The 143,600-nt window shown below is 37.0% G+C and overlaps 12 protein-coding genes across 38 annotated transcripts; 8 read left to right on the plus strand and 4 right to left on the minus strand.

The window, feature by feature from the left end:
* Positions 1–20,175: 20,175 nt before the first annotated feature.
* On the plus strand, positions 20,176–22,717 carry LOC129245078 (DNA mismatch repair protein Mlh1). The gene is made up of 5 exons (XM_054883047.1): positions 20,176–20,462; positions 20,520–20,783; positions 20,867–21,294; positions 21,363–21,993; positions 22,076–22,717. Exons 1-5 carry the CDS (start codon positions 20,353–20,355, stop codon positions 22,632–22,634), a joined length of 1,992 nt encoding a protein of 663 aa, XP_054739022.1. The 5' UTR covers positions 20,176–20,352; the 3' UTR covers positions 22,635–22,717.
* Positions 22,620–23,524, minus strand: LOC129245079 (succinate dehydrogenase assembly factor 2-A, mitochondrial). The gene is made up of 3 exons (XM_054883048.1): positions 23,367–23,524; positions 23,077–23,267; positions 22,620–23,019 (listed from the first exon to the last, which is right to left on the minus strand). Exons 1-3 carry the CDS (start codon positions 23,382–23,384, stop codon positions 22,749–22,751), a joined length of 480 nt encoding a protein of 159 aa, XP_054739023.1. The 5' UTR covers positions 23,385–23,524; the 3' UTR covers positions 22,620–22,748.
* Positions 23,525–39,144: 15,620 nt separating this feature from the next.
* On the minus strand, positions 39,145–41,541 carry LOC129245914 (uncharacterized). Of its 2 annotated transcripts, none has more exons than XM_054884355.1 (6): positions 41,244–41,541; positions 40,926–41,179; positions 40,117–40,867; positions 39,988–40,050; positions 39,715–39,910; positions 39,145–39,665 (listed from the first exon to the last, which is right to left on the minus strand). In XM_054884355.1, the coding sequence occupies exons 2-6, from the start codon at positions 41,104–41,106 to the stop codon at positions 39,498–39,500; spliced, it is 1,359 nt and encodes a 452-aa protein (XP_054740330.1). In that variant the 5' UTR covers positions 41,107–41,179; positions 41,244–41,541; the 3' UTR covers positions 39,145–39,497. The 2 variants fall into 2 exon arrangements, with proteins under 2 accessions (XP_054740330.1, XP_054740329.1); XM_054884354.1 differs by having other exon boundaries at positions 40,926–41,076; positions 41,244–41,540.
* Positions 41,542–45,741: 4,200 nt separating this feature from the next.
* LOC129244820 (ankyrin repeat domain-containing protein 13C) lies at positions 45,742–49,995 on the plus strand. The gene has a single exon (XM_054882690.1). The coding sequence runs from the start codon at positions 45,924–45,926 to the stop codon at positions 47,577–47,579; it is 1,656 nt and encodes a 551-aa protein (XP_054738665.1). The 5' UTR covers positions 45,742–45,923; the 3' UTR covers positions 47,580–49,995.
* A 2,898-nt stretch (positions 49,996–52,893) lies between these two features.
* LOC129245027 (essential MCU regulator, mitochondrial) lies at positions 52,894–53,612 on the plus strand. 2 transcript variants are annotated; one of them, XM_054882985.1, is made up of 2 exons: positions 52,894–52,960; positions 53,076–53,612. In XM_054882985.1, the coding sequence occupies exons 1-2, from the start codon at positions 52,901–52,903 to the stop codon at positions 53,400–53,402; spliced, it is 387 nt and encodes a 128-aa protein (XP_054738960.1). In that variant the 5' UTR covers positions 52,894–52,900; the 3' UTR covers positions 53,403–53,612. The 2 variants fall into 2 exon arrangements, with proteins under 2 accessions (XP_054738960.1, XP_054738961.1); XM_054882986.1 differs by lacking the exon at positions 52,894–52,960 and adding an exon at positions 52,996–53,020.
* Positions 53,613–54,154: 542 nt separating this feature from the next.
* Positions 54,155–57,129, minus strand: LOC129245728 (glycerol kinase). The gene is made up of 8 exons (XM_054884069.1): positions 56,868–57,129; positions 56,675–56,803; positions 56,488–56,617; positions 56,202–56,416; positions 55,926–56,138; positions 55,401–55,846; positions 54,978–55,339; positions 54,155–54,924 (listed from the first exon to the last, which is right to left on the minus strand). The coding sequence occupies exons 1-8, from the start codon at positions 56,943–56,945 to the stop codon at positions 54,707–54,709; spliced, it is 1,791 nt and encodes a 596-aa protein (XP_054740044.1). The 5' UTR covers positions 56,946–57,129; the 3' UTR covers positions 54,155–54,706.
* A 947-nt stretch (positions 57,130–58,076) lies between these two features.
* LOC129246346 (uncharacterized) lies at positions 58,077–60,406 on the plus strand. The gene is made up of 4 exons (XM_054885094.1): positions 58,077–58,472; positions 58,614–58,739; positions 58,877–59,063; positions 59,129–60,406. Exons 1-4 carry the CDS (start codon positions 58,445–58,447, stop codon positions 59,880–59,882), a joined length of 1,095 nt encoding a protein of 364 aa, XP_054741069.1. The 5' UTR covers positions 58,077–58,444; the 3' UTR covers positions 59,883–60,406.
* Positions 60,407–61,805: 1,399 nt separating this feature from the next.
* Positions 61,806–76,953, minus strand: LOC129246344 (heat shock factor protein). 19 transcript variants are annotated; one of them, XM_054885079.1, is made up of 13 exons: positions 76,822–76,951; positions 76,215–76,318; positions 75,476–75,703; positions 66,674–66,782; positions 66,260–66,591; positions 65,996–66,198; positions 65,102–65,933; positions 64,670–65,034; positions 64,486–64,591; positions 63,162–63,239; positions 62,852–62,924; positions 62,657–62,734; positions 61,806–62,599 (listed from the first exon to the last, which is right to left on the minus strand). In XM_054885079.1, exons 2-13 carry the CDS (start codon positions 76,290–76,292, stop codon positions 62,415–62,417), a joined length of 2,667 nt encoding a protein of 888 aa, XP_054741054.1. In that variant the 5' UTR covers positions 76,293–76,318; positions 76,822–76,951; the 3' UTR covers positions 61,806–62,414. The 19 variants fall into 19 exon arrangements, with proteins under 19 accessions (XP_054741054.1, XP_054741053.1, XP_054741051.1 ...); XM_054885078.1 differs by having other exon boundaries at positions 76,215–76,448; XM_054885076.1 differs by having other exon boundaries at positions 76,215–76,525.
* A 3,012-nt stretch (positions 76,954–79,965) lies between these two features.
* Positions 79,966–86,628, plus strand: LOC129244509 (serine-rich adhesin for platelets). 2 transcript variants are annotated; one of them, XM_054882173.1, is made up of 5 exons: positions 79,966–80,219; positions 80,797–83,300; positions 83,356–83,430; positions 83,494–84,523; positions 84,578–86,628. In XM_054882173.1, the coding sequence occupies exons 2-5, from the start codon at positions 80,848–80,850 to the stop codon at positions 85,277–85,279; spliced, it is 4,260 nt and encodes a 1,419-aa protein (XP_054738148.1). In that variant the 5' UTR covers positions 79,966–80,219; positions 80,797–80,847; the 3' UTR covers positions 85,280–86,628. The 2 variants fall into 2 exon arrangements, with proteins under 2 accessions (XP_054738148.1, XP_054738147.1); XM_054882172.1 differs by lacking the exon at positions 79,966–80,219 and adding an exon at positions 80,247–80,524.
* Positions 86,629–89,254: 2,626 nt separating this feature from the next.
* Positions 89,255–96,196, plus strand: LOC129244656 (meiosis-specific nuclear structural protein 1-like). 2 transcript variants are annotated; one of them, XM_054882406.1, is made up of 6 exons: positions 89,255–89,349; positions 89,439–89,629; positions 89,683–89,953; positions 90,068–90,203; positions 90,271–90,420; positions 95,282–96,196. In XM_054882406.1, the coding sequence occupies exons 1-6, from the start codon at positions 89,322–89,324 to the stop codon at positions 95,607–95,609; spliced, it is 1,104 nt and encodes a 367-aa protein (XP_054738381.1). In that variant the 5' UTR covers positions 89,255–89,321; the 3' UTR covers positions 95,610–96,196. The 2 variants fall into 2 exon arrangements, with proteins under 2 accessions (XP_054738381.1, XP_054738382.1); XM_054882407.1 differs by having other exon boundaries at positions 89,442–89,629.
* Positions 95,918–113,185, plus strand: LOC129244655 (polyadenylate-binding protein). Of its 5 annotated transcripts, none has more exons than XR_008582379.1 (6): positions 97,981–98,155; positions 98,600–98,889; positions 102,487–102,959; positions 110,357–111,389; positions 111,484–112,174; positions 112,243–113,185. XR_008582379.1 is itself a non-coding variant. In XM_054882405.1 (5 exons), exons 2-5 carry the CDS (start codon positions 98,697–98,699, stop codon positions 111,735–111,737), a joined length of 1,953 nt encoding a protein of 650 aa, XP_054738380.1. In that variant the 5' UTR covers positions 95,918–96,196; positions 98,600–98,696; the 3' UTR covers positions 111,738–113,185. The 5 variants fall into 5 exon arrangements, 2 of the variants coding, with proteins under 2 accessions (XP_054738380.1, XP_054738379.1); XR_008582378.1 differs by having other exon boundaries at positions 111,484–111,792; positions 112,067–113,185; XR_008582380.1 differs by having other exon boundaries at positions 111,484–111,792; positions 112,088–113,185.
* Positions 113,186–125,685: 12,500 nt separating this feature from the next.
* Positions 125,686–126,628, plus strand: LOC129246259 (uncharacterized). The gene is made up of 2 exons (XM_054884939.1): positions 125,686–125,949; positions 126,035–126,628. The coding sequence occupies exons 1-2, from the start codon at positions 125,831–125,833 to the stop codon at positions 126,237–126,239; spliced, it is 324 nt and encodes a 107-aa protein (XP_054740914.1). The 5' UTR covers positions 125,686–125,830; the 3' UTR covers positions 126,240–126,628.
* Positions 126,629–143,600: the final 16,972 nt, after the last annotated feature.

Raw genomic sequence — 143,600 nt, forward strand, 5'->3', positions numbered from 1 at the left:
TACAAATTCATAGAAGTGAGTGCACGACTCGTATGAGTGTATGCGACGTGCTCTACTTAAATCGAGTACATGTGCATCGACAAACATATGCCTTCACATACGCACATATAGTATGTACATATGTAGTGTAGGGTTAGCACTGACAACCCAAATTGACGTTGTTGCCAAACATTAAACATCCCCAAACACACATTCTCACGTACATATGTACGAGTACCTACATGTTTTTGTACATATGTAGGCATACATATGCCAAAACCGGTAAGTAGTACCGTATAAGTACCAGCATACTTTGAGCTATTGAATAGCTCAGAAGTGTTTAATCTAACACCACAGAACTTAGCTTTCGAAAAATTTAAACGATCAAGGATACATGAATGTATGTATCTTGGTATGAGTGCATACATACATAATATGCTGTATGGATGATACGTATGCCTGTGGACGCCAGTTCTAAGAATAAATTACATACTTATTGAAGTCAGCATTCAAAACAGTCTTGAAAATTTAAGCAAGACAACTCATTTCTATGATCCAAAAATTCGTATGTCTATATGATGCGCATGTTTCAGTCATGGAGCCATTGAGGAAAGCTTTATTGGATAGAACAATTTCAATGAAAATTTCGAATGAGAATAATGCATACCCATTCGACTGGTTTGAAATAACATAAACAATTTTTTTGATAGTTTCAAACACCGCTGCACATTGCTGTGAATAATCTTTCCAACCTATTTCTGTTAGTTTGGCAATGCTCTTTCCCACCACCTGAATCGCTGGCGAATTTGCTTCGTTTCATCCAGTGGAAAAATACATATGTATATTCTTGAAATATCAAATTTGGAACTGCAAAAATAACTCACTTAGCATTTTTCCTTCACTTTTTCATTCGCGCCTTACCATCAAAGGACAATTGTCAAACAGCTGATTTTTATTTTGCCAACTGCCGACCAAATTGCCAAGCTTGTCCCCGCGGTGCTTAGACGCTTTCGTTTAATGTACAAAAACAAAATATACGTTAAACTGCCAATTAATAAAGGAACGAGCTCGCTATGAGGGTCCCTAATATAATTTATCATTATCTTTGTCTTGAGAAGCTGGCCAGTTTTTAGGATAAAAAAAGATTGTATGGTGACGAAGGCCTCTCAACATAAACCCTATGTAAATACTATTTTGCTATTTTTTTCGGTTCCGCCATAAGCCGACCCGAACTAATCCACACTAGCACATCTTCAAATAACTTTGTAGTGAAGTAGTAGAATTTTCAAGTTGTTTAATGGTTCCAGAAGAAGTGTTCGTGAAAAAATTAAAAATCCCTTAATGTATTTTATTTAGGCATGGGTTTCACTGGTTGACGTTTGTTTCTTCATACATATCACATCAAGACTCAGCCTTGTTGTTGCTCTCTATATTCCAGTTTTTGGGATCCAAAATGGTTAGACACTGAGACCAATGTTTTTGGCGATTGGTTGGATTGCTTGTTCTCGTGTAAGATGACAAACTGTTCCCTTTTTTTCTAATTTAGACTCCTTTTTTCGCTCATTAATATTAGTTTACCGAATAAAATCCCTAAACGCTACACTTGTCATAGTAAAAATTTTATATAGTATTTATAATATATATTTTCAACAATATACGTAGATTTACTCGTATGTACATATACTTGAAATGTAGATATGTATGCTTGAAATCACAACGCAACATCCTTCTCGTATGCGCTCATGCATACATACAAATGTGTTGCATTTATTATATAATACATTCACCACTTTTATGGGAGTAGAAAATCGTTCGCCTTACAACATTATAAGTACATATGTGCATATGTGTATTTTTAAAATCGAAATCACACAGTTGCACTGAAAATTGAACCGCTCATGTAAGCCATGAGGGATTTCGCCCCAATAACATGAAAATGAGGTCAATAGCATTATATTGCAGCGAATGAACGAAAGTGATTGAAGGGAATAAGAAAAAAATTTAAAAGGAATAAATAACAAAAGTAATAAATATTTTCGTAAAAGAAAATGTATTGCATAGCTACTAGTAAAACCCAGTACCTCTAGACTACGACGTCTTTAGGCCAGTGCGGCATACATTTTTCATAAATTTTGAGCTGATGGTGAAAAATTTTAGGGTTAGAGGTGCGTGTTTTATAAGGCTAAGCAATTTTTTACTTCCTATTTATTTATTTATTTTATTTTTTTTTGTCAAACATTTATAGTTATTGAATACTATTAGTATTGTAAAAATTATCACGTCTATCGCTTAGATCGCAACCCAACAACCTCTGGCCTATCTAGAGGAGGTGGAGTACTGTGGGCAGTAAAAGCTAATTTGTGTAGTAGTAATGTTTCTCTAAACTTATACTCTAACAGTATAGAACAAATATGCGTTAAGATAAAATTTTCATTAAACCGCTGTATCTTCTTTTTGTTATCCTACATTCCGCCAGATAGCACGTATGATATCTATGAAAAACATTTAAATAATTTAGCATCTATTTATAATAATTTAACTCAAAATGATGAAATTATGTATCTTGGAGACTTTAATTTAGGAAATATTTCATGGTTGTCATATAATAATAATCTAATACCTTCTAACGTTAAATCTGAAATAGAGTTACTGTTTGTAAGCACTTTATTATCGTTTGGCCTTAAACAGATCAATTCAGTTCTAAACGATAACAATCGAATATTGGATTTAGCTTTTATTTCTGCAGACTTGAATTCATCTTGCCAACAATGCTATTTACCTATTTTAAGTAATAGTCAACATCATAAAGCGCTCTTAATAAATTTTGAATTTTATAAATTCGATAAACTATCGTCGATCACTACATTTGGTCGCAATTACTCTAAAGCTGATGTTACAAAGATGAGCGAATACATTGATAACACAGATTGGTCATTTTTGGACACTTTCGATGATCCTAAAACATCTTATAGTATTTTATGTGACAAGTTACAATCAACAATTTCCCGCTTTGTTCCTCTACGAAATTGGAAATCTCATAAGAAAACCCCCTGGTTTAACTCGAGGCTTTGTCATCTGAAAAATTTAAAAAATAAAGCATACAAGAAGTTAAAAAGAACCAATAGCATAAGCGATCGAGACAACTTACTCCGATTGAAAAGGGAATTCAATTGTCTTCATAACTACTTATTTAAACATTATATATTTAGAATTGAATCAAATTTAAAATCAAATCCCTCTAGCTTTTGGCGTTATATCAACAATAAACGGAAGACCAACGGCTTCCCCACTTGCTTAAATTACGATGGCATTGTTTCGGATAATGAACAAGACTCATGCGACCTCTTTGCAAAATTTTTCCAAAAAGTTTATGAAAAATTTGACAAATTAGACACTCTTAACCTTAATGTATCCTCTTCTGAATCTTATGATGACTTTACTGTTTCAACCAATGATGTTGTACAAGCAGCTTCAAAACTGAATAATAGCTCATCTACCGATCACGAAGGTTTCTGCCCCGTATTTTTTAAACTCGTCTCCACCTCAATAGCGAAACCGATCTCAATTCTCTTCAATAAATGTCTAAACAAATCGATTTTCTTAGATGCTTGGAAAATATGCTCAATCACGCCAATTTATAAGTCAGGAAGCCGAAATGAGGTATGCAACTATCGCCCAATAGTTAAACAAAGCACCATTTCGAAATTATTTGATTCTATTCTCAAAGTTAAAATGTTAAGTCGTATTAGTGATCTTATCTGCGAGTACCAGCATGGCTTTGTCCCCTTAAAATCCACTTGTACTAATTTGGCACTAGTCACAAATAATATTATTAACGCTTTTGTAAATCGCGCACAACTAGATGTAGTTTACACGGATTTCTCAAAGGCATTCGATAAAGTCGACCATTCTATTCTCATTAAGAAGTTGAGTGCATGCGGTATTAAGGGAACACTTTTAAAATTCTTTTTAAGCTACCTTACGGGAAGGAAATTATTCGTTAAAATAGCATCGTCTAAATCTACATTATTAATTAATGCTTGGTCCGGAATACCCCAAGGGACTCACTGTGGGCCAATTCTTTTCTTAATATTCATAAACGACTTACCTAAAATATTTCAATATGTAAAATGCTTAATGTTTGCAGATGATGTAAAGCTATTGAAGATTGTTCCAATCTTCAAAAGGATCTCAAACATCTTCAAGATTGGTGTACCATGAACCACCTACACTTGAATACTGACAAATGCTACGTGGTTTCATACAGGAAGAAACCCAATCCATTCATCTTTAATTACTTCTTGAACAATATTATGCTTAGTAGGAAAGAAGAAATCAAAGACTTGGGCATAATCTTCGATTCAGGACTTACGTTCTCGAAACATATTGATTACATTATCTCTAAAGCTTTTTCTATGATTGGATTTTTACGTCGTAATACGGAAGACTTTTCAGATCCCTTGACTTTGAAAGCACTCTACGTCTCCTTAATTCGAAGCCGACTAGACTATTGTTCTCTAATATGGAACCCATTCTACCAATGTCATATAAATAAGATTGAAAAAGTCCAAAAAGTCTTTACCAAATATGCATTGTGTAAGCTGCGCTGGCCTAAAGGGCTCCCTAGTTATATAGGCAGACGCAAATTGATTGGACTACAAAGCCTTGAGGACAGACGAATCTACTTTTCGATTCTCTTCGTGTATAATCTTCTAAATCTCAATATAAATTGTCGTGAGTTACAGAGTCTAATTAAATTTCAAACAAAGCACCATGATTTAAGGCAGGTTCGTTTATTTGTAGACCAACGGTATAGAACTAACTATGCCCTCAATGAACCGATGGTGAGATGCATTCGATTCTGCAATAATTATCCTAGCCTCGACTTTAGACTAAGTTTATATAATTTTAAGCAACAATTGTTTATAATCTTTAATTAATAATTAAAAATTTGTCTAATATAGTCTGTAAGAATTATTGGTAGACTGAATAAATGAATAAATGAATAAATGAATAAATGAATAATCAAATTTGAAAGCAACGCACAATGTACTCTGAATCTCCTTCGAAGCTGTTCATTGACTTATTTATGTTCTTGACTTATTTATGAACAGCTTTCAGCCAGTCAAATTATGAAGCCTTTTCGAGTTGTTCCGTGGTACTCTATAGTCGAAAAAAGAAGCAATTTAATATAATATTACCAGATAAATAATGGGTTTTCATGCGTTTGAGAATTTATTGGAATACAATACGAGTATGCGAGATGGGTCAACTATTGATTAAAAGTTCATGTTTCTGGGCATGTAATGACTAAGCAGAATACAAATAGTATATATTTGATATTAGCCCTCAGGCGGTCGTCGTAGCCGAAGGGGTTGGTGCGTGACTACCATTCGCCCCCTTAACCGCGCGATTTTACTTCTTTTTGGCCTTTGTTTGAAAAATCTGTTGCCAACTGTTGAAATATGTGTCTTAATGTCTTAAACTGAACTGTTCAGTCTAAATATTATATAAGAAAACTAAACTGTCTACAACCACCAACGAGATTTCAGTTCGTTGTATTTGACCAATAAGGTGCATTTAAGGGTTAAAAACACCATTTTTATGTTTCTATTTTTTCTATTTTTCTGTTTCTGTTTCTCTATTGTTTTCAACGGCTCACACATCTCAGTTCAGATATAACAAAATAGCGCTCGTAAAAAATAAATTGGTCACTTTATTTATGCCCTTTGACGCCATATGCCCCTAATAGGACCATATAAGTTTATATGTGACGCATAGAGAGAAAAAATCAAAATTTTATTTTTCAGCAAAAAAATTTTCTTTTATACATTGAGATTTTTCTTCTTCTTCTTAATTGGCGCGATAACCGCTTACGCGGTTTTTGCCGAGTTTAACAAAGTGCGCCAGTCGTTTCTTTCTCGTGGTAACCAGCGCCAGTTGGACACACCAAGTGAGGCCTAGCCCTTCTCCACCGGATCTTTCCAACGCAGAGGAGGGCTTCCTTTTCCTCTGCTACCACCAGCTGGTACCGCATGGAATACTTTCAGAGCGGGAGTGTTTGTATCCATTCGGACGACATGACCCACCCAGCGTTGCCAACGTGCAAAGTTCCAAAAATCTTACACAAAATCTTTCTCTCAAACACTCCAAGCGTCGCTTCGTCGGATGTTGTCATCGTCCAAGCTTCTGCGCCATACGTTAGGACGGGCATGATGAGAGCCCTGTAGAGTGTTAGTTTTGTTCGTCGAGAGACGACTTTACTAGTAATTTGCCTACTTAGTCCAAAGTAGCATTTATTGGCAAGAGAGATTCTACGTTTTCCAGGCTGCAAAAATGAAGGAAAAGCGATATACATATTTATAATTTTTGTCCTTAAATGGTAACACAAATTGTGCTCTCGCATTTAGGAAGAAATTCTTTTTGTTTCTCGAAAGTATTTCCAAATTTCGACATAGGGCTATCACATGAAAAATTCCTGGATTACTTCATATCATCTTCAATTTCTTCTTCTTCCGTCTTTCTCAATATTGCACCAAATATTTTTACATTATTTATCTGCGAAACATTTTTGTACTAAATGAAAAATTGCCTTTTAATTGAAAACCAAATGAACAGAAAAGAAGCACACATACTCGTCCAAGTGTACCAGTGTATGTGTGTACGTCTGAAACAAATACTTGTTCCAATTTTTGTTGCCGTTGCTGTGCTCAATTCTGACAAATTGTAAATATAAAAGAATTCATTTTTCAGCGGCAAAAATCATGAAAATGTAGACTGCTCCCCACATGCCGGCAACTGGGGCTCACCATTTGGGCGGACGCCAACCTGCATGACTGCCTGCCGCCGCCTTTGCTTCGAACACAATGCACAATGCGTTGCATGCACACTCTTCCGCACATACGCGTGTACATATATATGTATATGAGTATTTTGATTTTGTTGGCTCTCACTACCGCTCGATTGCAATTCAACGCGCGCGCATATTCAATTCACGGGACGAGAAGTTGTTTGCCATTTTAAATTCTCGAATGCCATCAATAAAGTGGAAAACAAGTGGAAATTTTATATTCGGATGCATGAGTGTATTGCATGTAGTAGAATCGGGGAAGTAGAGTAGGGAAGAGAAGTAGTTGAAGCGTAATTGCTACTTAAGCTGCCATCCTTTGTGCGTTAAGCGGCCTTCGCGATCCATTTTGCAGTTTCTCTGCTACAAACACCACGACGAATTAATTAATGAGTAATCAAGCTGTGTTAATGAAAAATTTAACATCCCAACCATTGAAAATACTACAACTTATTGTCTGCAATTCATTGCCACTGTGCACTTCTCAAAAAGTCCAATGATGAACTTTGAATTTTTTCGTTTGGAAAATTCAGCGGCAATCTAGTAGCTTGTGACATACATCTGGCAACCCTGTTAGTATAGCTACTACCTACAGATGCGTAGTTGTTCACATACAATGAACACAATGAGTTCGTTCCGTCATATTTATTCATTCATTAAGTACTTTTAATTAGACGCAAATGTAAAGGAGACCAGGCAAAGCGGTCATATCAGAATAGCTGAACTGTTCACGATTCCAGCTCCACTGACAGCGGCAAATTAATGGCTGCATAAGTTGACAATTATACAATATCCCAGCATTCATTGAGAGTCATCAAAAAATTAGATTGAATTGAACAAATGAATTTATCTAAAAGAACACTCGGTGGTCAGCGAAATGATAGATAGAAATGATGCAGTGAAGAACTATCAAAGAATAAGAACCGCAAGTTCTAAAATATATGGCACCCTATAAAAAATAGGAGGATATCAAATCGCGAAAGGCCAACTGTCATCACCAAAGCGGCTGATTACACAATTATCAAAAGTAGCGCAAAATATCGATGTGTTGTCAATGTTGCCAAGAAGCGATCATGTCTCCATTACGGAATAAAAATAATGAAGTATTTTTTTTTACTTATTTTGAAATATAAATTGAAGAAAAACTTTATTAACTAAGCCATATCCAGACCGATTTAGACTTCTAAGGTATCATTAGAAAGCTATTTTCCTAAACCTTTTAGTTTTTCGATTTGAATTTGAATTTTTGTTCGCAATTTTCACTATTTTGATTCCGTTGATAAAATTTTTTAACATTTTTAGGCAGACGTTTTAAGTTGATTTTTTGAGAAAAATATTTCTAAAAACCAATTTTAGGAGATACTTTCGAATCGGACCAATTCACGTACATCTTAATATTTGTACTAGTTTTAAATGTAATAAATTTTATTAGTTACGGTGGAAAGACCGTACCGACTTTTTTAATGCTCTGCAGGATTGTCGTAATCAAAAAATAATAATCTTAGATATGTAGGTATGTAGCAATTATTTTATGTTGTATAAAGAATTGGATGGCGGTATACGTTTTTACTTTTGCTGAGAAAGGCATAGCAATTTTAAAACTTTCAAGTTGTTTTTTCCGACATTTCGGTTGGATTACGACATTAATGAGTGATATATAGATTAGTATTCCAGTATATTGACAACAGCAAGTAATCTATCAAACGCTCAAAGCCACTGTACAATAACTGCATGTGTAAATTTCTAAACTCGTCCGCTCATAATCTTCAACTCGCATTTATAATACGAAGAAGTCGTATGCTGTGGTTCGAACATGTCTACCCTAGGCTTGCTATACACAACACTGCGGGCCTGGAATATTTGCGGGCCAAAATCATCCAACGCACAACTCTCAATCGCATATCGCAATCATATTTACACAGTTATTATACATTCTTAAACACTAAAATATTGAACAAAAAACGTTTCCCGACCTAAAAACTCAATTTTCTGCTTGAAGTAATTAAAACGAAGTAATTAAAAAAGAAACACCTTTTTCTGCATACATGCATTGGTGGGCAAATTGCAGGGGTACTGTGTGTAGTACTCGCACACAAATACTATTAAAAGCATATGGTATATACATATGTATGTGTAAATGCGTGTGTATGTACTTGGATATATCAGTGTGATTTCCATAAATGCATAAATATGCAGTATGTGACAATACTCCCTCAGGCAGCAGCTGATAATAATGAGCAACTCGTTGAAATCTCTGCGATTCCAATAAAAATGCACCCCTCTTCGCACTTGTCATTTTGATTGATACCCGCTTTGGGCTTACGAGTATGTACGCTGTGAATCCATGGAGCTGATTTACTTGCAGCTGGATATTAAATACTCTGTTTTTTTTTTATTTTAGAAGGGAAAGATATGTCAGATAGGAAATGTAAGCTTCTAGCACTTTTGGGCAACTTCATATCATCAAATGCTCACACTATACACTACGGGAGAGAAATATTGGATTTGTTTAATTTTCAATTCAATCACTTTTCGAATATCTACTCATTTTTTTTGCTTTTTTTCTACAAATGAAAGAATCCACAGTTTTACTCCGACCGGCGGATAGTTTTTTATGAGAAACTTTTTATGGCAGATATACACTCGGAACTTTGCCAATGCCTGCCGAGTAGTAACCGGTTTAAGAACAAACCTTTTCTATCATTTGGTATTTCATCGTCGCAGCGTATTTCAAACTCGGACCCCACTGAGTCACGCAGAAACCAACAACTATGGCGGCCGCCATTGTATTCAATTGATTTGAACTACATATGTATTTAAATTTTCGGTGGCTATATTTTTTCATTATGTTGTTTTATATCTTTTCATTATGTAGCTTATTTGAATGTTCTTCAGAATCTATAGATGTTAACTTTAGCATCTATCTTGAGGTTTAAGTCCAAGCGATATTCTAAAAAGGGAAATGTAAATCAATCTAGGAAGAAGAAATAAAAATACTTTTTATATTACATAAATAAATATGTATGTATTCATGTGTGAATGTATATACACTTGCAAAATTCACCTTGTAGGGAGTGCAAAAGCACGGCCAACATCAAACCGTTACTCGGCTCAAAGCGAATTTGCTGACGTAACGGTTGGTTTACGACATACGAGTACGTACATAGATCGGCAAAAAGTGAGGTTGTGCTGGTAATGTACGAAAAAATCAACGCAACCACTGCTCATGTTATTTCGCAATGAGTGCACACAATTCTCCGTGACGTAACAGCCAAAGTTTATCTGACAATTTTCTTCCGATGGTTAAACTTTGACCTGTCATCCTTGAGCAATATTACTCTATCCAAATTCACAGAAAATTCTTCCACGACCGAAAATGTTTGTTAAGAACATTCAATAAAAATCAATGAATGAAAGAATGTTTCATTCGCTTTTACCCATGCATAAATATGTGCTCGTATTTACTTTATTAATTCATTTGTGCGTAAATATTTATGTACATGAATTGTGCCAATATATATACAATTGTATGTGTGTATGTATGAATTTGTACTGGGTATTTTGACGAAAGAAAAAACTTGTATTTAGCTTTTGCTTTGAAGGTAACAATTCAAAATTCTTGTTCTTCTTCTCTTCTTCTTCTCTTCTTCTTCTCTTCTTCTTCTCTTCTTCTTCTTCTCCTCTTCTTCTTCTCTTCTTCTTGTTCTTTTCTTCTTTTTCTCTTCTTCTTGTTCTTTTCTTCTTCTTCTTTTTCTTATATTGAGTACGCACATCCCTTATATTCTAAATGGTCATACTTAGTCGATACTCCAACTATTTCCGGGAAATTTGTAATTTCCCAAACAAAATTTTCGACCTTTTCAACAATGTCTTAATACGTCACTACCTTGTTTGAATAGACTATGGCAACCCTAATCATTGTTTTTCAAAGATTGGAGACCTCGTAATCAGATGGCATGTCTTCCACAAGGATTTGGAGGATTTTTTCTTAACTAATGAAACTCGAAATTCAATTTCATCCGTAATTAATGAATCGATTTTACTGAAATTTACTATTTATAGTTGTACTGAAGCATCTAATAGTGCTAAAAAATCGCCCAAACCATCTTCAGCCCCATTCCTAGAGCTTTTTGACCTTCTCCTCGTACCTTAAAATGTAGTACTTTGGAGGCACTAAACGCTAAATCGAACTAAGCAATTCGGCTGCTGGATGCCCGTGGATACACACGTCGCAAACTTTACTTGAATGTATACTTGTATAGTTAGATATACCATTGTCGACTTTCACACCTCGACAAAATCATTTTTATTCATGTTATGATTTTTTAACTTGATTATCACATCAATACAATATTTTATAGTAACGGCGTGTGTCCCTACGTTTATGCATATAAAAGCATATACATACATATTTATATGACTGCTCATCTTTGCCACTATACAGAATTCGTAGCATTCTTTGCATTCGGTTCATTTGATTTGATTGATGGCTCACTAGATGTGTGCCAGCATTGGCCGGTTTATTGTTCTATTAATCAATAAATAGATGAGTAGGCCGATTGCTTTCTGCATCGATTCATTAATTATTATTGCATGCAGCACATTACTTATAAATATAATTTGTATTATTAAGAAAGAGTAAATTAAAATAAAAAGAAGTTTTTGGAAATGATAATATTGCAATTAGATTGTAGACATTTTTTATGGTTGCTAAAATAGAATATATATACATATATATATAATAGGCGCGTACACTCTTTCTGGGTGTTTGGCCGAGCTCCTCCTCCTATTTGTGGCGTGCGTCTTGATGTTGTTCCACAAATGGAGAGACCTACAGTTTCAATTTTTTTCCATTTTGGTCTTTCACCGAGATTCGATTTTCCATTTTTTCTGCTTTAAAAATGATTTACAATCTAAAGAATATATTTTTAATATTTTAAACTTAATAAAAAGTCTTAAAAGTCCCTATAAAATCAGTGAAGTGATGAGCGTCGAGCAAAAGATGAGTAAGAATGAAAACCTTTAATCGTGTTTTTCTCAAAATACGTTTTTTCCCGCGCTGTAGAATATAACTCAAAAAGTAATCAAGATATCAACTTAAAATTTTGCTGAAATATTCTTTAACATATTGGCCTCTGCATGTACCTCAAATTTTATATTAATTATCACTAAAAATATTGTTTTGATCAATTTGTTTAAAATAAAGTGTAATTTTTTTCTTTTTCACTTCAAATTTTCATTTTTTTGGGTAAGTGCAAAGCAGAGTAACTCATTTTAATGCAAAATTTTTGTCTAGTTGATTCCAGTTGATTACAAGAGGCTCTAAATGCCACTGCGCAAATTAAAGGAGCCACGTTTGAACAGTGGTAGCGCCGCCATATTTTTTCAAAAAAATTTTTGTATATTCATCTATAATATAAAAATAAGTCGAGTTTTCCTTCCTGACGCTACAACTCCAGAACGCACGAACCGACTTCCACGGTTTTGCATTTGTGGGAAAGGTCTCGGGCTCCGTGAGGTTTATATATTAGCATGTATTCTGCTCAGTTAATTTCATGTGACATTTATTATGCGCAGGTTATTTCAAACGCTAACTTAAAGCCGGTATTGTGTTTACTGTGAAATTGAGGTTAAAGTTTTTCGTTTCCTAACAGTTCAATTGGAAACCATCAAATCAATCACGCGTATTGTACAAATTTTTATTCAACTTCAACAGCAAGCATTTGTCCTTAAGGTGGTAAGTTGAACTGTTTAAATTATGTGGATCGTGCATTTGAGGTTAAATGCACCAGTCTGTCCATAGTCCGAAATGCAGAGAGGATGACTTGCGAACATCGGCCGCAAAACAAAACATGCAAGCCAGCCACAAGTGTATTCACAGAACTTAAGCGAAGAAAGACAAAATATAATAAGAGAAAATGTGACGACACAGATGGTGCATGGACCGTGCGGTGCATTATATCCATTATCGTCTTGCATGGATGATGGAAAATGCACAAAATGATATCCGCGACCATTAGTTGCTGAAACAGTCACAGGGAACGAGGGATATCGAATTCATCGTCGACGTTCAAAAGAAGATAATGGTCGAACTATCAAAGTTAAAGCTCAAAATCAAGAGATTCAGATCGGAAATGAATCCATTGTACCATATTGCCCGCTGCTATCACGAATTTTCGAAACACATGCAAACGTTGAGAGTTGCCATTCAGCCAAATCAGTCAAATATTTGTGCAAGTACGTCACAAAAGGCAGCGACATGGCTGTGTTTGGTATTGCGTCGGAAAATGCGAATGATGAAATTAGCAACTTGCAAATGGGCAGATACGTCAGTACTAATTAAGCACAGTGGCGATTATTGTCATTTAAAATTCATGAAAGACAGTTGTACAGTTAGCAGTGCATTTGGAAAATGGACAAAGAGTTTACTTCACTGAGGCTAATGCGGCACAACGAGCTGAGAGACCACCATCGACAACATTGACTAGCTTCTTTGCAATGTGTGAAGCAGATTCATTCGCAGCGACGCTGATGTACGTTGAAATACACAAGTGTTACACTTAGAATCAATCAACAAAGAAATTCCAACGTCGCAAACAAGAAACCCCAATTCCAGATTGGCCACAGGTGTTTTCTACTGATGCGCTAGGTCGCATGTATACTGTTCATCCTAGAATTGATGTATGTTTTTATTTGCGACTGCTGTTGGTAAATGTACGTGGACCATAATCATTTGCGCAATGCCAAACATATCGAGAAGCATGTCAACTATTGGGTTTGCTGGAGAACGATTTTCATTGGGATTTAACACTTGCGGATTCAATTGTTTCATCAAATGCGTACCAAATACGTACCAAATACGAACTCTGTTCGCAATTATCATCACCACGTGTTTCCCTTCACAACCAATTCAGTTATGGAACAAATACAAATACGACATTTTGCATCGCTTGCGCATTCGAACGAATAATCCCGACATGCAAATAACCGATGAAATCTACAATGAAGGATTGATTCTAATTGAGGATCAATGCTTAACTATTGCAAACAAGCTACTGATTGAAGTAGGAATGACTGCGCCAAATCGATCGATGCACAATGCATTCAACCAAGAGCTGCAATACAATGTTGATACATTGCAGGAATTCGGTCGAAATAATGTGCCGTTGCTGAATGAACAGCAAAAACAAGTATACGAAACATGAATGCAAGTGGTGGACAATAATACTGGTGGTCTATTCTTCCTGGACGCACCTGTTCTTCCAGGAAAACATTTGCCATTTCATTGATTTTGGCAACTATTCGATCAAGATGTGGCATAGCTAACGCCAAAGCATCATCTGGAATTGCGGCGACTCTTCTAGATGGTGGTCGTACTGCACATTCTGCGCTTAAGTTGCCACTAAATTTAAACACAATTGATACTCCAACATGCAATATTTCCCGATCCAGTGCAATGGGAAAATTGTTGATGCAATGCAAGCTCATGGTTTGGGATGAGTGCACAATGGCACATAAGAAATCATTTGAAGCACTTATCTTCACACTGAAGGATCTTCGGCGAAATAACAACATCTTTGGCGGTTTGATGATATTGTTGGCAGGCGATTTCAGGCAGACGTTGCCAGTAATTTCCCGTGGAACGCCTACAGATGAATTGAATGCTTGCCTGAAGTCATCACCTTTGTGGGATAACGTAAAAACATTATCGCTAACCCCTAATATGAGAGTTCAACTTCAAAATGATCAAAGTGCTGCACAATTTTCCAAACAATTGTTAGCTGTTGGAAATGGAAAAGTCCCAGTTGATGCGAAAGCTGGATTAATTACTCTTACCAACGACTTTTGCCGATTTGTAGACTCTCAATTAGCTCTTATTGAAAATGTTTTCCCAAATATTAGTGAGAATTATCAGAATTAGGCTTGGTTAAGTCAACGAGCAATTCTCGCCGCAAAGAATAATGATGTACACGCACTGAATTTCAGCATTCAATCAAAAATCGATGGCGATTTGGTGACATACAAATCCGTTGATTCCATAACAAATCCCGATGATGTAGTAAATTATCCAACGGAGTTTTAACTCTCTGGAGTTACCAGCTTTTCCACCACATAACTTGCAACTCAAAGTTGGTTCAGTTATTATGATATTGCGTAATTTGAATCCACCGCGGCTTTGCAACGGTACTCAGCTTGCGGTGAAAAGACTTATGCCGAATTTGATTGAGGCAACCATTATTAACGGAAAGTACGCAGGTGAAAATGTATGTATTCCTCGAATACCAGTGACTCCGACTGATCTTCCGTCTGACTTCAAACGATTGGAATTTCCGGTTCGCCTTGCGTTCGCAATGACAATTAACAAGGACCAGGCCAATCGCTTAGTGTTTGCGGGATAAATTTAAAAAATCATTGTTTTTCACATGGGCAGCTATACGTTGGGTGTTCACGAGTTAGGAAACCATCCGCTTTGTTTGTGTTAACGTCAGACCAAAGAATAAAAAATGTGGTTTACCAAAGAGCACTTCAATGAAACCGATAATTTGCGGACACGTATAACGCTTCGATTCAGTATTTACTTTGGATTCACTTTCATTTTTTACTTAGAGAAGTTCAACTAAACTACACATCATTTTTGTAATCGAAATGAATTCATTACTATTGTGAAATGAAATAAAATTTTTCCTTTTCAAATATAAAACAAAAAAAAATAATTTTTCTTCATCTTTTAATCCCCAAACGAAATGTTACAAAACACGAAGCCATCTGGTGGCGAAACGGAGTTCGCCGGGTTTGCTAGTTTAAGCATAAATATTAATATATCATTTACTTTAAGATAATACCTTCTGCTCAAATATGAACGAGACTTTATCAATAAAACGGTCCGCGGATGACATATGGCAAAAATAAATTTTTTGTTGGATGGTAGGACTGTTATAAGCTTACATGGCAAATTTCAGCGTGGTATGTCACATAGTTTGTTTTCTGTGCTACTGTAAACAAGTCAAGCTCGAGTGTGTTTTTCGAATTTAACGATGGAAATTCAAGTTGAACAAAGAATTTTTTTGAAATTTTGTTATTCCAACAAAATTTCGGCTTCAGACGCCTTAAAAATGTTGCAGACAACCTATGGAGACTCTGCTCTATCGCGTGCACGTGTTTTCCAGTAGTACAAATCGTTCAAAGAGGGCCCTCCCCGGAGGAGCCGAAACCCAAAAAACCACGCCAAAGTCGCTCAAAAATTAAGGTTATACTGACTGTTTTTTTCGATTACGAATGTGTGGTGCACTCGGAGTTCCTTCCGCAAGGCCGATCGGTTAACGCTGAATATTATTTAGACGTTTTAAAGCGTTTGCGCGAGAACATTCGTCTTAAAAGGAAGGAATTGTGGGACAACAAGTCATGGTTCTTGCATCACGATAATGCACCAGCTCACACATCACGTCTTGTTCGCGATTATTTGAACAAAAATAATGTTAATATCGTTCCGCAAGCACCGTATTCGCCTGATATGGCTCCAAGTGACTTTTTCCTGTTTCCCAAGCTCAAGTTGCCGCTCCGTGGAAAACATTTTGAGACAATTGAAGTCATAAAAGAGAATTCGAAGAAGGAACTGAAATCCATACCGAAATCGGCCTTCCAGAAATGCTATGATGATTGGAAAAAACGTTGGCATATGTGTATCGCCTCCAATGGTGATTACTTTGAAGGAGATAAAATAAAAATTGAACAATAATTAACCGTTTGTGTTTTATTAAATCAGTCTCGTTCATATTTGAGCAGAAGTAAATACTCTGAGTATTTCGCAAAAAATTATTGAAAGCATCGTTGTCTGGAACTGCACACTTAAGTATATATTTCAGTTAATGTTAATATTTACCTATTTTTTGTAGAAAATACAGCTGAAATATATTAGCCCTAAGTGTATTTACTTTCGTGTACTTAGTCATTGAAAAGAGCAACATTATAAAATTGTTTTTTGTTAATAACTTTTGAACAGAGAAAAAATTACTTCGTTTTTTTCATATTTTCAATACTGGGACCAATAAGCATCGATTGGTACCCCCCTTAACTTTTTTGATCAATTTTTTCATGTGCTCCATAAACTAGAGAATTACCGTATATAAGTTTGTATATGCATTTCAGACAATGTGGGGCCTTATTGTTATATGGTATGTACTTACGTTTTTCGTTAAAAATCCTTGTGCGTATTTCCGGTTCAGATGTTGATAGGCTTCTATGTGCTATGCCGATACTAGTTGCTGCACCTTTTGCATCCACTACTAGCAGCAGCCAAATCAGCCCAAACAGAGCCATTATATTTGACAGAGCTGATTGCACGTACATGTACATTAATTTTTTAGGTTATTTCAAATAATTTTTGTTAATATGTGATTTTATACTCTTGGCGCACATTTATAGGCGCCACAAAGCGCTTTATTCTTTGCGAAACATACGCACATTCATTTGTTGGCACTGCGATTATTACTTTAATATATACACATGTTTTTTACGTGTATTTACAATTATATAAACTTTAATTAGTTAATATTTCACATAACAACAAATTTCAACTTAAAGAACAATTTTTTCTATAATTACTTTATATATATTATAATATAATTTGGATTTTGATTTGGACATTGATAATAAATTATTGTGCCACAAATAATTCAAAATAAAGCAGAATAGTTAAAGAATTTTAATTATTTATTCCTTTTCTGTTTTGCTCATGAACAAGTATGTATAAATAGGTATTAGCATACATACAAATATTTACACACATACACATACACACACATATGTATGTACATACATTTGCATGCGGATGGGCATTTCTATTAATAAAGAAGTGTTTCCTTCCTTTCAGTTCAAGATTTTAAGCTTTCCCAATTTGAGATAAACCCGGATTTTATACTGAAAATTTCACAAAAATTATTACATTAAAATATTTAAAATACTTAGGCATTATAATTTGTACATTAAAGCCAGTTTTATTTTAGTTTCATCGTCGTGACTCTAGTAGTAGCAGTAGTAACGAGTTGCGTATTGAAACCGGTCGCCACTGCACATACCACAAAATATTCTTTCAGAACCTTCGAGCAGTTGGAATATTCAGATACTTGTTTACGTACATACAAATTTTTTACGAAGGATTTTCAATATCGGTGATTATTCTTTATTTGGCCTCATTTTATTCTTACTACGGGATGATTTTATTCATTTTTCACACCGCTGCCAATCAGTTCTAATTTTTATGCTTTCCACTTTATTCGCTTCGTATTTTTACTTTGCACACACATATGTATGTATATTTCCTCGCAGAATTTTTATAACTTTCTATATAAAACAGCAACTTCTTTAACACACCACTACTTGGGTATGGCATTAATACCAAAATAGTCTCGCATATTCACATATTCATTTTTAAATTCATTTATAAATTTTAATTTTTTAAAGTGACGAAGAAGCTGCACACATTACCAACACAAAAAAAACTCAATCGGTACACAATAACAAACAGCGTTACATCCGCCACCAAACAATTAATCAATTAAATATCCGTATCCGCACAACTTCAGAGAGAGACTATCGTTCTATCATTCTTGCAATTCTTGGACAAACGACTAAAAGACCAGAAAATAGAGCGTCATGCCGCGAAGCAGCATAACAAAATGTAACGAACACTGACTGCTGCTGCTACGTATGTCATGCAAGCCAAGCATGATGAAAAATAATTAAAAGAAACTTATGAAATCGGTGGATTTGGTTGCCCTTATTCAAATATAGGGGTTTTCACACTGAATTTTTTTCACACTGAATTCGTTAACGGTAACGTGGTACGTGATATTCGGCGCGATATAGATAATACAATGGTGGCGCCATCCGAAAACAGCTACTTTGTTCTTGGCGAATTTGACAATTGGGCAATTGAATGGGGTCAGTGCAGAAAATAAACAAACATTTGTGTGCAAGTGCAAATATATGTGTGCACGATTTATTCTACCATTCTTGGCTTTCCACTTACTTTATTTATCCTCCGTGTTTCGTTTGGTTATTTTCTATGCTGATGTCACGACCTTTTGGCGGGCGCATTCTTATATCCTATCATTCTCGGATATTCTCCATCTTCAGTCGAGTAAATTTTTAAGTAATGTTTCTGATTTAATGAATAATATCTTACCGATCTATTGAGGTGCTAGCTCTGATAATGTTGCGGTATACATAATACAGAAGCTGACGCCTTTCGAAAACCGCTACTTAATTTTTCGCGATTTTGACAACCCATGGCGCATCTCTTCAATTAAACAAACAAAAAGAAAAGAAGCTACATGACTGAAGTCCCGCATGTTAATTGTGAAAGCGCGAATTATAGCAATACTTCCAACTGCGGTTTGTTTTCGTTTTAACTTTCAAATTTTTTTTTTTTTTTGCATTTTTTTTTATTTGATTTTTTAAATGAAGAACCTTTCAAGAATATTCTGTGAAAATTTTAGATGAATCGGAGCAAAACTTACAAAGATACAGCCATGTAAGTGTTGCTACCTACCTGGCTCAACCGCGCGCCATTTGTACTTTAAAGCGTTTTTCCCACAACTTACGTTTTCAAAGTCGTTGCCCCTCATAACTTTGAAACTACTGCACCGATCCTTTTGAAATTTTGAACACTTTTTCTGTAGATGTTTTACAAGGTAACGCCGAAGAGTTTTTTTCGAATTTGTTGATACTTTTGTTTTTACGGTAACTAATTCACCGATTTTTTACGCGAAAATCGTGTTTTTGACTTTAACGTTCCCAAAAATCGAAAAATTTTTAATTTCAAAAAACCCTCTCGGCGTTACCCGGAGAAAACGATTATCTAACGAAATAACTTTGGCTTTTTGATTTCAGATGATTTAACACCGAGTTATGAGGGGCACCGCAAAACTACTTTTTTTGAGATGCGTCCGAATAATTTATGCCATTGCCGTATTTTTAAATATTTTTGGATGAAAATTTCACAGAATATACTTCAAATGCTATAGTTTTATGTAGGGAAAGATTTGACGAATAAATTTTAACTGTGTCATCAAAAACAAAATCATAAAAATGTGCCTTTTTTCATGAATTAACGTTATTTCTACGTTCTCCCAATCTCAGTTTTTGCCGATCTCTGTTGTAAACCAACCGCAGACATATTGCTAATTCCTTCAAATTTGCTTAGAACTGATTAACGGCATGTTGTTGGAAATACTTTTACATTCGGTATATCGTGTAAAAACTGTAGCCAAAGAAAGCAAACACAGGGTGCTAAGAAGAAACTATTTTTAATTTTTATTTAATAATAATTTACATATGTCCTTTTTTAAAAGGAAATTTTTTTTCTGCAAATACACTTGAAAAATCATAAAATACAGTCAATATAAGAAAATCAATATTTTCACATAAATTACCATTTAGATTTAATTGCACATAAGCGCATAACTGTTGTAAACATGGTAAAATTCTGATGTTCAACTGAAAACGTGAATGCGCGGGAAGCTAAAATGGAACCAGGCATAATAAAGAAATTAGACGAAGTTGTGGTAAATAGAATCGCGGCTGGAGAAATTATACAGAAACCAGCAAATGCACTCAAAGAGCTCATCGAGAACAGGTTAAAATAATTCTGTGTTCACGTCAATTTGGTAATTAATTTTGTGGATTTGTGCAGTTTGGATGCAAAAGCGACTCGCGTTCAAATAACTGTGAAATCTGGAGGCTTGAAACTACTGCAGATACAGGACAATGGTACCGGCATACGACGCGAAGATCTTTCAATTTTATGTGAGCGCTTTACAACATCAAAGCTAAAGAAATTTGAAGATCTAAGCAACATAGGAACGTTCGGTTTTCGTGGCGAGGCCTTGGCAAGTATAAGCCATGTGGCGCGTTTAAGCATACAAACGAAAACAGCAAATGAATCCTGTGGCTACAAGTAGGAATCTTATTAATTAGACGAACTGCTGAATACATGTAGTTCCTAACAAATATATATGTGCATACGTTTATACATTTTAGAGCCTCGTATGAGAATGGTCAATTGAAAGGACCTCCAAAAGCTTGTGCTGGAAATCAAGGCACAATTATTACCGTGGAAGATATATTCTACAATATGCCACAAAGACGCCAGTGCCTGAAATCACCAGCGGAGGAGATGCAAAAAATTTGTGAGGTTGTATCTAAGTATGCTGTTCACAACTCAAATGTTGCTTTTACACTGAAGAAGTATGGGGAGTCACCATCCTTGCGCACAGTAGGCCATAGTTCATGCGAAGAAAACATCTGCAACATCTACGGTTCGCAAATTGGTCGTGTTTTACTACCAATTGAGTTGGAGGACGATATACATAAATTCAAAATGACTTCACTGGTAACAAAGGTGGACTATTCAGCCAAGCGTGGCATAATGCTATTATTTATCAATCATCGTCTAGTGGAATCTACTGGTGAGCATTAAAACTCATATATTGCATTAAGCATTTCATTTTTTTCAATTTCATTTGATACGTTAAAGCTCTGAAAGCAGCTATTGATGGTGTCTACAGCACCTACTTACCAAAAGGCATGCACCCCTTTATATATATCAGTCTCGAAATGGCATCAACACAGTTAGATGTTAATGTTCATCCGACAAAGCATGCTGTTCATTTTCTTTACGAGGATGAGATAATCGACAAAATTAAGCACCGAATAGAATTGAAGTTGTTAGGTAGTAATGCATCACGTACTTTCTACAAACAATTGCGTTTATCGGGCATACCTAATACTGATTCTGAATATGACGACAAAGGAGCAAAAATCAAACATAACGACAAGGAACGCATTGATAAAGATCGCGTTCGAACCGATTCTAAGGAACAAAAATTAGAAAAGTTTCTTTTACAACAAAGTACATCTGGACAAGTCGTCAAAACGAATTCAACGACTCTCGGTAATATGACAGAAGAAAGCTTTTCTCTTTTAATACCGAGATCGAAAGTACAGCTTACAAGCATTAAGAATATGCAGGAAAATATCGAACGCCGACTCAATGTTACGCTACGCAAAACACTAAAGGATCTTGTTTTCGTGGGAGTAGTAGACAAGGCGTATGCCTTATTTCAGCAAGAAACTAAGCTGTATTTATGTAATACACTCAAGTTTTGGTATGCAAATACAAATGCCCTTATATAATATTATATTTTACCTAAATTATAATGGACCTTTTTGCTATTCCGTATATTTCAGCGAAGAACTTTTCTATCAGAGGTTAACTTTTGAATTTCAAAGGCTCGCGCATATCAAATTCGAGCCTTCGTTGAGTATAAAAAAACTCGTAGAAATTGCTCTAGACTCTGAAGAGGCTGGATGGTCGCCGGAGGATGGTGACAAATTGGAACTTGCAGAACGCGCCTCCAACATTTTACTTGAAAAGGCGCCAATGTTGCGCGAATATTTTTCTTTACACATCAGTAAAGAAGGCCAATTAGAGACACTCCCCGCCATATTGCCTCAGCACTATCCATGCAGTACACATTTGCCGTTATATATATTGCGTCTGGCTACAGAAGTAGATTGGGATTCAGAAGTAGAGTGTTTTGAGACATTCTGCCGGGAAACATCCCAATATTATGCACTTATCTCTACATTGGAATTATCTTCGCAGCCTCAAAGGCATAAATGGCTGGTAGAACATGTTTTATATCCCGGGTTAAAACGTTATTTACTGCCGCCTAATAGCCTTAAGCAACATTTGTACGAACTGTCTAGTTTATCACGACTATATAAGGTATTTGAGAGATGCTAGGAATTTACTTCTTTTATTGTATGTAATATGAAGTAATTATACGCATAAACAGCTTTTTGATGATAAGGATCATAAACTAAGAACTAATTTTTATAATTGAAACATCTAAATCCTTTACAAATTTGGTTGACATGTCCGATTTTCGCGTTGAGAGTTAGACACATGCTCCTTTAGCATACGCATTACATCGTTATCATGTTCAGGAGGTGTTGGTTTAACGTTTGTTGCCCAGTAATATATATCCCAATCATTAGTTACTCCATTGATAAGTTGATCGTATTGCGCTGTCAGTGTAGCGTCCATATCCTTCAAATAGCGGGCGACAAAAGTGCTGAGTATCAAATCATTCTCAAGCATACCGCGCTTACGAGACTGGTAAATAAGCCTGCAAGAGTGTAAGAACAACATTAATTTACATTTAAATGGCACATATAAAGTTTACCGTTGTTTGCGAACTTCGAGCGGTTCGTTTGGTCGTAAAGGGTATTCGGGGAGAGGCAAATAATCGGGGTCATCGTAGTCGATTATTGGTACGTCGGCGTGATTCAACACCTCTACCTTATCTTTGCCAGTGCCACCAGTGGCTTTTGACGAAAAGGTCTTAGTTTGCAATAAAATTCGACAATTAGCAGTCTAAAAAGAGTATTAAAGGAATTATGCAACGTATCGGTGTAAAACGCAATTGAGGTACAACATAAAATTTGGAATTCAATTATTATTTTTTACACTTACCAATACTTGTCGCAACATTTTAAAACCCCTGATTTTCCCAATTTACAATTTTGAATGCAAAACGTAATGTTGTTATCAACTTAATTTGACAAGACTGTGTTTTGACAACTAAAATAAAGATATGCGAGTTTATTGAACAATTGTTGAATAGAAATTACTCAAAGTACAGGGTGGTCACATCATTGACGCGAAATAAATAACCTATTCACAGAGCTCGTTAAATTTTACTTTTGCACGATTTTTGAATTGCGAACAGCTGACTGCTATTTTGCCCATCTATTTTTCATTAGTTTGTTAAATTTATAAAAAACGAAATGAAACTCGCACAAATTTAAGAATTTTGTAAATAGTAGTGGCATAAATGAAGTTATTTTGAAGACATATAATTACAAAAATATTATTAATGAGATGTTAATTGAATTAAAGTCATCAATCCAACAAATACAATCCGGAATTGCATGCAACAGCTCCAGGTTTGAGAACTCGGTATTACTTTTTTTTTTATTTGAGATCTGTTTGGCGGGATTTTACATCCACAAGCCAGGGTGTTCAACGTTTGGTATTGAAACATACCTATTTTCGGTATGCAAAACTAAGTGCTCTGGTGCATCAAAGTTTTGAGAGTGACATTATTTAAAAGGAAAGGTTGGCAGCACTAAGAAATGAAATAAAAGACTTAGGCCCCTATTATGAGTTACATTCGATCTTCGATATTCGCTGGTTGTCGAAGATCGAAAATCGAATGTCAATTTGGTATTATGAGCGGTGCAACCCTATCGAAATTTTTGTTGTTTACCGAATTTAGAGTCGAATGCAATTTTGCTTTCGATTGTGTAGCGAATTGAGGGAAAACTTGTTAAAGTGTAAGTTGTTTGCGATTATTTATGGTTTTATAGTAACCAAATAATTAATATAGGCCCCTATTATGAGTTGCATTCGATATTCGTTGGTTGTCGAAGATCGAAAATCGAATGTCAATTTGGTATTATGAGCGGCGCAGCCCTGTCGAAATTTTCGTTGAATACCGAATTTAGAGTCGAATGCAATTTTGCTTTCGATTGTGTTGTGTATTGTGGGTAAACTTGTTAAAATGTAAGTTGTTTGCGATTATTTATGGTTTTATAGTAACCAAATAATAAATATATACTAATTTTGTTAATTTTATGCAGGTCGAAAGTCGTGAATACCAAACAACAATTAGAAAAGAGAATCCACAATTCGCAAAAGGGATTTGCACCAAAATTCAAGCAGCAAAAAAATGGGAGGAATTTACAACGGAGCTGAATTGCTTGGGACCACCAGTGAGAACGGCAGCAAAATGGATTAAGCTTAATAATGGTTTTTTTTTGTGATGTTTATAGAAATACATTTTTATTTTCCCTTGGCAGGTATGGGCTGAAATACGTAGAGGAACTGAAATACATATTTTTTTCGAATGACGAATAATTGAATAAGGAAAATTTATAACAAAAATAAAACAGAAACTGTGGCATAAAGGTTTCTATTTAATACTTTTTAGATTTTTCTATAATATTCAAGAGATTTCATCTCTATGTGCTTTTCTTTGTTGTAGATCAGCCTCTGTACTACTAAATTGTTTCCATCTTTGGCAAATATAATTTTCCAGGACATCTATTATTTCCGATAGCACAACAGACACAGTGCGTTGCGCAAGTCCTAGCATATCTTCATTGCCAATACTCAATTGGTACGATCCCTGAGCACAAAATCGCAGAACTGTGTCTAGCTTTAACATATTTGGAATGGATTTGGCTCGGGTGCACTGCTGCAACTGGTTTTCTGTACTGGACAGTAGGTTCACCAACGCCTCTTTAGATAATCTAAAGTTCTTTAAAAATCTGTAAAGAAATTTCTGTTATTTAAGTACGTCAACACATTTTGAAAATTCTAATTTTACTCAGTGGAAGCCATTTCTAGGGGGTTCGATGCGTCCTTCAACTGTTTTCTACTTCTAGCTAGTTCCACTAATCTTTCATCGTCCGATGAATCGTCGAACCACAACTCCGTTGTACTCATTTTCACAAAAAATACTTTTTTTTACTTTTAAAAATAATGTTAGCAAAGAATTTCAACATAATTTCTTTTATTTTGATTTGCTGTATCAGCTGAGAAAAAATTATCTATTGTAAATGCGTCGAGCCATCGAAATTCACAATAGTCCTATTCTTCAACGAATGAGCACCATAATACCAAATGAAAATTCGTTCGATCAGCACTTTCGACTACAGTCGAAGATCGAATGTTGCTCATAATAAGGGCCAGTATATATTTATTGGCCAGTATATATTTATTGGCCCTTTATTGGCCATTTTTTTGCTGCTTGTACTTTGGTGGAAATCCCTTTTGCGAATTGTGGATTCTCTTCCATTAATGCAACTAGCCTTTCTAATTGCTGTTTGGTACTCACGACTTTCGACCTGCATAATATTAACAAAATTAGTATATATTTATTATTTGGTTACTATAAAACAATAAACAACTTACATTTTAACAAGTTTTCCCACAATACGCTACACAATCGAAAGCAAAATTGCATTCGACTCTAAATTCGGTATTCAACGAAAATTTCGACAGGGCTGCACCGCTCATAATACCAAATTGACATTCGATTTTCGATCTTCGACAACCAACGAATATCGAAGATCAAATGCAACTCATAATAGGGGCCTTTATTTTCCCTTGGCAGGTATGGGCTGAAATACGTAGAGGAACTGAAATACATATTTTTTTCGAATTACGAATAATTGAATACAGAAAGTTTATAACAACAATAAAACAGAAACTGTGGCGTAAGGGTTTCTATTTAATACTTTTTAGATTTTTCTATAATATTCTCAAAATTTCATTTCTTATGTTTTCTACTTCTCCGTTATTTGACTCCACTTCAATATCTTCAGCATCATCCTACACAGTGGGTTGAGCAAGTCCTAGCATATCTTCATTACCAATACTCAATTGGTACGATCCCTGAGCACAAAATCGCAGAACTGTGTCTAGCTTTAAAATATTTGGAATCAATTTGGCTCGGCTGCACTGCTGCAACTGGTTTTTTATACTGGACAGTAGGTTCACCAACGCCTCTTTAGATAATCTAAAGTTCTTTAAAAATCTGTAAAGAAATTTCTGTAATATTAAGTACGTCAACACATTTTGAAAATTCTAAATTTACTCAGTGGAAGCCATTTCTAGGGGGTTCGATGCGTCCTTCAACTGTTTTCTACTTCTAGCTAGTTCCACTAATCTTTCATCGTCCGATGAATCGTCGAACCACAACTCCGTTGTACTCATTTTCACAAAAAATACTTTTTTTTACTTTTAAAAATAATGTTAGCAAAGAATTTCAACATAATTTCTTTTATTTTGATTTGCTGTATCAGCTGAGAAAAAATTATCTATTGTAAATGCGTCGAGCCATCGAAATTCACAATAGTCCTATTCTTCAACGAATGAGCACCATAATACCAAATGAAAATTCGTTCGATCAGCACTTTCGACTACAGTCGAAGATCGAATGTTGCTCATAATAAGGGCCAGTATATATTTATTGGCCAGTATATATTTATTGGCCCTTTATTGGCCATTTTTTTGCTGCTTGTACTTTGGTGGAAATCCCTTTTGCGAATTGTGGATTCTCTTCCATTAATGCAACTAGCCTTTCTAATTGCTGTTTGGTACTCACGACTTTCGACCTGCATAATATTAACAAAATTAGTATATAATTATTATTTGGTTGCTATAAAACAATAAACAACTTACATTTTAACAAGTTTTCCCACAATACGCTACACAATCGAAAGCAAAATTGCATTCGACTCTAAATTCGGTATACAACGAAAATTTGGACAGCGTTGCACCGCTCATAATACCAAATTGACATTCGATTTTCGATCTTGGACAACCAACGAATATCGAAGATCGAATGCAACTCATAATAGGGGCCACTGGCCCTTATTATGAGCAACATTCGATCTTCAACTGTAGTCGAAAGTGCTGATCGAACGAATTTTCATTTGGTATTATGGTGCTCATTCGTTGAAGAATAGGACTATTGTGAATTTCGATGGCTCGACGCATTTACAATAGATAATTTTTTCTCAGCTGATACAGCAAATCAAAATAAAAGAAATTATGTTGAAATTCTTTGCTAACATTATTTTTAAAAGTAAAAAAAAGTATTTTTTGTGAAAATGAGTACAACGGAGTTGTGGTTCGACGATTCATCGGACGATGAAAGATTAGTGGAACTAGCTAGAAGTAGAAAACAGTTGAAGGACGCATCGAACCCCCTAGAAATGGCTTCCACTGAGTAAATTTAGAATTTTCAAAATGTGTTGACGTACTTAATATTACAGAAATTTCTTTACAGATTTTTAAAGAACTTTAGATTATCTAAAGAGGCGTTGGTGAACCTACTGTCCAGTACAGAAAACCAGTTGCAGCAGTGCACCCGAGCCAAATTGATTCCAAATATTTTAAAGCTAGACACAGTTCTGCGATTTTGTGCTCAGGGATCGTACCAATTGAGTATTGGTAATGAAGATATGCTAGGACTTGCTCAACGCACTGTGTCTGTTGTGCTATCGGAAATAATAGATGTCCTGGAAAATTATATTTGCCAGAGATGGAAACAATTTAGTAGCACAGAGGCTGATCTACAAGAAAGAAAAGCACATAGAGATGAAATCTCTTGAATATTATAGAAAAATCTAAAAAGTATTAAATAGAAACCTTTATGCCACAGTTTCTGTTTTATTTTTGTTATAAATTTTCCTTATTCAATTATTCGTCATTCGAAAAAAATATGTATTTCAGTTCCTCTACGTATTTCAGCCCATATGTACCTGCCAAGGGAAAATAAAAATGTATTTCTATAAACATCACAAAAAAAAAACTATTATTAACCTTAATCCATTTTGCTGCCGTTCTAACTGGTGGTCCCAAGCAATTCAGCTCCGCTGTAAATTCCTCCCATTTTTTTGCTGCTGGAAATTTGGTGCAAATCCCTTTTGCGAATTGTGGATTCTCTTCCATTAATGAAACTAGCCTTTCTAATTGCTGTTTGGTACTCACGACTTTCGACCTGCATAAAATTAACAAAATTAGTATATATTTATTATTTGGGTACCATAAAACCATAACGCAAACAACTTACATTTTAACAACACATTTTAACGCAAACAACTTACATTTTAACAAGTTTACCCACAATACGCAACACAATCGAAAGCAAAATTGCATTCGACTCTAAATTCGGTATTCAACGAAAAATTCGACAAGGCTGCACCGCTCATAATACCAAATTGACATTCGATTTTCGATCTTGGACAACCAACGAATATCGAAGATCGAATCTAACTCATAATAGGGGCCAAAGATTTCATTGTTTTTAAATATGGAAACGAGGTCCGTGTATGACTCAAAAAAGCTGTAATTTGTTCTGATGTGATCAAGGAGTGGACAGTTAAAGATTCTGTGAACGTAAGAGTTAATTTCACCGCACATACAAAGATCAGTGTTATTGGCCCCTATTTTGTGCAAATATACCCTGTCATAAGTACATCCTACTAGTATTCTATTTACCATTTTGATAATTTTAACATCAAAGGATGCTTTATGAAACCAAGGTTTTGTCGGCAAGCAATCATGCAGTTTGGCAAAAAGGTTTGGTTTTTCTTCTGAGAATGAACGAAAGCCGTCATGCCAATCCCTGAATATTAAATTTCTTATAATTCTGAGTGCCTCTTCAAAAGTGAATTCTACGCTCAATATTGAGTCGTAGCAGACAGCTTTTTTTGCAATAGCATCGGCTCTTTCATTTATTGGAATACCAACATGTCCAGGCGTCCAAATCACCCTAACACTGTCAAAACCGTATTCATTTACCTTTTGTTTAAAAAGAGTAACACAGCAGTTGTTGGAGCTTGCTTTCTTGAGCAGCAGACATGGACTCAGACTATCAGTAAAAACACAGATCTTACTCATTTTGCATTCTTTCGCAATATCTAAGGCCTTAAGCAAGGCCAGGACTCACCAAAAGTGGAGGAGGTTCGCACTTCTATTTTAAACAAATGCTCCGTGTTGTTTGTAACATTAAAAATGCCACACCCAACGGCATTAAGCTCAACAGACGCATCAGTTGCCAGAAGATCGACACCATCACGCTTGAGTTCACCGATTTTTTCAGCAAAAATAGCTTTAATTTCATGATTAGAAAATTTGCTTTTAGCTCTAGACAAGGAGTCATCTATCACCACCAAGTTTTCACAGTTTACAGTCATTAAGTTTACATTGGTATTCACAAAAATCTCCACAAACTTTTTGAAAACAAAGCTATATCTGGATTTAACCTCTGCAGAGTTTTCAATCATTTTGTAAATGCTAGAGTTTGTTTGTTTTAATTTCACGATTTCTTTGGCAGTAAGCCAAAGAGCTCTTTCAGTGGGTGGTAACTCATAGGCAACAGCATACAGCAAGGGAACTGGTGTAGCTGGAGGAACCCCTAAACTTCTCCTAAGGAAGCAATTTTGAAAGGTAGTAATCTTTCTGATCACAGTCTTATTTGCATGACCGGTGGTGGTCCTACAATACTCAATTTTTGATCTTATAAAGCTTCTATAGAACTTCATAGCAGTCTGAGGGTGTAACCCAGCCTTGACAGAAGTCAACATCTTGAAAAAATTTAAATTGAAGGCCGAGTCCTTGATTATCTGATCATAATGCGTTCCTAGGGTCAGTGATGAGCTTATTACACGACCAAGGAACTTAATAGTTTTTGACTGTTTCATCATCACACTGCCAAAATTAATGTTCAGAGTTTTACGGTTTCCCTTTGCAACATACATCAAGTTGCATTTCTCAAGGTTTGAAGACAGATTTAACGTATTTGCCACAAGATTAAACTCTCGAACTTTACTGTGGAGATTGGCCTCAGCCAAATCAAAATCTCTATGATATGAGGCAATAATAAAATCATCCGCAAATTGATAGAGTGAGGTACAATTATCCTGAATATCGTGCAACTTAGCCGTATAGACATTAAAAAGTATAGGCGATAAACAGCTACCTTGGGGTAAGCCGTCATTTACAACAACCGAATCCGTACCAATTTTTAGGATTCTATTGGATAGGAAATTCGCAATCCAGGACGTATAATGACCCTCTCTGCTCTTTTTCATGAGTATATCAACTAACAGATTACCCCTTACACAGTTATAGGCATTTTCTATATCCAAAGTAAGGAGTATAACCTTAAGACCTCTATTTTTCCATATAGCAATTTCATGTTGTAATTGATTGATGCACATAGCAGCCGATCATCCTTCCTGTACGCAGAGTTCCTGGGGAGGGCGCAACTCCCATCAAAGGCATCGGTTATTCTTAGCTTCAGCATTTGGTTAATTAACTTTAACATGACTGAAATCAAGGAAATAGGTCTAAAATTTTTGAAGTCTGTGAGGTCTTTATCTTTTTTTGGAATGGGAACAATCTTAATACATCTCCACGATTCTCTAATATTATTTGCAAGAAAAGCATCATTTAGCTGAGCTATTAAGAGGTTGCATAAGCTTTTGTCAGAGAGAGCGCGAATCATGTCGTAGGTTATTCCATCACAGCCTCCTCAGCAGGAGGAGCCGTTTTTTGGCATTAAGCACCGTGACCACTTCATCATACTGAAAGGCTAGCCTGGATACAGGAGTTGTATTGGGTAATTCCTGCCAGGCAGCAGAGTTGGGTGGTACCTGTAATTTCAAATGCTTACGGTACACATAATTATTGTCTGAGTTCCACTTAGAATCTGCAGAATATCCATTTACTCCTCTAAGGCGTTTTACAAAATTCCACGCCTCTCTCGAATTTGAATTACCATTCAGCTCCGCTATTTTTTCCTCAAAATTTTCTTTTTTGGCCTCTTTTACTTCAGCTTGCCACACCTTCTTGAGTGCAAAGCTACTTCTAAATTTTCCGGAGATGGGTAGTGTTTAGCTTTTTTGAAAGCAGCAACAAGTAGACGACACGACTTGGCTAGTCCCTCATTCCACCAAGCCTTTGGTTTGCATTTCTCAGACCAACGGAAGGTGGCAGCAGATATTTCTTCTTGAAGTTTATTTTCAATCATATCAAAAGATGGATAAAAGGAAATATCCCCTAAGGCATTTAGAAGCTTCTTTTTGGCCAGAAATTTGGAATTGTTAATACTAACTTTGGAGAACTCTATTAAAATTGGGAAATGGTAGCTACCACCAAGCTGAAAAGGCAGAAGATTCCAAGTACAGCTGGTAGGAGCATTTGTGAAGGTTAGATCCAAAACCGACCCATCGACCCTGTTTAGATGTATTTTTTTTTTTGGGCTTTGATGAAGTTGGCGGGAATGACTTCCACAAATCGCCAGGGTTTTCAACGTAGGGATATTTCTGGTGTGTATGTAGAAAGATTCACTTTAAAATGTGATATTAGCATCATGAATAAAAGCAATTAATGACGTGATGGGGGTGTATGATTTGTGGTTGAGTGCAATTTTAAATGCGGATTCAAAGTCTTTATGGGTGTTGAATATGTGATATTTGGCTCTTAGATGAGTAAGGAGGTTGCAATCAAAAGTTTGGTGTGTGTAGGAATCGGTGCCGCCGCATCTGCAGAGTGGTGTGTTTACAACTTTAATTTTGTGCAAGTACACCTTGTCATAGGTATGACCTACGATGATTCTATTGCACAATTTGATATCTGGAACGTCAAGGTTGAGACCTTTAAACAATGGTTTAGATGGAATTTTGTTAGTCAGTTTGTGATAGAGGTTGGGATTATTTTGTGCGAACTCACTAAACCTGTGAAACCACTCCCTGTAGATGTTTATTTTAATATTTCCGAGTGCTTCATCAACCGTGAAATTTACTTCTAATGGCAGCCCTGTGTCGACGGCCTCTTTTGCAATCGAGTCAGCTTTTTCATTTATTTGTATACCAGAGTGGCCCGGCGTCCAAATAATGTGAACATTTTGAAACTTGTACTCTAGGATTCTGCGATTCAGCGCAATAGTTGTTTGAGTTATCTTTTGCTAAGATTTTGCAAGCGGTTAGACTATCAGTAAAGATTGCAAGGCTTTCTTCATTGTGCCCATGAGCTATGTCAGTAGCCTTCAGGATGGCCCAGAGTTCCCCAAAGGTAGGCGAAGTGGTAAGGTCTATTCGGAATTTGTGTTCTGTCTCTTTAAGTACATTAAAAACAGCACAACCGACGGCCTGATGGCCTACAGAAGCATCGGTTGCCAATATGCTAAAGCCATTCATCTTGTACCAATTTATCTTTTGAGCAAATGTAGCTTTCATTTCAGGCGCGGATACCTGATTTTTGACGTTGGGGAGTGTCTTTATATCAACTTTTAGACCTTTATGTCTGGCGATTGGATCGGGACATTTGGTATTTAAGAAGACACTTGAGAATTTTTGAAAGACAAGGTTATAACTTGTTTTGAGGCCAGGATTACTCTCAATTGAATTGAATAACTCTTCGTTCGTTTGTTTGAGCTTTAGAATTTCTTTCGCTGTCAACCACCAGGATCTCTCCTCAGGTGGGAGTTCATGTGCCACTGCATAGAGAAGGGGCACAGGGGTTGAGGGAGGAACTCCTAGACACCTACGCAGGAAGGTGTTTTGGAATGTTGTGATTTTCTTAACAGTGGTTTTATTGGCCTGCGCCGTGGTGGTTCTGCAATATTCTAGTTTGAATCTGACAAAGCTTCTGTAGAATTTTAGTGCAACTTCCGGGTGCAATCCTGCCCTGACCGTGGTCAATACTTTAAAAAGGTTTGAGTTGCCGAGAGATTTACCGACCACCTCAGTGTAGTGGTCCCTCGCAGCTAACGAGTTATTTATGACCCTCCCCAAGAACTTCAACTCGTTTACTTGTGGTACTGCACAGTTGTCATGTACAATGTTTACCGTCTTCCTGTTTCCTTGAGCAATATACATTACTTTGCATTTATCAATATTAAAGGATAAGTTCAAGTGATTTGCAATATCTGCAAACCTCCTTATTTTATGGCGCAGATTAGCTTCTGCGATCTCAAAGTCTTTATCGTGAGAGATTAGAGCAAAATCATCAGCAAATTGGAACACTGAGGTTTTATCATCTTGTACTGAGTGTAGCCATTGAGTGTAAACATTGAAAAGAACTGGGGACAAGCAGCTTCCCTGCGGTAGCCCATCCTCTACAATAGTCGACTCATTGCCTAGTTTCAGAACCCGTTTCGACAGAAAGTCGCAGATCCAGGATGTGTAGTGTTCATTTACAGCAGCCCTGTCAAGGATTTCTTGAAGCTTACTTATTTTTACGCAGTTGTGCGCATTCTCAATGTCGAGTATAAATAGTAAAACTTTTTGATTATTTTTCTTTAGAATGGCTACTTCGTGTAACAATTCGTTGATACACATGGCCGCCGACTTATTGTTACGGTAGGCAAAGGTTCTCTTAGGGAGTGTCCCCGTCCGTTCAAGAAATTTCGTCAACCGTCCTTTGATCATGAGGTTGATTGTTTTGATGAACACCGAAATAAGCGAGATCGGTCTGAAGTTTCTGTAGTCGGACGTATCTTTGTTTTTCTTTGGTATCGGTACAATCTTGATCTCCCTCCATGACTCTTTTATTTCCTTGGAAAGAAAGGAGTCATTCATGGCTGTGAGTACGGTGCATAGGTTTTTGTCGGTCAAGGCTTTTAACATTTCATATGTGACGCCGTCACAGCCACCCGCTGATCTCTTTTTCCTCCGGTCGAGGACAGCCACCATCTCCTCATACGTGAAGCGAAGGCTTGAAGGTGCGCGCGCCCCATTGAGTTCACTCCAGGAGCCAACATCAGAGGGGACTTGACTTTTTAAAAAGGCTAAATAGTCCCTATTTTTATCATCGTTCCAACTATAATCGGAAGATGACTCATTTACCCCCTTCAGACATTTAACAAAGCGCCAAGCTTCAGTGGTGTTTGAGTTGTGATTGATCTCGTCAATTTTGTTCTCAAAGTTTCCTTTTTTTGCTTGTTTTACATCGGATTTCCTTTGTTCCCTCCGTTGCAGGGCAACATCAAGATTTTCCGGTGTTGGGAATTGTTTACTTTTTTTGAACGACGCTACCATTAACCGATATGATTTAGCAAGTGCATCATTCCACCAAGGCTTGGGCGCCATATTGTCCTTTAGACGAAAGGTGGCAGCCTTCACCTCCTCTTTGAACACCTTCTCAATGTTTTCAAAGCAGGGGTCGAAGTTTGCATCTTGTAAGGCATGAAGGAGTTTTTTTTTGGCGATAAATTTGACTTGTTTTTTCACAACCGTTTCAATATCCAAAACGATTGGGAGATGGTGGCTGCCTCCGAGAGGAAAGGGGAGGACTTTCCAAGTACAATTTTTGGCCAGGCTAACAAGGGTAAGGTCTAACACCGATCCATTTGGACTCTTTAGGTATTTTTTAAAAGTGATGTTGCCATCATTTAAGCATACGAATTTTGAACCGAAAATGAGACTAGCTAGCTTTTTCCCCTTTCCTGTGTCTATTGTGTCACCCCACAATTTGCTTATAGCATTAAAATCACCCGCGATGATAATATTTTGGCAAGAAAACATATTTCTAAGAAAACTAGAAGTCTTTCAATTTCTATTACAAAGTCACCAGTAGAGGTACTGGGCGGGAAGTAGACTGATACGAAGGTCAAGTTAGGGACTAGGTTTTTTGTTTTGATAATTAGGATGTCTTGAACAGTTTGATATGCCACTCTTTTGAATTTGATGTTTTTTCGTATGGCTATGGCCACCCCACCATAACCATCCGCTCTGCTTTTCTTGCAGATTTTGAAGTTCAAAAATTTTCTACTGTTTGGCACTTGAAATGAGAAGATTTCGCTGAGGCAGCATGCGTCGACATCATTGTTATTGATATAATAATCAATGCTGTCGACATTTGCTTTGAGTGATTGACAATTATATTGTAATACTCGAATCGAGGTCATTGTAGGAAGTCAACTTTCTTTGGCTCACTAGAGCAATGTCACTACCGATGAGGATTTTGTCCTTAATTTTGTCTAAAGAAGCCAACTGCTGCAGGGCATCCTCATCCTGCAATTTGACAAAGGCAGCCCTGGCCAGTTTCAGCACCTCAAGGAGAACTTTTTCCAGCTGGGAGCTGACCACGTATCCTTCTCTTTCGTAAGAGGGTGTGCTGGTGGCCTTGGGTATGGCCCCCGTATACTTAGCCTTTGGTTGGGATGGTTCCTTTGGAATATGCTGGTTTTTGACTATATTACTAAAGCTACGCTTGGTGAGCTTTTTGTTAACAACAATGTCACTGTCAAAGGTTGTGTCACTTGCAGGAGAGAGCGGAAGGAAATCCACTTCTTCATCCTGAAGGAGGCTAAATTGGTTGGTGGACGAAAAGTATGTTTTCAGTACCTCCTTTCTGGAGATTTTTTTAATCGTTTTTATTTCATTAATGTCGTTTTCTTTTCGCCAAACATTGCATTTGGCTTTGTTGTTTGAGTCATGAGAAGCTTCACCACAAAGGATGCATTTTACTACATTGCAGGGAGGGTTGCAACCATCCGGCTTGCCGCACTGCAGGCATCTTTTGCCTGAGCGGCATCCTTTTAGTGTGTGGCCCAGTCTGCCACAATTGTGACACTGACGCACAGGGGGGAAAAAGTGGCTTACACCAAATCTGGAATATTCCAGAGTAACGTTTTTGGGGATTTTACCTCCACTGAAGCCAATTTTTACCGTTGTTGTTGGGGTAAGGTTGGTTCCGTCAGCTGATCTGCTCTGAAAACGATACACTGAGAGAACCTTCATTTCAGATTTGATGTTTTTACGTATTTCGTCTTCTGTTAGATATAGTGCAACTCTTCTGATCACTCCATATGTTTCGATGGCAGATCTCGGGATGAAGGGTTTGATTTTCATGGCTTTAATGCTTTCATTTTTAGTGAAGTGGTTCGCTGCCTTGACATTTAAGAAAAATACTTTATATAGGGAGATTCCCACAGCCTCAATTAAATCAATGTTTTTGATGTTTAAGTGGCGAATATGCTGATAAAGCCCCATTCCACTTCTAATTTTTTTAATTTTTAAAAAGTTCACATTCTGTCACATCGACTAGCACAAAGGCTGGACCTGTATGATCGCTTGGATATTCTATTGGGTCTCTATTACCTAGTTTCCCTGCATTTTTTGCGTCCTGACTCTGTTGCTTTGGTGTTGAATTAGCAAGGCTGGAGCACGCAGATTGCCCCTGGCTCAGGTTACTGACATTTTCAGAGAAGCTGCTGTAGGTTGCTTTGTCTTGGGAGATTGTGTTTACTGGCTCTTCACTTGAACCAGTCCCGCCCGCTTGGAGCTCCTTGCCCACGCGTTCAGGTATCTTCTTTCTCTTCATAATTTGCGCTAAATTATGCGCCTTACTTTCCGCAAAATCCTCAAAGTCACTTTCATTGGCTGACAGCGAGGGCCTCGCTGCCGCCATTACACGTTTGTTCACACCTGACGCCACCGACAGTAGTGGCGAATACCGACACTAAAACACCACTTACCAAACTTATGAATTTGTGATACAACTTTTCTATTCCTTAAAGGCCAATTTTAGCAACCGCACGTTGCTAAGCTGTTTGTTTTGTTTTTGTGTAAAGATAAATAGATGCACAAATAATTCCTTAAAAAGATTCACTGAATAATTTAGAACACCAGTTCACTCGAAAGCTCAAGCGAGAATGGTTTGGATGTCTTTTAAAATTAAAACAAGAATTGTTCAGACACCAGAAATCGGATGAATTTACAAGTTCAACCAATTTCTTACATCTGGGTGAATTTAAACTGTCACCCCATACAGTCGATCTGGCATTGAAATCTCCAACTGAAACAACCTTTTGACTTCGGTCGCAAATTCATTTAAGTGTAGACTTATGCATTGACTTATTTTGCAGGGCGGTATACAAACTTCTGTACTACCACAGAGCAAGCAGCGTTTACTACTTTTACAGCCTTTTTGTGTGTGTCCTAATCTTCCACAGTTGTAGCATTGTCTAACAGATGGAAAGTAATGTTCTACTTGAAAATTTGTATATTCAAGCTTGACATCCTTAGGTAGGCTGTTGCCCAAAAATCCCAGCTTAACTGAGAAGGTTGGGAGAAATTTGCTTGAATCTTCCGGATCACGTCTAAGAAAACGCTGTACTAAATTTACCTTGCTAGAAGACTTTAATTCTTTCAGGATTTCTTCATTGGAAAGGTAAAACGCAACTCCTCGAATTACGCCATATGTTTCAAAGGCCGTTCTGGGAATGCAAGGCTTTAGTTTCATTTTTAAAATGTCATTATTGGTGACGAAATTGTTTGCCGATCTGGGATTGAAGAAGAATACTTTATATAAGGTGATACCAACTGCTTCAATTATATCGATATCCTGTATTTTTAAGTGACGAATATGCTGATATAGACTCATGCCATTTCTAATTTTGATATTTTTGAATAGGTCACACTCTGAGGTGTCTACCAAAACAAAAGGTTTGCCTATAAAATTGGATGGATAGTAAACGGAGCTATCAGATTTATTTGTATTCTGGATTTTTTTGGCAGTTGCATTTTATTCAACTGTATCAGTTTCAGCATTACAAATATTTTGAATTTTTACGGAGTCTTTCGAAGATTTTACAAACTCACACTCCATCATCTCCTCATTTCCATCTGACTGAAATCCACTCTTTTCAACCGAAGCATGTGGCTTGGTCGGATCAAGGATATGTTTCACTCTTTTTTTCTTAAATATCTCGCTTTGACCTTTATTTTTAGTCTTTCGCAGATTTGTATCCACTTTCTCATTGCTAGCGCAAAATTCCTCAAAATCCTCTGCTGAGCACGATGCCGAAGGCGTTGAGGACGCCATCGCATCACCTTTTTTGCGGCTCACCGCAGGCACTTTTGCGGTAAGAAAACTCTATACATTAGCCTTTCAGGTAGAAATTCCAGGAAGTAATAAAAAAACGTGGTTTTCACAGACAGAACTATTACAGCGCTAAACACCGAATTCCGCGGAAAAAAATGTCACTATCTATTAAATAAATAAATAAATAATTGGCGCGTACACTTCTGTTAGGTGTTTGGCCGAGCTCCTCCTCCTATTTGTGGTGTGCGTCTTGGTGTTGTTCCACAAATGGAAGGGACCTACAGTTTCAAGCCGACTCCGAACGGCAGATATTTTTATGAGGAGCTTTTTCATGGCAGAAATACACTCGGAGGTTTGCCATTGCCTACCGAGGGGCGACCGCTATTAGAAAAATGTATTTTTTTTTGTTTTATTAATTTTGCTTTCACCGAGATTCGAACCAACGACCTCTCAGTGAATTCCGAATGGTGATCACGCACCAACCCATTCGGCTACGGCGGTCACTATCTATTGTCTCTTTCAATTTCACTACGCCTTTTCTTTTTTCGCTAAATGAACCAGAGCACTGAAAAAAAACACACCGATCACAGCTGTGTCCCGAATGCGACTGTCGGTATTACTTTACATAAACAAAATTCATGAAGAATATGGACTTGTTCGAGACACGTAATAAAAGTGGCAATATTGGATCTCGAGCGAGGCCTATTACTCAATATTGAATTGTAAATTTACCGAACTCGGCCTGATTACTCTTATACATATCTGATCACAAACTTTTAAGATTAATGAAAAATAATAGAATTCATGAACAAAATCAAACAAATTAAAAAAAAACAGAAACTAAATTCAGTAATTAACATTTATTTAACTAACCATGTATCAAGTAACCATATATCAAATTTATTCCAAGAAATCCACAAAATTTGTCAAATACACATTATAGATTAGAAATATAACTTAGTTTCAATATTGGAAATTTCTAAGTTTGTTATAACTAAATGGTATTATTTGTGGCGCTATATTAAAAATAGGAATGGTCCAATTGCTTATACATACAATACATAAAGTTCCAACAATTTTTACTAAAGGCAATCCAATGATCCAATGATATTTTAGTTTACGAAAGAAAAATTAAGGACTTCAAAAATTAGCAATATAATTATTTTTCTCTTATAAAGGAGAGAATTTCATTGCTTAGGAACCAAACAAAAGTTTTCTGACTTTGAGGCAAACGAATACTGATATACCAATAAAAATTGTAGTGTATTTGAAATAGCACTTTAATTTAAGACGTTTCTGTTCCGCTACATGCTCATCATAGTCAATATACAAGGGATTTTTTGTTGGACTGAATGATGCCAGCTAAAATAAAAGAAGATTAGTTAAGAAATAAATATGTTAAAAATATTACATATTTGGTAGTTTTATGTAGTTCTCTTATTGTCGTCCGGTACGCATTTACGTTACGTTGCAATATTTGTAGCTGCTCCCGTGAAACCATGCCTAATTTATTGGACTTTATATGCTGCTTTACAAATCGAAGTGTGGCAGTTATTATGACCAAATGTTGTAAATGATTAGCGGTGATCATTAAAATTTCATAGAAACTAATAAATAAAAAACGAAACTTTATTTCCTGAACGCAAAAAAGTTTCTTTGAAAAAACAATAAGTAAAATTCTTACTTTTCGTTTGAAGATCGGCTTACTCTGCCGATAGACTTTTTGGACCAATGATGCAAATGAAAGCTGTGTAATGAAATATTTGGGATTTTTTTGTTTAAAGTAATGGTTTAACATATGAACTTAACTCACTCTAGAAGGCCCTTCATTATTTTCATTCTAAAAATGGGATATCTAATGCCAATCTCCTTCATTTTATCATCATTCATAGAGAGAAATTCTGACAGTGAAATTCGATCTTTTGCGAAATATTCCAAGTATTTCTCAATATTTAATGATGAAAGTATTGCGTTAATTTCCTGAAAATACTCTGGACAATCAGATTTCAAAAATATTCTAGGTATGTAATCACGCAAAGTGTTGTAGCCGAGAAACTGTGGTGGGACAACATATGTTTCATTTTCTTTCGGTAGGAATTCTAGTAGATCATAAAATCCGTGAAATTGCGCTACTTGAACTGGTGTATAACCTTTTCTATTCGCAATAGTTGCATTAACGCCAGCTTCCGCCAATAATTTTACCACATCCGTTCGATTATTTTCTATGGCATGAAATATTGGTGTACAGCCTTGATTATCAATTGCATCGAATGACACATCTTTTATCATTCGATTCACTACTAATGTGTATCCATTTTTGCAGGCGTGCATGAAAGGAGTTGTTCCATACTTGTCGGAAACATTTATAACAGCACCATGTTTAAGTAAAAGCTGAACTATTTTGTCAATGGTATGAGGATCCTTATTTGTGCACTCACATGCCAACATGAGTGGCGTTAGTGAGTCCATCTGTTTATTAACATCCGCTTTGAGGTCTTCTAGCAAGCATCTTACAACAGACAATTGTCCCTCACGACAAGCAGTCATCAACAAAGTAAAACCCCCTGAAATTTAATAGTCATTAAACAGAACTTAAATTTTTCTCATGCAATTACTAATTACCATTTATTGGATCATTAACGGATATCTTTAGTTCCCGAACTTGTTGCATTAATTTTTCAGAGTCCCCGTTAAATATTGATTGCAATACTTCTGCATTTTTATTTTGCTGTTGTTGCCATAATGAAATCGTACGATTTTGATTTTTAGAAGGCTGAAAATGCAAGGAATTCAAAATGTGCATATGTGTTTACAGATAACACTGGCCAGAGAACGTTCTCTGCACTGGCCGTGGCATAATGCGCACGCCTCATGTCCTTGAAAATGAAGTGTGTGGAGTTGAAGGTTCCAATTATAAATACATCATCATCAACTACTAACCATATCACTAAAATAAAAACCTTCGTAGTCATCTGAATCTTCAGAGTCAGTCATTGGAGGTCTATAATTAATTTTTGGTGTAGACATGTTTCTGCTGATTTATTTAGAAATCACAAAGCACGCAAACTTTACTATCTCAATATAGACTCCCACAAAAAATTTACATAGAGCGAATATCGAGATCAAAACAAGTTTGCTAAAAGGGAACAAAGGAGAATATGCGATTGTTTAGAACCGAAAAGGTAAGATCGCTATAGTAGCGGATTTGTTTTTGGGAAAACTTTAGTATATTGTATATCGCTTTGAAAAAAAAGGTTAAAAGGGGGTGATAGAGGGGTGTATCTCCATCTTAAAACTGAAAACCGAACCTGCCGGAGGTTTATAGTTTTAAAGTAATTTAATGTTAAAATTCTCTAATTTAGCGAAAAGTTGGTGTTGCCATACGCCTGAAATAAAAACGAAGTTCGTATGCGGGGATGTTCAGTGGAAGGTTCATTGTAAAACTGCATTATTTTTTGCTGTAATTTAAAATTGAGAAATATTTTTGAAAATAAAAATATACAACACATTTAAACTTAAAAACAATGATTTTAAGCGTAGCACAAAAAATAATCAAGTAATTAAAATTAAATTAAATTAATTAACACAGTATTTTGGGGTAGAACGACTTAAAGATAACCCTCATCAGTCCAACTCCGGCTACACAATCCACAGTATTTTTGCGTAGAACTCCTTTCACGTGGGCGGCCTTCGGCCGCGCTTAAAAAAATAACCCTCATCAGTCCAACTCCGACTACACAATCCACAGTATTTTTTCGTAGAACTCCTTTTCGCGTGGGCGGCCTTTGGCCGCGCTTCAAAAAAATAACCCTCATCAGTCTAACTCTGGCTACGCAATCCACAGTATTTTTGTGTAGAACTCCTTTCCGTGTTAAAACCATTGAACCCAAAATTAAAACATCATATGCGTGTATGTAGTAAGGAGGCACAATAACCCCCATCCCCATCATTAACACTCTAATCTTCTTCTTATTCGCGTTTAAAATTGGAAAGTGATTGCATGGACAAATGTATTTGCATTTAATTTTAATAGAAATAATTCGAATATAAGCATAAAAATCAGTATAAACACGCGTGTGAGTGTATGTATATTTGGCTGGAATTTAGAACAATGCCGATCTTGGAATTTCTGGCAAACTATAATGTTTTTTTAATGAAACTTGGTGGAGATGTTAGTGAGGTGTTAAGGAACACTCTTTATAACTTTAAATTAATCGGGAAATAATAATTTTTTAATTATTTACATTCAAAATGCCCTTGGGAACATCAGTATAATTTGCCACATTACACTCTATATTTTTTAACATTTCACTATAAATCACCAAATATACACTCACACGCGTGTGTGTACCGATTTTTATGCTAATATTCTAATTACATCTATTAAAATTAAATTCAAATTCATTTGCCTATGCAATCACATTCCAATTTTAAGCGCGAAGAAGAAGAAGATTGGAATTACAACAGTATGGTGTTGACGGATGCCTGCAAATGAAAACAAAAATTAAGTACTTGAGTTTAGTGTTAATGATGGGAATGGGGGTTATTGTGCCTGCTTACTACATATACGCATATGACGTTTTAATTTTGGGTTCAATGGTTTTAACACGGAAAGGAGTTTTACGCAAAAATACTGTGGATTGCGTAGCCGGAGTTGGACTGATGAGGGTTATCTTTAAGTCGTTCTACCCCAAAATACTGTGTTAATTAATTTAATTTAATTTTAATTACTTTATTATTTTTTGTGATACGCTTAATATCATTGTTTTTAAGTTTAAATGAGTTGTATGTTTTTATTTTCAAATTCATTTCTCAACTTTAAATTACAGCAAAAAATACTGCAGTTTTACAATGTAACTTCCACTGAACATCCCTACGTGCGAACTTCGTTTTCATTTCAGGTGTATGGCAACACCAACTTTTCGCTAAATTATAGAACTTTAACATTAAATTACTTAAAAACTATAAGCCTCCGGCAGGTTCTGTTTTCAGTTTTAAGATGGAGATACACCCCTCTATCACCCCCTTTTTACCGTTTTTTCCAAAGCGATCGGCATTATACTAAATTCTAGCCGTATATTTGGTGAATTTTAGTGAAGTGTTAAAAAATATATAGTGTTATGTGACAAATTATAGTGAAGTTCCAAAGGGCATTTTGAAGGCAAATAATTATGAAATTATTATTTCCCGAATAATTTGCAGTTATAAAGAGTGTTCCTTAACACCTCACTAACATCTCCACCAAGTTTCATTAATAAAGACATAATAGTTTGCCAAAAATTGCCCAATATACATTATTCTAAATTCCAGCCCGATAGGTTGAGTCCAGAGGGAGAAGGGTGTTAGATGAGTAACAAGGGGTGTGTGAAAGGGTGGTTAGTGTCGTGCGGGGTGCCTTCACATACAGGACATATGTTTGGTATGTCGGGATCAATTCTGGATAAGTAGGAGTTTAACCTGCTACAAAATCCAGAACGTAAGTGTGCCAGTGTTACGTGCGTCTCACGGGAAAGCTGGAGCTCTTCATCTGCTGTAGGTGGTGGTTGGGCTCCGATTACGACATTCGGGGGTCGGGAGCTTAGGAAGGTGGGGACGGTCTCCCGATGAATGTCGTTCATTGTCTGCCTAAACACTGGTCCAGTAAACGTCTGTTAGTTTTGTCCTGGATCTCGTCGGCATAATTGAGGAAGTGTATCCTGACGTGCCTGGGAGGCGGCTTTGGCTCAAGCAGATGTCTGCAAGGGTGAAACCTGTGATAGCATCCTAACAGGAACTGATTGCTGAGCAGTTTATTGTGCTCCAATGCAGGGAGCATCTGTGCCTCGTGGTGAAGGTGTTACAGAGGGGACATCAGGAGGCAACTCTCCGCTTTCCGAATAGCAGTGTTTTGGCAAATCTGGAGCTTTATCCACTGCGTGTCACTAGTTCCAGGCCACCAGACAGGCGAGGCGTAGTTAAGAACCGGCCGGCCAATTGCCTTAAAAGTAGATAGCAACAATTCTTTGTCTTTGCCCAAGTGCTGCCGACAAGCGTTTTGAGGACCCTGTTGCGATTTTGGACTTTAGTGGCAATTGTGGTTGATTTTTACCTTGAGTTGCAGTTTGACCTCCTTTGTCCCGGTGGTAAAGAGGGTAGCCGTGGACTTTGTGAAAATGCGAGAAAGGTCGGTAAGGTATACGTACAGGACATTAATGTCGCTGCCTGACGCCTTTATCGCCTTGGTCTCGGGAAATCACTGACAAGTGACTAGTAGCGTGGAATGGCTGACAGTATCGAAAGCCTTCTTTAAGTCCAACGCTATTACGACAGTCCTCTAGCAGGGGCGGTTTTGGTCAAGCCCGCTGTGGCGCTGTGAACTCGTCAGAAACTATGCTGATGTGGGGCTGGGGCCAGGTGTTTCGTGAAGAGTGGGAGTAGGAGGACCTTAAGTGTCTTCACTACTGGGGAAAAGAGAGTTATCGGACGGTTTCAGTAGCGGGGCCACTCTCCCTGCTTCCCACTTGTCAGGGATAATGAAAATAGCCACGGACAGATTGAAGACCCCTACAGTATGTTTAATCCGTCAGGGCCAATGGCTTTAGATGATTTGGTTTTGTTGATGGCCCCATGAATTTTGTCATAGGAGAAAGTAAGTGGCGCACTGTCGTTCGGCAGTTTTTGCAGCCGTCTGGTGGAACGACGCTTGGATCTGTCAGCCGGAGGATGCAGTGTGAATAGTCGTCTAAAATAGCTCGCGAATCGCTTCGGGTCCGAAGAAGTGCAACCGTTAATGGTGATGGCCACCTTGCCGTTGTGCTTCGTCGGATTCGACAGCGACCTTACGGTGGACCAAAGCTTACTTGCACCAATGCTGAAGTCCGCTTGTGTTGGTTTACCAGTTGCTGAATCTCCGAATTGAGATCCCTAATGCGGTGATCCTCAGGATCGAAGTGGCGTAGGTGATCACGCTAGTTGTTGTTGTTTTAACAGTAATAGAAGCCCTGTCACTGTAGGGTGTACCACCGGTCTTCTCTTGTGGTTGGTTGTTGTTGTTGTTGTTGTAGCAGCATAAACATTCATACGGGGAATGCTGCTGGAGTGACAGTCCTTGGCCGGATATAAATCCGGGTCGTTTCGGTAACGTAGAACCGACTGTCGTGGAAACGTCTTGTGTTTGGTAGTTTCTATTGCTTTCGCCTACTCTTCCTCTTCAGAAACAAGTAATTCCCCTTTTGTTTGTTTATTCGTGGAGGCTAATGGCACCGCAAATTCGGAAAGTGCAACCCTGTTCTCTATCATCTTTGACGATGGTCTATGGATTTGCCCTGAAACCAGCGCTGTCAATTTTTTAAATTATTTCATTAAAATCTATTACCCATCGAGAAACAGCTGAGCAAACGGGAGGGTAGAAAATCCGAAGCATAGTCATAGAGAGTATTAGCAACCCTGAATACTTCAAACACGAAGTTAAGCAAAAAGCGGAAAGGTTCTGTTGTGGAAATTCAATAATTTTAAGCAAAAGGAGTATATAAATACTTAATATTCTAATGAAATATATAATTAATACTCTAATGAATTGTAAGGGATTTTAATATTGTGGGAAACATACTGTAAGTGGTAAGCATTTTCGCAAAAACAACAATGTCGAAGGAAAAAGAAGAAAATCAAGAAAACAAACAAACTGACCAGAGCGCAGGTGGCAGCGGCAATGGAAAATTTGGATTGAGTCCGGAATCTGATGGTATTACAAGTTGTGGCACAGGCCATTGTAGTGCTGTTCAAGGAGCGGAATATAAAGAGCACAAAAAAACTGCACTCGACGAGTCACCGCCTTCAGTATCACTAACACCGACTCCTACTCCGTCTCCAACTACTGACAATCGGCGTGAAGGCATTGGCGCCTGTTCATCAAACACACTTTGTGAGAATGAAGATTACGCATTACACAAAAGTGTTTTTGAAGGCGATTTTAAGCGATTAGCGCGACTTATTCAACGATCTCCAGCCGGTTGGCAGCCTCAAGAAAAAATCGCCTGCAAAGATAAGCACGGTAATACACCCTTGCATCTGGCTGTTATGCTCGGTAGAAAGGAATGCATACATTTGTTGCTCGCTCATGGTGCGCCAGTTAAAGTAAAAAATAATGAAGGTTGGTCACCGCTAGCTGAGGCAATCAGCTATGGTGATCGTCAAACAATTTCGGCCGTGCTGCGTAAACTTAAACAGCAGTCCCGTCAGCATATGGAGGCTCGGCGTGCTAAATTAGTTCGTGCTCTTCAGCAAATGAAAGATTTTTATATGGAGTTAAAATGGGATTTTGCATCCTGGGTTCCACTAGTGTCACGCATGTTGCCGTCCGATATCTGTCGTATACACAAGTCAGGAGCAACACTTCGACTCGATACGACATTAGTAGACTTTAATGATATGCGCTGGGAAAGAGGTGATATTTCTTTCATCTTTCGAGGCGATCGCCCGCCACATGAATCATTGACGGTGTTAGATAACGAATATGAATGTTATCAGCATGTTCGATATGAAGATGCAGATATCGAAGACGAGGTGGATGTGCTGATGTCCACGGACATTTTAGCGGCCCAAATGTCAACAAAAAGTATACAATTCGCTCGAGCACAAAGTGGCTGGATTTTCCGCGAAGATCGAAAGGAATTGGTTAGTGGACAGTATCAGTGCGACTTATATTCAATACAAGGCCTAGTCCTGAAGCAAAGGAAAAGGCGGGAGCACCTTTCCCACGAAGATCTGCAAAAGAATAGAGCTATTGTCGACTCGATAACCCGAGGGGGTCGTCGAGCAAGCGTAACCAGCGCGAATGGAGCAGGGGGATCCAGTGGCGAATCAGCAAATGGATCCGCAACAGAAATGCCACGAAGAAGCTCATTGCAACCACCGAATCCACCCACAGCTACATGGGAGGAATACATTAATGCGCCTGCCGGTAAGTGCCCCCAATTGGGACGTCCACCAGTACATAAACAATCAAACAAAACTATACGGGCCACGGTAGCTATGAGTAAAGATTTTCCGCTTAGTGTAGAAATGCTGCTAAACGTGTTAGAGGTAATAGCGCCCTTCAAACACATAAATAAATTACGGGAGTTTGTTACATTAAAATTGCCCAGTGGATTTCCTGTCAAAGTAGAGATACCTGTGCTTCATACTGTAACAGCAAAAATAACATTTCAAAAGTTTGAATTTCGTGACAACATACCAGAAACCCTGTTCGTCGTACCATCGCATTATGTTGAAGATGCACGTCGTTTCCCAGACTTATGACCGGCGGCGCCTCCACAACAACAAACAGCGGACAGTGTTGATTTGAACCGAAATGCTACCAGCGAAAACTCAATACCTACTCCAACAAGCACTAGACCGAAGTCGCATGCCAGTTTCGACGAAATCGATTAGTGTACATACATATACAGAAAACCAATGAGGATCTACGATAATCGCAGTCAAACGTTATCTCCGACGAACTACAAATATGTATTACAAGTATTAGTCGTCGTATTAATCGAGTATATTACGTTCAAAAACAACAGGATGTTTAAAAGAGAATTGTAAATATCCAAATACAGATTATGGTGCATTTATACTGTTTTTCCGACGGCTTTATTATGTATTTTGCCCAAAGACAATGTGTACCCATATGTGCGTATAAATAAATACATGTATATACTATATGTACACAAATGGCAAATGTTTGAAAATACATACATATATTAAATCCGTTTCCAATCAACTCCGTCGCGCCTTATCAATGAAAGGTATATAATTTGGTTGAATTAAGGAATTGAAATGCTGCTAGTAAAACGGTAATTTTAATTTTGACACTATCTTCTGATATCATTACTTGATTTGCTGTAGTAAAGTATAATTTCACTTATCGGAGTATGTTAAGGCGCAATACAAGCATTAATATTTGATTATGCCTGTTTTCTTCAAGGACTAAATTTTTAAAACTGTTTAATTATAAGTAGTATAAGTGTGGCATCAAGGCGTATTCTCAATTCAAACATAGGAAGTATTCGGATTTATGTCACTTGTGTTTTTTTGGTAAACCAAAAACTTGTTGTCGTACGTATATACATCTGACCATAAAAATATCATTGGCTATAAGAGGCATATCAGTTTAGTATGACATCAAAAAAATATTAGCACATAAATATTATATTCATGAAAGGCATTAAATATTGTTATATTGTGTTAGTGTGTATATGTTGTTTGCCATTACCAATACATGCATGTTATTTTAATTTATTGTCGCAAATCATATTTATATTATTACGCAATTAGTTAATTTTTCCGCATAAAATATAATATCCACATGTTGATAAAATGGAAAATTCTGCTTATCATTCTCATTGATACGAGTTGACGCTATCTATAATGCGTGTATGTGTATTTACAATATATACTTTTATGATTTATTTGCAGGCTGTATTTCTTCAATGTTAAAAAATTAATTTAACATTCAAGAAAAGTGTGGAATTTTAGGGGCTTTTAATTCTTTTTCAAAAATCTTGTCGTTTAAGGTCAAGGTTATGATAGATTTCGCTTTTTCTGGACGTACATAAACGTGTATACAATTAGATGTATATGCATATGTTCATTATATATATATGTACATACGTACATATATACATAGTTTAGTGCATATATTTCAGATGCAATTAAATCGTAAGCATAAAACTAAATACCATGGCTACAAAGGCTAAATGTAGAACTTCACTGTTAGTAACTAGGTTACCCAGGAAACACCGTTCACAAAACTTAAAATTAATATAACTAGTTTATTAATACTTGATAAAAAATTATTTAATGCATTCCCTATTCTTAACTTGCGAAATGCTATTTGTCACAATTTCGTAATTTTTTTCATAATCTAACCAAAGTTTTATTAACTATTTATTATATATATAATATATATATATTATTTTTTTTTTTGGAGAGCTCTTGCTACGGTGTTTTTGCATTGATTTTAAAAAAATAAGCAAGATTCTGAAAGGTTATTTATCTGCTAACATTTTGGTTATACTGACTTATGTTTGGCTAAATATTTTGGAAGCTGCATTCAATAAGACAAAGGTACTTTGTTTCGATATTTTCAAAATCGGCGGGCACGATAGGTCACTATATGTGAGGGGAAAAGAACAATGTACATGGCTTGGAAATTAACGTTTTAACTTTTATTTATGGAGTATGAACACTGCATATGTTATAAAAGTTAGGAATTTTTCTTTAATTCATTTTTCTTCTCTTCTTTGGTCAATTTTTGGCGTTTTTGTATGAGCTTCTGCCTCTTTGCAGCCTCTCTTTCTTTTTATCTTTCGGCGGCAAATTGTTTTTTTGCTTCCGCGTCCGATTTCTTCTGAGCTGCAACTGCTTGCTCAGCGCGTAATGACTCTAACATCACTGCATCTGTGAGAAGTGCAGCTTTACGTCGCTTCCGGCCTCGATTTGTTGGTTTGCGCAGTGGAGCTTTAGGAAACGGCCAAATGTCCTCAATTGGAATTAATAGGTCGAGACTCGATCGATCTGGCTCTTGATCGGCATTCGATAAAACAGGCTCTTCATGGGCATTCGATGGACCAGTCTCTTGATGAGCAATCGATGGACCAGCCTCTTGATCTGGTTCGTCCTCGTACGGACGATCAGTTACGAATGCTGGCGTGAAATCATCTTCCGAAAAAATGCCAGTTGATCTGAATCCAGCGATGATATTCATGCTGGAAGCACTTTTCAACAAGGTTTCAGCTACCAGTTCAACTATTCGGTCCATGGTAATAGGAATGCCGGAATGATTTAACATCCATGCCTTGCAGGAATGGTCAAAATAAGTTTTTAGCGGTCCAAATACTCCTCTATCGAGAGGCTGCAAACGATGGCTGGTGTGCGGAGGAAGAGTTAATACTTCAATATTATTATTCTTACAAAAGTCTATTACAGCAATTGTCATGTGAGATTCGTGGTTATCCATGATGAGCAAAGTTTTTTCAGTACTGGATCGAATCGCATAAATTTTGAAGTGCTTCGAACGGAATTTTAAATTGTTTAGAGGCTGATCGAACACTAGCGCCATCTCGGACTGCCGCGATTGCGTTTTTTACGTCCTCTTCACTTCGTTTCGGCGTTTTTCGCACATAATTACACACCATTTTGCTGCAAAAACAATTAAAATTTATTTTATTCAATTAAAAGTAGTGACCTATAATGCCCCCAGACGGCTGACCTATAGTGCCCCCAAGCACATGTTTTATGTTAATGTCGATATTTTTTTTAAAAACAAAAATATCAAAATAATAATAACACATTATTCGTGTTCAGCATTATTTTCTACGTAAAATAAAACTCACCTGACAAATATTTACATACATTAAATGCATTGCACCGTAGAATAAAAAAATCCTATGTCGGAGAAAAGCTCACAAAAAACTAAACGACGCCAGAACTAGGATAACTAATCAATGGTGACGGCCGAAATGACAGTCGCGAACGTTGTTCCCACCACGTATTCAATTCACATAAGACGAGTGACCTCTGCAAAAACAGTGCGACGAAAACCCCACCTACCTATTGTGCCCCCATACCTATCTTACCCCATTCTACTCTACATTTCTGATTATATACTATATGCTCAGTATTTGAACTCTAAAAGTATTTCAATTGTTTTTTAGTTGATCTGTTTTAGGAAAGTGTATTTTATTGATGTATCCTTGAAGAAAATAAATGTGGGAAAAAATTAATACATGCTTTAAGATTTTTCAAAAAAAAAAAAAATATGTAAAATACTTCTCTGTGCGAACTGGTAGTCAATTAAATATTATGGTTGATGCTTAACTTTAATTTTAATCCTAAAAGATCTTTTGCTTAAGTTAATTTTTTAGCATTCGTAAATGTATGCAAGTACAATTGTTACCTTTGATTGTTCGAAATGTTTGATGAAGTAAAATGTCACTATAAATTATAAAAGTGTGTCACATTCAGTAAATGTATACATTTGTATCTTACCACGTCTTAGGTTTAGCTGTAGCAAAACATGTTTAAAAGTTATTTGTGCTAATGAGCAAAAGAAGAAAACTCAAATCAAAACATTTACGTCTCAACTAGAAAAAACTTTCTCTACATAGACATACCCGAAAATAGAAATTCGCAGTGCAACTAGAGCCTAATGCACATATTTCGTGTTCATGTATTTATGTGTTTTATTGAGTTGCACAAAAAAATAATTACATACATTCATCTATCAATGACACACAATACAATACATATATACGTTTTGAAGTTCATAACAGCTAATATAAATTAATGTAAGCAAGAGTGATAATATTAATTAAAAAAGTTTTAATGGACCAGAAAAAAATATGAAAAAGAAAAAAGGAACTGGCTGCCATACATATTTGAATACTTGTACATGTTGACATTTGTTTATTTAAACAAAGTTGAGTAACGTCACGTACCGCCTAAAAATTCATTACTATTCTCACAAAACTACAAAATGGCAATGTGTTATATGTTTATATGTAAAATAAGTACATATTATACACTGACTACTAAATTTATAAAAAAAAATTAAATTTTGTACTTAAATATAAAGGGCAGTGCACAATCACGGCTTACATAAGTAAAATCACGTAAATAGATAAACCAAAATCATTACCACGTGCATGCGCACTATTTATGTTATGATTATAAAGATAATAGCGAATAAATGTTAAAGAATTTGATGGAAAACACAATTTATGCTTCGATCACTGTTTATATATCTTTTTTAAGGCTAACTTTTATTTACATTTGTAAGTGATTGCCCTGGCTTTCTTATTGAATATTATTATTATTTTTTTTTTAATATAATATAAACTCGTTGAGACGTTCAATATAAGAAAAAATTTAGATAATTTCCCTTTTTAAAGAACTGTGTAATCCTGATCACTTTATGACTACTAATGTAATGCTTAATATATATGTAGCTCTATAAGTTCCAAACCAAAGTAATATCGTAACTTATGTCTCAACATCTAAATGCCTTTCACATTTTCATTCAAAATGTAACATACATAAATATTATTTGTACAATAGAATTACATATATCATGCAATAAAATTAATAAAGATGTATAGTAAAGATTTTTCATTATGTGCTGGCTGGTAGGACCATATAAAATGTACGAGTCTACATACCTATTGAAATGAACCTCCACAAGAATTAAAAAGAAATCGTACGTTTCCAATACCTTTGCGTTTCTTCAGCCGAATCTACGCTACCGAATACTAGATTAACAATTCTCAATTCTTTTCACCATGGAATTACCAAAATTCGTAACTTGTCACCTAAAGGAATGCTGTAAAAAATGTTTTTTTTTACAAAAGTAATAACATTATCTTGGCATAATTAAGGCTGCTTCGCCAGTTTTTGGTTTTCCTTATAAATATTTTAAGTCATCTGCAAACTGAAAAACTATTTTTAAAACTATATGTTTCATAATCACAAATGCATTATATATTCTTTATCATATTTATATATGCCATAATCAAAAAATTTTATACAGTTGAAAGTAATCGGTTACTAAAAGCAACCTTGTGTCCCACGAACAGCTGATGCTACTCCAAGGAAAAACAAATACAAAAGAGCTTTCAAAAATAAAATTTTATCTGGTGGTAAGTCATACTGGTATATTTTTATTTGAGTTAATTTTAAATTTATTTTCCTTGCGAAAGGTGTCATAAGCTAATAATATTATCAATATATATATACATACGTATTTTGTTTCAGGATAATCGGTGGCATTTCAACAAAGCACAACTAGTAATAATGGCTCTTTCTCACCTTATACGGCCATTGTCGGTGTCGCATAGAGCAATTAATCGATCACTAAGGATTCGTGCTAAATTAGAATATATTGCGAAGAATACACATTTTCGCAGTGGCGCATTAAAACCTAAACCGAAGCAAACTCCATTTGGCATTGTGTTTGTTTTTTGCGCTGTTCTACCCGGTTTGTTCCTTGGGGCTGCTATAAGCAAGAGTGTGGCTAACTTTTTGGAGGAAAACGACCTCTTCGTCCCGTCTGAAGATGACGATGACGATGATGACGACTAAAGTACATTGAAAATTGCCAACAATCGCAATCCTAATAGCTATTTTGTTTCAGAATAATAAAATTATTTTAAATCAAAAATAATGAATGGATGAAGTTAATGTAAATCAAATGATTGTTTCGAATTATATTTTTAGTTAAGAACTGTATTGTTTTAATAATTAAGCATATTTAAATTGATAATAAAGCTTGTTGACTTAATGCACAGTAAATATTTAGAAGTTATAATTGACAATAAACTGGAGCATACGGGTTAAAATAAATAATTGGCGCGTACACTTCTGTTAGGTGTTTGGCCGAACTCCTCCTCCTATTTGTGGTGTGCGTCTTGATGTTGTTCCACAAATGGAGGGACCTACAGTTTCAAGCTGACTCCGAACGGCAGATATTTTTATGAGGAGCTTTTTCATGGCAGAAATACACTCGGAGGTTTGCCACTGCCTGACGAGGGGCGACCGCTATTAGAAAAATGTTTTTATTAATTTTGCTTTTACCGAGATTCGAACCAACGATCTCTCAGTGAGTTCCGAATGGTAATCACGCACCAACCCATTCGGCTACCGCGGCCGCGCCGCATATGGGTTAATAACCTTTAAAGTGTTTCGCGTTTACAGGAATGGCATGATACTACTGATGATAATACTTTTTGTTACAGCTTAAAATGGCTGGATTACCGACAACCTAATATACCTAATGTCAATTTCACACCGATAACTATAGCTTGATATTTTCCTATTCTAAATTAAAGAACACATTTATGATTCAACAATTTTATTAAATACATACATACCCAACCGAATTAAAGGCTTTTTTCAGTTCATATGAAATATTACAATACAATAGGTAATAAATTAAAAACGTAGTTAACATAAACCTTACATGATAATTTATATAAGATTTTTCTACTTTTTTAAACCATAGATGTCATTTTTACTTAGCAAGATATAAACTTATGAAATCTTCATGGCATTACAAATGTAATTTCACAAATCACAATAATAGATAATGGAAATAAATGCAAACTATGCAGTGTTAAACCACTCCTAATCGTGCAATATATCAAACAAACTGCTAGAGTTGTGGATTAAAAGGAAGCGTATTCAGCAAATGACATGACTAGATACACGCACACTAAACTTTTTGTACGTTGAGACAAGTACAAATTAGACATTAAAAAGTTTTCAAATAAAAATTTAACTACAATTAAATTTATAAATAACTAATCTAATAATCCTATTACAAACTACTAATCATAGGAGTATATTAAACCAATCAAGCACTTTCGAATCTGATGCACATTATGTGTTTATACAATATTGCGGCCATGCAAAAAATTTGCTACGAGCAAGAGCAAAAATGAACTTGTTATATATATGCTACCAGGTAGCGAGCGGCGTATAGGAAGATTGGGATCACTGTCACGTTGCGCGAACAGTTCCAAATCTTCTTCGTAAGTGGCGAAATTATTCCAATTTAAACATTTTTGCACTGCATAGTTCCACCGTTTGTAAAGTTGTTCGCGCCCTGTTACAAATAAAAATGTTTACCAACTTTTTGAGTTATGAAAATTTTCTTACGATTTGCAGTCGTTGTTGGGCTAAATGCGTCCACTGGTGGTGGGTACATCACTTCTGCCTGCAACAAAGATACCACTTTCATGGTAATACCAGCGCATATCATGGTGCCTAATCCTGCCGGTGACGTAGTCTGTGGCTTTTCCAGCAAACATCCTACAATGTCTGCAATGAATTGCACGAAAGCGTTGTTTTCCGCATAGTCGCCACCAAGTATCAAGCGCTCTTTGGTGCTTTTACGATTCCATGTGGGTGTATCCTTTTTAAATGCGTCCAAAATCTCATGGATTTGAAACCCTGTCGCTTCGTAAGCAGCTTGCGTAACATGTTCCGCCGTTGTAAGGCTAGTCAATCCCAGCATGATTCTAAATATCATACACAAATTCTATTTATTAGCTGTTCATCGTTAAAGCATTTATATCTTACCCACGAGCATCGTAACGCCAATATGGCGCATATAATCCATGAAAAGCAGGCACAAAAGTTATCTCTGAACGCTTTGCTGCTAAACCGCATTCTGCATTTAACATTCCGGACGAACAAGAAGACGATATCATGGAACTTTCTCCGAGAAATGTGTTAAGCACTTCTACAACATTGTCATTAGAGTTGATTTCAGTGCTTATACGTAAACCCTTTTTAAGCCAATTAACCGTAGCACCAGCATTGGAAATAGCACCTTCCAAAGAATAAAAAGTAGGTACTTTTGGGCCCAATTTGTAGGCCGCCAAAGATAGCAAACCATGAGAAGATTCGATCAGTTCTTCGCCAGTATTTAACAGTACGAAACAGCTGTCATCGATAATGCAAACATTTTGGCCCACTTTTGTTTGTAGTTGCCCCAACAAAGCAGCTGATTGTTCACCAATGCACTGCGATGGAAATTTTCGATATACACAAAACGTACCAAATAAATAAACAAAAATAAAAAAATGGCAAAATTCACAATACCGCTGCTATAGGAAGACCGTTCAATGCACCCCCAATGACATAACCATATAGCTCAGAGTTAGAGCGTATACGCGGCAGTATTTGCAAGGGAATACGAAAAAAATTGCATAGCTTTACGTCCCATTGTAATGTGTGAACATTCATTAGACTTGTGTATCCTGCGTTGGTAACATCTGTTGAGTGCACACCACTTATATTGGAGCCAGTGAGATTCTATTCAGGCAAATATACAAAGACATGATAAAAGCATTGCTTTCTTTTAAAGTAAATATCTACCCATAAAATCCATGAATCAAGTGTGCCGAAGAGACACGTACCCTTTTCCATAGCTGTGGAAACAGCAGCCACATTTTCTTGCAGCCACTTAATCTTTAAAGCACTAAAGCACGTACTTAAGGGTAGTCCAGACTTGTGACGCAAATAATTCACATCATAATTGACATTTCCAAGCATTGTTTTCAAAAGTGGAGAAGTCCGACAATCGCTCCAACCTTAACCATTAACGCAAGGATTGGTCAATGTTACTACAAATCTCATTGAAATAAATTATAAACTATATTACCAAGAGCATTGTATAAAGAGCCGCCAGTCTCTTTGTCCCATAAAATCGTCGTCCCCCGTTGACTACAGATTCCAATAGCTATTAAATCATAAGGATTTATTTCCAAAATAATTAAGTTTTTGTAGGCAGTCTAAATAGAAAGAACCAAAATTTAGTTAACTAAAAAATCATTAATAAGGCATTATACCTCGATGCATTCTTGTGTATTTTTCCATATTTCTTCAGGATCGTACTCTAGCCAACCTGCGTTGTGGACAATTTGCCGTAGTTTCACCTCGTGAAAAGTTAAGACTTCCGCATTTTTCGTGGAATAAATCTGAAAACATAATTGTTTTAACGAATTTAATCAGAAATATTTCTTTTAAAACTTGTGTACCTACAAGGAAACGACAGTACGTGCTGTTCACGTAGATCACACCAATTAATGGGCCAAAGTTCCCAAAACTTGGGCTGGCCATAACATTCAACTGAGAGATTAAGCCCACCCTTAAAATCGAACCAAACTTTACAGAATATCCAATTTTAATCAAGTAAGGGTATAGTATATTTTATTTACAGAAAGTAAATAGCTTTGGCAAACATGCACACAGAACTTTGTTGCTGCTAGTATGATTGCATAAAAACTATTTCGCTTGATTTCAATTGGCCTTCTATGACATATGCTTGATTACTCACCGGTGTCTGTCCTGAAAGATCAAGCGAAGTACAGTGACAAAAATTCCATTTTAACGCCGTTACAATATTCACTATGACAGCGCAATATAATATACTTACCGCTTAAAAAAATTAAAATCGTTTTTAATTCGATCTCCAGAGAACGTTAATGTTTGACAACTCACACTATTCGTAGCTCGTGAGACTTCTCTATACATTAACGTTCTCTGCAACGTATTTGATGAAAGTCTTACAGTAGAGGTTAAAAACAAATTCTAATAATATTGAGTTTTTCTTAAACAGCAGGAACTATCAAATAATATGCCTCAGTGAGTTATTCAGCCGCGATGACAAAGGGAAAACCAAAAACCGTCTAAATTTTGAATGAAAAACTACAGAAAAGCAGTCAGAAGTTTTAAGACACTTTACTGATGCTAAATAACAAGCCAATCGCTAAAAAAGTGTGGAGGTTCATTAACAACAATAAAGGTACTCCCAAGAGATCGAAAAATATGGAATGGTCAGAATAATTGAATGCCCTCTTCCTTCAGCACTTTAAAAAGCAAATGACCGCTTTACAGAAAAAATCAAACAGTTGTAGATCAACTTCAAGTTAGAAGAATTCAGCCGTGTCTTGAAAAAAAATCTGCATTAAGAAATTCATTAAGAGACACAAATGGTTTTGGAGTAAGCAATCAAGGTAGTGCGAAGATACCTAGTACCATATATGTGCTAGCCAATGAACTCGAACCCAAAGAAAGGAAGAGTTATTAACAGTTCGTTAATAAATAAAGTTCAAATTCATCAATAAAACTGTGTATAATAGCATAAATTTAATTTAAAAACCTTATATGCATACACAGATTGAAATTTTCACAAAAACCTACGTTCTCCAAAATTTGAGAATAGTAAATAATAAAAAAAAAATTATAATTTGATCTCATCTTCTAGAGCTAATACGATATGGCATTTAAATAATTTAATCATTTGAATAAAACATTTCATATGAATCTAATTCAAAACAAAGTGTTTGGACAGGACAATGATGATACACGCGACACCTTCCGGAAACTAGCAAAACTATAACAAAATTAAGCTGAAGTTTCCATGACAGCGCTAAAGGACATGCGCAGGCATTAAACAATAACAAAAAGGAAAAAGGATGCAGGAGCTGTACCAAGCGAACGCTGTTTAATATTGCTTTTACAAAGAATAATTCAACAAAAAATCTTAACACTACGAATTATATTTATATATAATTATAATTTTAGCTAAACCATAACACAGCACGCTTCTTAGTAAAATGAGAGAAACGTATGGACCAGACTTTGGTAAGTTTTCATAAGCTGTGGTCGTCATCCACCTTTACAATAGCATGAAAATATACGTACATAGTACGTTCATCCATATTCATGAAATTTAGGGTGGAAAAGAATACTCCATTTTATTTAAATAATCCAATTGAATTTTAGATGATCATCTGATACGCTTGGTACGAGACAATCCGGCCATTTATGATGTCAACCATGAACACTACAGGCGATACCAAGTTAGAGTCGCAATCTGGGAACGTATTGCTGCTGAGATGCGAACCCCATGTAAGTAGCTATGGATCATTTTGAGTAATACTTGTGTTTTCTCGTGTGTATCTGAAAGAAGAACCTTTACTTTTCGGGTTTATTATATATAAATTTGTGCTTTGTATTTATTTATGCAAATCATTATCAACTTGCAGCAAAATTTCTTCAAACGAAATGGAAGAATATACGATACAATTACTTGCAAGAAATCAAAAGCTTGGAGACCGGATTGGCGAATGCAAATATACGTAAACGACGATTTACTGAAGACTTATCGTTTCTGCAGAATACAGCGCAAACTTACAAAAAGGGAATGTTTATGAACTCATCATACAACAGCTCGTAAGTCCATGTTCTTTCTCTTGAATTTGATTTATGTTTACAGACATCTATTAATTTGCAACCAGTGATAACGATAGCAACAGCTACTTATATACGGACCCTCAAAACGCCAGCACTTATGAAATTATTGAAATCGATCACAGCGACGATGATACCACAGCGATGGAGTACGATGCTAGTGATTATAACGTTGATGCCGTTATGCAGAAACCTCAATTACGTAAGCACGACAAATTGTCTTTAACAACGAATAATTATTCTTATGGTGATGATCAACTGCTTACTGAGTTGCCTGCCTCAAGCAAATCGGAAAAGTCAAAAGAACCACAGCCAGATGTAACCATTGAACAGAAAGTGAAACTAACACCGCCTCAAAAGGCCTTCGTAGCTCCTGAAAATGATAATCCAAATGCGCAAATGGCAATAGCCCCCCCATCACCGTTGCAATCAAATGATTCAAGCCCGTCACCGTTGCTAACTCCAATTGTTGTTATGGGAAATGAACAGAAGTTTCCTTCTAATGGTGAGATATCTTTGAAACCCATACCAAAGCAAGCAGCTACCGCACCAATACAACGACATCAAAGTGGTGTTATCGATGTTGATAAGGGGACACCACACGACATCGTGTCAAATGCTACAAAGCGGAAATCAATGCCCGCTCCTTTTCCAGTTCTAACGCCTATTAATGATCCCATCGAGCTATACTGTCTTTCGCTGGTAGACAGTTTGCGTAGCATGCCGCGTGCAGAGCGGGAGCGAGTTAAGTTCGAGTTTGCTAAAATTCTTAAGGACGCCAAGTATAAGGATCAAAGTTAGTCAATAAAACAAAAACGAAAGTTATCGAAAAAGTAATCATATATGTTGCGCTCGACTTTGAAAGCAACACTTTGTATGTCTGCTTTAATATTCATAAATACAATATTAGTTGCACAGCATGATTGGCTCTTACATTTTAGCTTATATTGCTCGCTTCAGAAATCTGTGTAATACCAGAACTGCTTGCATTAAAAAACTTCTGATTCAAATAGGTATTTCTACACGGTTTTTTGCTGTCGTCAATCTTGCAGTGAAACTACAATATTGCGTTCACGAATAATCCCTTAATTTGAAGCTGGTGAATCTGAATAATGAATTCTTGCATATAAAGCATGCATACCAGGAAAGTTTATTACAATTAAATAATTTGATTTTCCATAAGAAATTTAAATAACACCGTAATGTAAAACCTAATTGTGGCATTTAATTGCAATCAGATTATTAAGTATCAAATAAAATTAAAGTGTACTCGTACAGAAAACCATCTCAATAAAAAAGCGCTTTATGTTTTTTATCTTTATTTACACGGCTCCAATATTGACTTAAGTCTCTAAATACATGTATTCTACTCCAAGTAATAGATAGTATATATGTATGTGGTCGATGAGTAGTTATAGGATACTGAATAAAGATTCCAGTACCAGAATATTTTCGAGAATCGTGAATATTTATGACATTCATGACATGAATTCCTTATTATTTTATAGATAAAATATATAAATGTGTTTTTTTTTTTGTCTTTAGTCTTCATTTTAAGTGAGCTGATAACATACATATGTAGCTATTTTAAAAATTAGAAAATGGTATAATTTTTCTGCGCATATTTCGCCATTCTTTGTTTCGAAGCTATTCAATTCTCCCTCTTAGGAAAAAGCACTTTTATGACTAAGCTGAGCTTGATTTATTTGTATATGTTGTTATGCCTATCTGAATTCTCTGAATTTTGTATTATCTACAACTAAAATATATAAAAGTTTATATTTTGATGAGAACAGGTTTCTTTATATTAATATACCATAGATAACTCTGTACGAATTAATGTCACCCTATTTAGATAGCATTTTTATTGCGAAAAAAAGTTTACTTTTACGTGCACGTATGCGTATTTATTTTTCTAATATTCGATTCACGTAAGAATACAATTTGTTTAGTTATTTCAACATAAGTTTGGTGAATATGGAAAACTTAGAAAAGTGTCGGCTTTATACTATTTTAAGCTCCAGCCAACATGAATACTAACCCAAAAAGTAGTTTTAAATATTTCCTATAATCGACGTTCGAAATAAGGAACTGTCCAAGTTACTTTTATTTTCACAATCAACTACAATTCGTTAGCATTTAAAACTGCACGAGGAAAAATAAAGGCGTATTATTCATTCCGAATAAGATAGATTGAGAATTTGTTAATAGTGTGTTTTGATTTGACAATGAAAATGTATGTATGCTCAAAGATGCCCAAATCAAAACACACATCTTCAGACCAAGAAATCAGATTTTAAACACTAAATGAAAATAATTTTTGTACAACTTAGATTTGCGTTGTTTGCGCTGTATATAGCAATTATTCTAAGTTACAAGATTATTACTGTTGTTCTTCCTTCATCGAGTTTTGCCACTTATCAGGCCGCTAGTTTCGAAAAACCTGCCTTGACTTAAAAATCAATATCCCTGCCTAAAACGTTTTGCTTAAAAAATACTAACTGTAGAAAATAGCTGGCTAGTAAGCATAATCAAACTCTTGCCAAAATTTAGAGTTATTAAAAAAGCTTTGAAGCTAACCAATATTAATATATGTAAATCTAAGAACTACATTTCACCATTTACCGTATCCCTTTAACATCAAATTACTAAGTCATACGTACGAAAGAACGGAGAAATAAAATAAAACGTTGTTGTAAAAAATATCTCGAACCAAATCCAATATTTCAAATAAAATGAAAGGTGTGCTCCGCATCTTTTAATCAGAGAAGCAGTACACCACACATTTATTCAACATAGCTCCACTAGTAATATCGTTACATAGTGAGGCTCTGGTATTTTTAAGTTTACAAACAAGCGCTGGTGCATCCATAAATAATTCTTGCACAAAAGTTTTTAATTGAAATTAAATTTTTAAGAATAAAAAAGTCAACAAACTTACTACACTACTGCAAGTTTAAATCAATACAAGTATATAACAGTAATAATAGAGCACAAAGTTAATATAATATATGTATGCAAATGTCCAAAGAAAAGCCAAGTTTGCACACACATAATTTTAGCAGTAATTAATAACAGATTCAATAAATCTGCAAAGTTAGAAGCTGGTGAATATTCCATTCAATGTTAGGATGTAAAAAATATTTAGGATTTTTCCTAATAGTAGCGAAATTAAAAGGATGTATTTGATGAAATATATGAAAATTAAAAATCAATATAATTGCCAATGGACTAGTCAATGATGCTGTTTTATACCATCGCGATAAGTAATTGCAACACAATTCAGATTTTCATTTCATTCACAGATTCATCGACGCTTTGAGGACTGTCTAATTAAGGTTTTGTTTTAATGTTGCCAATAGCCGCTGGTTCACTTTTTTTCGGGGTACTTGAAGGCTCAAGTGCATTGGCAAAATAGTCATTGTATGGTGTATTGAGACCGCTGAGAGGTTCCCTTTGCTGCTGCTCTAGCTGTTGCAATTGACGTGAGCTGCTAGGCCTACTCGATTGGTCAACAGCTAAAAAGAAAGTGTTTTATTTAAAACTGTTTTACGAATAAATGAGAGTTAAAATACCTTCTAGCTCGTTTTTATCATTAATATCTATGATATCTGATAGATCGTACATCGGTTGGTAAGACATAAGCTCGGAACCTGGTAAAGAAGGAAATTCAAGAAAAGTTAAAAATAAAATCGCCACGGAACACAATTACGAATGAACATACAAATTACTGCAAAGCAAATTCACACGAATAAAGCTTTTTCACACACCTTTTTTATCATTGTTGACTTCATTTATCAAACTCAAACCAAAGGGTCCTAAAATGTCGGAATCATTGAATAGCTGTAAATAAAGGTGAGATGCGTTTTTAATCGAGTTATCGCAAAAGTAAACATTTAGCGGAAAAATTAAAATAACTCTTATATTACTCAAGCATTTATATATTTATGTTTTATAAAATCGTGGCCTTTAATTTTTTGTCTCGATTTTAAACATTTTCGCCATTACAAATTTTTGCAGCCATAGCCATAGCTCAGACTCGGAAGAAAAATAATATGAAAACGTCAAGAATTGGCTGACCTTGGTAAGAAACTCCCCATCCAGTTGTGATGAGAAGGAAATTCGGTTATTTGGACTCGTATTTGTGGCATCTCCGTTCTAGATTTGGAAGCGTTTGTAGAGTTGCATCCAAAAAATCGTTTAAAAAGTGCCATGTATTTATTTTTTGAAGGCATTAGGTATTTTCAATCATAATGGTTTTGTTATGTTATTTCAGTATATTCATAGTAAAAAGAGAGAGAAATAATTAAAGCAAGTAGTAAAATATCAAATATAATTCATCAATATTGCGCAAAGTGTAATTTTGCAGTATGTGGAAGAAGATATAATAATTACCATGTTTACTGACAACAAATAACTGCCCAAAAATATGTATAAAGAAAGACTACTTTTAGCAGAGTTTATCAGCGATTACTACAACGACCTAGATTAATAGCCGGCAAAGGTATTTTCCGGTTTTAAATTTTTATAGTAGGTTTTATAAAATTAGCTTACTTGATATATGCCGCTATATTGCTTATTACTCGGTAATGATGGGCTTGAAATCCAACGCTTAATCTCTCTTGCCAACAAGTGCTACTTTAGACTAAGTAGGCAATTGAGTAGTGAATCGTCTCTCGACGAAAAAAAACCAACACTTTATAAGGCTCTGATCACGCCCGTGCTATCGTATGGCGTATGTCAACATCCGATGAGGGTTCCCTTGGAGTGTTTGAGAGAAAGATTCTGGGGAAGATTTTTGATCTTTGCACGTAGGCATCGGCCAGTATCGCAGGCGATTAAACAATGAACTTTACGATGACAGAGACATGGTACAGTTTGTAAAGATCCATCGGCTCCGAAGGCTTGCATGTCGTCCGAAGAGATACAAAGGCTCTGGCTCTGAAAGGATTCGTTGCGGTATCAGAGGAAGAGGAAGGTCTTCTCTGCGTTGAAAAGATCAGGTGGAGAAGGACTTGACTTCAGTTGGTGTGTCCAACTGGCGCCGGTTAGCACGAAAATGCAATGACTGGCGCGCTTTGTTAAACTCGGCCGAATTGCTTAAGCAATTATCGCGAATTATTATCGAATTGTAATTGCCCCTATCAAAGTTCCTCAAGTGACGATTCGAAATCAACACCATAACAGTGGTTGAATCAATGACAATAATATTTGTTTAGTAAGCATTTTGAACTAGGATATGAAATATACCCCTTGAGACCTTAGAATGACTTAAAGCATTCAGTGTTTGATCGCTCTTTGCTTTAATTAAAAAACACCAAATACTACTATTACAAAAATTTAGTTGCTTCGGTAAAACTTCTTTTCGAATTGTAATTTTAATCTACATATTATGCATACTTACACTCAAAAGAGTGTTGGCATCTAAGGAATAACCATCACTACGTAGCAAATCCTTAAGCGATTCCAGTTCATCCTGAACATTATCCAAGTGGTTATTCACATCATCCCTGAGAAATGCAAAAAGATAAAACAAATTAGTTTTCTGAATTCTATATTTGTAACTAAGATAACTCTCAGTTACTAACGCTATACTCAACCGCATGTCTTCACTGCCAGGACCACCATTTTTGTATTTCGCTAGTAGCAAATTGCTTCCATTATTATTAACATTCTTTCCCTGCTGTGAGGAAACTAGTGCGTTGCAGTTGTTACTCTGTTTGTCACTGTTGAAAAATTGATTGGAAGCAGCGGCAGCGGCTGCGGCAGATGTCGAAGCTCCATTAGGTGACCCAGCGGTGACGTTACCATTGTTATTATTACGCGTTACAAACGAAGAGAACTTGCCACTATTGGCCATCGTACGGCCAAATTGCTGCTGCCGTGGTTCTTTTTGTTGTTGCTGCTGCTGCTGATTATAGCTGTTGGGTTCAGCTGATATTAATGGCGATTCCTTAGATTCATGAATATTTATTATTAACAACTTTGTATGACCTTTTGCTTGTGTAATGCGAACTTACCTCAAATAAATCAGCAGGCATCTCGGGAGTAATAAATTCACTTGGATTGTAAAAGTTTGCTGCCTGTGATCCACCACCAAGTAATGTAACATCGTTACCAGCACCCACTGTAGACACCGCAGCAATAGCTGTATTACCAGCACGCGGTAAACCAGAACTACTGCCATTCGGTGGATGTGAATCCTCTTTAGGAATTGGTGAATTTTTTTGAGTGTCGGGTTGCATAAGCTGATCCTCTGTGAATACATTCAAAAATGACATTGGATCGATAGTTGTATTTTCAGACTTAATCAATTTTGGTGATGGACACTTCGAGCTGACGTTTGCTGTGGCTGATTTTGAAGCGATGTCGGGTGATGGTTCCTCAATAGCAGCCTGCTTGCGGCGTCGCTTGTTTCTCTCTTTCAACTGCTGTGAGCGCGCCATTTGTTCACGCACCATAGGCGTGGTTAGCACATTTTCCTCACTGTAATTTGGAGATGCTGACGGCATGACATCGTTATGATGCGAATCTATTGCATCGGGAACTTCAGTGACGTGATAAAAAATATGTGATCCATCTGGATTTACAGACTGAATAATTGACGAACTCGTGCCTGTACCCAATTTTTGAGAATTTTTGCTAGCAGCGTCACTTCCACCCAAATTTAGGCCCACATTGATGTCGGACCCCAATGCTGCATTAACAGCATCTTCCGCACTCTGATTTGAGTAGTCGAATTGTTGTGACATTTGACTGATGCTTGAATGAGGACGCTCAATATTTAGAGGGGACCCACAGCTTTCGGCATCATTGCGTGGAGTCATCTTGCCATATGGACTTGCTGCTTCCCTGCGTTGGATAACACAAAATATACACGTTTGTGAACTAGCTTTATAGCAGAATTAACTCACATTAAATCAACCTCGGCATCGGTGACCTCGTCAAGCAACTCTTCTCCAAGTTCATGAATAACTGGGCCACACTCAGATTCGGACTCACTCTTTTTGCGAAGCTTTGCATTCTCTGGTGTGTCATGAATCATTAGCTGCATATGTCGCTTCACACTAGTCATGTTACGTGAAGGTTGTACAATTGTGATTAAAAATTGTATTAGCTGAAGGGATGAAGAAAAGAAACTAAAGCACAAGTCAGTCGAAATTAAAAAAAAAACTTACTTTATTAACTATTTGCTGTTGCTTAGCATGTTTTTGACGCAGCGACGCTATTTCTCGCCATAATGCCTCATTTTCCTGTTTCATAACTGAAAACCGCGAGTCAAGCGAATCCTGCCGACCGCGCATTGCCTTAACATCTTGTAGCACCTTCGTAACGGCCTCAGGTTTCAAACCAGATTTATCATCAATACTTTTTGTGTTGGCAATTTTACGTTTAATATGCTCAAGCAAGAAAGGACAGTTGCGTTTGAAACAAGGATGGGAAAATTCCATTTCATCGCGATCGAATTTCAAACCGCCATTGTCTATTGAAGTTATTTTATGAAAACCGTCTAAAAATTAAGAGATAAAAACAGAGTGTTGAAATTGACTGCGAATTTACCATTGCTAATTTATTTAGCAAATCATACTTACACATATTTAGCTGTCTTATAAAACTAGCCATATTGTTATGTTTATAATTCAAAGGCAACAATTCGCGTGCAAATTGTGCCTGGTTTTGTATTATGAAACTGCGACCATCCTAAAAACAAAGAACACATTGAATTTATGGGATCATCTTGGAAACATTGAAATTCATCATAAAATCATTTTTAAAAGTTCATACAACTTTACACTTCTTCAGATCGTTATTACGTGTTACTATATTATAGGTACATACATTTTTTCTTCTTTTTTTCATAGCAAATACTAATTTATTCTACTTTATTATTATCTCTAAACCACAAATATGAGCAGCAACCGCAAAATACTACTTTTAAAATATTTTAATAGTATACGTGGATGGTGCATACTTCACCTTAAAAAAAACCCTTCTCATGTATAGTATGTATGCGTTTCTAAGTACATTTTATATGTTTTGTAAGAATGTAGGACTTAACATATGCAACTATGAACTCAAAAATAAATTCCTTATCACTTTGGACAGGAAGGAGTATATAAACGATTACGATATTAGTAAAAAAAAGGAATTTAAAACTAGACCAGTGTTTTCAAGTTTTTTTTTTAACAAATTCTAATAATATACTATAGTAGTCTAATTATGTAATTTATAAACTAGCTTTGACGACGATCTTACAACTTACAACCATACAATTAAATCGTAAAAAGAAGATTAGTACCAGTCATCTCATATATTCGTTAAATAGGCGTCGAGGAAATTAATATGCCGCCTTGGTAATTTTGATTTTGAGAGGTGCCGTTGAGAAGTATAAATTAGCAATAATTTCCTCACATTTTACAAAATTATTTTGTATTTTTATCCGGCTCACCTTTCTCGGTATTTCATTTTGATTTACTCTCAACAGTTTATGTTGTTATTGAAGCTTTCTTTTTATCATTTAATTTGGTGTCTACTTGTTCCTTTCTCTGTACTTTTCTCATGTGCCTTTGGTATATATTTTTTTAATTTTTCTTTTAATTATATGTAAATAAGTTGCCAGCAGACATGGATGAACAAGGCCAGCCGATGCTTTTTAACAAATAATTTAAGTTGCGTGTAAATATATGCACATTCATGGATATACACATATGTATATATGAAAGTTGTATTATGCATAAATACAACTTAATTACTGCCGTAGCCTTAGTTTTTAGGTGGGAAAAACTTTATTTAAATGTAAACTTTGTATTATTTAAACTGAAAAGATTACGATAATACTACTTATATACATACTAAAGGGTTTTCCAATAAGAGGTGTTTTTCAATGTTAAGATCATTGGGTTCGTTGCTTGTGTGGCACGTAGCGCCGATGATCAATACCATCAAATTACAGCCGTAAAAAATCGTTAATCATCTCTCGATAGCGCAATCTATTCGCCGTAACTGTTGCTCCAGCTTCATTTTCGGAAAAGTAAGCTCCAATGTTGTTGTTGTTGTTAACAGCATAGGTAGCCCTGTCAGTGTAGGCATATCATCGTTCGTCTTCGTCTAGCTCATCTAGGGGTAGGCCCAGGAAACATGCTGTTTCGACAGGTTGGGTCCAGAGGGAGAGGGGGGTTAGATGAGTCGGTTTGAGGGGGCATGTGAAGAGGTGGTTAGTGTCGTGCGGGGTACCTTCACATGCCGGACATGTGTTTGGTATGTCGGGGTCGATTCTGGATATGTAGGAGTTTAACCTGCTACAATATCCAGAGCGCAGTTGTGCCAGTGTTACACGGGTCTCACGGGGAAGCTGGAGCTCTTCATCTGCAATAGGTGGTGGGTGGACTCCGATTACGGCATTCACAGGACGGGAGTTCAAGAAGGTGGTAACGCTCTCCCGGTGAATGTCGTTTATAGACTGTCTAAATACTGTCCGGTCCAGTAGGTTACGGTCGGTCTTGTCCTGGATATCGCCAGCGTAGTCAAAGAGGTGTCTCCTGACGTGCCTGGGAGGCGGCTCAGGCTCAAGCAGGTGTCTGCAGGGATGAGACCTGCGGTAACATCCGAGCAGGAACTGCTTGCTGAGCAATTTGTTGTGCTCCGCAACTGGGAGCATTTGTGCCTCGTTGTGAAGGTGTTGGATAGGTGACATCAGGAGGCACCCGGTCGCTGTCCGAATGGCGGTATTTTGACAGGTCTGTAGCTTAGTCCACTGCGAATCACTAGTTCCAGGCGACCAGACAGGCGCAACATAGTTGAGAACCGGCCGGCCAATTGCCTTAAATGTCGAAAGCAACAGTTCTTTGTCTTTGCCCCAAGTGCTGCCGGCCAGCGATTTGAGGACCTTGTTGCAATTTTGGACCTTAGTGGCAATTGCGGTTGTATGCGCAGAGAAGGAGAGCAAGCTGTCAAAGGTTACACCCAAAATTTTGGGGTTATTCACAGTCGGAATTGGTGTGTCATCGACTTTTACCTTAAGGGGCAGCTTGACCTCCTTTGTCCAGGTGGTGAAAAGGGTCGCCGTGGACTTTGTGGGGGAAAGTTGTAGATTCCTCGCAGTGAAAAAGCGAGAAAGGTCGGTGAGGTAGTCGTTCACTTTGGAACACAGGCCATCGATGTCATTGCCCGACGCCATTATCGTGCAATCGTCAGCGTATGAGATCAGGGAAACTCCCGCTGGTGGTTGGGGGAGCTTCGAGATGTAGAAGTTAAAAAGCAAGGGTGAAAGGACACCACCCTGCGGTACGCCTTGCTTAATCTTCCTCTGCTTTGACATTTGATCTCGAAAAGTCACTGACGAGTGCCGACCGCTCAGGTAGTTCGCGGACCACCTCTTCAGCCCTGGCGGGAGTGTCGACTGATAAATGTCATCTAGTAGCGTGGAATGGCTGACTGTATCGAAAGCCTTTTTCAAGTCCAACGCTACTAGGACAGTCCTCTCGCAGGGGCGGTTTTGGTTAAGCCCGCGATTTATCTGGGCGTTTATGGTGGTGAGTGCAGTGGTGGTGCTGTGCACTCGTCGGAAACCGTTCTGATGTGGGACTGGGGCCAGGTGTTTCGTGAAGAGTGGGAGTAGGAGGGCTTCAAGTGTCTTCACTACTGGGGAAAGGAGAGTTATCGGCCGATAAGACTCCCCTTGGTTGGCGGGTTTCCCAGGTTTCAGTAGTGGGACCACTCTCCCTGCTTTCCACTTTTCAGGGATGATGAGAGTGGCCATAGACAGATTGAAAACCCTTGTGAGAAATCCTACTCCCAGGGGTCCCAGATGCTTCAGCATCAGCGCGTTTAAGCCGTCAGGGCCAATGGCTTTCGATGATTTCGAACTGTTGATGGCCCCCTGAACCTCATCACCGGAGAAAGTAAGTGGCGCACTGTTGTTCGTCAGTTTGTGCAGCCTTCTGGTGGCACGACGCTTGGTTCTGTCGCCCGGAGGATGCAGTATAAAAAGCCGGCTAAAGTAGCTCGCGCATCTCTTCGGGTCCGACGAAGTGCAACCGTTGAAGGTGATAGCCACCTTGTCGTTGTGCTTCGTCGGGTTTGACAGGGACCTAACGGTGGACCAGAGCTTACTCACCCCAGAGGTGAGGTTGCAGGTCTTCAGGTGCTCAACCCATTTAGTCCGCTTATGCTGGTTTACCAGTTGCCGAATCTCCAAATTGAGATCCCTTATGCGGGGATCCCCGGGATCGGTCTGGCGTAGGTGGTCACGCTCGTTTGCTAAACTGGCTGCTTCGGCTGGGAAATGAGGATGAATGTCCTTATAACTTCCAGCAGGAATGAAGCGAGCCGCAGCAGCTGTGAGCACCCTGCGGAATGCGCGTTCGCCTACGCGCACATCGGTGGGGATGGGAAGAGCGGCGAAGGTGTCCTCGGTAAATTCCGTAAAACCGGCCCAATTAGCTTTTGTAAAGTTAAAATAGGACCGGTGATTCGCGGAAACGAAGTCGGCAGGTCTCTCGATCGAGACGATAATGGGCAAGTGGTCTGATGCAAGCGATAGCATAGGTCGCCACGTTATGCTATTTATCAGACCAGCGCTAGCAATTGTTAGGCGAGCTGCTGCAATTGCCCACTACCCTGGTGGGGGCGTCGTCGTTTACTGTGAATGTCGAGTCGTCTATCTGCTCTGCCAGTTGCTGTCCCCTACGATCTTTTGGCAGGCTTGAATGCCAAAGATCGTGATGCGCATTAAAGTCACCTACAACCAATCGGTTTTCACCTCTGATGAGCGCACCTATATCAGGGTGATATCCAGCCGGGCAGCAGGTGACAGGGGGTATATATATATTAAATATTTCGAGCTCGGAATCGCCTGAGCGGACAGCTATGCCTTGACATTCTAAGGTGCTGTCCCTGCGGTCGATTCCTTCATCGATAAGACGATACTGCACAGTGTGGTGGACTATAAACGCTACGCCACCACCGTTGTCTCGCTCGCGATCACGTCTGTGCACGTTATAGCCATCCCTGGTGATCAGAGATGACCTAGCGTGCAACTTTGTTTCTTGGACCGCAGCTATCTTGATACTGTGCCGGCTCATAAAGTCGACTATCTCGTCGACCTTACTCGTAAGTCCGTTGCAGTTTAGCTGGAGAAGCTTGAAGCTTCTCGGTGAGGTCAGTGTAATCCGGGGGGTGAGGGACGCGTGGTGTTGTCTGCGTTGGGCCTGCTGCGCAATCCACTGTGGCTGTTGCGGCCTGATGGTGGTGGGCGGCCGCGCCTCCGAGGGCGGTTGTGGGTGCAGAGCTCTGCAGCAGGGGGCAACGTAGGCAGTTGTCCACTCACGGGTGGTGTGCAGGCCGGAACATCTCCGGAAATGGCACCAGCCATTGCAGGAATTGCACTGGACTGTTACCAGATTCCGAGGTATTACGACCTGACACACGGAACAGACTGTGCGGGGGACCAGGACTTGCTGGTTTGTCCCCGCACTGGGGTTGGAGCTGGAAGGAAGGGGAGGGGTTGAGGGGGAGTTGTGTTGCTCCGATAGGCTCCTCACCGTGGAGGTGTTTGTCGTGGTGGCGGTTGGTAGTGCCGGCCTATCAGGGGGTGTGTTAGCCGTGGAGGCATCAGACGCCTGCTGGCGGGAGCAACACGTGGCCACATACCGTGTGGACCACTCCCTATGTGACTTAAGACCCGAGCAGGTCTTAAGGTGGCTCCACCCGTTGCACTTGTTGCACCTAACCGAGGTGGAGTTCGGGTGAAGCCGTTTGTGGCAGACGCAGCAGTAGAATACTTCTGGCCCAGGGTTGGATTCGATTCCAGCTCTGAGGAGAAGTATTTGGAGCAGGGTTGCTGCGGGAGTTTGCTCCTGTGACGTAAGGCGAGGGATGGTATGGGTTTCACTAGACAGGGCTAGTATACTGGGGCGGGGCGGCAGCCCTTGGTCGGGAAAAACCCGAGTCATTCCGGTACGTAGAACCGGCTGCCATGGGAATGAGTAAGCTCCAATGACTCCGCCGGACCATAAAGCGCACCAAACAATCACACGTTGGGGATAGAGGCTTTTCAGCAAAAACTCTTGGATTTTCTGAGCCCCAGATCCGACAATTTTGCTTGTTGACGAACCCACCGAGGTGAACATGATTTTTCGATGGAATTCCGGGTCATTTTCATGCAGTTCAACGACCCAATCGGCAAAGACACTACGTTGTTTGAGTCCGGCTTGAGTTCTTGTGTTAACTGGGCTTTATAAGCCTTAAGACCCAAATCTTTAGGCAAAATACGGTGTCATGACGTTTGTGGAATGCCTAATTCCAAAGAACGACGAGGAATGGACAAACCTGGGTTTTCTTCAACACTTTCGGCAACAACATCAATATTTTCGGCTGTTCTTGACCGACGCACACTGGGGATTTTTGTACAGAGATGCGGAAAAAAGTATACATCCCAAAAAATATTTACATTTTTACTACTAACGAAGTTGTATATATTTGTGTATGAAAAGAACATGTTTAAAAACTATTTTTTAAAAAAATTAAAAAAAAATTGTTTTTTAAAATTCATAAATTTTTTTTTTTTTATTAATATAAGCCAGCAAATATTTACGCATGTATCCTGCATGTATCATAATTCTGAATTACCCTCAAAATGTCAAAACAAAATTAAAAGTGTTTCGTTATCATTATGCACACACTAAACCGTTTAGTTATTATCATTGCCAAAAAATAATCAGTGGCGCCTGGTGGCACCTGCAATTGATTAAAACTGAAAGAGACGCTATTAAGAAACACGTTGATACTAGTTTCTAACCGTAGGTAAATGTAACTCAACTTGCAGATCCAAGAATATGAAGGAATATGATTTTTTTTTTTTCGTAAAATTAATTATAAATAGATAATCAAATGCTTCACAGCCTTTGTTCTTCCGGCTAAAATATATAAAAATATCGTACCCTAAATGAAAAATAAAAAATTGGAAGTCGGCTCAAGCAAAAGGAAAAAAAACCACCTTGGGCTTTGAAGTTTTTTCTTAGTCAGTTCAATACTATAAAAAAATTATACTTTTGACATATCTATAAAAAAAAAAACTGTAAGTCGGAGTTTAGTAATTATTTTTGAAGTTATTGTTGGTTCTATTCTGGAATTTAGAAATACCATTAAACATTGCGTAGGTGGTATGTTGCAAATTTGACTTTTTTCCGCTAAATCCCCAGTGTGCGACGTGCACGGGTTTTATTCTTCACATCACCAACTTGTCCCAACAGCTCGAATTCTTAACCCTTTTCTGTATTGCGGTCCGACAAGGCGCTTCACCCAATGACCCAAAAATGTTCGAGTTTTACGAACCGTCTCTGCCAAATTTTCACCATTTTTAAGTTGAATTTTAATAATTTCAGGGCTTTGTTTAAGCGTGTATCGTTCCATTTTTATTAATGGCGTAGTTTCTACTTGTCAAATATCTTGTCAATATCAAAAAGCTTCAAAAGTAACATCTACCGAAATAGCAGGTTATTCAAAATAACACCTGTTATTGGAAAACCCTTTATAAGCTGGTAAGTTCATTAATTGAGGTACGGGAATTCATAATGCACAACTTGGAAAGGGGTCAAAATTAAAGAAATGTTCAATGGGCAATATTTCGAAAATGAAAGCCTAGTAACTAAAGCTAGTGAAAAATTTGTCTACTAATCAATGATTCCGAAATCTTTAGGTTATCAGTTAGACTACGGCGACACGCTCATGCGTTTGCTGCCCAGCAGCTTATATGTGTGCGTGTTGGGTGCATGACCGCATGGCCTGCGAAAAATCTAAATTTTTTTATTTTCATCATGCAAAAGCCGACAAGTATGTGTGACACGAAACAAGTACGTGTGCCACCCGACACGCACACATACGAGGGGTGCCTTTTATATGTCGGGATTAGAGAACAAAAACAAATTTTAATCATCGAAAATCACTTTATTGTTTTTCAAAATATTCTCCATGAAGATCTATACACTTTTGCATGCGTTTGAACCAATTGTCGAAGCATTTGTGCCACTCTGAATGAGGTACCTCCAAAACACGCATTCTGAATGCCGCAACCGCTTCTTCAGGTGTCGAAAAACGTTGACCTCTCAGTTTGTTTTTTTACGTACGGGAATAAAAAGAAGTCTTTCGGTGCCTAGTCCCGACTATACGGCGGATGACCAATTAATTCGATGTTTTGGGTGCTCAAAAATGCAGTTCTTTGAGCCGATGTGTGAGAGCTCGCATTGTCCTGGTGAAGAGTAATCCGTCTTTGGCGATTGGTTCTCCTAATTTCTTGGAAGACAATTGGCAAACAAATGGTTGTGTACCACTCAGAATTTACTGTTCTGCGTTGTTCTAGTGGTACGGTTGCGACATGTCCAGTTTTTCCGAAAAAACAGGCGACCATTTGCTTGGAAGTGCTTCGTGCGCGAACAACTTTTGTTGGATTTGGCTCATCTTGAAACACCAATACAGTCGACTGCTGTTTACTTTCGGGCTCATACGCGTTAATCCATGATTCATCACCAGTCACGATGTCATAGACGTGTTTCGAGGCCCCGCGATCATATTTTTTGAGCATTTCCTTCGACCAATCGACACGAGCCTTTTTTTGAGCGATTGACAAATTGTGTGAGATCCAACGCGAACAAATTTTTTTGACAGTCAAATGTTTATGCAATATTGAATGTATGCTGGTCCCACTAATGCCTAAGATTGTCTCAATCTCACGATAGGTCACATGACAATCTTGCAATATCAGTTCGCGCACAGCATCAATGGTTTTCGGAACAACAACTGATTTTGGACGACCTTCACGAAATTCGTCATGGAGTGAACTACGACCACGATTGAATTCACCATACCATCAATAAACACTGGTCCTTGATGGAGCTTCGTCGCCAAAAAATGAATTAAGTTCATCCGAGCAATGTTGCTGAGTTAATCAACGTCGAAAGTTGTAAAAAATAATCGCACGAAAATGTTCACGATTTAATTCCATTTTTGAACCGAGATGTATCTTTTAAGTTACTGTAAATAACATAAATAGCGCTGGTATTTCAAAACGTTCCGAGTACGTAAAAGCCAAAAAATGTCAACTTTGCGATACAGCTGTCAGTTGCCAGATTGCAACACCAGGGTTGCCAAATCCCGACACATAAAAGGCACCCCTCGTATAAGCTGCTGGACAGCAAATGTATGAGCGTGTGGCCGTAGCTTTAGAAAGACATGGATTTCAGTTTAGGGCACGTTCATATATTTTATGTTCATACCTATCAATGATTGCTGAAATTAATTTTTATCATTATCCGAATACACATATTTTAGCTTCCCATTATACGTTTATGCCTATAGAACGCACCTAAGGGAATACATATACTTTTTATTAGGCATACCTTATTCCAGCAAATCAAATGATTGGTATCTGGATCATCTACTAGACGCCACAGCTTGGCTAAAAAGGCCGGCACACCAGCTCCGGTTTCACTGAAGGTATGCATTTGTTTTTTTGTCGTTGTTTCTTGTTTCAGATGAACGATTTCTGGCTGCTGGGTGCTTGCTGTTTTTTTTGTACCGCCTAATCTGTTTTTAGATGATGCCGTTGTCGCGGAAGTCCTCTCTTCCTATAGATGTTGATTATTCAGTATTCTTTAATATTTATTGTACACTTCAAATCGATGAAAACAAATTATAGTTGTTGCTACTATGGTACATCGAAAATAATATAAAAACAGACATACATATGTATTCTTATATAGGAATAATGTATTCTCTACCTCGTTATACATATGTACATGGTTACATATATAAAATATTGGAGATACATATCGATGGTTTTCGAGAAAAGCGACACAACTCAAATTCGGAGTTTTGCCGTTAAAAGCAAAAATCAACTACAGAGTTTATATATTTTTATCTGGAAAAGCGTCATAAGCGAATCTTGAAGCGATTCTGAGAGATGGCGTTAGTGTCGTTTTATCAGGTGATCGAATTGGCGCGTCAATTATCTAGAAAACTGACCCACCTCAGTATTTTGTATTTTTGAATTGTGTCACTTTTCTCGAAACCATCGATATGTAGGTATATGGATAATAAATCTAAAGAAATTTAGTTGCAATGTGAATTTCACCACACCTGTGTGTCGTCATAAAATATTTTTTCAAATTCCCGTTGTTTCGTTTTTCCTTCAATTTTACTACGCGTGTTTGCCATATAGAATATTTTTCACGTTTCTTTTGCTAATCAATTACAAAAAATTATCAACTTTTGTTACACTACTCTCAAATGTTCGTAATATTTTTTATGTATTTTTTAATAACTACTCCACTTTCTCTTATCTTTCTTTTTCACTGCTATTCTCTCTATTCACTTTTAATTTTATCACTTTAGAATTATTCCTCTTTTATTTCACTGCTTGTTCACAAAAAAGGCAAAAAACAAAAAAACTAAAACAAAAAATAAACCTAATCGTAGTAGAAACAAAATCGAGACGAAATGAATTAGTGCATGGAAAGAAAAACAAATTGGAAGTCAAAACGTAAACGGCAGCGAAAATAAAGAAGTAGCACAGCACTCGAAACGTAGAGCGACCATCACGAATATTATACACGAAGCAAAATAGGCAAGGGAAATTTTCCAAGATTTTACTAACGCTTTAATAGCAAGTCCGATAGTTTTATGGTTGAATAATAAGCTACACATGCATAGTTGAAATCACACAACGACTTTTTGGTTTTCTCACAATTATCAAAGGATATTTTCACTTTTTTCAGCAAAATTTTAACAGCGTATTGAAAAATATCTTCCTTTATTGCGCACACTTTTCTATTTGACGATAATTGACAGCAACAATCAGTGTAAATGAGTGGGATAGAAAAGGTACACGTTGACCATTCGCTCCACATCGTGGTACTGTTCTATATTGGCGTTGCCGTTGAAAAAATATCTAACTCTCTAAGGGACTCGCGAATTACTTTTCTTTCATGTCGCAGTCGTTATTCACTTTGGCAGCTCTTTACCTTTTATTATTATTATTTACAATACTATGAATATCGGTAATAGAACAATATAAAAATAATAGCTATACAAAAAATATAAGTTAACACTAAGATTTTACTGTTCATAACGAAGAATGTATTAATTTTTTTTCATCCATTTTTCAACAATAAGAAAAATACCTACAAATGGCAGTATGCCGGTGAAAGGGCCCTAATAGAAATATGGGTCGAAAAAATAAATAAGTTATGTGGAAAAATCACAACATACCATAACAAATAGAGGAGGAGTTGAAGAAACTATGATTTGCTTACTCGGTTGTAGAAGTTAAAACGAAAATGAACAATTTGGGTGCGCGCTGCAATAGATGCAATTCCTCCTCATTGAGGTGGAACAGTTCCTCAGAAGACAATTTGGTCTCTTCTACAATTCTTGAGGTGTCAGCAATTTCCTTGACGTACATAGTTTTTTCACAAAAACTTGTTTTGCTTCCATTATTCAAAACTAACTTTTTTTAATAATTGAACTTTTATTAATTTCCGGTTTTATTTGACCGCTTATTTCGGTGAATTTCCGATCAGAATTACAGAACACAACGACTCGATCGTAACTCGCATGGCGAATGAGAGAATGATAGTCACCTGGATTGAGACTGAATTACTTACAAATGAGGTAATTTCCTTTCAAAATTGTGTATGGCAAATTGCGTTATTCGAAGCTTATAAGTGGATTAGAGCTGTGCTAGCTAAGACTTAAATTTAACTTAGTTTTGGTAAAAACTTAGAGATTGCTACTCAGCCCGCATTCACGATTGTACAACCGATGCGATCGGACTGAAAACTGACTGAACATTAAGTAGAGCCGTTAGCAAAAATGATAGAGAAACTCAATTCGCCTTGAGCCGTTAGCTCTTAACCCAATACCCTAGGGGGCTGATGAAATCCGCCCGGTCTTACTACAACAAGGCAGGGAGTTATGCTGAAAACAGTGAAGACCGCACGGAATCCCTTACCGCATGCCCTTAGCGTGCACAAAAACTCACCCCCGAGAACAACTGCATTCTTTTAATTACATATTGACGTGATAACGTCTTATAATTCGATTTAGCCGGCTGCACGCACGAAAAAATGGGTCGTTACCTTGCTCATTTGTCGTTACCTTGCTTATTTGTCGTTACCTTGCTCATTTGTCGTTACCTTGCTCATTGCCGTTACCTTGAATGAACTGCAAGCGAAAGCGCGGAACGAACAAAGCAAACGAACGGCAAAGTTCGACATCTTGCTCTCTCCTACTTAAGTGAGCGTATATATGTATGTATATGCGCATATGTACATACATATATAAATTCACGTATTTGTACTTGCATATGCCTTCTTATTGATTATTATTAATTTGATTTACTTGAAGAATTTAAAATAAAACCAAGTTTGTTAATAATACCTGTTGTTTTAATGTTATTATTATTAATTTTTTTATTATATATGAAGGAAAAAATGTATGGTAATATTTACCATATACCTTATAAGATATGTTGTATACTAATATATGTATATAAACATGCATATACATATACAATTTCGCGCAATTTTCAAAAAGAACAAATCTATATGTAAAGATGCATACAAGTCATATGGACATATCAAATATACTAATATATTCCGTACGCAAGCAAATGTAAGCTAATGTGCTTCAACTGCAAGCGAGAGCGCGGAACGAACGGCAAAGCAAACAAAGCACAATCGGCCCCCGCGTTCGGCAACGTTCGACATCTGGCTCTGTCCTACTTATATATATGTATGTATATGCGCATTTGTATATAAATTCAATTACTTGTATTTGCATATGCCTTCTTGCTGTGTGCATGGTAATGAACCATTTCTCTGTTGAGAATAGGACGATGATAGAAAAAGTAGTTTCATTTCCTTTCGAGTGTAAAGTGTCTTGAAAAAGACAAATCAATGATGGTGCTTTTTAGTGTTGTTGACTTATTAACGTCTGGTGCACAATCGAAATTGAAGATATCTTTCATGAATTTGATAAATGTTTCGTCATTTTTCACCTTTGTGTAAATGTAACTTGACCTATTCCATTGCAATTCTTTTTACCTCCTCCTCTATATCCATACAAAATATCTATCAAACAAATAAAATTAAAATTTTGTTTTGAAAATTGCAACCATTATAACCAATAATTTCTTATGACGTTGTCACGTTAAACTATCGTCAGTAAACCAACTTTACAGACAACCTCTTTTTACACAATACATCGGTTTGTGTGTGTTTGGTTGTATCTACACAATGTTGCCATTGATATTTTTGCTTACACACTTTTTCACATATCCGCGTTATCAGTTACGATTTTTCATTCTTTAATAAACCAAAGCCAAAAACCAACAAATGCAAATAGTTCATTTATCTATAATTAACATTATTCAACAGTATTTTTAAGCTATTTTAACAAAAATTATCATTTTTCTAAGTTTATTTTGTAAATGATTTCGAAATATACTGCTTGGTAACACTGTGTGGTGAGAGAGCAATCGGCTGGGTCGGAATTACGGAATTTTTTTAATAATCGTGAAATAAAATCCACGGTACTACGATACGGAAGGAAGGAACTTTTCGTTTACATGGGGTTCTCATTAGTTTGATCGAAGCAGCTGAGTCGGAATTGCGTTTTCGGGCTTCACTGTTTTCAGCATTAATCACATATTTATTTGGGATAATGCGAGACAGTTTTGCACTGGCATACATAGGCATCCATTGACTGTTTTATTTAAAAAATGTTGTTGCTCGAATGCTACAACCTTGAATAGATTCGCCTTGCCTAGAAACTTGCGCAGCACAATTAAAATGCTGGATACCATGCAACCCTGAAGGGTAGCAGTTGTCAAAAATCAATTTCGGACTGGAAATTGAAGAAGCGCTAAATACCCAGAGAACGAATAAGGAAAACACAGTGAAATGCAAAAAAAATCAGTTCGTGTTGGGAAAATGGCTGACGGTGTTAATTTCAATTCCGAGTGGAAAATTTGTATTTTATCGCTTGAGTATTGTTAATTCGATTTTTTTAAATAAACTGTGCGTTAACATAACTTTATTTCTGTTAATTTCGCTTAGATTTAAAGTGAATACTCATGAATAGGTGAGTTATAATCATATTAAAAAAAAAAATTGACTTGTGCGGCCAAAACTTCTCAGGCCTAGTATACAAAAACGAGTACTAAAGTTTCTTAAAAATGCAAAAAACAAAAAAAAAACATATCACATAAAAATACTTTGCCGTGAAATATAAATACAAAATAAGTATGAAGAAGAAAATATTTATTCAACCAAAAACACAATTTAATGTGTATATTCGCACGTATATGCTGTCTAAATTTCCAACAATGGAAAAAGAAAATTTCTGCACACGGATATGTCTTCTCACCTAGGATCAGCCACTTGCCGGTAAAGCAAAACAGCATTGCCAGCTGTTTATGAAAATTTAATTTTTGTTGGGAAGTTTAATTAAAAAAAATTTAAACCCTGTTTAAGCCTTTTCATCCAGTTCTAAGTGATTGGAATAGGTTTTCAAATATTGAAAATGTAAAGGTTTTTCGATTAAATAAATTATGTAAATATATTTTTCAACATCCTTTTTTTTTATTATACTATTACCAAGATGAAGAGTAAATTTCTAGGTAGAAATAATACACATATTCTATATGCTGTTTTTTCAGATAAAATATAAGAAATTGCCTAGACATAAAAAAACGCACACGAAAAATTGGATGCAACCGAACAAAGATCGTATTTCAAAAACCATGAATAGCTCTGCTTACGATGCAAATGTGGTGCATCATGAACATTCTGCAGTTCAGCATCAGACACCCTCCGGACATCCAGCACATCGCCCAAATATTGTACCAGCTCTCAGTAGCTTTTACCATACTCATGCTTCGTCAATACCAATATCTTCGCAGCAGCAAACTGCTCAATTACAACTCACTGCCATTAATACGGGCGGAAACAATAGGAGTCAAGTTACCTCAAATTCTCCGCCAGTTGCTGCTCAAGCTGCTGCCCTTTTCGATCCTCGTCAAGTGCATCTGGCCAATGCTTTGGAGAAGACATTCTTTAACACATCTGCCGCAGGTATGCAAACATCTGGCCAGAGGTTTTATAGTGGGGTGCCGTCAACTGTGGCAGCATCTGGTGGCACAAATCCAGTTAATCAAATAACGCAACAGCAGCACCATCACCATCAACAAGGGAATACAATTCTAATAACAAATAACTTTTCTGCTCATCAATACGGAACCGCAACTCCTCAGGTAGCAGAAGTTTCGGCACGTGCAACAACCGGTATTGTTGGTGGTGTTGCGCCAGCAGTGACAACTGCTACTGGTAGTTATAATAATGGAAACGCTGGTAATATTCGCATTATAACCACGCTTCCAAGTACATTACATCACCAACAGCAGCAGCAAATATATAATATTGCAAAAGAGGTTGAAGCTACTGTGCGCGACGATATAATTCAACTGCCCCAATTTTACCATACACCACATCAGCAATCGTCAACTTATGCACAGCATTTGCCAACAATATTACCAACACATTACACACAACAACAATTTGTCGCAACAACAACTGCTCCCACCTCTTTGCAGATATCACAAGATGACACCCAGCAACAGCACCAATTTTTTATGTCGATGGCAAATGACGGTGAGAGTGCATCAGCTTCATCAGCAACTCTTACAGCTATCCCTAAGCTAATACCGACACTTACTGGAGAAGCCACCACTAGTACTGATGCAGTCACAACTTCACCAACAATTATTACTTCTCCAGCGACCACCACAAATTCAAACTCAACTCTTGTTTTGGATCGTATTAATATCTGTATAAATAACCATTACAGCGATTCTTTAGCCGCTAATAATGGTTTATCAACTACAACTTTAGATTCGAACGCAACAACAACAACCGCCGCAATAACACCAGTCGCTCATACATTTCCAATGGCTACGCATGCACCGCAACAGCCATCCCCAATTATACCAGCTATTCATCACAAAGTCTTGCTGGATTCAGTTGGTGGTGGTGGGGGTAATGGGGGATTACATACCGATTCTTACGCTAGCAACGATTCCACCTTAGTCATCGACGAACCGGACTCTACCACTACAACTCCGCATACTCCACCCACGGCTACAGAAAATAATTCACCACCCCCACGGACCTTGAATTTATCCTCTACAAGAACAACAGTTCCACCACAATCAATGACAACACAAAATGTAATTGGGGATACAGTTGTTGGTGGAAAAGAAAACTATATAGTATCACCAACAACAGTTTGTATACCTACAATAAAGGCATTAGTAAATAAAGAGCCGGACAAAGCTATAACGTGTCCACCTGGTCATACATTTACTACAATAACGCAAAGTATCAATCTGATCGACGACGACGAAAGTGACTATGCTAACAGTGACGTGGATAATGGCACAGAAACTGAAAGAGTTGAAAACACTGAGGACGCAGTTGACAATGTAATTGAGGAAATAGAAGGCAATGAGGTGGATCTTTCAACTCCGGAGAAAATTTGCCTCAAAAACAATACCAAATCTGATAGAACGGTATCTCCAAGTCTTATTTCAAAAGCGCATGCCTTTGGTGGTTTGCACGACTCGAGTAGAGAAACTGATATGAAAGAATTGAAATTGGATTATCCCCAGGCGCCCATACCGGTAAAAATACTTCAAACCGCTGCAGATGGTACAGCTTCATCAGTTGCTCTTATGAATCCATCAATTCCAACCACGTCGTTACCATGTTTACAAGATAGCTTGAGAGTTGAGAAAAAAGTGACAAACGCCCCATTGGCATCACCAGAGATCTGTTTCTCAATGGGCGAAGATGTGTTTATCCGCAAAGATGATGGCCGTCAGTATCTGGGCACAGTGATCGGCAGTAGTGCTGGTGGTGGAATAAATCAACCACGAAAAATGCAGTATTTGGTACGCTTCGATGATAATTCAGAGTTATGGTGCAGTACTAAGGAAATGAGGCGGTTGGGTGGCAGTGGTGGAATTGGTAACACACAAATGTGTGTCGCTTGTAAGCGCACTCAGGAACAGGATGTTGTCGAAACTTGTGACGATTGCCGGCGAGGCTACCACCGTAATTGTACAAGGGAAACAACACCAGGCAGTGGCGTGTGGTGGTGTCTGCGGTGAGTTTTTATCCATGATAAGAGTGATTTCATAAGTGCATTGTTATAAATTTAGTTGCAGCAAACCCATGAAGGAGCAACCACATTGTACCAGCAAGTCTGTCTGTAAATCACACCTGCATCACAACAGGTATGTATACATTAAATGCATTTCCGAAACTGCAAAATGCTTAATTATTTATTCTCCGTACAGGTGTTACAAGAACTCATGTGATGCTTCCAAGACCTCACCTTCTTCAGAAAAAATTAAAACTCCGGCAGATGTGTACGAATTTCACATTGAAGATAACGAAATATTTACTTCAGATGATGAAATTCCAATTAAACATATCATGGAAAAAGCACGCAAAAGCAGAGATTCAGCACAGAATTCCAATGCCAGCAGTATGAGACCGAAAACCATAAAGAAGCTTAAAAGCTCCGAAGCTATGTTGTGTGAAAAAATTGCTGCTTTGGACGATGAAAATGCAAATGATGCGAACAGTGTTGGGAAAATTCCAGAGGTGCCCCAGAAAGAAAAAGTGAATGATAAAGATGGACTAAGTGGTATACCATCACAGTCAACCAATTGTATTACTAGTCTTAAACAAGGCACAGAAGAGAGTGAGGTGCACGGTAAAATCATTGATAGTATTCATGGACCTAAAACTGTTTCATCTGTATATAATAAAGTGCCCTCAATGGCAATAGAGCGTAGTAGTCGCAAGCGCAAAGCCTTTACATTATCAAACTCGTATAAAGAGATCGCCGCTGAGGCGGCCTCAAAGCGTTACGACAGTAGCCGTATCTGTGATTCGTCATCTGATGAAAATTCGTCAAGTAGCCGAGGCACGTCGCTAGATGTCATCATACCGCCACCGAAAAATTTTCTCGGTCTTAACAACCCTTTTCGAATGGTGACGCCTAAAAAGAATTTTTCTGCATCATATGTAGGCGGAGCGTCTGCCGGATGCATGCAAAGATTATTAAATTTTAATTGTGGAGGCACAATGATTAAAAGCAGTATTTTTAATACAACCGCCTTGGATTTTAGCTCCAAGTTGGCAGCGCTTAAAAGCGCGGGTATATTTCCAAACCTAAGTACAAGTAATTTAGCCAAGGGTGCCGGACAGCCCCGGACAGTACGCACGATTAAGCGAAGACTGAGTGCCAAAGATATAACAATCGGCCCAAACCAGGAGGTGCGCAGACGACGAACTCGTCGCCTTTCCTCCAATATAGAGGTAAATTTATTATACATAACATATAAATAAAACACTTACTTAGTTTTTTTACAGATTATTAGTACAACAACAATAAATCCCATTCCTAGCAACTTTTTCCCTATACATGCCAAAGATTTGTTTTCTACACATACTCAACACACCACAACGTCTAGAAATATGTCATCTAACAAACAGCAACACCAGCAGTCACAACAACAAGCAACTTCAGCAACATCTGCATCCGTTTCCTCAATATCGTCGCCATCGTCGGCGTCCTCGTCACCACCTGGTTCCATAACTTCGAGTGTAGATTCGCAAGTAGAAGTCATACCATCGATTAAACCATCGCATGGACGACGTTTGAGGCAGCGGCCACAAAAGAATTCGCCGGTCAACAGTCGTCGCAGCTCAGTCTCAAGTGCGAGCACCGCGTCATCGACAAATTCCTCCAGCAACATAACGTTGGCAACATTGCAGCAACAACAGCAAGCTCTACACACCAATAGCAATAAAAATACAAATAATATGAGTGCCAGTGCGACTAGTATGCATGATCTCAAACAATCTGTAAAAGAGTATTTTGGTGGCGCGCTGAATCGCATTGAATCTGGCGAGCATTTTTGCATTCGTGCTAAACGGCAGTTGGCCAATGGACAGATGCAATATCTGATTGAATGGGGTGATGTAGCTGCGTTGCCACAGCAAGGACCAACAACGCATGCATCCATCGCATGCCCGACGTCTACAACTGTAACGCTAAAAAACGATCATTAAATATTAGAATTTCTCACAGACGCGTTTTTTTGTTTTTTGTAAAACTTGTTAGACGTGGCGCAAAAAGTTGTAGAATCCATCTATTCAAATATCGAAGTCGTACATAAAAATCAAATGGCTAGCTCTTATATATACGTATGGATATGTGGTCATTCGGCTTCCTGTTATTTTTTGTTTTTATTATTATTTTTATTTTTGCAATGTTGCGTTTATTGCGCTTTTCGTCTACAAATTTTCGGCACGCAAGTTGTGGAGAATGCTAATTGTAAGAAAAGCATTACAATATTCTTAAGTTTTTACATTAATTTATATTATTAGTGCAGACTGTTTTATAGTAAAATTAAGTCTCAATCACGTTAATTGGCTGTTATTTTAATTCCAATAACTTAAAAACAAAAAGTACATGGGCAAAAATTTTTACAAAAATAAAAATTTATTTGCTTAAAATTTCCTGTCTGTTTGCACTAAGTAATTAATATGACATATTTTGGGCTTAGCATTGTAATAATCCAAAAAAATTATTTAGGGTTGCAGTTTTAAGAATCTATTGAGCGTATTTCATCGCCGTCTTCAAAACCTTGGGAGAACACGTGTCGATCAGATAAGTGTTTGACTATATAAATCAATCTAATGCGAGGATTATTGTAACATTATGCTTAACATGGCTGATATTTTGTTAATTCTCATTAAATATATGTAGATACTTATTTAGCATAACTTGCTAGTTTGCATAACCAGCGTTGAACTAATTTCATATTTTGAATAATAACAATATCAGTGTCCATTATTTTATATCCAAGTCTTTGTAATTTTATTTATTAGCTCTCGCTTCACTGCCAGTTTTAAGATAAAATAATATTACCAATATTAAAACATAAATGTATCTATGCTCTATAAAACTTTTTAAACATTATACAGGTTTGAATGTGCAATGGCTGAACTAGTAATAAATATATACTTATACGTATAAATTCTCTTAATAAATGTACGCACTAACAATAAGTAAACCCTACACAATTTGAATGGAATTCAAGGCTCAAATTAGCCAAAAGCAAAGCGAACTGAATATAATACTGAGCTTCACAAGTTGTGTTGAATTTCATAGTTTAGATTTCTGATACTTTATATGTACTAGCTTAAGTAAATATGGTTGCGTGAATTTGTAGCCGATTCCATATGCGTAGCGCACTATTCATTGCAGTAAATTATTACCAACATTTTCATTGAATAATTTTTGTTTTTTTTTTAGATTAATGATTTTGCTAAATGAAAGAAATTGTACATACTATTTAAATCGAAGTCTGGATATATGTAGTTTAAAAACTGTACTGTTATTTTCAGGTTAAACATTGGATATATTTAAATTAAATTAATGTCAATTGTTTATGAGTATTATAAATACAAATATTTCTTATCTTTAAATAACTATTGTAGTTTTAATAAGATTGAGTTTAGAATATAATCTGTTTAAATAGTATGTCTATGTATGTATTTAAAATAATGCAGTAATAATAATAAATGTTTGTTTAAAAGTATGCATATTGTCTAGATATTGTCACAATCCCAGTGTGCACATCTTATTTGACAATTTGTATGTGAAGTGATTTATATGTGTTAGTTGTTTGCTTCCAGTAATGAAATTTTTTTCTATTTCAGTCAAGGCGAACCTATTATAAATGCGACTTGATTACACTTAATGGAAACTTTCAACCAATACATTCAAACGAATTGTCAAATATAAGCATGCATGCATTTTTTTGGCTACTTGTCTCACTGCATACACTGTGGTCACCAGCAAAAACGTTAAAGAACCGGGCTTTGGAAATTTCAAAATAATTTTTTTTTTTTTCAAACCACAACTCACATTCATATATACATATTATTCTTATTATACTAATACAGTGTAGCAGCCAGATTTATGTACGCATATTTGTAGTTTCCTCATTTTCAATTTTGATTTTAACCAATTATAGCCCCAAATGCTGTTTTCAATATACATGTGTATAAAACAAGAACTTATTTTTTTTTGGTTAACTCATTTTGTTGAAATGTTTTATTCAGATGCTGAATTATAGAATTTATACATGTTTTGTTTTTGTTTTGCTTTTTATATTTATTTAATTGTTTGAATAATGATGCAGAATGAAAAAAGATTACGATATAACCAAGGTGTGTTTGAAAACTCAGTGGGATGCTATTTTGAAGGGCTATAATGTTAAAAAATATAAACAAACAAATAAAAATGTTAAATGCTGTTAAATACGTTTAGGACGCAACTGCCGAGTCTGCGTACTGAAAAAGAATTTCATTGCTAGCTGGTACGCTTTACATCATTGCACTATGATATTCAAAGTGTGTTACAACAAATACATCACATTTAATTTTTCTACTTGGTTATTTGGCATGGATTTAAATCCTCTTTTACTTTATTTTTTTTAACTAAAAAATTTTATCTTGAAATCTAAAAATAGTAAAATTTTAAAACGAAAAAAGCAATTATTTGCAAAAAAAAATAAAAATAAATCCGAACACTTGTTGAAATAATGACAATAGCAAACTTTAAATGTATTGCTGCCATAAAAAGGTCTTTCCATTTGTGAAACTACATCAAGACGCTCGTCACAAATTGGAGGAGGAGCTCGGCCAAACACCTAAAAAGGATAATGATAAACACCATATATAACGGGTATACCTATTTTTTTGAGAATGGTAACACAAATGACATGTCAAATGTGTTCATAATTTACTTAAAGGTTTGACATTTAAGAAATAGGACGCTATACGCTTGTACAAAATTGGGGAATATTGAAAACCTATTTCCAAAGTGGTGAGTCTTCTTCTTCTTTACTGATTTTCACATCGGCGGCTACGTCAATAAGCAAAATTGTCGGATTTGGGGCTCAGAAAATCCACACGTTACTGTAGAGAAGCAAATGCATCCACAACGAGTCACTGTTTGGTGCGGTTTTTGGTCTGGCGGCATCATCGGGCCATTTTTTTTCGAAAATGTGCGAGGAGCAGCGGTTACAGTAAATGAGGAGCGTTACCATGACATGCTCAACGAATTGTTTACAAAAATTGAAGAGGATGACATGGACGACTTTTGGTTTCAAAAGGACGGTGCAACTTGTCACACTGCCAAAGTTACACTCGAACTTTTGGCTACCGTTTTTGAAAACCGAATAATCAGCCGAAATTCCGATATCAATTGGCCGCCTCGGAGCTGTGATTTAAGCCCGTTGGACTATTTTTTGTGGGGAGCCGTTAAGGACAAATGCTATGCGAACCATCCTGAGACGATTGATGCTTTAAAACACGAAATCGAAGTTGCCATTCATGAAATTGGAGCCCAAACAATCGAAAATGTGCTTAAAAATTGGGTTGATCGAATGGCCTACTGTAAAGCCAGTCGTGGCAGTCATTTGAACGATATTATTTTTCATTCATAAATGACAATGTTCAATCTTCAAAATAAAAAAAAAAAGTTTATTGATTAGTTTTTTTTTTATAGCCGATTCAAAAAGCAATTTTACATGGCCCACCCTATATATGGATAAGTTTGCTCATCTTGATATTCTAAAAAATACGATGGAACCATATTCCTTCAAGTCTATGCCACTAAACTGGTTATTCATGGATGATAACTGCCTCAAGCATGCAGCGAAAGTGGTGAAAAATTGGTTTTCCAAACAAAAAATTGCAGTTCTTGACTGGCCAATCAACCACAACACCCATTTCTGTTTTTCGATGCAGATATTTAGCGTTTATTTTTATTTTTATTTTATTTTTTTGATAATACTGAAATAAAAGAATAGATTTGTCCAAAAAGAACGTTTTACTAGGTCTTTCAGTAAAAATAATCTTCATTAAATGTTATTGTGGGGAAGAGCGCTATTTCTCTGCACACAGCTGTGTGTCCATAGCAACCGTTCCTTCATTTTGCATTTCACCTTTTATTTAATTGTTTTCATTTGAACCATGGGATATATTTTGTAAAGACCCTTTGTTTATAATTTGATTGATATATAACTGAGCAACCGAAATGAATAAAAAAAATGATATTGAAAATGGTAAGCCTAATCGGACGCCTACAAATAGACTAGACCTAGTGGTCAAAAACAAGTTTTGCTTGCATATCTACGAATATAATTGTATTTAGCAGATATGTCAGCAGAACGTGCTGCTCAGGTTAACAGCGTGATGTGCATTGTAAACGAATCCATTGAAAAATTAAAAATTTCCTTGGTAATTCCAAAAATACTGGAGAACCCGTTGACTGTAAGCAGACACTTAAAAGGGACAAAATATGAAGACTGCTTACATATTATACAATCCTATTTAACAATGAAGGTATTTGTATTTCGCAATCAAAGATTTTTGGTAATCTAATTTCGGTATTTCAGAAACCCGATGTAAAATTATATAGACCTGAAGAATGTATGCAATTGCTACAATTGATCGATATGTTTCATGAAAATTATGAAATGTTGAATAGTCTACCTAACTGGTTGGATGAATTGAGCCATGTGGATAAATCTCTTTTAAATTCTTTAACACTGTTACAAAACATTGCCGAGGAGCGATTAAGTAAATCTGCCATAGCTGAACTTGCAAAAGAAAAAAAAATCCATCAGGTGTATCATGATAATGAACAGATGAAGAGGAACATTAGAGGTAATTGAGACGAACGAAAGGTGGTGGAATAATTAATATTATATTAATATTGATACGGAAGATAGAATAACTGTGTTTGCATAATGGAGATATATAATCGTTTGCGTATTATAGAATTTCAGGCCAAATTACATAATCAAAAAATTAACTTGAGATGGAAATTGGCAGCTAAGGATGGTATTATTAAAAAGTATGAGGCAGATTTGGCATTTAAAAAATGGGACAATAATGTACATGTAAGAGAAGAGTTGTAAGTGTATTTCCATTTCCATTTCATTTTACATATTATATATTAAACCTTTTTTTATATCTTTCAGGGTGAAGTCTAGCAGGCGTATACATAATATCCATGTCGCTAGCGTCATAAAACAAAAAGAATTGGAAGAAGAACTAGAGAAAGCGAAAATTGCATATGAAAAAATGTTAAAAGAGAATCTGGCACACGAGAAAGAAGTTCGCGATGAAAAGTAAGTGAGCATCTGGTCAGCTAAGAAAAAATGAACCAATTAGAAAGTGCACACACAACATTTCCATGTACATATTTGAATATCTAAGCAAATGCCCTAACTAACAGATGTACTCATAGCCCATAAAGATCGCGTTCATCTTACAAATATTTTTAAGTTGATACAATACACATATATATATGTGTATTTATAGTTCCACACATATTTTATTGATTTATTTCTTAACGACATTCTTTATTTCAGTTTGTTCATAACGGTAAGTAATTGGAGCAACATCTATGTATGTAAATATAGCAATAATAAAGTCTGCATTCAATTTTAAAATATATGGGGAAAAGCTCTTATCCTCTTATTCCAAATATACAAAATTTATTTTCGTCTGGAAAAATGACCTGTTTCCGAGGTTTATTTATACAATTATTAACAAATTAAATCTACTTTCTTCTGTCCACAAGTGAAATAAACGGCTTTCTTCGGGCGACTCTACCATGGCATTTAGCACAAATACATTTTTTTAAATGTTTGGTTTACGTTTTCAACAATTTTTGATAGTGTAATTTGAGGATTAACCTTTGCCGTATTGATTATGCTGCTCTCTCGGACCTATAGTGTTCTTGGACGTCCAGACCTAAGCTTAGATGTTAAAATTCCGGTTTGCTTATAATTGTTTACTACGCTTTGAACAGAAAATACCCCCTCTTAATAGCTTTGCCAATGTTTCGGTAGCTATTTCTATCATTCTATCATTCTACAATTTTATAATTATTTTTCTTTCCGATACACTAATTTCTTTTTCTTTGGTATCCGTGTTTTCAAAGTATTACCAATCTTAACGTCAATTATAATAACAAAGAATGAAAAGTGAGTAAAAACGAGAAAAAATTCCTGATAAAATAACGATATTATTTATTAAAATAAACCAAGTGAACGCAGACTTTTCGGCTCTTGTATTTACATTTTGATGCAATTACTTACCGTAATGTAAAAAATGAAGTCAATTGTATGTTCTCTGGTTTTTTTTTTTAATTCCCAGTAGAACTAGAAGCAAGAAATAAATAGAACCCCTTTTGAAATGTTTTCGGAGCGATAATCGAGATTGCTTAGCTTTGTACTCTTTATTTAAAAAAAACATATTTTCTTTGCGAGGCTCTTCTTATTCGTTTAGCAAGCTCGGGGAATGCTAGTTTTCAAAGCATTCCCTCATTGCCTATTCCTGAGGTAAATTTTAGTTTACACTCTCATTCGTTTAGAGGTCGAATTAAGTTTTTCATAACTCGCCCTCATAGGATATCCAATGTATAGAAAATCAAATAGGACGAGTAATGTTTTCTGTGGTATAGCTTTATGAAATTTAACCCAAGTAACATTTACGGTGGGGCTGAATGAACCCGGGTTAACTGAACTCGATCAAGTAAACAACGAATTTCTTTATTGGTTACTCTGTAAGTTAGCACATAATTTATTTTTATCGAATAGAGTGAACGAACAGTTTACTTTCCTCTCTGCGCACACAACCGTAATTGCTACTAAAGTCCAAAACCGTAACAAGTTCCGGAAATCGCTAGCCGACAGTTCTTGGAGCAAAGGCAAAGAAATGTTGTTGGCGACATTTAAAGCGACATTCTGGTCGCCTGGAACTAGTGATACGCAATGGATGAAGCTTCAGACTTGCCAAAGCATTGTCATTCGGACAACGAAGGGTTGCCTCCTGATGTCCCCACTACAACACCTGTGAAGGAGCACAACAAACTGCTCAAACCGGACAATGTTCAGACAGACTATAACGACATTCATCGGGAGACACTTACCACCTTCTTAAGCTCCCGACCCCCGAATGCCGTTATCGGAGTCCAATCAGTACCCATAGCAGACGAAGAACTCCAGCTACTCCGAGAGAGCCGCGTAACCTTGGCACAATTACGTTCTGGATACTGTAGCAGGTTAAACTCCTACTTATCTGGAATTGACCCCGACATACTAAACATATGTCCAGCATGTGAAGGCACCCCACACGATACTAGCCACCTATTCACATGCCCCATCAAATCCACTCATCTAACACCCCTCTCCCTCTGGACCCAACCCGTCGAAACAGCATATTTCCTGGGCCTACCGTTAAATGAGCTAGACACAGATTACCGGCGATCTACATAACACTGACAGGGATAAGTATACTGTTAGAACAACAACAACAACAAACATTAAATGAAAAACCAGTTAAACAGATCCGAAGCTGTTACAGTCTTTAGGAAAGCGAACGAGTGGACGAAGAAACGCGATTTATCTTGATTATATATAGTATGTACTTGCCCTTGGACATTTTACAGTTGAAGCTATCTTGAACAAAAAAAAAGGGACACGCCAACATAAAAAAGACTTTTTAGGGGAAACAAGTTTTAATTATAATAATATAATATAAATAATTAAAATAACATACATATATACTACATATAAATAATTTTTGAATTGAATACGATTTGATATTTTAAATGAAATGTGTTAATGAATGAATTTGCTATCCCTTAAATTCTTGATTTGAGTTCTATTGTTTGAATGAAAAGGTCTTGTACGTATTAGTTCACTCTACCAGGATTCTACTGTATAAGTTTTCATCTGAAATACTGATATACCTATTGTAAGCTAATACTATTCCTAGAGCGGTTTAATAGTTTACATCAACTAACTTTGAGAAATTAAATTTAGATCGAATAACACTGTGTGACAAAAAAAAAATTAAATATACTTTTATGGAGACCTAGTACAACTTATGGCTATAGAAAAACTAAATAAAATGGTATAAGAGAAATTTCCAATACACCCCCAAAATCTCATTTTATGGCCATAAAACCGTTTTTTCAGTAGGTTGATGTGAAGAATCACTCCTAACTTCGCCAATTTCCATCCGTTTTCGAATTTGTTTTTTTAGTTCGAAAGAACAAAAACAAGCCTTTTTGACAGTGTGTTGACAATTTTTCTGAAATGACAACTGACGAGACTGTAGACGGAAGTATTTGGATTTTTTTTATTTTTCTTTATTTTTTCAACTTTGACATAATTTTTACGATATTATCTGATATTGAGGATTTTTTTTAGTACACTACTGTTATAGTAAATTTAATTTTGCGTCGAATGAGCTATATTTGACTGTAATTGAATTAAAATTAATAGAGTTGTGTGAGTTTTAAGATTTTTTTTTTTCTAATTTGGTATGTATATTAGGTATAACTTACGCTAAATGGGAATAAGGACGTGTTTTGATGCGTTATTATAGATACGTAATATTTATTGGAGTATATACATATGTACTGTACTGCATACAACAGAACTGGTTAAAACTTACAAAAATATCTGACATATTATCACACATTTTTTTTCAATAGAAATGTGAAAAAGCTCCTAAGTGTACCAAAGTTCACACTGTACATTGATTAACAAAAGAAGTTTGTTATTATAATTTAACCTTATTAAAACGTCAAAGTTTTATTGTTTGTTTCAGTGAAATTCAAGAGATATAAATCAAAACGTTGCCAGAAAAGTCGAATTTCTCAATATTCTCCGATGATGTGGCATCATCAGCCTTATCATAGGCCAGATGATTGTTATTTTTATAAAACGGACGTAACGGTCATCATTATAAAGCTCGAAAGCACATAAAGTATGCTGATGTTGCAACTGTTAAGAACCCCGTAGTCTTGGACGATATGATTGACTCAACTGCAGGAACTGAAGGAAGTTCAACTCATTGCTGATGATGATCAAACTGATAACAATAAACCTGATGATGAAGAGTACTTTCCCTCTGGTTCTAAGTCTTCAGAACGACACATTGTATTAAATTCAGATTTTCAAGATCTTTCTCGTGATTTACTTCTATCGGGAAGACAATCTGAAACGCTCGCTTCTCGATTTAAACAATGGAATTTAGTTGATGATGACTTCAGATGAATGATGATGATCGAATTTCTTACAGAGAAGTATTCAAAACTGATGAAGAGAATGACAAATGTACCGTACCATATTAAACTCCAAAGGGCCGTTTCCAATGCATTTTTCAGTTTGGAACCAGTTCCGTTGTGTACTGCACCGTACCATCCCGTACAGTGCTGCACTGTACAATACTCCAATAAATATTATGTGTTTATAATGACACTTGTTATCATTTTCATGCTTCGAAACGCATACCAAATCTCGTAGTAAAAAAAAAGAAAAAATCTTAAAACCCACACAACTCTATTAATTTTAATTCAATTACAGTCAAATATAGCTCATTCGACGCAAAATTAAATTTACTATAACAGTAGTGTACTAAAAAAATCCTCAATATCGGATAATATCGTAAAAATTATGTCAAAGTTGAAAAAATAGAGAAAAAATAAAAAAAAATCCAAATACTTCCGTCTACAGTCTCGTCAGTTGTCATTTCAGAAAAATTGTCAACACACTGTCAAAAAGGCTTGTTTTTGTTCTTTCGAACTAAAAAAACAAATTCGAAATCGGATGGAAATTGGCGAAGTTAGGAGTGATTCTTCACATCAACCTACTGAAAAACGGTTTTATGGCCATAAAGTATAAAATCACTGTCGCACAGTGTAATTTATTATAATAAACAATTAAATCATCGAAACGAATAAAGTTGTAAGCGAAATACTAATAATTCTTCAGGGATCCAAAAACGTTTAACGTAATGGATGGTTTTTCCGCTAAGCTTAAAAGCTTTGCTAATTCTCGCTTACTGCGTTATTCACAGGATATTTCAATAGATAATATTATTTTCGAAAGAGGCATCAGTGTTTCAACTCTCTGTTAGTATTATATATGTATGTATATAGTGATACAAGCATATGTACTTTTTTATCTGCAGAAATAAACTTTTATTGCAATTGCAAGCGTTGGTAAAGAAATTCGATCAAAATATTGGGGACAAAATTAAAGAGAACGTTTACTTGCAAGAAGAGTATGACGAGCAAAAACGACAGTTTGACGAATTTCTCGAGGAATACCAACGCGAGGAGGCTGAATATGAAGCTATCGTTAAAACAAAAGAGGAGGAAGATCGACGAAAGCACGAGGAGAAAGTAATGCTGTTTATGATGACTCGTGCCGCGAAAATTATTCAACGGGCTTATCGACGTTATCGTCGAAGCAAAAAAAAGGTGGAAAAGAAAAAGGGCAAAAAGAGGCGTAACTAAAATTGCTTTGAATACTTAACTTATGCATACACTCCTCATGGAGCCACTTTAAATCTACGGTAGACGATCGAATCTAGGCACTCAATGAATTTTTTATATAATATATCGAGAAATATTTTTCGGAAAATTGTAGTTTTTGTTCTGAATGTTTGTAAAAAACAAATAAAATAATTCTCGCAATCAACCAAAAAAAAGAAAATATTTTGTTTGATTCTCAACTCAAAAATGTCTCGTTTTTACTTTCGCATTTTGATTGTGCAAAAAAATGTTAAATGTCCGATCATTGGCTAAATATTTTTTAAATTCCGAAATCCGATTTTATGTGCATTTCAAATTTGTGAGAATTTTTTAATATTTCAATTGACACATCATCGCCATCGCAAAGGCCGTTCCAGCTCCTGCTTCAGAAGTTCCTAAATCAGTGTGCGTCACCTTAACATTTGCCATTAGTATCAGTTAAACATCTGTGGTCAAAACAATTATTGTCAATACTGTGTTGATATATTGAACCTCGACTTGATCGTTTTGCTGGTGACTATTCTGAAGCGGTGTATTGCAAGAAAGCTTCATTTATTTTTAGCTCGAAGGTAAAGTATATACATACATTTTTTTTATAAAATTATCAATAGCTTGGGTGCTACGAGTATCTGGCATTTGTCATTGTTTTTTTTGAAAGTATGTAATTTTTGAAGAGATTTTCTATAATTTATAAAAAAAAAATCTTTTTATCTGTCATACATTTTTTTAATGTGATTACAATAAACTACGGTTTGTTCTCCAAATTGATTGCAGTTTTTATCTTACAAAATACGACTAAATGAAAGAGTCGTGCGAAAATTTATAAATAATAAAATTGCAAATGAAGACTAGCTAGCAGCAGAAGGTTAAACATTTTATCTGGTCTTTCAATTGTCAAATTTTGTTTAAATTACTCTGAAAATTATAGTTTCGGAAATAGTTATGTTGCTTTGTTATGTAAATTGATGCTTGTGGCAACTCCGACTACATTCAAAGCACACCCAATTCGCGGGGATTATAGATTAAAAACCTACGCACCAATGTAGCATGGTGAAAAAAATTCGGAAATGACATCTGTTCATTACTTAACGACTTGACACTAAATTGTTGATATTTTTCAATGATTAATTTCTGAGACAGCAAATTTAATGAAGTTGGCAGTCAATTCATGCTATGCAATATGTTTAGTCATATACTGCCAACATTTGTGGAGAAATGAGCTGCCGTTTTGCATATATGATAGACGTTATATTTTTTCGTGACGTCTACGAGTGTATAACGTAATAGTTCACTTGACGACATTTTCAAAACGACGATAACTTGGCAATGCCCACATTTAAATTATTGCCATCGTATTCACCAAATTTTGACAGTTATTACAAAATGAAAATTATGCGCTCATCAGTATAAATTTGCCACGATAAACATATCGTCGAAATAAAAAGTTTACTGTCAAACTACCAAAATGACAGTTCATGGCACACGTTATTTAACATGATATTTACTGCACCTAATGAGCAAAGAACGGTCGCCGTAAGGAATACATCATCTGATTATAAATGTTTGCGTTTGGAAACGTGCGGTTACTTGATATGATGAAAACCTTACGTTATTTAAAGTATTCGAATTGAATTTTAGTTGAGTCCTGAAACCCGTAACTTATTCTCTCAATTTGTAAGTTTTGGTTTTTCATTGCTACATATGTGAACATTGTTTATTTTGCTTCCAATTGTCAAACTATTTAATAAAATTTTCTAACGGTTGAGCAGCATGATTCAATAATAAAAGGATGTGAAAAGCTCTAAGCTAGCTTGTGAATAATAATAATAATAATATTATTATTAATTATTTTTTGATGAATGAGGTTGGATCTGTAAGTCTCAATTTTTTATAGTATATTAATGCATTAAATTACAAAATTTATAATAAAGTTATTAAATATAACGTAAAACAAATTATTGTCATAAATTTGAATCGAAATACTTAATTTTAAAATTAAAATTGAAACTTAGAATTAAATAATAACATCCATTAATTAACAGTCACCAAATCTGGCTTAATACACAATCAAAATCACATCCGTCCATATTATCAGACGGAAAACAGCCTTGTTGAGGGCAAACAGGAATATGTAGGTATAGTCGCATTGATATTGTGTGCGTTAGAAAATCAAGCAAATTTCATACTATATTTAATATAATAGATGTGTAGACTTTGTAAGGTAAATTATGGCAACTCTGACAGCATTCAAAGCACGTTTCGTTGGTGGTGTGGTGAATGGAAATTCGGAAATGGCGTCTCGGCTTGGCAAGAACGAAATGAAACGAATAGACGAATATACGAATAGTTTATGAGGAGTCTATTAGAGTCCGACGTGGTGAGTGGTCGTGTGATTTTTCAATCTCGCGACTATCACATATTTTTGTGACAAAAAATCATTTAAAAAACCAAAAAAAAAAATAAAAATAAATAAAAAAACCTACAAAAAAATTGCAAAAGTAGCAAAAATCGAGCAAGTGTAAAAAAACGTAAGTAAATATAATTTAATTGCAACGTATACATATATAGAAGAAAGTGAAATTCCAGTATTGTGGCGTGGCGACTGTCGACTGTCGACAAAACCCAAAGAAAAAGTAATGGCCGCCAGATGTATACACGAGGCATTGTATGCGACGTGGAAGCATTGGATAATATAAATAAAAAATGCTTTTGAAAGAACTTTGCAAAGAGTTTATTTTATATCTGATTTTATAATGGAAACCGTTTTTGTAAAATCCAAAGTTAAGCTGGTGGTGGTTAATTTTTTGCTGTGGAATTTCCTAGTAAAACTGAATTTATGTTGGTATCGATGCAACGCAGTGAAACGTGTGCTTAGCAGAGTTGCCAATGCAATTTAGACAAAATATTGTATTTTCTTTTTTCCTTAATGAATGTAATAAAGCATTTATAGTTTACGTCCTTTCTCTTTACAGTTCTTTTAAGTTTTTCTTTTGTGTAGATTTTTCTCTTTAACGATTTCAAGGAGAACATCTAAACGAAGTGTGAAATACCTAATCCTCTTCAGCAGAAATGAATTCTGGAGGACCAAATTATCAGATGGCGTCACTTTATGTAGGTGATTTACACCAAGACATCAATGAAGCCGGGCTTTTCGAGAAATTCTCTACCGCTGGTCCGGTATTATCAATTCGCGTTTGTCGTGATGTTATTACGCGTCGCTCATTGGGATACGCATACGTGAACTTCCAGCAGCCTGCCGATGGTGAGTAGATTATTTGTATAGGATATATTAAGCCATCGAATGACTTAATTAACTATTGTGGTCAGGGATATGTTTAGAAATGCTTGTATGATGTAATTTTGTTGTAAACTTTTGAAGTGCTTGTCAAAAACTCCAAACAAATTATTGGTCATTTTAGATTATATTTTATGTAGAAATTTAAAAAATGTTGATATGACATTATTGTACGGTTTTCACTGTTGAAAGGTCGGCCATATTGATATCAATTCCAGTACATACATATACCATACCTGCATCGGAAATGGTATTGTGTTGTATTACTTTCCACACTGTCGAAAAAAGCTAAAACTTGTGTTATTAAATGTTTCCGTTTTCAACACTATTATTCATGGACCAAGTACTTGTTTGTTTGTTAACAGTAATTTATCCACGTTACATACATATGTACAAATCAGTCAAAAGAGTTAACTAATAATTTGTAAAAAACGTGAAGGAAAAATTTCAACAGTGTCTCATAATGCGCACGAGGTGAAACAAAGAGAAAACTATGACAGAAATTTACAACAAAAATTGAATTGATCTTTTGCTTACTAGTGGAGATTTGCTTATGAATAGTAGAAATAGAGTAAAATATACCTCGCATATTGTAGATAATAATTTAGTCACGTTTCTAAACTAACTAAAACCGTAGGCGTACGCATTTGGTTCGCTTCAACTTTCACTGTTAGACGAATGTGCTGTCAGTTTATTTATACATAGTTCAATGGCATCAGAAAGCGGTACAAATATGTGTATGTGTACATGTTATTGTATCGTTTTTCTTTGGAAACCATTGTCTTTTGGACACAAAAACCATTTTGCATGCGTTCATTGACGAAAACCTCGATACATATGCACATACATATATGCAATAAAATATAATATAAAAAGACATGTACATACATATGTAATTAATTAAATATGTATCGGTGTCTACAATAGATAATTAAAAGTAGATTTTACATCATATAAAAGATTTATATTAAGTTTTATCATAGACGACTGTTCAGGGACAGTCATTTGGGAGGTACCAATTTATTTTGTCGATAATTAATAATCGATTACGAAAATTTGCGTACTCGATAGTTGAAATTAGTTGGGTTAATCGAGTATGGAAGGCAAATGCTGACAAAATGATAGCGATAGTACAAAAACATTTATTTTGTTTTCAATTAGGTAGTTAAAATGTCAAAAATTCATTCAGGATGTAAAAAAAAAAAATTAAATTAAAATTTGCAAGAAATAGTTTTGGGTGCGATGAAAATCTCGTGTTTGAAGCCAAATCTAAAACAGCTGATTATCAGGCAACAGAAATTTCCATTTAATTTTTAATTAGATTTGCGTTAAAAAGAGCGTTTTATCATTTTTTCTGCTTCATATGCTAAAACAAGAAAAATTGAGAAACTTCTTCTTAGAGACTACTGTAATCCTTTGGAGATTCCAGAGGCTGCGTAAGTGCATAAATAAGTATAAAGCTATCATCTCAACATTAACGCGCGACATCCTTTTGCCGCTTTGTTTAGTGAACGTTATGAACGATATTATTAGGCCTTTAATAAAGCTTGTTGAGCTGAATGTAGCAGGCACGTTGAGATTTCTTGCGGAAGGAGGATTTCAACGATCCGTCAGATAAGATTAAAATTACACTACGTAGGACGACTGTGTCTCAAATTTCAAAAGAAATGTTAAATATCTTTGAGCGTGTTTGATTGCTTCGACCTTGCAACAACGAATATTTGAATTTAAATAGGAAATTAACATTGGAAGGTTTGTAGATATGGGACTATAAAATGTTGTAAAAGCTATGGATGCGTGCTATCCGGGATCAAGCCATAATTATTTTGTTTTCTATTTATCTAGTATAAAGTGATTTCTGTCAACATGCAAAAACTCGTAACATTGAAAGAGTAATGGGAGTGCTTTAAAGTAGTTTTAAATTTTTGCAAACTGTGATGCCATGACAGAATTTTCCGAAGAAGTAATCAAGGATAAGGAACAAATATCACGGACGATTACATTTATAGTGTTTTCTGTAATTTTTAGTTATTTCGCGTGGCAGAAAAATGGCGATTTCGATTTCACATCGGTTCGATGTGATGTCCGGAAAGGAAAACGGAACAATGAAAAACAGCACATATCAACACGTTTTCAGTGATGATTTCATGGGGAAAACCTATTGTATCATATGCCATATTGTTGCTCTGGCGAAGCTACCTGCTACTCGCCTTGGCTGGCTAACTGTCCACCAGACTGGCCACGTGTTAATTTTCTGCATACGATTGCATGTATTGGATGTGGCTGATTTATAAATGTGTTCTAACAGGCTTTATAAATGAATTCACTGCATGGACTGCTTATAAAAATGTGTATATATATTTAGTGGAATATGAAAAGACATTTATAACAGGTAGTAGTTTTTCAGTACGATATTGTTATTTTTGTTGTTGCACAACTACATTTTAGTACACCATATAAATACAATAATGCATTTTTCAATAATATTGTTGACGAATTATTTATGTTCGCTGACGATTGTAAAAATGCTAAATTAAAACTCACTTTACTTACCATGTTATTCAAATTTCAACGTTTTGTGAATGGCATCATTAGTAAGTGAATAAAATATTATAATTATGAATATTTTTTGTTACGATAGTATATCGCCTACCTTTTTTGTCGACTAAATATATATACTACACATTTTTTACAAAATAAACGACTTAAAAAAATGTATATGTATATTCAAAGAACACTATCAGTTAATAAAAGCTAGCAGAAATTAGCTAGTTTATTAACTTGTCATATTAATTCTTTGGAGAAAGTATAGCGTTTTGAATTTCAAAAATTCGGCCATTGTTGCGTGCAAAGTCGATTGCTTCATTATTTTATTTGCCATTTTCAATGACGGCAATTTAGTCAATATCGAAGTAAATAATCGAATAAAAATATTTATAGAAAATTCCATTCTTCATCTTAGCAAATTAAGTGCCGGACATCAGAAAAGTATGAGCTTAGCACTTGCAATAAGGTTGCAAGCGTTTATAAGTGCTTCAATAAATCCGCTTTTATTACGTGCTTGGAGCAAGTCCTTTGTTTTTCTATATTCTTATTAAATGAGCTTAGTTTCTGGGCGTTTTCTAATCGTCCTTTTATCTAGTTTGTCGTACATTTTGGAATAAAATTCCAGTGATTGTTTTATCTTCTTCAAGGTAATTTAACAGTTGCATCCAGAGATCATTCTATTCATTCGATGAATGTTTTGTATGACCCAAATCCAAATTCGACTTTTTAATAAACTGGATTGGTTTGAATGAGGTTTTGACAATCGACCGTCAAAGTGCAAACCTCAAATTATTCTATTCTCATGAAGAAATGATTGCACATTTTATTCTACTCTCTTGATATGTTGATTTCTTTGAAACTGATTACTTAAGTAATAAAATTCGCTGTATTTGGAACTAAATTTATCTCCATTTATGTCAGAAATTCTCTGTGTGTATGTGACGCAAAAATTCATTGTTTAAAACTATCAATTTATTTTTTTGTTTTGTAATATTTAAAACTCATATCTTTTAACAGCTGAACGTGCGTTGGATACAATGAACTTTGATCTGATTCGTAACAAGCCAATTCGCATTATGTGGTCTCAGCGAGATCCCTCCTTGCGTCGGTCTGGCATTGGCAACGTATTCATTAAGAATTTGGATAAGAGTATTGACAATAAAGCGATTTACGACACTTTTTCGGCTTTTGGGAACATACTTAGTTGTAAAGTTGCGACAGATGAAAAAGGCAATTCCAAGGGATATGGTTTCGTTCACTTTGAAACCGAAGAGGCAGCCAATACCTCAATTGAGAAGGTGAATGGTATGTTGTTAAATGCAAAGAAAGTATATGTAGGCAAATTTATACCACGCAAGGAACGCGAGAAGGAATTGGGTGAGAAAGCTAAATTATTTACAAATGTATATGTGAAAAATTTTGGCGAGGACTTCGACGACGAGAAATTGAAGGAACTCTTTGAACCCTTTGGAAAGATCACAAGCTATAAGGTGAGGAACATTTTTATATAAAAAGTTTAATGAATTATACACAGCTTGATGAGAGAAACAATCAGATTCCAACTTACTACAAAAGTCGACGTATTTCAAAATCATTCTATCGATTCAAGAGTATGTTTCGCTGAGATATTTATGTTAAAAATATGTTTATATATATATTACTAGCAAACCCGGCCCCCTTCGCTGGGCACACTAAAATAGAATAGATATGGTTTAGAACAGAAAATATATGGTTTTCATATCATTTATTTCTTTATTCTTTATTCAAGCCCTTTGGCATAAACAATATTTTTTGTTTTTCTATTTGTTTTTGAGTAAATATAAAATATAAATTGAAAATCAGGAAAAAAGAAGATTGTTTTTAAATTTCAAATCAACGCATATGAATAAACAATCGTCTTTTTTCCTGATCATCCATGAATTTTTCGTTTCAATTTATATGTTTTATTAAGCATTGGAGCTTTTTTAACCATTATCCATTTATATTTTTCAAAAAAACAAAAGAAAAAAATGTTTTTTCCACGAATACATAATTTCATTCGGATTTCACATTAAATTCTCAAATTTCGTAAGAAATTATTCACTGTTCCAAAATCCACTCCAAAAAAATTCACAAACAATTTTTACATGTTGCACTTACGTTTTTTCCTTATGGCATCCAAATCAGAAAGAAATATTGACACATTGTAACTCACACTGTCAATTTGACAGTTCAGTTCCGCCCCAAGCGTTAAAAAAAGTAAGCGACATTATGGCTGGCTCAAAAGAACGCTGTACCCGTTGCCACTGCTCCGAATTACAACCAAACTTTACGAAACCCATTTTCAATACTTACTTAACAATGTGCATAAGTTTGGTTTAATTCGGTTCAAAGACACGGCGGGTCCACGTTTTGGCATATATTTCCAGACCCTAGTCATCAATAGGTATGAAAATTACCCCGTATTAAAGCACTTATCAACAGCTTTCATTTGATATCCATATTGTACAAACACATTCTAGGATCCACGTTTTGGTCTCTATCTCGAGACCCTAGTCACGGAGCGGCATGAAAAATACTCTGAACTAAAGCATTCACCAACAGCTTTCATTTGATACCCATATTGTAGATACACCTCATCTGTCATCTTCGTCTAGCTCATCTAGGGGTGGGCCCAGGAAACATGCTTTTTCGACGGGATGGGTCCAGAGGGAGAGGGGTGTTAGATGGGTCGGTTTTAGGGGGCATGTGAAGAGGTGGTTAGTGTTGTTGTTGTATCAGCATAAACATTCCCCATACTTACATACGGTGAATGCTGCTGGAGTGACAGTCCTTGGCCGGATATAAATCCGGGTCGTTTCGGTAACGTAGAACCGACTGTCGTGGAAACGTGTCGTGCGGGTGTCTTCACATGCCGGACATATGTTTGCTATGTCGGGGTCGATTCTGGATAGGTAGGAGTTTAACATGCTACAATATCCAGAACGTAATTGTGCCAGTGTTACACGTGTCTCACGAGGAAGCTGGAGCTCTTCATCTGCTGTAGGTGGTGGTTGGACTCCGATTACGGCATTCACAGGACGGGAACTTAAGAAGGTGGTGACGGTCTCCCGGTGAATGTCGTTTATCGACTGTTGTCTAAATACTGTCAGGTCCAGTAGATTGCGGTCAGTTTTGTCCTGGATTTCGTCAGCGTAGTCTAAGAGATGTCTCCTGACGTGCCTGGGAGGCGGCTCAGGCTCAAGTAAGTGTCTGCAGGGGTGAAACCTGCGGTAACATCCCAGCAGGAACTGCTTGCTGTGCAGTTTGTTATGCTCCATTACTGGGAGCATTTGTGCCTCGTTGTGTAGGTGTTGAACCGGGGACATCAGGAGGCAACCGATCGCTGTCCGAATGACAGTATTTTGGCATGTCTGAAGCTTTGTCCACTGCGTGTCACTAGTTCTAGGCGACCAGACAGGCGCTGCATAGTTTGGAACCGGCTGACCAATTGCCTTAAATATCGATAGCAACAGTTCTTTTTCTTTGCCCCAAGTGCTGCTGGCAAGCGATTTGAGGACCTTGTTGCGGTTTCGGACTTTAATGGCAATTACCGCAATTACGCTGAGAACGAGAGCAAACTGTCAAAGGTTACACCCAAAATTTTGGGGCTGTTTACTGTCGGTATTGGTGTGTCATCGACTTTTACCTTAAGGGACAGTTTGACCTCCTTTGTCCAGGTGGTGAAGAGGGTCGCCGTGGATTTAGTGGGGGAAAGTTGGAGATTCCTCGCAGTGAAAAAGTGAGAAAGGTCGGTGAGGTAGTTGTTCACTTTGGAACACAGGCCATCGATGTCATTGCCCGACGTCATTATCGTACAGTCGTCAGCTTATGAGACCAGGGAAACTCCCGTTGGTGGTTGGGGAAGCTTCGAGATAAAGAAGTTGAACAGCAAGGGAGAAAGGACACCACCCTGCGGTACACCTTGCTTTATCTTCCTCTGCTTCGATGTTTGATCTCGCAAAGTCACTGACGAGTGACGACGGCTCAGATAGTTTGCGGACCACCTCTTCAGCCCTGGCGGGAGTGTCGACTGATAAATATCATCTAGTAGCGTGGAATGGCTGACTGTATCGAAAGCCTTCTTCAGGTCCAACGCTACTAGGACAGTCCTCTCGCAGGGGCGGTTTGGTTAAGCCCGCGATTTATCTGGACGTTTATGGCGGTGAGTGCAGTGGTGGTGCTATGCACTCGTCGGAATCCGTGCTGATGTGGGGCTGGGGCCAGGTGTTTCGTGAAGAGTGGGAGTAGGAGGACTTCAAGTGTCTTCACTACTGGGGAAAGGAGAGTTATCGGCCGATAAGACCCCTTGGTTGGCGGGTTTTCCCAGGTTTCAGTAGTGGGACCACTCTCCCTGCTTTCTACTTGTCAGGGATGATGAGTGTGGCCAGGGACAGATTGAAGACCCTTGTGAGGAATCCTACTCCCAGGGGTCCCAGATGCTTCAGCATCAGCGCGTTTAATCCGTCAGGGCCAATGGCTTTCGATGATTTCGATTTGTTGATGGCCCCCCCTGAACCTCATTACCGGGGAAAGTAAGTGGCGCACTGTCATTCGTCAGTTTGTGCAGCCTTCTGGTAGCACGGCGCTTGGATCTGTCGCCCGGAGGATGCAGTATGAAAAGCCGGCTAAAATAGCTCGCGCATCCCTTCGGGTCCGACGAAGTACAACCGTTGAAGGTGATGGCCACCTTGTCGTTGTGCTTCGTCGGGCTCGACAGGGACCTAACGGTGGACCAGAGCTCACTAACCCTAGAGGTGAGGTTACAGGTCTTCAAGTGCTCAACCCATTTAGTCCGCTTGTGTTGGTCTACCAGTTGCCGGATCTCCAAATTGAGATCCCTTATGCGGGGATCCCCGGGATCGGCCTGGTGTAGGTGGTCACGCTCGTTTGCCAGGCTGGCTGCTTCGGCTGGGAAATGAGGACGAATGTCATTAAAGCTTCCAGCTGGGATGAAGCGAGCCGCAGCAGCTGTGAGCACCTTGCGGAATGCGCGTCCACCTGCGCGCACATGGGTGGGGATGGGAAGAGCGTCGAAGGTGTCCTCAGTGAATTCCGTGAAGCCGGCCCAATTACATTTTTTAAAGTTAAAATATGACCGGTGGTTCGCGGAAACAAAGTCGGCAGGTCTCTCAATCGAGACGATAATGGGCAAGTGGTCTGATGCAAGCGATAGCATAGGTAGCCACGTTATGCTATTTATCAGACCCGCGCTAGCTATTGTTAGATCAGGCGAGCTGCTACAATTGCCCACTACCCTGGTGGGCGCTTCGTCGATCATTTGGCAGGCTTGAATGCTAAAGATCGTGATGCGCATTAAAGTCACCTACAACCAATCGGTTTTCACCTCTGATGAGCGCACCTATATCAGGGTGATATCCAGCCGGGTAGCAGGCGACAGGGGGTATATAAATGTTAAAAATTTCGAGCTCGGAATCACCTGTCCGGACAGCTATGCCTTGACATTCTAAGGTGTTGTCCCTGCGGTCGATTCCTTCATCAATGAGATGATACTGCACTGTGTGGTGGACCATAAACGCTAGGCCATCACCATTGTCTCGCTCGCGATCATGTCTGTGCACCTAGCGTGCAGCCTGTTTTCCTGGACCGCAGTTATATTGATACTGTGCCGGCCCATGAAGTCAACTATCTCGTCGACCTTGCTCTTGAGTCCGTTATAGTTAAATTGAAGAAGCTTAAAGTTTCTGGGTGATGTTGTAACTTGGGGGGGTGAGGGACCCATAGGGTTGCCTACGTTGGGCCTGCTGTGTAATCCGCTGTTGTTGTTGCGGCCTGTTGATGGTGGGCGGCCCGCCATGGGTGGCGGTTGCGGGTGCAGAGCTCTACAGCAGGGGGCAACGTAGCCAGTTGTCCACTCACGGGTGGTGCGCAGGCCGGAACATCTCCGAAAGTGGCACCAGCCATTGCAAGAATTGCATTGGACTTATACCAGATTCCGAGGTATTACGGTCTGACACACGGAACAGACTGTGCGGGGGACCAGGAGCTGCTGGTTTGTCCCCGTACTGGGGTTGGAGCAGGAGGGAAGGGGATGAGTTAAGTCAGGGGAGTGGTGTTGCTCCGATAGGCTCCTTACCGTAGAGGTACTAGTTGTGGTGGCGGTTGGTAGTGCCGGCCTATCAGAAGAGGTAGTAGCCGTGGAGGCATTAGACGCTTGCTGGCGGGAGCAACTCGAGACCACATACCGTGGGGTCCACTCCCTATGTGTCTTAAGGCCTGAACAGGTCTTGAGATGGCTCCACCCGTTGCACTTGTTTCACCTAACCGCAGCAATAGAATACTTCTGGCACAGGGTTGGATTCAACTCCAGCCCTGAGGAGAAGTATTTGGAGTAAGGTTGCTGCGAGGAGTTGCTCCTGTGACGTAAGGGGTGGGGTGATATACTGTTTACTAGACAGGTCATTCCGGTAACGTAGAACCGGCTGCCATGGGAATGATCATCTCTCATCACTTCTATCGATTTAGCAGTAGGTTTCGCTCACACATGTATATTAATCCTAGTTAAAATTAGAGACATACAGCTTATATACCCATTGGTCGTTTGGTGTCTTGGCAAACGATTAAGATTCAAAGCTGTGAGAGAAACAATCAGATTCCAAACTTACCATGTCGATTGATGTCCAATACAATCGACAAAAGTCGACGTATTACAAATTCATATTAACATAATCATCTCTCATTACTTCTATCGATTTAGCAGTAAGTTTCGCTCATACATGTATATTAATCCTAGTTAAAATTAGAGACATACAGCTTATATACCCATTGGTCGTTTGGTGTCTTGGCAAACGATTAAGATTCAAAGCTGTAAGAGAAACAATCAGATTCTAAACTTACCATGTCGATTGATGTCCAATACAATCGACAAAAGTCGATGTATTACAAATTCATATTAACATAATCATTTCTCATTACTTCTATCGATTTAGCAGTAGGTTTCGCTCATACATGTACATATATTAATCCTAGTTAAAAATAGAGGCATACAGCTTATATACCCATTGGTCGTTTGGTGTCTTGGCAAACGATTAAGATTCAAAGCTGTAAGAGAAACAATCAGATTCCAAACTTACCATGTTGATTGATGTCCAATACAATCGACAAAAGTCGACGTATTACAAATTCATATTAACATAATCATCTCTCATTACTTCTATCGATTTAGCAGTAAGTTTCGCACATACATGTATATTAATCCTAGTTAAAATTAGAGACATACTGCTTATATACCCATTGGTCGTTTGGTGTCTTGGCAAACGATTAAGATCCAAAGCTGTGAGAGAAACAAATCAGATTCCAAACTTACCATGTCAATTGATGTCCAATACAATCGACAAAAGTCGACGAATCACAAATTCATATTAACATAATCATCGCTCATCACTTCTATCGATTTAGCAGTAAGTTTCGCTCATACATGTATATTAATCCTAGTTAAAATTAGAGACATACAGCTTATATACCCATTGGTCGTTTGGTGTCTTGGCAAACGATTAAGATTCAAAGCTGTGAGAGAAACAATCAGATTCCAAACTTACCATGTCGATTGATGTCCAATACAATCGACAAAAGTCGACGTATTACAAATTCATATTAACATAATCATCTCTCATTACTTCTAATGATTTAGCAGTAAGTTTCGCTCATACATGTACATATATTAATCCTAGTTAAAAATAGAGACATACAGCTTATATACCCATTGGTCGTTTGGTGTCTTGGCAAACGATTAAGATTCAAAGCTGTAAGAGAAACAAATCAGATTCCAAACTTACCATGTCGATTGATGTCCAATACAATCGACAAAAGTCGACGAATCACAAATTCATATTAACATAATCATCTCTCATCACTTCTATCGATTTAGCAGTAAGTTTCGCTCATACATGTATATTAATCCTAGTTAAAATTAGAGACATACTGCTTATATACCCATTGGTCGTTTGGTGTCTTGGCAAACGATTAAGATTCAAAGCTGTGAGAGAAACAAATCAGATTCCAAACTTACCATGTCAATTGATGTCCAATACAATCGACAAAAGTCGACGAATCACAAATTCATATTAACATAATCATCGCTCATCACTTCTATCGATTTAGCAGTAAGTTTCGCTCATACATGTATATTAATCCTAGTTAAAATTAGAGACATACAGCTTATATACCCATTGGTCGTTTGGTGTCTTGGCAAACGATTAAGATTCAAAGCTGTAAGAGAAACAATCAGATTCCAAACTTACCATGTCGATTGATGTCCAATACAATCGACAAAAGTCGACGTATTACAAATTCATATTAACATAATCATCTCTCATTACTTCTATCGATTTAGCAGTAAGTTTCGCTCATACATGTACATATATTAATCCTAGTTAAAAATAGAGACATACAGCTTATATACCCATTGGTCGTTTGGTGTCTTGGCAAACGATTAAGATTCAAAGCTGTAAGAGAAACAAATCAGATTCCAAACTTACCATGTCGATTGATGTCCAATACAATCGACAAAAGTCGACGAATCACAAATTCATATTAACATAATCATCTCTCATCACTTCTATCGATTTAGCAGTAGGTTTCGCTCATACATGTATATTAATCCTAGTTAAAAATAGAGACATGGAGCTTATATACCCATTGGTCGTTTGGTATCTTGGCAAACGATTAAGATTCAAAGCTGTGTCGATTGATGTCCAATACAATCGACGAAAGTCGACGAATCACAAAGACTTTATCATAGTTTTGTTAGTGGTGTTTCTATCAATATTCATTTGTATATGTTAAGGCAAATATTTGTAAAAACCAGTAGTACCCGTTGAATACTCCAAGTTGTTCTTTTTCCCCTCAGGTCATGCTTAAAGAAGATGGCAAAAGCAAAGGCTTTGGCTTTGTCGCCTATGAGACAACCGAGGCAGCTGAAGCTGCTGTCGATGCCTTGAATGGCAAGGAAATGGGTGACGGCAAAGTTTTGTATGTAGCCCGCGCCCAGAAAAAGGCTGAACGCCAGCAAGAACTCAAAAGAAAATTTGAGGAATTAAAAAAAAAACGTCAGGAGTCTGTCTTTGGTGTTAATTTATATGTTAAAAACTTGGATGACAGTATCGATGATGAACGCCTGCGTAAGGAGTTCTCAGTGTTTGGCACCATTACATCCGCTAAGGTTATGACCGATGAAGAGGGCCGTTCTAAGGGATTCGGTTTCGTTTGCTTCATTTCACCAAATGAAGCCACCTGTGCCGTCACTGAACTGAATGGACGAGTTGTTGGTTCGAAACCACTCTATGTTGCTTTAGCTCAACGTAAAGAGGACCGGAAAGCACATCTAGCATCGCAATATATGCGTCATATGTCCGGTATGCGTATGCAACAACTGGGCCAAATCTTCCAGCCAAACGCTGCAGGTGGATTCTTTGTGCCTACCATGGCGCCAGGACAGCGCTTCTTTGGTCCACAAGTGACACAACCAATCCGTAACACACCGAGATGGGCACCACAAGTACGTCCTGCTGCGGGCGTACAAGGAGTTACACAAGCTGGAGCCGCAGCCGCGGCTGCTGGTGGCTTCCAAAATGCTGCTGCTATGGCAGCGACTGGTACTGCTCAGTTCCGCCCTGCAGCAGCCGCAGGGCGTGGACAACCTCAAGCAGTTCAAGGTGCACATGCCGCAGTTGCTGCTGCAAATACAATGCGTAACACTGGCGCACGTGCTATAACTGGCCAGCAAGCAGTTGCTGCGGGTAATATCCAAATGGCTGGAGCTCCAATCACCGCAGGCGGTGCTCAACAACGCGCTGCCAACTATAAGTATACAGCTAACATGCGCAATCCACCACCACAGCCAGTTCAGCAACAGCCACAAGTGCAGCCAATGCATCAAAAGGGTGAGTAATAATAAGTGATAGTTTATTTATTTCGATTAAAAAACGATACATAGAAATAAAGTGGGAACTCAACTATTTCATTTCTATATTTCAGGTCAAGAAAAATTGATTGCTTCATTGTTGGCTAACGCCAAACCACAAGAGCAAAAACAAATTTTGGGCGAACGTTTATATCCAATGATCGAGCGTATGCATCCATTAATGGCCGGCAAAATTACCGGTATGCTATTGGAGATCGAGAACTCCGAATTGTTGCACATGCTGGAAGATCAGGATGCTTTGAAAGCCAAAGTAGAAGAAGCCGTCGCTGTGTTACAGGTCCATCGCGTAACTGAGCCTACCAATTAAACATGAGAGCAAAAGAAAAACTTAGAATTGTATTAATTTCTCAACGAACGTAAAAGTTCAGTAACTTTATATATTATTATTACTAAACACAACATCAAATATTAGTTACACACTTTTAGCTCAAAACAAAATTTAACACGAAAGTAAAAAGATGGAACTCGATATTCAGATTAGTGGAATGTGGGTTACAGATTTTTTAGTAGTGGATAATGAGGGCCATTGAAAGATCGTAACACCGCTTAACATTCGTAAAAACTACTTAGCCTACCTTCAAATTTTATAATTTTCCCACATAATCAAGTTTCATACTTTTTCGCACTTAATTTCAGATTATTCTCTTTTCAATCCAGCCAATCAAAACGAAACTATTTTTACATTCAATAATACAAATATCATAATTCAACGAGTTCTCAAGTTAATCCAAAAACTCCGAAATGGTTTGTATAGTCATCGCTGAATTTAATATTAAAAAAATATGAAAATCAAGAACTAGAATTTGCAATAGATTTTGAAAATCAAAGCCGGAACGGAGGAAATGGGAAGAAAATTCAAGCCAAGACGACAGAATGTCGCGCGCAGCAAAAATTTGAACAAAGAAATTCATGATAAAACTTGGTAATCAAACCCGAAGCAATTTTTGCTGCAGACTTGAAATGCATTTTTTCTATTAAAACTTGGAGATTGAATTTGTATTCTAATTGTTTTTCGACAATTTCACCCATAACGAAGAAGGTAACATTCAAGTATTTTATAATTCCTAACAACAGCAACCAAGCCATACTCATTGCATTGCAAACAACACCAAATTTTAATTTTTTCACTTGAATAAAAATTTGTTTTAGTCATTTACGATGAAGAAGGTATGCATTTTTAGTGTACTTTTGCGATGCGTAGGTGGAATAAACAACATCTTAAAATAAACAACAAAAAGGAAAAAAAGGTTTGAGTCCTTGGTAATTGTAAAAAATCGATAGATTTTGGTTGAATTGAAGAGATTTTGCTCTAATCATTTTATTTGAGAAGTGACTTGACAAGCTTAGGAAAACAAAAATATTAAAATAGAAAGAAATAATTGAAGAAAACAAAAAAAAAATTGCAAAAGCTTATTCAAAAAAAAAAATTGTAAATTTTCGAGTGATATTGAAACCCAAAGGCAAATGATTTGCATTGTCAATCGCTCGCTGAATATAAGAAAACTATAAACAATCTGCAAATAGAGTTGCGTGTAAAAGGGAAAATTGAAAAGGATGAAAAAACGTTGTAACGATTTTTTGCTACTTTAAACAACAAAATAAATGAAAAATAGAAGCCACATACATTCGCTGAAAAGCAGAACATAAAAATATAAAAAAAAAAATACAAAAAAATTGTAAAATTTATACAAAAACCGGTCCTCTATGACCAGAAAAACACAATGAATTAAAAATATATAAATTTTATCAAAAACATGCAAGTCCGTTTGATGAGATTCAAAACGAATCACGAATATTTCCATATGCGGGCGAATAAGTGCATAGGTATGTAAATGCGTATGCAATAAAGTTTGCTGATGAGTTTTTCATTTGTGTTTATAAAAATTAGTTTTTGGTGCGCAAATTTAAAAATGAAATATAAAAATCAAGTAAACTTAAAATTCAGATATCGGAAACTATTTTAACCACAAAAGCTACAAATTAATTACATACATATACTAAATTTTAGCTGGTGAAATGAGCAAATTGAAATAAAAATTGAACATTTGGTATGTAAAAATGCGTTTATACAAAAAGCCTGAAATCGAACAATGGGTTAAATTGAACGCAATTGAAGAACGTAAATTGACTTTTACGCTGAAAAAGCGCGTAGATGGGTGACGCTGGGCAAACATAAATAACCACCCGCCATTTAAAAATATATTTTTTTTTTATCGAATTTTTATATACTACTACAACTACATATTTATGAACCATAACGTATAAACAAAAATAAACAGTGAAAAAGAAGGCTCGCCAACTGGTTTAAAAAATACATAACAGTTTTAGTTCTGGTATTTAAAAAGGGGGAAAACAAACTCCGAGTACCATCATGCACGAAAATATTGTATTATTATTTGACTATAGTTTTCTGTATTAAGATTGCATTAATTTTTTTTATTTTTCAAAGATGTCAAATGTTTCAGCGTCTATTTCTCTAAAATAAAGGTGTAAAATTCCAATCCGGCGCCAAAAAAAAAATGTTTTAATTTAAGGTTTGTGTTTCTGTTATTGACGGCTCTTCCATTTTCTGTAAGAAGGAGAATAACTTTAGGCCTTTTCTATTCGCCACTTCTCTGCTCACCATTACCTTTCTGTTCAGGTAACATGACGAAAATTTGTGAAAAATATGTGAAAGTAATAACAAAGTTTTTGAGTAAGATTCACCGCTAGCGATTGGAATAACTATTTATTTTACAAACAAATGTAATTTTAGGAAGCTCTATTCCAGCCGCCGTAGCCGAATGGGTTGGTGCGTGATTACCATTCGGAACTCAGAGAGAACGTTGGTTCGAATCTCGGTGAAACCAAAATTAATAAAAACATTTTTCTAATAGCGGTCGCCCCTCGGTAGGCAATGGCAAACCTCCGAGTGTATTTCTGCCATGGAAAAGCTCCTCATAAAAATATCTGCCGTTCGGAGTCGGCTTGAAACTGTAGGTCCCTCCATTTGTGGAACAACATCAAGACGCACACCACAAATAGGAGGAGGAGCTCGGCCAAACACCCAAAAAGGGTGTACGCGCCAATTATAATATATTCCAGCGCTGCCCAGATATGTTTATTTATTTAGACTAGTTGCCTCATCTATTCACCACTTACTAAAGCTTGGCGAAAAGAAGAGGTCTTTTATGGGAGCTGTTACTTTTTATGAGATAGCATCATATTGCCACAAAATTTGAACAGCAATGCGTTGTCAGTAAAATGTTGGTAATCTCATGATTATCACTCAATCGCAAACTAAGCGCAGTATAACATCTTTCACTGCGGAGTAGAAATGTAAGGAAAAGTAAGTTTTTATTTAATAAATACTACTTTGGAGTTTAATATTATATTGTTTTTAGTGCAAAACTAACTTCAATTGGAACGGCGTTATTGGTCTTTACTTAATTTTCAAACAACACGTTTGCTATGAAAATACTTCGAGTGCGGTGAACGCATCCATTGGCTCAATTTTTTTTCGGTAAATTTCGTGGTAGCAACGTAAAATACTCTAATACGTTCCCCAGACAGTCGGAACGATTCGGACTTATGTCCGGAAAATGTCTGTCATTCCTCGGGGGCGTTTGTCGTGCGCCCGGCATGCCTTCTGAACGTCCGGCATGCCTGTCTTGGGTATAAAGACAACCCTCACGGTCCTCCATGATTTTGGTATATAGCCCCTGGCTACGCAGCTCGCATAAATAGGGCTCATCCAACGGTAAATTAAATTAAATTATTAAATAAAATAAATAACAGTTAACAAACAAAATGTCTTTTTATCTTAACATTTTCTTCTGCGGTCTTAATCAAGTGACTATAAAATTATCACTTGTCCGGACAAGACAGGCCTTAATTTACAACTACTTTCGAGAGGTGACGATCGTCAACAACAACAAAAAGAACAACTTTTTTTAGAGACTTAGAAAAGAAATTGGACACAAAAACAATAGAGACTATTTAAGAAGTTTGAAGTCACATGAGCATTGGAATGGGATAGAGCATCTTTATATCTATGTACATACAGTATTGGCCAATACTAAAGTGGGGGTGCTAATGGCATTTCAAATAATGTCAAATAACTCAATAAAACAACATCGAATATTAATTACTTTTACACCTTGTTTCTTCTTATTATCTTGGTGATTAATAAACATAACAAAAAATTTTCAACATTTCTTATATTAAAAATTAAATTAAAAAATATTAATGGCCCCTATTATGAGTTGGATTCGATCTTCGATATTCGATGGTTTTCGAAGATCGAAAATCGAATGTCAATTTGGTATTATGAGCGGTGCAACTCTGTCGAAATTTTCATTGTATACCGAATTTAGAGTCGAATGCAATTTTGCTTTCGATTGTGTAGCGTATTGTGGGAAAATTTGTTAAAATGTAAGTAAAGTAAAGTTGTTTGCGATTATTTATTGTTTTATAATAACCAAATAATAAACATACTAATTTTGTTAATTTTATGCAGGTCGAAAGTCGTGAGTACCAAATAGCAATTAGAAAGGCTGGTTGCATTAATGGAAGATAATCCACAATTCGCAAAAGGAATTTGCACAAAAGTTCAAGCAGCAAAAAACTGGGAGGAGTTTACAACGGAGCTGAATTGATTGGGACCACCGGCTAGAACGGCAGCAAAATGGATTAAGGTTATTAATGGTTTTTTTTTTGTGACGTTTGTAGAAATACAAGTTTATTTTCCCTTGGCAGGTATGGGCTGACGAATGACAAATATTTGAATAAAGAAAATTTCTAACAAAAATAAAAAATAAACTAGGGCGTAAAGGTTTTTATTTAATACTTTTTAGTTTTTTCCATAATATTCTAAGAATTTCATTTCTTATGTCTTCTGCTTCTCCGTTATTTGACTCCACTTCAATATCTCCAGCATCATCATTGAGGGTCTCACACGGTATGTGGCCACGTGTTGCTCCCGCCAGCAGGCGTCTGACGCCTCCACGGCTACTATACCCCCTGATACCCTGATAGGCCGGCACTACCAACCGCCACCACTACCCACACCTCCACGGTGAGGAGCCTATCGAAGCAACACAACTCCCCTTCAACCCCTCCCCTTCAACCCCTCCCCTTCCTTCCTCCTCCAACCCCAGTGCGAGGCAAACCAGCAGCTCCTGGTCCCCCGCACAGTCTGTTCCGTGTGTCAGACCGTAATACCTCGGAATCTGGTATCAGTCCAATGCAATTCTTGCAATGGCTGGTGCCATTTTCGGAGATGTTCCGGCCTGCGCACCACCCGTGAGTGGACAACTGGCTACGTTGCCCCCTGCTGCAGAGCTCTGCACCCACTACCGCCCCCGGAGGCGCGGCCGCCCACCACCATCAGGCCACAACAACCACAGTGGATTGCGCAGCAGGCCCAACGTAGACAACCCCACGCGTCCCTCACCCCCCAAATTACACAGACCTCACCGAGAAGCTTCAAGCTTCTCCAATTTAACTGCAACGGACGTACGAGTAAGGTCGCCCAGATAGTTGACTTTATCAGCCCGCACAGTATTAAAATAGCTGCGGTCCAAGAAACAAAGCTGAACGCTAGGTCATCTCTGATCACCAGGGATGGCTATAACGTGCACAGGCACGATCGCGAGCGAGACAATGGTGGTGGCCTAGCGTTTATAGTCCACCACACAGTGCAGTATCGTCTCATCGATGAAGGAATCGACCGCAGGGACAGCACCTTAGGATGTCAAGGCATAGCTGTCCGGTCAGGCGATTCCGAGCTCGAATTATTTAACATATATATACCCCCTGTCACCTGCTGCCCGGCAGGATATCACCCCGATATAGGTGCGCTCATCAGAGGTGAAACCCGATTGGTTGTAGGTGACATCAATGCGCATCACGACCTTTGGCATTCAAGCCTGCCAAATGATCGTAGGGGACAGCAACTGGCAGAGCAGATAGACGATTCGACATTCAGCACTGTGAACGACGACGCCCCCACCAGGATAGTGGGCAATTGCAGCAGCTCACCTGATCTAACAATAGCTAGCGCGGGTCTGATAAATAGCATAACGTGGCGACCTATGCTATCGCTTGCATCAGACCACTTGCCCATTATCGTCTCGATTAAGAGACCTGCCGACTTTGTTTCCGCGATTCACCGGTCCTATTTTAACTTTAAAAAGGGTAATTGGGCCGGCTTCACGGAATTCACCGAGGACACCTTCGCCGCTCTTCCCATCCCCACTGATGTGCGCGTAGGCGAACGCGCATTCCGCAAGGTGCTCACAGCTGCTGCGGCTCGCTTCATTCCAGCTGGAAGTTATAAGGACATTCGTCCTCATTTCCCAGCCGAAGCAGCCAGTTTAGCAAACGAGCGTAGCCACCTACGCCAGGCCGATCCCAGGGATCCACGCATAAGGGATTTCAATTTGGAGATCCGGCAACTGGTAAATCAACATAAGCGGACCAAATGGGCTGAGCACCTGAAGACCTGCAACCTCACCTCTGGGGTGAGTAAGCTCTGGTCCACCGTTATATCCCTGTCGAACCCGACGAAGCACAACGACAAGTTGGCCATGTTGTTGTAGCAGTATCTTCGCCCTGTCAGTGTAGTGTAATTACCGGTCGTCTTCGTCTAGCTCATCTAACGGTAGGCCCAGGAAACTGGCAGTTTCGACGGGTTGGGTCCAGAGGGAGAGAGATGTTAGATGAGTGGGATTGATGGGGCATGTGAAGAGGTGGTTAGTGTCGTGCGGGGTACCTTCACATGCTGGACATATGTTTAGTATGTCGGGGTCGATTCTGGATAGGTAGGAGTTTAACCTGCTACAATATCCGGAACGTAATTGTGCCAAGATTACGCGGGACTCTCGAGGAAGCTGGAGCTCTTCGTCTGCGATAGGTGGTGGTTGGACTCCGATAACAGCATTCGGGGGTCGGGAGCTTAAGAAGGTGGTAAGGGTCTCCCGATGAATGTCGTTAATTGCCTGTCTGTATACTGTCTGATCCTGGAGTGGTCTGTCCGTTTTGTCCTGGATCTCATCCAGATAGTTGAGGAAGTGTCTCCTGATGTGCCTGGGAGGCGGCTCAGGCTCGAGCAGGTGTCTGCATGGGTGAGGCCTACGGCGACACCCAAGCAGAAACTGCTTGCCGAGCATTTTGTTGTGCTCCTTAACCGGGAGCATGTGCGCCTCGTCATGCAAATGTTGGATAGGGGACATCAGGAGACATCCTGTCGCGGTCCTGATGGCAGTATTCTGGCAGGTCTGAAGCTTCGTCCACTGCGTATCACTGGTTCCAGGCGAACAGACAGGCGTGGCATAGTTGAGAACCGGTCGGCCTATTGCTTTGAAAGTCGACAGCAATATTTCTTTGTCTTTGCCCCAAGTGCTGCCGGCGAGCAACTTGAGGACCTTGTTGCGATTCTGTACTCTCGTTGCAATAGCGGTTGTGTGCGCTGAGAAGGAGAGCAAGCTGTCAAAGGTGACTCCCAAAATTCTGGGGTTGTTTACCGTCGGTATTGGGGTATCATCGACGTGCACCTGAAGTGGCAGCTTGACCTTCTTTGTCCAGGTGGTAAAAAGGGTCGCCGTGGATTTAGTGGGAGAAAGTTTTAAGTTTCTCGCAGTGAAGAAGCGAGAAAGGCGGGCGAGGTAGTCGTTTACTTTTGAGCATAGGCCATCAATGTCATGGCAAGACGCCATTATCGTACAGTCGTCGGCATATGAGACCAGTGAGACTCCCTCTGGTGGCAGATCAAACATCGAAGCAGAGAAAGATAAAGCAAGGTGTACCGCAGGGTGGTGTCCTTTCTCCCTTGCTGTTCAACTTCTTTATCTCGAAGCTTCCCCAACCACCAGCGGGAGTTTCCCTGGTCTCATAAGCTGACGACTGTACGATAATGACGTCGGGCAATGACATCGATGGCCTGTGTTCCAAAGTGAACAACTAACTCACCGACCTTTCTCACTTTTTCACTGCGAGGAATCTCCAACTTTCCCCCACTAAATCCACGGCGACCCTCTTCACCACCTGGACAAAGGAGGTCAAACTGTCCCTTAAGGTAAAAGTCGATGATACACCAATACCGACAGTAAACAACCCCAAAATTTTGGGTGTAACCTTTGACAGTTTGCTCTCGTTCTCAGCGTAATTGCGGTAATTGCCATTAAAGTCCAAAACCGCAACAAGGTCCTCAAATCGCTTGCCAGCAGCACTTGGGGCAAAGAAAAAGAACTGTTGCTATCGACATTTAAGGCAATTGGTCAGCCGGTTCCAAACTATGCTGCGCCTGTCTGGTCACCTGGAACTAATGATTCGCAGTGGACAAAGCTAAAGACTTGTCAAAACACCGCCATTCGGACAGCGACTGGTTGCCTCCTAATGTCACCCATTCAACACCTACACGTAGTGGAGCACAACAAACTGCTCAGCAAGCAGTTCCTGCTTGGATGTTACCGCAGGTTTCACCCCTGCAGACACCTACTTGAGCCTGAGCCGCCTCCCAGGCACGTCAGGAGACACCTCTTATACTACGCTGACGAAATCCAGGACAAAACTGACCGCAACCTACTGGACCGGACAGTATTTAGACAGTCAATAAACGACATCCACCGGTAGACCGTTACCACCTTCATGAACTCCAGTCCTGTGAATGCCGTAATCGGAGTCCAACCACCACCTATTGCAGACGAAGAGCTCCAGCTGCCCCGTAAGACTCGTGTAACACTGGCACAACTACGTTCTGGATACAATATCAGGTTAAACTCCTACATATCCAGAATCGACCCCGACATACCAAACACATGTCCGGCATGGGAAGGTACCCCGCACGACACTAACCACCTCTTCACATGTCCCCTCAAACCGACTCATCTAACGCCTCTCTCCCTCTGGACCCAACCTGTCGAAATAGCATGTTTCCTGGGCCTACCCATGGATGAGCTAGACGAAGATGACCGATGATATGCCTACACTGACAGGGCTACCTATGCTGTTAAAACAAACAACAACAGGGTCTCATCGGATAACTCTTCATCCGGAAATTGAACATTGTAAAGCAGACAACTGTTGTGCAAAGATGCACAGACATTAATAATTTGTGTTGCTTTTGACGTGATAACGTCTTATAATTCGATTTAACAGGCTGCACGCACGAAAAAATGTGTCGTTACCTTGCTCATATGTAGTTACCTTGCTCATATGTAGTTACCTTGCTAATATGTAGTTACCTTGCTCATATTAGTGTTACCTTGCTCATATGTAGTTACCTTGCTCATATTAGTGTTACCTTGCTCATTGCATTGAATGAACTGCAAGCGAAAGAGCGGAAGGAACGACAAAGCAAACAAAGCAAACGAACGGCAACGTTCGACATCTTGCTCTCCCCTACTTAAGTGAGCGTATATATGTATGTATGTATATGCGCATATGTACATATATAAATTCACGTATTTGTATTGGCATATGCCTTCTTATTGATTATTATTATTTTGATTTACTTGAAGAATTTCAAATAAAACCAAGTTTGTTAATAATACCTGTTGTTTTAATGTTATTATTATTATTTTTTTATTATATCTGAAGGAAAAAATGTATGGTAATATTTACCATATCTATACTAATATTATAAAGAGGAAAACTTTGTTTGTTTGGTTGTAATGAATAGGCTCAAAAACTACTGGACCGATTTTAAAAATTCTTTCACCATTCGAAAGCTACATTACGAGTAACATGGATTATATTTTATTTTGGAAATAGGGCTCGAGATATAGGTCAAAACGTGGACCCGGGTAACCTTCGGATGTGTATGTACAATATGGGTATCAAATGAAAGCTGTTGATAAGTGCTTTAATACGGGGTAATTTTCATACCTATTGATGACTAGGGTCTGGAAATATATGCCAAAACGTGGACCCGCCGTGTCTTTGAACCGAATTAAACCAAACTTACACACATTGTTAAGTAGGTATTGAAGATGATTTCCGTATAGTTTGAATACCTATTGGTAGATAGGGTCTCGAGATATAGGTCAAAACGTTGACCCGGGTAACCTTCGGATGTGTATGTACAATATGGGTATCAAATGGAAGCTGTTGGTGAATGCTTTAGTTCAGAGTATTTCCATCCGCTCCGTGACTAGGGTCTCGAGATAGAGACCAAAACGTGGACCCTAGAATGTGTTTGTACAATATGGATATCAAATGAAAGCTGTTGATAAGTGCTTTAATAGGGGGTAATTTTCATACCTATTGATGACTAGGGTCTGGAAATATATGCCAAAACGTGGACCCGCCGTGTCTTTGCACCGAATTAAACCAAACTTACACACATTGCTAAGGAGGTATTGAAGATGGTTTCCGTATTGTTTGGGTACATATTGGTAGATATGGTCTCGAGATATAGGTCAAAACGTGGCCCCGGGTAACCTTCGGATGTGTATGTACAATATGGGTATCAAATGGAAGCTGTTGGTGAAAGCTTTAGTTCAGAGTATTTCCATCCGTTCCGTGACTAGGGTCTCGAGATAGAGACCAAAACGTGGACCCTAGAATGTGTTTGTACAATATGGATATCAAATGAAAGCTGTTGATAAGTGTTTTAATACGGGGTAATTTTCATACCTATTGATGACTAGGGTCTCGAAATATATGCCAAAACGTGGACCCGCCGTGTCTTTGAACCGAATTAAACCAAACTTACACACATTGTTAAGTAGGTATTGAAGATGATTTCCGTATAGTTTGAATACCTATTGGTAGATAGGGTCTCGAGATATAGGTCAAAACGTTGACCCGGGTAACCTTCGGATGTGTATGTACAATATGGGTATCAAATGGAAGCTGTTGGTGAATGCTTTAGTTCAGAGTATTTCCATCTGCTCCGTGACTAGGGTCTCGAGATAGAGACCAAAACGTGGACCCTAGAATGTGTTTGTACAATATGGATATCAAATGAAAGCTGTTGATAAGTGCTTTAATACGGGGTAATTTTCATACCTATTGATGACTAGGGTCTCGAAATATATGCCAAAACGTGGACCCGCCGTGTCTTTGAACCGAATTAAACCAAACTTACACACATTGTTAAGTAGGTATCGAAGATGATTTCCGTATAGTTTGAATACCTATTGGTAGATAGGGTCTCGAGATATAGGTCAAAACGTGGACCCGGGTAACCTTCGGACGTGTATGTACAATATGGGTATCAAATGAAAGCTGTTGGTGAATGCTTAATGATATGTTATGTTATGTTATGTTATGTTATGTAATGTTATGTTATGTTATGTTATGTTATGTTATGTTATGTTATGTTATGTTATGTTATGTTATGTTATGTTATGTTATGTTATGTTATGTTATGTTATGTTATGTTATGTTATGTTATGTTATGTTATGTTATGTTATGTTATGTTATGTTATGTTATGTTATGTTATGTTATGTTGTGTTATGTTATGTTATGTTATGTTATGTTATGTTATGTTATGTTATGTTATGTTATGTTATGTTATGTTATGTTATGTTATGTTATGTTATGTTATGTTATGTTATGTTATGTTATGTTATGTTATGTTATGTTATGTTATGTTATGTTATGTTATGTTATGTTATGTTATGTTATGTTATGTTATGTTATGTTATGTTATGTTATGTTATGTTATGTTATGTTATGTTATGTTATGTTATGTTATGTTATGTTATGTTATGTTATGTTATGTTAAGTTATGTTATGTTATGTTATGTTAAGTTATGTTATCTTGTGTTATGTTATGTTAAAGTATATTATGTTATGTTAATGTTAACTCATTCTCTATATCCATTCAAAATATCTATCAAACAAATAAAATTAAAATTTTCTTTTGAAAAATGCTACCGTTCAATCAGTATTTTCTTATGACGTTATCACGTTAAACTATCGTCAGTAAACCGACTTTACAGACAACCTCTTTTTTTAAACCGTTCGCAGTTTGTTTCCATTTAAGTAACAAAATACTATTTTGCTACCATTTTTCCCAAAAAGGATTTAATTTTTTCCTTTTTATGCACCTTCTTAAATATAACCTTTTGTAAGGGAGTGTCAAAAATCGAATGTCACCAGTGAGCAAACCTTTAATAATTGAATCATGCCTTGTGCCCACATATCCAAAATATTCATACATATTCTTGCGCCCTTCAACAAAATTAAATCAATGTGAAGAAAAATCCAATATATTCCAAAATAAATTTACTAATCGGGAAATCAAAGTGCTGGCTGACACCACAACCTTGAATCAGAATTTTATGAAGAAAGGTCGGCATATATTATTTTTGGAGAATAGTGGAGAGCTCTTGCCTACAATAAACATCTAAATCGGGTTTTCAAGACTCCAATTTTTCTCTCAATGGTACTTCTCGCTTTAGTATGTTGTTTGTTGTATGCCCTTTCACAAAAAATAGTTTTTTTTTACTTTTAAATATGTTGTTAACAAAGGTTTTCAATACAACCTCGTTTTCTTTTATTTTGATTTGCTGTATCAGCTGAGAAAAAAATATATATTGTAAATGCGTCGAGCGATCGAAATTCACAATAGTCCTATTCTTCAACGAATGAGCACCAAATGAAAATTCGTTCGATCAGCACTTTCGACTACAGTCGAAGATCGAATGTTGCTCATAATAAGGGCCAATATTATTCAAAACTTGTCTGGACAAAACTAAAGCACTCCCCATTAAAAGCGAAAATAATTGTTTTTATTCTTCAGTATTTTGTACTAAACCCATTATTTTTGATAACTTCAGAACTTCTTTTTGGCATAGAAGATATTAGGTTACTAATAATTTCCGGATAAATGTTGTACCAGGCTTCTTTAACCGCTTCAAACAGGGCTTCCTTTGTGCTGCAATTTTCCCTATTATTTTCGAATTTACAATCTCCCACAAATTCTCAATGGGATTGAGATCGGGAGGTTGAGCTGGCCAGTCTAAGACCTCTATAGCACGTTTTACAGTGCCTAGAGGTATGCTTCGGATCATTATCCTGCTGGAACCTCCATCTCAGTGGCATTTCCTCCTCAGCGTGTGGTAGCATTACATCTTTAAGGATGTTTGTGTACATGAAACGGTCCATAATTCCCTCTATTCGATGAATAGGCCCGATACCCTGGCCAGAGAAACAACCCCAGACCAAAATGTCACCCCCCACCATACTTGGTAGTTCCGATACAATACTTCGGATTTAGTCGCTGTTGCTTTGGCCTTCTTACTCGCCTTATTCCATCTGAATGTTTCAAATTATATTTGGATTCACCAGAGAATAATACAGTTTTCCATTTTTGAACTGTCCAATTAATATGCAATTTCGCAAACTCGAATCTCGCTTTTTTGTTTTTGGCGGAAATAAATGGCTTTCTAGCAGGTCGTCGACTGAAAAGTCCGGCCTCCACTGCTCGTCTTCTGATCGTTCTAGAACTTACCGGCAAACTTAAATCAATTTTTATTTGTTCAGAAGAGACTGTGGGATCACTCTGAAATTTTCTTTTAATCGTGGAGTCGTCTTGTAGTGTAGTCTTTCGTGGCCCTTCTCCACTATGGATTGCAGAAATAGAACCCGTTTGTTCAAATTTTTTTATAAGTCGCGATATTACACTTCTATTTATTGAGTATTTCTCACTTTGCCAGTCACTTATTATTTTATTTTTAAATTCATTTGAATACGCATTTCTGGCCATATTTGCTGATTTCCCGTATGAAATGTTTTGTCCAACTAAATGCGCACGTGTTTTGCACAAATTATTCTAACGAACTTTGACTCAGCTTTAAATACCGTTAGGAAGAGAAATAATTTTAAAACAACAAAACAAAGCCGTAGTTAAGAAAAAAATGTGGGGTGCTTTCGTTTTGACCATTCAGTTTTTAAATAATATGAACATTTCAATTTTTTTTTTCAGTATAACCAAAACGCTGTATATTTGGTATTATATTTTATAAATACTTAAGTAACAAGGAAACACATGACATATGTATATGCCATATTTCAAGATGTTTAATTGAGAGATTTTGCATTATTTGAAATGCCATTAGGGGGGTGCTTTAGTTTTGGCCAATACTGTATATAGACCAAAACTCCCACAGTGGAGTTGAAATCAAAGTATAGTTGCTTTTATTTTCATGCAACTAAGGCCCTTATTATGAGCAACATTCGATCTTCGACTGTAGTCGAAAGTGCTGATCGAACGAATTTTCATTTGGTATTATGGTGCTCATTCGTTGAAGAATAGGACTATTGTGAATTTCGATCGCTCGACGCATTTACAATAGATAATTTTTTCTCAGCTGATACAGCAAATCAAAATAAAAGAACAACCGATTGTGTTGAAATTCTTTGCTAACATTATTATTAAAAGTTAAAAAAAGTATTTTTTGTGAAAATGATTACAACGGAGTTGTGGTTCCACGATTCATCGGACGATGAAAGATTAGTGAAACTAGCTAGAAGTAGTAAACAGTTCAGGGGCGCATCCAACCCCCTAGAAATGGCTCCCACTGAGTAAGTTTAGTGAAATGGCTTCCACTGAGTAGTTTAGTTTTCAAAATGTGTTGACGTACTTAATATTACAGAAATTTGCTTACAGATTTTTAAAGAACTTTAGATTATCTAAAGAGGCGTTTGTGAACCTACTGTCCAGTACAGAAAACCAGTTGCAGCAGTGCACCCGAGCCAAATCCATTCCAAATATGTTAAAGCTAGCCACAGTTCTGCGATTTTGTGCTCAGGGATCGTACCAATTGAGTATTGGTAATGAAGGTATGCTAGGACTTGCTCAACCCACTGTGTAGGATGATGCTGAAGATATTGAAGTGGAGTCAAATAACGGAGAAGTAGAAAACATAAGAAATGAAATTTTGAGAATATTATAGAAAAATCTAAAAAGTATTAAATAGAAACCCTTACGCCACAGTTTCTGTTTTATTGTTGTTATAAACTTTCTGTATTCAATTATTCGTCATTCGAAAAAAATATGTATTTCAGTTCCTCTACGTATTTCAGCCCATACCTGCCAAGGGAAAATAAAGGCCCCTATTATGAGTTGCATTCGATCTTCGATATTCGTTGGTTGTCGAAGATCGAAAATCGAATGTCAATTTGGTATTATGAGCGGTGCAGCCCTGTCGAAATTTTCGTTGAATACCGAATTTAGAGTCGAATGCAATTTTGCTTTCGACTGTGTTGCGTATTGTGGGTAAACTTGTTAAAATGTAAGTTGTTTTCAATTATTTATGGTTTTATAGTAACAAAATAATAAATATATACTAATTTTGCTAATTTTATGCAGGTCGAAAGTCGTGAGTTCCAAACAGCAATTAGAAAGGCTAGTTTCATTAATGGAAGAGAATCCACAATTCGCAAAAGAGATTTGCACCAAAGTTCATGCAGCAAAAAAATGGGAGGAATTTACAACGGAGCTGAATTGCTTGGGACCACCAGTTAGAACGGCAGCAAAATGGATTAAGGTTAATAATGGTTTTTTTTTTGTGATGTTTATAGAAATACATTTTTATTTTCCCTTGGCAGGTATGGGCTGAAATACGTAGAGGAACTGAAATACATATTTTTTTCGAATGACGAATAATTGAATAAAGAAAATTTATAACAAAAATAAAACAGAAACTGTGGCGTAAAGGTTTCTTCTTAATACTTTTTAGATTTTTCTATAATGTTCAAGAGATTTCATCTCTTATGCTGTATTTGCTATAAAAATGTGCTTTTCTTTGTTGTAGATCAGCCTCTGTACTACTAAATTGTATCCATCTTTGGCAAATATAATTTTCCAGGACATCTATTATTTCCGATAGCACAACAGACACAGTGGCTTGAGCAAGTCCTAGCATACCTTCATTACCAATACTCAATTGGTACGATCCCTGATCATAAAATCGCAGAACTGTGGCTAGCTTTAAAATATTTTGAATGGATTTGGCTCGGGTGCACTGCTGCAACTGGTTTTCTGTACTGGACAGTAGGTTCGTAAACGCCTCTTTAGATAATCTAAAGTTCTTTAAAAATCTATAAGGAAATTTCTGTAATATTAAGTACGTCAACACATTTTGAAAATTCTAAACGTACTCAGTGGAAGCCATTTCTAGGGGGTTGGATGCGCCCCTCAACTGTTTTCTACTTCTAGCTAGTTCCACTAATCTTTCATCGTCCGATGAATCGTCGAACCACAACTCCGTTGTACTCATTTTCACATAAATTACTTTTTTTAACTTTTAATAATAATGTTAGCAAAGAATTTCAACACAATCGGGTTGTCTTTTATGTTGATTTGCTGTATCAGCTGAGAAAAATTATCTATTGTAAATGCGTCGAGCGATCGAAATTCACAATAGTCCTATTCTTCAACGAATGAGCACCATAATACCAAATGAAAATTCGTTCGATCAGCACTTTCGACTACAGTCGAAGATCGAATGTTGCTCATAATAGGGGCCAAAAATGTATTTCTATAAACATCACAAAAAAAACCATTATTAAGCTTAATCCATTTTGCTGTCGTTCTCACTGGTGGTCCCAAGCAATTCAGCTCCGTTGTAAATTCCTCCCATTTTTTTGCTGCTTGAATTTTGGTGCAAATCCCTTTTGCGAATTGTGGATTCTCTTTTCTAATTGATGTTTGTAACTCACGACTTTCGACCTGCATAAAATTAGCAAAATTAGTATATATTTATTATTTGGTTATTATTATTTTGGTTACTATAAAACCATAAATAATCGCAAACAACTTACATTTTAACAAGTTTACCCACAATACGCTACACAATCGAAAGCAAAATTGCATTCGACTCTAAATTCGGTATTCAACGAAAATTTCGACAGGGCTGCACCGCTCATAATACCAAATTGACATTCGATTTTCGATCTTCGACAACCAACGAATATCGAAGATCGAATGCAACTCATAATAGGGGCCAATGAAATTTAATTAAATTTCATGCCATGGCCTTTTAATGAGAAACCAACAGCAGCAGCATTGCAATTATATAACAATGAGAAACCAACAGCAGCAGCATTGCAATTATATATATATAATATATAATTGGCGCGTATACCCTTTTTGGGTGTTTGGCCGAGCTCCTCCTCCTATTTGTGGTGTGCGTCTTGATGTTGTTCCACAAATGGAGGGACCTATGTACAGTTTCAAGCCGACTCCGAACGGCAGATATTTTTATGAGGAGCTTTTTCATGGCAGAAATACACTCGGAGATTTGCCATTGTCTGCCGAGGGGCAAAAATGTTTTTCTTAATTTGGTGTTTCACCGAGATTCGAACCTACGTTCTCTCTGTGAATTCCGAATGGTACTCACGCACCAACCCATTCGGCTACGGCGGCAGCATTTTAATTAGATGCGTTAATTTATTGTTGTAACTTTAATTTATTCAAATTGGTTGCATTCGCTGTTTCATGTAAATGTTTACCCACGATTTGTTGTTGTAACGTGCTGCTACTAACTGGTGTTACATTTAATTCTGTGAGAGAAAGCGGAGGAGGATGGCGAAGGCAAATTACATCACATATATGTATACTTTTACACATCACAAACTACAGGAGGAGCTCGGCCAAACACCTAACAGAAATGTATGCGCCACTTATGTATATACTACATATATGAATGCCGGTGGGCCGAGAATGCGTTCACCGAAGTTCCTGCATTGTGAACACAAAATGGTAGAAATAAAAAAACAGTCCAATGTGAAAAAGAAATTTCATTCAAAAAAGTTTTAGAGTAACTTTCCTCAGACGCTTTCAATGGCTGCTGTGACGAGTAAATACCTGAACTGGCAAGCACGCCAATTCCGAATTAATGAGAACGAACGAAGGTGTTCAAGGGAGCAGCAACAACGAGCGGAATAGCAGCAGGTGGTAAACTCCACTTGAAGTGGAAAAGTTGCACATAGGGGTGGGATTATTTTCGAATAATATTCGAATAAACATTATTCGAATAAAACGAATAATACTATTCGTTTCAAATAATTCGAATAGTTCATTATTCGAATACCTTACTATTCGAATACCTCACTATATATTCATTTACATCAGGGAGAAAATGCTTTTAAAAATATAAAAATTACATTGGCCCTTCTCATGGTGCATGCACTTGTACATAAACCGATTAGTAGTCCGCTAATCTAAATAAATATTTACCAAAAATATTCGAATAATAAGGTATTCGAATAGTAAGGTATTCGAATAGTGAGGTATTCGAATAGTGAGGTATTCGAATAGCATTATTCGAATAAACGAATAAAAAATTCGAATAAATATTATTCGAATTACGAATACCTCTCGAATAAAAGATTTTATTATTCGAATAATTTTTATTCGAATAGTCCCACCCCTAGTTGCACATGCTCTATGAGATGTTACAACATGCAATAATTTCAAGCTATAAATAACTCTTCACCACAAGCTAAGTTCGCAAAGCTGATAATTTTTGATAATTATCAAGAGAGTAAAATGCCATTTTATTTCGAGGTGAAGCTGATAGTTTGTGCTCGAACATTTTTTACTTTGGGAAAAGTAATTACATACATATGTATAAATAATTTAGATTTGACAGAAAATTAAGTAAATCTATATTCGGCACGTTATGTTCAGCTCTTTTGACTTTTGAATTCTCCATTCTCCTTCCTTCGTTTTTAATTTTCTACTTAAAAAACTTGTCTGCTGTTCGTGAAACTATCAAGTTTTTACTGGTTTTCTGTTCGAATTGAATATTTCTCTGTGTGACAATTCGACAGGACTTCGCTCTCTTAGATTTTCTTAAAAATTCTGATTCTAAATTTTTCGTTTATATTTACCGCTGCTTTGTTCAGCTACTTACATAAACACTAATTATTTAAATAAACACTTAACGCTAGGTCTTAATTAAACTACCGGGTGTTTCTTCAAGAGCTTAAGAACCTAAAATGATAAGGTGTGAATTTTAATTTTTTTATAATCTGGTACATAATTTTATAGAGACTTATTATTCGAATAAATATAACTGGCATATGTCCACTGCGGCTACGAGTTACATGGTCCAACGGAGCAGTCCAAATTTTGCCCACTTTTTTCTGTAAATCTGGCCGTATGGTGGCTTGAATATTGATTTCCTATACTTCAAGATTTTTGCGGAGGATGGTTTCATATGTAGAAGTCCACGCAAGTGGGGAATGTTACTGATCGCCATTCACTTGGGAGTGGCCAGCACGATTCTTCTGCATATGGTTCAAGCAGCTCACAACTTCCGGGATTAGCCCAAGTATCCTCTGGGTAGCTTCCGAACCCCAGTTCGGGAGTGCGCCAACGTGAGAAGGCGGTTGTGCGCTGGGCCACCTGAAAATCCCCCCATAACAATGTTAGCCTAGAAATCTAACGTAGAATCTCTCTTGCCAACAAGTGTTACTTTGGACTAAGTAGGCAAATGAGCACCAAAGTTCTCTGTCGACGAACAAAACTAACACTCTACAAGGCTCTCATCATGCCCGTCCTAACGTATGGCGCAGAGGTGTGGACGATGACAACATCCGATGAAGCGACGCTTGGAGTGTTTGAGAGAAAGATTCTGCGGAAGATTTTTGGACCTTTACACGTTGGCAACGGCGAATATCGCAGGTGATGGAACGATGAGCTGCATGAGCGAGCGAATAAAGATCCAGCGGCTACGCTGGCTGGGTCATGTCGTCCGAATGGATACAAACGCTCCCGCTCTGAAAGTATTCCATGCGGTACCAGCTGGTGGTAGTAGAGGAAGAGGAAGCCCTCCTCTGCGTTGGAAAGATCAGCTGGAGATGGACTTGGCTTCACTTGGTGTGTCCAACTGGCGCCGGTTAGCACGAGAAAAAAACGACTGGCGCGCTTTGTTAAACTCGGCCAAAATCGCGTAAGCGGTTATCGCGCCAATTAAGAAGAAGAAGTATGGCAAGTGCTCTATGAACTTCGCGAACGCATTTATTTTTTTAAGTAAATTTTCCCAAATTAAAAGCATTGTTCTGGAGTTAAAGGATTCATGATGACTTGCTAAACTTTACTAAATGAAAATGTCCACACAGTCCATTCTCTGCTATCAAACCATAGCTATCGATATCGATAGTTCTCATACAGCTAAGCTGCTATCAGACAGCACATAGACCAAGCTGCCAGTGCTGCTGCCGTTTTATACATACATTTTTTTTTAACTTGTTTTTATACAAAATTTATAATAAATAAATAAATACATTTTCTTCTAATTGCATTGTGTTCTATAGGACTGGACAATACATTTTTTAGGGGTTTTCATACCGAGTTATGTATGTGTTATTCGTTAACTTTTGTACCTATTTTGTTTTTGTAAAATTTCAGATTTTACATAATAAAATAAAAAAAGAATAATAATGAAAATTAAAATTTTTGTTTTTAAATTAAATGATTTGGCGGGTTTTAAGGTTAAAAAATGTGTTTTTGAAAAACGAAAAATTGCAGCTTTAGAAGTCAGAAAAAATGTAAGCATTCATAATTTGTAAAGGAGCGAAGAAAAAAAGGAAGGTATTACAGAAATACTTGGTGCGTGCAACTACATAGCATGTTGCAACCAGCAGGAAGCAGACAGCGAAAAGCACTAGATGGGTAAATGAACAGACAGCTGAACAAACAGTGCCCAACCAAATGGTGCGCTGCGACGTATTTCGTTATTGTCGAATCGAGAAGCGGGCAATAGCTGCCTTGGCATTGAATGCCGTTGAGTACAAGCACCTACGTTGGTGTGAACGAGTACATTAGTGCGGGCCAATTTGCTGTTAACCGACCTTGTGGCGACTAAAGCATACTACTGACTATTCCGAATAAATAACATAGAAGCACAGCTCTAAAACTGATTTCGGCTACCTTATTTTTAATTTTAGCTAATAATCCAAAATATGTATTTGCTTTTTTATTTTGTTACATTTTTCTGGAAGAAAATGTAAAGATTGGTGTTTTTTTGTGCAAGAAATTGATTTTTTTATCTTTATTTTTTTCACAACCCTCCACTAGGGAGCGTAAAATTGCAAAGTTTACTCAATTTTACTATTCCTAAAGGAAGAAACTCGATTTTCTTTACTTTTAAATAAATAAAAAATGTAAGAAAGTATAAAAATTCTAATTCTACTATACGCCTCTTAAAATTCAACCAAGACGCTAGATATAAGTCAAAACCATAGAAACAAAAGGTCCCTCTATTGATGAGTTGCAAGATTCAAATGATTCAAAAAAATTTTATTACTTATTTTATTTTTTACATGGAACTGCTGAACAAAACTTTCCTTTTTTTGTTTTGTGTTATACAGTGTAATTAAACGATTACATTGCCTGTTGTATCTTCCACACTTTTATGAGCTTTCATTTCGCCATCTATGTGCAAAAACTAATTTCTCGTACCCAAAAACTACATACATACATACATTTCTTTCCGAGAAAACGTAACAAAAAAACAAAATGATTAGGGGTTAATAACTCAAATTAAAGATAAGGAGGTTCGAAATCCATTTTAGAGATATTATTCTTTGAACTTTTTTGTTCAGAATTGCCAGTAGAATACTTCAGACGCCGAAAGCAAGTAGAAGGAAAATTTAACCTGCCTTAACGTACATTCCAAAACATACATACATACATAAATATATGTATGTATGTGCGTTTTGCCGTTGGATGCTGCCTATTGTTAGTTGCAATATTTCCCGACGTGCGTTGTTGGGTTTTCACGGTTTTATAAACCTTTTCAGTTTGGATCATGAAGCCATAAAACCGGCAGCCACTCCGTCCTTTCGTTATTCAGTCGTTGACTGGCGTGCTTCATTAAAAAAAGTAACCTGAGTACGTTCCTTGCAGCATGAATTATTGGTCTTGTTGTTGTCGTTGATGGTATGCTGACACATTCCTTCTCTTAAAAAATATTTATTTGCCTGACATACTGTTTTCAATGTGCAGTTATTGATGTAGTTATGTATGTATGTAAGTTGATGTCGATGTTAAGCTGCTACTGCAGGCTGCACTTGTTATTATTGCTGTTTTGTGTTGAGTGCAAAATGTTGTTTATTTATTTATTCTTTTATTTATTTATTCATACCGGTGTGCAAACTCTATGGTTACCAACCAAATTTTACAAGCTGCTAGTGCTGCCATGATATTGCAATGTTGTGAGGCACCTAATGCTCATGGAAGTACTTATTCATATAAATGATATGCAGGCACATTCGCATGTATGTACATATGTATATCTATATGGGAGCGTGTCATTATTCTGTATTACAAAATTCTGGGTGACAAAATTCTGTAAATTGCAAAAAAATTCTGCTTTTTTAAAATTCTGCTTTTTAAAATTCTGCTTTCTAAAATTCTGCTTTTTCAAAATTCTGCATGTTTAATGCGAAAAATTCTGCTTTATTCAAGTTTTGTGATTTTCGTCATACAAGAGTAACAAAATAAACATTTATTCCATAAATATACATATGTATATGTTTAAGCGATAACAATATTTTAGTTTAGCCGATCACAATATTTTTTGTGAGTACACAGGTAATACGTAAATATATGAATGATATTGGTAATATCTCATATTAGCATAACCGTTCTGCAAAAAATTAAGGAAACGATCACCAATCACGCCGGCAATGATACAATGAATTTTTCACTATAACTGACTTCAGATTAACGTTTATATAATAAGCGTATACGTAACATTTTAAAATTTTTTTAGAATTTTTTTTTATTTTTAATAATAAGTGGTCTTCCTCTTCCATCTCCAGCTCCATCTCCTTTCTTTATCCCGGAAACGAGCAGTAAAAATTACTTCACTTAAAAGCTTTCATCAACAGCTTCCATCCGATACCCACATTGTACAAACACATCCAAGGGTACCTTGGTCCACCTTTTCGGCTACATCTCGAGACCCTGGTCACTCAGAGATCTAAAAAAATACTCTGTATTAAAGCACTCATCAGTAGCTTTGATTTGATACCCACAATGTAAAAACACATCCTAGGGTTACCCGGGTCCTCATTTTGGCCTTCGGCAGCGCCACCTGGTGGCGAGTGGAATCAATAACCATATTATACTAACCTTCAGACACACACGACCAAAATGTATTCAATTGTAATGAATGCTATGTGCGGTACAAAAAATACGTGCGGCAAATAGCAAAAACACACTCACTTAACCGACGCACCGCACACACACGCGTTATCGGATTTCAACCAAACTTCACAGAAATCTTTGCCAAAGTAACACCAACAATGTGTGAAATTTTCATTGTTTTCCTTACACGCTTTGCTGAGATTACCTCGGACAAATGCACACTTTTTTTCGGCTTAATTTTTATATATTATACTAGCAAACCCCGCCCGCTTCGCTGGGCACACTAAAATAGAATAGATATGGTTTAGAACAGAAAAGATATGGTTTTCATATCATTTATTTCTTTATTCTTTATTCAAGCGCTTTGGCATAAACAATATTTTTTGTTTTTCTATTTGTTTTTGAGTAAATATATAATGCTGTTGGCTTCCCAACACGTGAATAGCCAACGTATAGTTGACCATGGGTGAATACTGGTTCTTCTAAATTCATCCCACATATTTCTAAAGTTTGCCCTTGTGATTGATTTGAAATTAAAAAAAATCTTCTTTTTTCATGATCATCAAGTGTTAACAATGTGTGTAAGTTTGGTTTAATTCGGCGCAAAGACACGGCGGGTCCACGTTTTGGCATATATTTCGAGACAGTAGTCATTAATAGGTATGAAAATTACCCCGTATTAAAGCACTTATCGACAGCTTTCATTTGATTAACCAAAGGTTACCCGGGTCCATGTTTTGACGTATATCTCGAGACCCCAGTCACGGACCGGCATGAAAAATACTCTGTACTAAAGCATTCACCAACAGTTTCAATTTGATATCCATATTGTACAAACACATTCTAGGTTCCACGTTTTGGTCTCTATATCGAGACCCTAGTCACGGAGCGGCATGAAAAATACTCTGAACTAAGGCATTCACTAACAGCTTCCATTTGATACCCATATTGTACATACACATCCGAAGGTTACCTGGGTCCACGTTTTGACCTATATCTCGAGACCTCAGCCACGGAGTGGCATGAAAAATACTCTGAACTGAAGCATTCACCAACAGCTTCCAATTGATATCCGTTATTGTACAAACACATTCTAGGGTCCACGTGTTGGTCTCTATCTCGAGACCCTAGTCACGGACCGGCATGAAAAATACTCTGTACTAAAGCATTCACCAACAGCTTCCATTTGATATCCATATTGTACAAACACATTCTAGGCTCCACGTTTTGGTCTCTATCTTGAGACCTTAGTCACGGAGCGGCATGAGAAATACTCTGAACTAAAGCATTCACCAACAGCCTCCATCTGATATCCATACTGTACAAACACATTATAGGGTCCACGTGTTGGTCTCTATCTCGAGACCCTAGTCACGGAGCGGCACGAAAAATACTCTGAACTAAAGCATTCACCAACAGCTTCCCTTTGATACCCATATTTGTACATACACATTCTAGGCTCCACGTTTTGGTCTCTATATCGAGACCCTAGTCACGGAGCGGCATGAAAAATACTCTGAACTAAAGCATTCACCAACAGCCTCCATCTGATATCCATACTGTACAAACACATTCTAGGGTCCACGTGTTGGTCTCTATCTCGAGACCCTAGTCACGGAGCGCCACGAAAAATACTCTGAACTAAAGCATTCACCAACAGCTTCCATTTGATACCAATATTGTACATACACATTCTAGGCTCCACGTTTTGCTCTCTATCTCGAGACCCTAGTCACGGAGCGGCATGAAAAATGCTCTGTACTAAAGCATTCACCAACAGCTTCCATCTGATACCCATATTGTACAAACACATTCTAGGCTCCACGTTTTGGTCTCTATCTCGAGACCCTAGTCACGGAGCGGCATGAAAAATACTCTGAACTAAAGCATTCACCAACAGCTTCCATTTGATACCCATTTTGTACATACACATCCGAAGGTTGTGTGTAAGTTTGGTTTAATTCGGTGCAAAGACACGGCCGGTTAGCGAACACACACAAAAAGTTGACTTTATTTTATATATAAGATTATAATATTATATATAGATAATTTTTGCAGAGACGTACATCCTACATAACGCACTTTCATTCAACTTTGCTTTAAAAAATGTAATAACAAAAAATAAAATTTTGCTGTTAAACGCTACTTTCTTATCGGAATTATTTGTCATTAAGAGGTGTATGACTCGATGTATATAGAAAGCGACCATTGTTCCTCAAGGATATAGCCTAATTTACTGCTGGGAAATTTATGATGTGCACGATTTTAAACAGGTAAAACCTAAAAAAAATATGTATTTAAAATGATTCAGGAGCACATAAAAGTTTCATACATATTTGCATTTCCACAATGATTTGTGTGTGATTATTGTAGGTCGGTGTATCCTAATCGTGCATGCATGTATGTACATATGTGCGTACTTGCACTCGTATGTATTATACATATATATTTAAATACGGTTTCATTCTGGCATGTCGAAGCAGAGCACTTAACGTTGTCAGGAAAAAAAGTTCAAAATTTACATAACAACTCCTCAAATATTGCAAAATAGGTAAAAATACAGTATAATGGAATGTAAGGACACACGCGCATAATATGTACCATTAGGTGAAATTACGGAAAACAGGAATATAAGAAGTATCTACACAATTTAGGGCGGAACTAAACCAAAAAAAAAACGAAACGATAGCTAAGTGGTTTTGAAGAGAATTGTAATATGAATATATATATATGTATGTATGTATATATGTATATATATATATACTATATATGTATATATATATATACTATATATATATCTATATATATGTATGTATATATGTATGTATATACATACATATATAATTGGCGCGTACACCCTTTTTGGGTGTTTGGCCAGCTCCTCCTCCTATTTGTGGCGTGCGTCTTGTTGTTGTTCCACAAATGGAGGAACCTACAGTTTCAAGCCGACTCCGAAAGGCAGATATTTTTATGAGGAGCTTTTTCATGGCAGAAATACACTCGGAGGTTTGCCATTGACTGCCGAAGGGCGAACGCTATTAGAAAAATGTTTTTCTTAATTCTTAATTTTAGTGTTTCACCGAGATTCGAACCAACGTTCTCTCTGTGAATTCCGAATGGTAGTCACGCAGCTGAATATGAATATACAATATAATTTATGTAATATCATTACTACCGAATAGTTTACAATACTTTCATTCCGAAATTTTTGAAATATCGACCTTTGTTTAATGTTTTTGTCCCCAATACCAAAACCTTTCTTGAAATTCTGTGAGACTAGCTGTATTTTGTCAATCAATAATTCACTTCCGAGTGAATTTCAATGCCGAGAGTATGGTAAACATTTTTGTGAAAAACTAATAAAAACTGAAACTCCTTAAAATTTTTGAAAATTAAAAAATGAATTATGCTAGCTTTGCTTTCAATATCAATAATAACCTCGGAAAGATTGACTCAGATGTTTAGGAAGTAATGAATTTATGAAGACCAGTGCTTGGAAAGCTGCCAGCATAATAGCAGCAACACTAAAAATGCTATGGAAAGCTGCCAGCATAATAGCAGCAGCACTAAAAATGCTATGGAAAGCTGCCAGCATAATAGCAGCAGCACTAAAAAATGCTATGACTAGACCTGTAGTTAAGCGGAAACCCGTATTTGTAAAAAAATTATGAGGTTTTTTACCTGCGCGACCTAAACACCATAGCGAAATGCACCAATTTGGTCAAATGAACAAAAAATCGGGGAAGAAGTGTTGATTAGCTCAAGTCAACAACAAAACAAACAAGCCTAAGGGTCTTATTCTTCTTTTACTTTGCCATTTTCATATAAAAATTGTACTTTTGCACGTGTCAAGCGCGTTGGACCTCAGAAAATGCCTTAAAAAGTAAAAAATTTAAATTCTGAAAAGTGGAGCTGACATACACCTACATATGTACATATATACATATAAGCATATTCATACATATTCATTGAAATCTCAAATTGTGCAGGAATTTTCAATTACTCAGCATCATTACTTCTTAATTTTGTCCTCCCTTGCCTATGCACGCATACATATGTATATGCGTGTATGTATGTATGTATGTACCTACATGTGAATTCATATTATAATAAAGGTTGTAACTTTTTCTTGCACTCCAGTACTTATACAACACTTTCATTTGTATACCATACATTTTGAGGATTTTCTTTCTTTTTGTTTTGCATTCTGAAAATTTTTTGTTATAGTATTCTATGTGCCACAAATTGCTGCGAACAGATTGCGCATACCCAGTGTAAGGTGTGCATAACGGTTCATGTAATCATCGCAGCGATCGGATAACGCGACGTGCTGCCACAAGATAAGCGTGCAGCATGCAGCATTTGTGCATACATATGTACATGTGTATGTCGTATGTGTGCTCCACGACCATGCAAATAAACATATGAACATGCATTTATGTTTTGTACATATGTATGATATATGCATACACCCATTGGGTGAACCTTGCAGTTAGAGTTTGGACTAGCTTTTTATGAAACTATTTGGTTGCCTGTCTCTAAACTGGTATAACAAATGTACAGAGAACTCATAAGCTTTTAAGTCACAATTTTTACTTTGTTTTTTACGTAATCGTATTTTTGTTTGTAAAACTTTAATTTAATAATGTTTCCCAAATTTGCAGTTTCACAAGTCGTTCCTTAGGATTGGCCAATTCTATTTTCACTTGAAACCAACGTCAGTTAGTATATGTGCGATCTAAACCAAAATTCGTTTAAATAAAGCTACAGTTTTTAAATAAAAAATAATTTACTTTGTTTGCGTAGAAGTGTCAACCAAAGAATTAGGCTCATTTCAGCAATGCATAATTTCAATAGGCATCGGAGGAGCATTACTTGCCAACTTCGCCCTTTTCCGGTCTGGCCCGTAAACTTTTTCGCTTGATTTTAATGAAGTGCCGCACGAAAATGCTGCACGATTTTACCCAACCTTTTCTTTCCATTTCGTCTTTTGGGACATGGAAAAATTTAACTCCCTCATTTGCCCATGCTTTGCGCTACAAAACAAAGATTAGTTTTGGCACATTTAGTCTATTAAAAGATGCAAACCAAAAATAGATAGTTATCAAAAACATAGACAACTTTGATAAAATCTTCCTCTCAGATTGCTAAGGAAAATGTGGTGTTTCAAATGTTTTACTTTTATTATTCCTTAAGTATAAACAAAGCATTTGAAAAGTCGTATTCCATTTCATTAATTTATTTAAAATATTATTTCAAGAAAAATCTTAAGCTTTTAAAAATGAAATAGAAATCCTTTTCTCTAAAAATCTTGGGCTAGTAAAACTATAATTTACTTAAACGATGACTGAAAATATTAAGCCAATAAAGCTATTTTTATGGAAATATAATATCTAATTGCCCTTGAACACCAAAATCGATGCCAAAATGTGACTATCAGACTTTATAGCATAGATCTTACCTTGATTTGCAGCTTAAAACGTTGTAGAATGTATTTATTTGGTGAAATGCTATGCTTTCGAGTAGTTTTCTTTTTTTTTTGCTCTGATATAAAAGTAGTTTTTCCAATAGGACATCTCGGACTCGTTAAGTAGATACAAATGGCAAACACAGGGTGAAAATTAGACTTCTTACCATACATCACCTTTAAGTATTGCTTCATGATGTTTTCAGAACTGAATTCGGTTGCGCTTTTCTTTTAACAAAACGGAATGACAGGTTTGAAAATTAAAACTAAATATTTTTAACACATACTTATGCAAGGGTTAACGAATTTGAAAAAATAACGTAACAAGTCACATACATATGTACGTATATATGTTGTCACTATCGCTAAACTAATTCAGAATGGCACAGAGTGTTGCAGTGTGTAATTTGAAGCAACAAAAACGCAAAATGTCTACCTTGCACTTTTAAACTGCAGATTCGTGAGTTGGACCAATATTCCTATATCTGTGTGTAGAAATGTTTGGATTGCTATGAAGAAATGCTAGTATCGAATAAATAATATGTACCATAGATTGTTATGTGCATAGTTTCTAAATACCCTACAAATGGGGGATTCTACCCTTTTACTCGTATGCCACACCTAGCGCTTGCTTATTAAAAGCATTTTCATGGCAAAAGTACACACGGAGATTTGCCACTACCTGTGGAGGGCGTCCGCTATTATAAAAGCTTTGTTTTCCGCTCACAGTGGACAACGAACCTGGGACTAACCGAAATGTTGTCACGCACAAGCCCACCAACTACTGCGGCCGCTCGCTCTGAATTACTGTATACACATAGATGTGAGTGATTTTATTTGAATAGAAGGTGCAGTGGCTGTATTTCAGCTGCAATTTAAGTGCAATTTGTATGCGCGCAAATTATGTGCATCAGCCAACCCAGAGGCGATACACAGCGCGGGAATTGCGAGCGTTGTTATTCTTGTTGGAGAGTTGAATGGAGTGGTTTCAACATGCTGCCCATTCTCGGGTTAAATTAATGCGTTGCCACAATCTCAGATGGATGGGTACCTGCAGCTCTTTCGGTTTCTTTTTTTGATTTCTTTTTTTGTGCAGGCATGTTTGCGCCTCGTGAGTGTACAACTCTTGGGACAACTGTGGCTGAAGTGACATGTTGCCATATTTCAAGACGCAGCCCGCCATGTAGAAATAGTGGCAGGCGAAACGTGTGATTCTGTTTGTGTGTGCGCCTAGGTCTGCCTTTTCGCAGGTTGCTGCTTCAAGACGAACGAACTCAGTTACGGCAGTGTCAATGATGGGTGTGGGTGGGAGCTTGTCATGCTATTATGTTGACTAAGACTCATGTAGGAGGTGGGAATGTTTTCGTGCTGGATGATGCACCATTCATTTATGCAATTCAAATTAACAGTAGGAGCTGTATAAAATGGAGCAATTGTATGAGAAAAGCAGCGTTAAAGATGAACGCATGAGAAAACAAAAACCTGACAGACAAAAGTTACACAAAACTCCAGAACACCGGGATAGCAATTGTAAGAGCGGGCAAGAATAACTATAGAAATATACATACATACATACGTTAGTGAAACGGTTTGACACATGGTTGCATACTCTAGCTTTAATAATATATGCTTGTGCACATATTTATAACATAATCGTACTTACATATATTACATATACATATAATCTACTATACTCTGTATGTCTTTATGTATTAAAATTTTGTGATTTCTTTCAAAGAATATTCATTCATAATTCACTACATATCCCTGAACGATTTTTTTTTATTTTTATTAATATTGCAATCAAAAATTAGACGATTATATAGGAAAATCGATTTTTTCGCATTAAGAGTTTTTGTCTCAAATTATTCTGTTGCGATTTATGAAAAAACTTGTTTTCGAACAACTCTGGAGATTCACTACTACTTGCTCAATTTTCAATATTTTGCTACGAAAAATTAGGCGAATATTATTAAAATAATGCATTATTACAAGGCGGCCGCCGTAGCCGAATGGGTTGGTGCGTGATTACCATTCGGAACTCACCGGGAAGAACGTTGGTTCGAATCTCGGTGAAACACCAATATTAAGAAAAACATTTTTCTTATAGCGGTCGCCCCTTGGCAGGCAATGGCAAACCTCCGAGTGTATTTCTGCCATGAAAAGGCTCCTCATAAAAATATCTGTCGTTCGGAGTCGGCTTAAAACTGTAGGTCCCTCCATTTGTGGAACAACAACAAGACGCACACCACAAATAGGAGGAGGAGCTCGGCCAAACACCCAAAAAAAGGGTGTACGCGCCAATTATACATATAGGTATAATGCATTATTACATATATGAAAAATGTTTGAATAAACTAATACAATGTGTATCGCAATAAAAGTTCTTAAAAAATAAATATATATATAATAAATAATATTTGGTAAGCGAATTAACCTTAATCCTGCCGGGTCGTTTATAATGAAGTTGATAATGCTAATAATGTACGTTTCCATGAAAATGATTGCCGCAACAATACAAATATTGTTCCTCAATTGAATGTTCATTGAGTAGTGAGTAGATATCTACATGTCGCTCCTTTGCTAGAAGAACGATACAAATAAACAAACAAATTTTTCTTTAGATAATATGCTGTGTAAAAACCTCATGAAAATTTATATTAACAGTTAAAAGTCGCCAATAGTTAGCAAGTGGCGAAGTAGACGCAGAAAACCGTCTGCGTAAAGCTAGGCCAACTTTTGGACGGTTACAGCTAATTCGGAAAAGTAGACAAATCTCGCAGAAAACTATATTAAGAGTATTCAACTCATTCGTACGAGTAAAATCCACATATGGCAGTGAAACGTGGCTGGGGTCGATAAGCATTACGCAGAAACTCCAAAGCTTCACAAATAAATATCTTCGGATAATATGTAATGTTTTTTGGCAGAATATTATCCGAAATATGGACTTGTGGCAGATCACCCAGCAAGATCCAATCCAAAAGGTGATAAGTGGTCGTAAATGGCGAAGGATCGGGCACACTTTCAGAAAGGACAGGAAAAGCATTAGCAAAACAGCATTGGAATGAAACCCACAAGGACGCAGAAGACCCGGTCGTTCACCAAATACTTGGAGGCGTTCTAACCTTCGTGGGATATCGTAAAGAGAACAGCGGTTAATAGCATAAGATTTAAATGTTTTCTTGAAACCCTATGTTCCCAAGTGGAATAATAAAGGAATACAAAAAAAAAAAAACTGTTGGGTTGGAGAATAAGTTCGTAGCGTTTTACCGGAGACTTTTATTTAAACAAGAAACAATAATTATATCAATAAATTAATTAATTATATATTCGCCGTTGCTGTATACAAATTTTCCCACCTCTCGACCAATTTGTTGATGCCTTTCCGCCAAAAATCGCCTGGTCTGATGTCAAAGAAGCCAGTTTTTAAAGACCTCTTTGTTATCGAAGATAACGCCCTTCATATGGTTTGACAGGGAGCGGAAAATATGGTAATCGGTCGGTGTAAAGTCCGGAGAATACGGCGGATGCTGAAGGACCTCCCATTCGATCTCTTGAAGTGTGGCTTTGACGACTTGTGCAACATGGGGTCTGGCATTG

This window comes from Anastrepha obliqua, chromosome 4 (assembly GCF_027943255.1).
Source record: "Anastrepha obliqua isolate idAnaObli1 chromosome 4, idAnaObli1_1.0, whole genome shotgun sequence".
NCBI lineage: Eukaryota > Metazoa > Arthropoda > Insecta > Diptera > Tephritidae > Anastrepha > Anastrepha obliqua.

Excerpts from the sequence above, each read along its gene's own strand:
- LOC129244655 (XM_054882405.1), top strand. The coding sequence starts at position 98,697 with ATGAATTCTGGAGGACCAAATTATCAGATGGCGTCACTTTATGTAGGT. Across the intron at positions 98,890-102,486 it reads CTTCCAGCAGCCTGCCGATG|CTGAACGTGCGTTGGATACA; the intron begins GTGAGTAGATTA and ends ATCTTTTAACAG. Across the intron at positions 102,960-110,356 it reads GAAAGATCACAAGCTATAAG|GTCATGCTTAAAGAAGATGG; the intron begins GTGAGGAACATT and ends TTTTCCCCTCAG.
- LOC129246346 (XM_054885094.1), top strand. The coding sequence starts at position 58,445 with ATGAGAGAAACGTATGGACCAGACTTTG. Across the intron at positions 58,473-58,613 it reads AACGTATGGACCAGACTTTG|ATGATCATCTGATACGCTTG; the intron begins GTAAGTTTTCAT and ends ATTGAATTTTAG. Across the intron at positions 59,064-59,128 it reads AACTCATCATACAACAGCTC|TGATAACGATAGCAACAGCT; the intron begins GTAAGTCCATGT and ends ATTTGCAACCAG.
- LOC129245078 (XM_054883047.1), top strand. The coding sequence starts at position 20,353 with ATGGAACCAGGCATAATAAAGAAATTAGACGAAGTTGTGGTAAATAGA. Across the intron at positions 20,784-20,866 it reads AATGAATCCTGTGGCTACAA|AGCCTCGTATGAGAATGGTC; the intron begins GTAGGAATCTTA and ends TATACATTTTAG. Across the intron at positions 21,994-22,075 it reads TGTAATACACTCAAGTTTTG|CGAAGAACTTTTCTATCAGA; the intron begins GTATGCAAATAC and ends CGTATATTTCAG.
- LOC129245728 (XM_054884069.1), bottom strand. The coding sequence starts at position 56,945 with ATGGCCAGCCCAAGTTTTGGGAACTTTGGCCCATTAATTGGTGTGATC. Across the intron at positions 56,139-56,201 it reads TTGATTCATGGATTTTATGG|AATCTCACTGGCTCCAATAT; the intron begins GTAGATATTTAC and ends TTGCCTGAATAG. Across the intron at positions 55,340-55,400 it reads TGGCGTTACGATGCTCGTGG|AATCATGCTGGGATTGACTA; the intron begins GTAAGATATAAA and ends TATGATATTTAG.
- LOC129244656 (XM_054882406.1), top strand. The coding sequence starts at position 89,322 with ATGAATAAAAAAAATGATATTGAAAATG. Across the intron at positions 89,630-89,682 it reads AATCCTATTTAACAATGAAG|AAACCCGATGTAAAATTATA; the intron begins GTATTTGTATTT and ends TCGGTATTTCAG. Across the intron at positions 90,421-95,281 it reads AAAGAAGTTCGCGATGAAAA|AAATAAACTTTTATTGCAAT; the intron begins GTAAGTGAGCAT and ends TTTTATCTGCAG.
- LOC129245079 (XM_054883048.1), bottom strand. Across the intron at positions 23,020-23,076 it reads CTCGAAGTTCGCAAACAACG|GCTTATTTACCAGTCTCGTA; the intron begins GTAAACTTTATA and ends ACACTCTTGCAG.
- LOC129244820 (XM_054882690.1), top strand. The coding sequence starts at position 45,924 with ATGTCGAAGGAAAAAGAAGAAAATCAAGAAAACAAACAAACTGACCAG.
- LOC129246259 (XM_054884939.1), top strand. The coding sequence starts at position 125,831 with ATGATTACAACGGAGTTGTGGTTCCACGATTCATCGGACGATGAAAGA. Across the intron at positions 125,950-126,034 it reads CTAGAAATGGCTCCCACTGA|ATTTTTAAAGAACTTTAGAT; the intron begins GTAAGTTTAGTG and ends ATTTGCTTACAG.
- LOC129245914 (XM_054884354.1), bottom strand. The coding sequence starts at position 41,330 with ATGTCTACACCAAAAATTAATTATAGACCTCCAATGACTGACTCTGAA. Across the intron at positions 41,077-41,243 it reads GTTTTTATTTTAGTGATATG|CCTTCTAAAAATCAAAATCG; the intron begins GTTAGTAGTTGA and ends TTGCATTTTCAG. Across the intron at positions 40,051-40,116 it reads ATAATGAAGGGCCTTCTAGA|CTTTCATTTGCATCATTGGT; the intron begins GTGAGTTAAGTT and ends TTCATTACACAG.
- LOC129244509 (XM_054882172.1), top strand. The coding sequence starts at position 80,423 with ATGTGTATATTCGCACGTATATGCTGTCTAAATTTCCAACAATGGAAA. Across the intron at positions 80,525-80,796 it reads CTAGGATCAGCCACTTGCCG|ATAAAATATAAGAAATTGCC; the intron begins GTAAAGCAAAAC and ends CTGTTTTTTCAG. Across the intron at positions 83,301-83,355 it reads GGCGTGTGGTGGTGTCTGCG|TTGCAGCAAACCCATGAAGG; the intron begins GTGAGTTTTTAT and ends TTATAAATTTAG.
- LOC129245027 (XM_054882985.1), top strand. The coding sequence starts at position 52,901 with ATGCTACTCCAAGGAAAAACAAATACAAAAGAGCTTTCAAAAATAAAA. Across the intron at positions 52,961-53,075 it reads AAATAAAATTTTATCTGGTG|GATAATCGGTGGCATTTCAA; the intron begins GTAAGTCATACT and ends ATTTTGTTTCAG.
- LOC129246344 (XM_054885079.1), bottom strand. The coding sequence starts at position 76,292 with ATGGCAAACACGCGTAGTAAAATTGAAGGAAAAACGAAACAACGGGAA. Across the intron at positions 65,035-65,101 it reads TGCCTGCTGATTTATTTGAG|GAATCGCCATTAATATCAGC; the intron begins GTAAGTTCGCAT and ends CATGAATCTAAG. Across the intron at positions 62,735-62,851 it reads AGTCAACAATGATAAAAAAG|GTTCCGAGCTTATGTCTTAC; the intron begins GTGTGTGAAAAA and ends CTTCTTTACCAG.